Source organism: Myxocyprinus asiaticus, chromosome 7 (assembly GCF_019703515.2).
Source record: "Myxocyprinus asiaticus isolate MX2 ecotype Aquarium Trade chromosome 7, UBuf_Myxa_2, whole genome shotgun sequence".
Taxonomy (NCBI): domain Eukaryota; kingdom Metazoa; phylum Chordata; class Actinopteri; order Cypriniformes; family Catostomidae; genus Myxocyprinus; species Myxocyprinus asiaticus.
Window position 1 is genome coordinate 49,692,736 of NC_059350.1, and position 144,179 is coordinate 49,836,914.

At 36.8% G+C, this 144,179-nt stretch overlaps 4 protein-coding genes across 5 annotated transcripts; 2 read left to right on the forward strand and 2 right to left on the reverse strand.

Moving 5' to 3' along the window:
• Window positions 1–42,056: 42,056 nt before the first annotated feature.
• On the reverse strand, window positions 42,057–65,065 carry ndfip2 (Nedd4 family interacting protein 2). 2 transcript variants are annotated; one of them, XM_051702201.1, is made up of 8 exons: window positions 64,826–65,065; window positions 56,559–56,724; window positions 55,685–55,815; window positions 51,064–51,151; window positions 47,213–47,337; window positions 46,528–46,594; window positions 45,937–46,042; window positions 42,057–43,394 (listed from the first exon to the last, which is right to left on the reverse strand). In XM_051702201.1, exons 1-7 carry the CDS (start codon window positions 64,859–64,861, stop codon window positions 45,939–45,941), a joined length of 717 nt encoding a protein of 238 aa, XP_051558161.1. In that variant the 5' UTR covers window positions 64,862–65,065; the 3' UTR covers window positions 42,057–43,394; window positions 45,937–45,938. The 2 variants fall into 2 exon arrangements, with proteins under 2 accessions (XP_051558161.1, XP_051558162.1); XM_051702202.1 differs by having other exon boundaries at window positions 42,057–43,409.
• A 10,535-nt stretch (window positions 65,066–75,600) lies between these two features.
• On the forward strand, window positions 75,601–85,500 carry tuba8l2 (tubulin, alpha 8 like 2). The gene is made up of 4 exons (XM_051702190.1): window positions 75,601–75,757; window positions 82,717–82,939; window positions 83,867–84,015; window positions 84,453–85,500. The coding sequence occupies exons 1-4, from the start codon at window positions 75,755–75,757 to the stop codon at window positions 85,425–85,427; spliced, it is 1,350 nt and encodes a 449-aa protein (XP_051558150.1). The 5' UTR covers window positions 75,601–75,754; the 3' UTR covers window positions 85,428–85,500.
• Window positions 85,501–94,911: 9,411 nt separating this feature from the next.
• On the forward strand, window positions 94,912–108,137 carry stk16 (serine/threonine kinase 16). Its single transcript, XM_051702206.1, has 8 exons — window positions 94,912–95,093; window positions 98,092–98,227; window positions 99,029–99,248; window positions 100,740–100,872; window positions 101,793–101,914; window positions 102,006–102,101; window positions 102,489–102,610; window positions 107,547–108,137. Exons 2-8 carry the CDS (start codon window positions 98,142–98,144, stop codon window positions 107,686–107,688), a joined length of 921 nt encoding a protein of 306 aa, XP_051558166.1. The 5' UTR covers window positions 94,912–95,093; window positions 98,092–98,141; the 3' UTR covers window positions 107,689–108,137.
• A 20,731-nt stretch (window positions 108,138–128,868) lies between these two features.
• mnx2b (motor neuron and pancreas homeobox 2b) lies at window positions 128,869–136,930 on the reverse strand. Its single transcript, XM_051702197.1, has 3 exons — window positions 136,486–136,930; window positions 130,222–130,382; window positions 128,869–129,243 (listed from the first exon to the last, which is right to left on the reverse strand). The coding sequence occupies exons 1-3, from the start codon at window positions 136,928–136,930 to the stop codon at window positions 128,869–128,871; spliced, it is 981 nt and encodes a 326-aa protein (XP_051558157.1).
• Window positions 136,931–144,179: the final 7,249 nt, after the last annotated feature.

The following is a 144,179-nucleotide window of genomic DNA, read 5'->3' on the forward strand; positions in this document are numbered from 1 at the left end:
TCATGTTATCTATAGTGTTAACTAATGTTAATGAATACAACCATATAGTTACGTACGTGTTTCCAGTATATTTAAAACCAACATTTATCTGGCCTCCTCCGCCATCTTGGACTTATTTTTTCAGTGAGCTTGTCATAATGCATTATTATAGGAATACATGGAATACATGTGACACTGCCTTACAATTTGGCTAAAACACAGTGGGCTCTATTTTTATGAGTGCGCAAAGAGTTTCATTTGAAGTGTAATTTGAATTTAGAATTTAGTGTTTCAATAAATTAATTTAATTTTTCAAAATCAAAATCATGCCGATACAATCACTGTTAATACTAGCCATGATGTGTGTGTCAGTAGATGAAAATGATTCATAATTATAACTTAATTTAATGGCGCATACATCCAAATTATGACGAGAATCACATTTTCAATGCGTATGAAAGGAGCATGTCGCTGTCATAGAAATATGTCTGACATTCATCAAGGACGCAGTAAATGCACAGGAGAATGTTTTTTTAATTCTTCTAATTTATTGCATACAGTCCATTTACGCTACCAACTTCTTATGAATGTGCTGTCTTTGTTTAAATCGTTGGTGCACAGATGTTCAATAACCAGAGAAGAACCTCAGAATTAAATGGCACTTGGTCACGCCTTTTGCGTATTGCACATGTGATTTCGCCAAACCCACTTGTGCCCAGACTTAGTGCATGCTTGTACGAAAATACCAAAACTTCATGGCCATGCCCATTGGCTTTGCGCTTATGACTTAAGGCATTGCGTTGCGCATAACGCTTGTGCTCTTATAATAGGGCCTGGTATCTTAGAAGGCTGCATAATTAAGTTGGTACCTGTTTAGAACAGCATGTGGGTGAGTCAATCATGACAGAACTTTCATATTTGGGTCAAATGTCCCTTTAAAATGATGCCTCCATAGGCAGCTCACTAGGTTTTGGAACAGAGCAATTGACACACTTGTAGTTCCACGATGCGGCCACTGCAAACAGCCCGCCTGTAGCCAAAATAGGAAGTTCCTGTGGCGAGACAGCCCCACGCGCTCAGGCTGAAAACCTCTCAACAACAGCTTGTTGTCACCTGGACACTATGACCCAAAAGAAAGGACTACTTAGAAAGCACCCCCAGCAGCGAGACCTGCCTGAGGGCCCCTGAGGAGGAGACGAATTGCCATTCGGCGAGCGGAAAGGGAGTACGGCTTTTGTAAATAATGTCCCTGGAATCCCTGAACCTCCCTGAAACACCCCCCACCCCTACTTCCGAAAAATGCTGTAGGGAAAAGAATCAGATCACAAGCAGCCTTGTGTTGTCACCTGTTTGGGATGTGAAGGGGATGAATGAAGACTTAACAGAAAATTAAAGAGGAGGTAGAGAGCAAGAGACAAAGAGAGTCAGAGATTGAGAGATAGAGAGAGAGAAACCTCCCAGGTACACTGTACTTAATTACTTCTCCCAGGATAAATATTTCTTTAGTTACAGGGGTAGCAAGACAAAGAATGAAGAGCTGTTCCAGGAGTGATTATCTCTTCGTTTCAGGTGTTGTTGAACATATTAAGCGCTCTCGTGTTACTGCCAGATTGCTTCCAGAAAAAATAACAGACTACTGTGTGTTAAGTGTAAATTACAATAACAGTCCGGCCAAATGCAGATATAGAGCACTTCGAGGCTTAATTTTTAAGGTACTAAGCAAATACTCACCCTCATGCCATTCCAAATGAATATGTTTTCCTTCCTCTATTCCAAGGAGTTATTCTGCAGAATGTCTTGGCTGCTGTTGCATTTCAAACGTAATAAATTATGTACCATAAAAATAATAATAACAGTGGTCGGTATGACTTTTGTGCTATATATCATGTCTTCTGAAGCCATATGATGGCTTGGTGTGAGGCAGAGCTCAAAATTTAAATAGTTATTCACTGAAAATCTCTCTGCCATAGCTCTCAAATCTCTTTTATGTTTGCGTACATTTGAAATATTGCGTGTAAAAGTATTCCAAATATACCGCATCAAGATGCATCGTGACAGGTTTGAAGTCAGTTACATGGAATATCATTGGTTCTTCTGTGTTATGTAAGTGGTGACATCTTGACGCACCATATTTGTATGTAAACAAGAGTATTAGCAGAGAGTATTTAGCAGAGATGGGCCACTTCTATTAAAATGAATGGGAGAAATTGGAATGCCCAACGGTCAACGGATGTAGAAAGGAAGTTCCACATTACAGGTAAAATAGCCAATCACCTTTTAGATACAGACATCGCCTGTAGCTATACAAACCAGGAAAATTGCATTTTTTTGCGTAATCTGAGGTAAAGAAGCACAATTTATGATACCACTGTTGTCAGATTGTACTGCTGATTTGAAATATGTTCTTTGATCATAATTTTGACCAACTGTTTTGGAGATTTTGTATATCCCCATTCAAATAGAAAGGAGCTGCACTTGTATGCCGCTTGCTTACGTGGAAAAATAGCTGCGCAAGAGCATTCCAAAGATGGCGGCGAGTGGACTGATTTGCTAAAAAGGTTTTGGACATAGTAAACAACATAATTTCGTATGGCAATTGTAGGTCAGTTGTATGGTGTCAGAAGACCTGGAATGAGCAGCCTGGCATTCTGTAAAACAAATTTCTTCTTATAAGAATAATAAATCTCTTTTTGTGTTCCAAGGAAGAAAGAAAGCCGTATGAGTATAATATTATATATTTACGTGTGTACATTGCTGGGTAATGTGGTTTCATCTGTTTAGCACTGCCATGAAGCAAATTAAGTTATACTATTAAACTTTAAGAACAACATTTGAGGGACCCAATGAGGGACAGGCATTCATATGGAAACTGTACGCGATTATTTACAATCCAAACCCATTCAGACTTGGGTGGAAACCATGTGTTGGCCCCCCATGGTTTAAAGCTTCCCTTTCCTGTTCACACTAATAGCCTATTCATGGCAACATGCACCTAAGAGACTGGAGGTGCAGCCTGAGCTGGTACTGGCCCTTTATGAAACCTGAACAGCTCACCCAAAAATGAAAAATTATTATTTACTCACCTTCACATTGTCTAAAACACGAATGGCTTGCTTTCTTCCGTGGAACACAGATGCTAGGTAGAATGAGGCTCGCCTTTTGTGTTGCAGAGGAGAAAAAAAAGTAATATGGGTTTGGAAGACCACAAGGATGAGTATATTTTGGCACAATTTTTATTTTTGGGTGAACTATCACTTTAAATGAAAAAGGTGCATAGGAAACTGTAGTGGGCTGTCGATTTACAGTCCAACCTCAATGTGGTTTTTCTATGTAGGGTGGAAACATTACACTATGTGAGAGTTTTCAAGTCTTCACATTTCGCACAAGTCTTTGGATGTGGCAACTGTAGGTTTTTGCTTTCTTAACAAGTCAAATGAATACAGAGCCCCTTGGGGGACAGGAAGGGAATTTATTTTCTCAAATACTTTGTCGTTCCAACACTATAATTTTTATTTAATTTTACCATAGTTCAACTATAGTTACTGTTGTAAAACCAGGGTAAATTTTGTGGTTACTAAGGTTTTACTACAATTACCATAGTTCAACTATGGTTACTTGTGACAATGTCTCTTGCTTAGTCTTAAAGGAGGAAGCAGGGGCCAGGTAAACGGTCCACGTAAATCTTTATTTTACACACTTTTCTTTCTAACAAAAAAAGATTGCTTTTCAGCACACCAATAAACACACACACACACACTGGACTGCTGCGTGCGTCTCTCTCTCTCTCCCCTCCGGCAGTCTAGATTGCCCTTTTATCCCTCTCCACTCTCACTGCAAACACAAAACAGCTGTTAGAGGTGATTTCCCACAGGTGTCAATCCTTACCGTTCTGTCTCTCCCCACCTCGCTCTCTGCAAATATCGCTTGGCCACACCCACATCACCATCTTACTATAGTAAAATCATGGTTCATTTTCATAAAGGATGGATAAAGCTTTTGCGAGGGAGCCCAAAATAATTGTGAGGGGAAGCAATAGTTTTGCGTTCCCTCGAAATAGTTTTCCGTTCCTCCGCAAAAGATTTATCCATTCTTTATGAAATAAATAACCATACTTTTACTACAGGAACCAGTTCAACTATGCTTTCCACATAATTTACCATGGTTGACAACAGTAACCATTTTTTAACCATAATATTTGTGTTAAAACCATAACAATACAGGAAAAACCAAAACTGTAGCACTAAAAATCAATCATTCTTCAGGAAAAAGGTGGTTAGTTTTACTATAGTAACACCATAGTTGATTTGTGGTACAACGGTCCTATTTTGTATGAGGTACCTCTAGCTAATATGTACTAACATTAAAATACATATAATACAATGTAATTATTGTGTAACTACATATTGTTCTGCAAAAGTTTAAAAAAATTCACATTTGCTGCGACTGAGGTTGAGGTACGAGTAGGTTTAGGAGTAGGGTTAGGGGTAAGGTTAACAGTGAAACTATGGATGCAAATAAATGCAGGTACTTTAAATGTAAGTACAATGTAACAACACGTATGTATATAACAAGTACATTGTAGCAAATGCTTAAGTACGCAGTAGTTAAAGACACCTAATATAAAAAAAAGCAACCTATGGTTAATTTTTACCGTAATTAAAAGTTCACCGTAAAAATATTATTTATTTTTTATTACAGTTAAAAATGCTATGTTTTTTAGTGAAACTTATTGTACTTGTACCACAAATTAACCATGGTGTTACTATAGTAAAACTTACGTTTTTAGCAGAATGATTATGATTTTTATTACCATAGCATTGGTTTTCCTGTATTATTACCATGGTTTCACTATAAATATCATAGTTAAAATATGGTTACTGTAGTAAAACCATGGTACATTTTGTGGTTATGATTTTATTAAAAATACCATTGTTAAACTATTTTATGGTTAATTTTTCTAAGAGATGCGAGGAGCTAATGTGAGGAGACCCAAAATAGTCGTGATAATAAAAGTAAAAAAATAAATACATTTTATAATAAATAAATAAATAAATAATAAAAAATAAAAATATTAAATAATTTTCTGTGTGATAGGATGCAAAACTATTGCTTTGGAGGCAAAACTATTTCAGAAAAGTCATCTATAACTATGTTTCCATCCAAGGTTTTTTTTTTTTTTTTGCGACACAAGGTATCAAAAAGTTTACCGATATAGCTGATGGAAACGTAAATTATCACTAAAATTTCACAAGTGTCGACATAATATTTTTTTATTATGTTTAACTCTAGCACATAAACTCTATGTCGATCCTTCAAATGTCACAAAAAATGGTTTGGAAACACTTTTTGTCGAGAAAATTGGCATAATCGCAAACATGTAGTGTCACATGACACAATTTACACCAAACATTAGCCTGTGTTAATCACGATGACACATCCTTGAAAGCCAATTTATTGTACGTGAAGCATTACTCGCACTGTTATGGATTGGTCTTAACAGCATACCTGCACAGATCTGATGCTGCAAACACATCTGTGTCATGACACTTCCAGGACTGGCAACACAAATATCTCGTATCATGCACCTGTCATCGACAAGTGCACGGAGAACAAATGAACGGCCACTCTTTGTGATTAATTTAATCGTGTTAGCCATCTGTTTATTTATTAAATTTGCCTTTCCACACCATTCAAAATAATAGACGGCAGTCGTGGAATTAGCCCACAATACAAAAAACATATAATTTGTATGCACAAAGATGTTTTAAATTAAAAATAAATACACAATACTAGGAGAAAAGCTTCAGTGTGCTTTTTTGGAACACTAACAGCCCAGTTCTATAGTTTACTTTTGAAAAAATGCTGGCAAAATTCCCTGTATTAAATTAAATAAATTATCAAATGAATAAGGCATTAAATTAAAAAAATAAATCACCAAATGAAAAAATTATATTGTTAGGTCTATCATTAAAAGTTGCTGGACAAATATGTGGGACTTAATGCAGCTGTGATGGCAATGCTTTAGATTAGATGATTGTTCAAAATAGCCTATTGAATATCAGGAATGTATCATATATGTAAACCCTGTGTTGGGGCTTCGGTCAGGAGCAGGTTTGGTAATTAGCAATAATTAATAATTATCAAAGATAATTGACATCCCCTGCCAGCCCTTGACACAGGTGCATCCAGATCAATACCAAAACACTTCTCTTTAATGTATAACAAAGTTTATTGATGCAGTAATATCAATTAATAATCAGTACAATGCAGTCGATAAACTTCCGACTTCCAACTACAAACTAAACAGTAACATGATTAGATATGGTAACAAATAAGCCTATAATACATGAGAGGATGGTAGGTGTGTGTGTGTGTGTGTGTGTGTGTGTGTGTGTGTGTGTGAAAGGAGAGAAGGAGTGCACAAATTGGCGGGCGTGGCTCTCGTGGAGAGTGCGTCACGTGAGGTTTCTGGCCAGAGAATATGGCCACAAATATGGGCGGAGAGACTGGTTAATAGCGTCTGCCCGTTTAATGCGTGTCTCTCCAGTGGTACGATAACTTAGAGACAAAGCTGGGCTCTATCGCCAAGTTATCTTTTCGCCAAATGTGTGTGGGTATGTTTGTGAGGGGTTGTGTGTGTGTGTGTGCGATTAGAACGAGAGAGAGAGAACAGGATGACGGCACTGAAGCCGGTTTATCAATCGTGGGAGAGATGGCAACCGTTAGTTTTAACACTCAGAGACGCGGTGGACAGATTACGAGCTGTTGGGTCAGAACCGGTGGCAACCTACAATAGGCGCAATCAGGACCAATATTACAGTCCTGTCAGAAGGGCAACAGCTCCCTTTTGATTGTAACTACCAAAACTTATGCGACAAAGTGTTTTTTTTAAGCATGACGTCATCATGCACACCATTTTTATCGCAAAAAGGCCATTTGAATGGAAACAGGCAGAAGACGGCAAATTTCGCAAATTTTTTTTAACGTATTTTCACTTTGTCAATAACAAAACGTAAAAAAAGTGGAAAAAGTGGATGGAAACTAGGTTTATGATATTCTGATCCCTAGATATGGCTTGGGCAAACACTCCTAATTATTGTTACAATAGTAACAAAATAACTGTGTTAACTATCATATTTGGCGAAAACCATGGTTATCATGATGTGTTTGTATCAGTGATTCTTCTACACCTTCTATTCACTTAACATTCCAAGACATTTTCTGTAAAGCTTTTTCTTCCCATAGTTTGACAATCAAAGACTGAATTATTGTGCACATTAATATAACATGGCCTTAAATGCCACCAGTGGTCTGTACTGATGGGGTTTGAGCTATACAGTGCACTAGATCTACTAAACATCAGCGTTACTCTCTGCATTGTAACCATGCCCCCCACCTCCCTTTTGTGACAAGCTCTGCCCATCACCAGACCTCAGCCCAACTCTTGGCAGCCTGAGCACTTGGCAGAGCCCTGTCTCTGCCACCCAATGCCCCCTCCTCTCCTCCCCCTCTTAAGCAATGTGCACCAACAATCCATGGCATTGTGAAAACGAAGCAGACGGTTTGTTCTGGCATCTGGTGTCCTCGTTTTAGAGCAACCATTTCAAAACATCCAAAAAAGTGTGGGGATTGAAGAGGAAAGAAAAGATTTGCTCTGGTCTGGTTTCTAAACGATTCTAAATTACTTTTGTCTTGTAATGATGGTTTAGCAGACGTTTTGCTTACTGAGGGTCTTGCGTTGGATCCCATCATAGAGAAATGTCAGGTTGACTTCATAGACAGCAATGACCATTGTGACAGGGAGGTGATTCACAACACAGTGCTTTAGGATCACTTATTAGTGGTGCTTCATAAGGGGCTGTTCAGACAAAACGCATTCTATTTCGTACACAAAACAAAGTTAGATGCAGTGCAACAAACAGAACAGAATACAGGTGTCTCAAGACACATTCTTAAAAGTTGAAGCTCTTTTTAACTCAACACAGCTTTTAAAAATGCACTGCTCCAGAGCGAGATGTGGGAAAACCGTGAGACAAGGTATGTGTACACAGAAATACAATTGAAAAACAATGCAGATGGAAGCAAAAACACGTGTGCAGGCGAGCATCATTTGTGCTTGGAAAACGAATACCTCAAATCGGCTTGTTTAGGACAGGTGTACTGTTAGCCTACTTTTCAAAGCAAACAGATATATGACATCACTTGATGGACCACAAAACACTTACATTGAAAGAGGGACCAGAATATCATAGAGACTTGTGGATGGGCCCTTTTGACTTTGGCCAGCAAGCAACCACCCGGCAACCACCCAGAACACCCTAGTAACTGCATAGCTAACAACCACTCAGAACATGTTAACAAATATATAGCAACACCCTGGCAACCACCCAAAACACCCTAGCATTGTGGCTAGGGTTGCCAGTTGTCCCACATTTTGGCCAAAGGGATATGTCCCCATATTTTAGCTGGGGAACCCCCTTCAATCAAATGGCGAAACGTCCCATATTGAAATATTTAAAATGCTCAATAGTACCATATTCACGAGGTGAAAATTTGGAAACCTCAGTTGTGGTGGAGGCACTCAAATTTCCTTTAGAAAATGTTCAAATCTAATTAATATTTAATATTTATTTTTATTATACATATTATAGTGTATTTTTGTACAAAAGTTCTGTGCGAATGAACTTTTGATTTAAAGAAGTTTTCATCACAATATATCTCCATTAGTTTTGAAATGTTTAAATAACTGCAAAGCATGGTCTTCAGATAACTAGCCGAATGGAAACACCAAGTTCAAAATGTAAAAAAAAAAAAGAACTTTCTGCATATTACAGCCTTTTATTATGATGGATGTGGCTAATACCAAGTAATCACAGTTTTATTGTAGTAACAGTAACCGCAGAAAAATGGTGTTTCGCCGGAAACTATGGCTATTATGGTGCATTTTTGTACTATACGTTTGCACAAATTTGAATTTGAAGAGATGTTCATCACAATATATCTTCATTAGTTGGACATACACTGATGAGCCAAAACATTATGACCACCTGCCTAATATACTTTTGGTCCTGGGCGTGCTGCCAAAACAGCGCCGACCCACCAAAGCATGGACTCCACAAGACTCCTGAAGGTGTCCTTTGGTATCTTGCACCAAAACATTAGCAGCAGATCCTTCAAGTCCTGTAAGTTGTGAGGTGGAGCCACCATAGATTGGAATTGTTGGTTCAGCACATCCCACAGATGCTCAGATTGAGATCTGGGGAATTTGGAGGCCAGGGCAACACCTTGAACTCTTCATCATGTTCCTCAAACCATTCCCAAAAAATGTGTGCAGTTTGGCAGGGTGCATTATCCTGCTGAAAGAGGCCACTGCCATCAGGGAATACTATTGCCATGAAAGGTTGTACCTGGTCTGCAACAATGTTTAGGTAGTTGGCACGTGTCAAATTGGCATGCACATGAATGACCGGACCCAGGGTTTCCCAGCAGAACATTGCCTAGAGCAGCTCACTCCCTCCACTGGCTTGTCACCTTCCCACAGTGCATCCTGGTGCCATCACTTCCCCAGGTAAACGGCACACACGTACACAGCCATCCACATGATGTAAAAGAAAACAGGACTCATTGGACCAGGCGACCTTTTTTCACTGCTCCAAGGTCCAGTTCCAACCCCCACGTGCCCATTGTAGGCACTTTCATTGGTGGACAGGGGTCATCATGGGCACTCAGCCATGCGATGTTGTGACACATTCCTCCCGTAACTATCATTAAAGTTTTCTGTGATTTGTGCCACAGTAGACCTTCTGTCGGTTTGGACAAGACAGGATAGCCTTTGTTGCCCTCGTTGATCGATGAGCCTTGGGCGCCCAACACCCTGTCACCAGTTTGTGGTTTGTCCCTCCTCGGACCACTGTCGGTAGGTACTCACCACTGCCGACCAGGAGCACCCCACAAGCCTTGCCGTTTCAGAGATGCTCTAACCCAGTCGCCTTTTTTGACAATTTGGCCCTTGTCAAAGTCGCTCAGGTTTTACTCCTGCCCATTTCTCCTGCATTCAACATATTGGCTTACCATCTAATCTACCCAGACCTTGACATGGGGCCTTGTTAGGAGATGATCAATGTTATTTGCTTCACCTGTGAGTGGTCATAATGTTTTGGCTCATCAGTTTATACATAACTGCAAAGCAAGGTTGTCAGATAACTAGCTAAATGGAAACACCAAGTTCAAAACATAAAAAAATAAATTTCTCCATATTACAGTGCTTTTTTATGATAAATGTGGCTAATACTAAGTAATCACAGTTTTAATGTAGTAACAGCAACCGCAGTAATGCTGATGTTTTGGCGGGAACTATGGATATTTTAAGGCATCGTTGTATGATTTTTTTGCACAAAAGAGGCGTTCATCACAACATATCACCATTAGTTTTGAAATGTATAAATAACTGGAAAGCAAAGTTTTCGGATAACTAGCTTAATGGAAACAAGGTCAAAACTTAAAAAAGAACTTCCTCCATATTACTGTGATTGCTTATTTTATTGATAGATGTAGTAATCCCAGTTTTATAGTAGTAACAGTAACTGCAGTCATTATGATATTTTGGGGGGAACTATGGATATTTTGCAGCATTTTTGTAAGACATTTTTGCGTGAAAGAACTATAAACAACTGAAAAGCATGGTAGTCCGATAACTAGCTAAATGGAAACACTAGGGCTGGGTATTGATACAGATTCACAAGCTTTCGATTCAATTCAGATTCCGTTTTTGATTAGATATCAATTCATATGGGTATATTTCAGTTAAAATGTCCCTTTTGCTTAGATATGAAAGAAAGTCTCTCCCAGCTAATGCTGTTAATTATACAGGGGACCTTCTAACTAGTTACATTATGAAAATATACATTTGAATAATTCTATTTTATTCATTTTCCTCATTTTGGTCACATTTTGGCTATTTAAAAATGAATTATTCAATTCAATTAATAAGATATTCTATTTCATATATAATTTTTGTTACATGTTTATAGTGTAATTGCATAATTTGTACTGTTTACAAGTATTAATGAAAGATGACTTGAATGGCTTTATCTCATCTGTGCCATGCATGATTAGAATTAAATGTTTATTTGTTTTTTGTTTTTGATGGGTATTTAAAGGGTATTAAAAGAGACATTATTCAATGACAAATGGGTTGTGTGGATCTTGTCTTTGGACTCGCATTACACTTTTACTCTCAACACACAGTGAAAGGATCTTGTTATAATTTTCTTTATTTATCACACATTATACATTTGCACATATACAGTGAAATTCTTCTTTTTCACATATCCCAGCTAGGCTGGGGTCAGAGTCCAGGGTCAGCCATGATACGGCACCCCTGGAGCAGATAGGGTCAAGGGCCTTGCTCAAGGGCCCAACAGTGGCATCTTGGCGGTGCTGGGGCTTGAACCCCTGACCTTCTGATCAGTAACCCAGAGCCTTAACCGCTGAGCCACCACTGCCCCTTGGTTGCTGAATACTCCACCATTATACTACACAATTACTGGTGAGTGAAATCTAAACATTTACCAGGCAGTTGCCAATTGTAACTAATGGCATAGCGGGCAATTTGGTTGGGATTTAAGAATCGATATCAAGGGGGGCCTGGGTAGCTCAGCGAGTGAAGACACTGACTACCATCCCTGGAGTCGCAAGTTTGAATCCAGGGCGTGCTGAGTGCCTCCAGCCTTGTCTCCTAAGCAACCAGTTGGCCCGGTTGCTAGGGAGGGTAGAGTCACATGGGGTAACCTCCTCGTGGTCGCAATAATGTGGTTCGCTCTCGGTGGGGCGCATGGTGAGTTGTGCGTGGATGCCACGGAGAATGGTGTGAAGCCTTCACACGCGCAGTGTCTCCGCGGTAACACACTCAAAAAGCCACGTGATAAGATGGGCAGGTTAATGGTCTCATACGCGGAGGCAACTGAGATTCATCCTCCGCCACCCGGATTGAGGCGAGTCACTATGCCACCACAAGGACTTAGAGCGCATTGGGAATTGGGCATTCCAAATTAGGGAGAAAAAGGTATGATAAAATATAATCGATATCGAGATTGTTCAAATGAAGATCTTGATGCATCAGATAATCAATATTTTTACCCACCCTTAGGAAACACCAAATAAAAAATGTATAAACGTTGTTTTTTTTTGTTTTTTTGTTTTTTTCATCATAATATATCTTCTTAAGTTTGGAAATGTATAAATAACTGGAAAGCATGGTTATCAGATACCTAGCCAGATGGAAATACCAAGAACTTTCTCCATATATTACAGTGATGGCATATGACAGGAAGGCTAATTCCTCATCTAAATCATCTGAAGTTGATCCATAAGGCATAAGCCCAGACCTGCAGTACAGTGCAGCTTATGCAAACGGAGGCCTCCCTTTTTCCCTCCCCCAGCAGTCGTTCAAACCTCTCCATGCTTAGGAAGTTACTTATTAAGAACCAACGTCAGCATGCAGTGCCAAGCTCCTTTTTTTTCCTCCTCTGCTGCTTTTGGCTTCTTTTCCCATTTCAATAGCCACAGTCCTGTCGTTGCCTTGTGTTTTTTGCGTTAGGAGGGGCGATGTAGGGGGGAGTGCATGCCTGGAATGATAGCAAGCGTCCTATTCACTCAAGGGGTGTGTTAGTTAAAAAAAGAGGACGGAAAAAAGGGAGAAAGAGAGCGAGGGAGGACAAAATGCCCACAACAGACTTGATGTTGATCGCATTAATGCATTGGAGTGGTGGGTATGGTGTAAATGATTGAAAGTGCTTCCAGAACTTTTGCCGTTGGCGTTGACAAAGCAGCCTCTGTTTCTTCTGCTGCAGAGCAACACCCTCCCCCCGCAAACGCGCATACACACACTTGATGGTTGTTTTCTCTCGCTTTTTTCAGGAGGGAATGGATGCGGTGCTCAGAGAGGGAATAGAGCCAGGGTCTGTCCGCAAGGGATCGAGCTAGGGGCCTCAGTCAGGGGAGGGTGTCTTGGGGGACCTTTCTAGATGCTGAAGAGTGGGGAAATGAACCATGGATGGGTCAGATGGGTTGAGGGAGGAATCGTGATGGGAGGACAAGGAGGAGGGGAGCTTACAGGTCAGGCCAAAGAGTTGGAATAAATTAAGTTCTGCCATGGTACAGAATGGTACATTGTTAGTGCCAACAGACAGACAGCGGTCGAACAATCCTAGCTTTGTGTCCAGTACTGGCAGAAGGCAAGCTCACTCGCTCTCTTTTTCCTTGATTTCTCTGTGGATGAATCTGCTCAGGGATCCCGCTATCCATGGCTGTATTTTACCATTATAGAAGAAGCCTCTAGATACTGGCGAGAGAATGGTCAAATGACTTGCATGCGCAAAAATGACCTTTTGATAAATGCACAATGGTTTGGTTCATCATGAGCGTGTTTCTCATTAGTGGTGCTTGCAAAGGCAAGCATCACTATTATTATTGTTTATGCTTAGAATTTAGTTTCCTACAGTGGCTTCCATGATCTACTCTGACCTCCATATGAAAATCATTGCAGATAGCATCACAGAGGGGCAATTTTATGAGTTTCATCAGCAGGAAATCTTTTGGAATTTTGTATTTTGGAAGACAAAAAAGTTCTGGCGATTGCCTTGGTTGCAGAAAATAATTAGATAACTCGTTTACGTTAAGGTTTTTAGATGTTCTTGTTGAAATGAACACTATAGGCCCTAAAACAACAATGACTTTTATTACAATTGCACAATTAAAACTGCAGGTTATCAGTTCATAAATAATTACTTTTAGCCCCTTTCCTCACACAATGCCATCTTATGACATCAAAACACTCTTACATTAACGCATGACTTGAATGGCCATATATTTTAATGCTCGCATTACATAACCAACAACATTTACAAGCTTATTTAGGTACAAAAAAGTTGCGCGGTATCTCAACTGATCGAGCGTTGCACTTGCTATGCAGAGGACCAGGGTACAAGACTAGAAGAGCATGTGAGTCAACACCTGAGCTAAAAGTGTCATAGAAGCACCACAAAATTATGTGGTTGCTTTAGCAATTGCGTTTTTAACTCCACATTGACACTTTCGGTTAGGTTTAAGGTTTAGGGTAGAGAGGTTTTGTTGGTTTAAAACAAGATAGAGCATTAACCTTAAAAACCTCAGCTGTTTGGTAGGACATTTAACTCGCTTTTAGCACCACCCGCTGGACATTTCAACTAGAAACTGCCGCAATACGAGCAATGAAACACATAATTCTATTTTGCAAAAATGTTGCCACAGTAAATTAATTTTACTCACACTGTTTGTGCTACGGACATGAATTATCCCCCTCAAATCATTCAGCTAGCTGAAAAGAGGTGTGCTTTTAACTTTAAGCAATCAGAGTAATCTGACCCCTGGTTTAGACTTGTAACCGGCAAAACCAAGCCACTACTAGGAGAAGCCCAAGCTATATCAAGGGAGAGAAAGTCTTGAGAGACTTGGATTCTTTGGGCTTGGACCAATATGCCCAAAACACCCTAGATAAACACCTGGAAAAGCTGTAGCAACCACACAGAACACCCTAGCAACTGTATAGCAATGTGCTAAAAACTACTCAGAAAGCCTTAGCAACCGCATAGCAATGCCCTGGTAACAAACCACAACACCTTAGCAATGTAGCAGCCAGTTTTGCACAGGCAAACACCACTCACATTTTCTTTAGAAAATGTATAATCTAGTTATACCATCATATACAGTATCTTGTTCAACCCTTACATTATGTTCCGGTCAAAACTGACCGATTAAGTATTTTCTGAAAACTGTAGTTTTTTTCATCCAGTTGGAATTCCATGACTTTGTTCAAACATGGCATCTGAACACACACATTTTTTTATTTCACTTTGTTACACCTGTGGTGTTCCTGCCATTGGAAATTAATGGATAAGACTACAAAATATATAAATATTAAGTGTTCAGGAGTGTCCCAATTCTTTAGATGAGCACATACTGTATGTGGATGTGTGTTATCGCACACAAAGTCCTCAGACATGTGCGCACACACTCACTCACTCACTCACTCACTCACTCACTCACACACATAGTGTGTTAAGCACCCTTTTGTACATCATCTTTCCATGTACACTCTTTGAGGAATATTTCAAGATCTACTTATCATATTATGTTGTGTTTGGGCTCATTTGAATCTGGATAGTCTGCTGTACGTTACGATTTGTCATTGTCTATGTTATGTGTATGTATCAGGAAGTAATAAGGAAAAATGTTGCAAAAAGACACTCCTGTTTATTATATTTATGTGTGTCAGTAGGAATTTCATACATTAATACTCACAGCAGTTTTGCCTCTGAAAGAAACAAATTTGCGCAGAGCATTCTACTAACTGAGACATTTCCAATGATATATAACACATGGCTGTCTCAACTTTATGTTTTTACCAACTCTGAATATAATTGTGGTAATAACAAATTTGCAGATAATTAGAACCAAACAGTTCTTTGTCAGTTCTTTGTCAATTATGTAAAAATTGGTAAGATAAGTTATATGTATTGTAAAGTCCAGATTCTAAGGTTTACAATGACACCTATTTTGTTTAGATCAAGCAAGTGGTTATTAAATTATTACATAATTATTATTTTTTGAATTTTTTTCTGCATGGAATGCCCCCCACTTGCCCGGTATAAGCTCAGTTCAGCGAATCTTTCAATCAATAAAAAATTGACATTTAAAAAAAAAAAAATAGAAAAAAAAAGAAAAATTCATAATTACTAAAAAAAATAAGTTGACAAAAAGATCTATTGCAATATATTGGGATTATATGTGCAATATGAGAGATTTCTTAACAATCTTAGTGGACCAGTCAATACAAGGGTTAAATGTCTTGTAATTTGCATGATGTACGCATGCAGATGGCCATTTTGGTTTCAATAACCGAAAAAGATGTAAACTATAACAAGTTGTTCTCATTTTTTTCCACTTCCCTAAATGATAACCATCATCACCGCAGCCTTTTTTGCATATCCTATGCAAAATGTGTCCCAACTGTTGCGTCACGCATATTAGCATGTTCGTGACCAAAACACAGCACCTTTGACATGCCAGTTCATTTGCATTATGGAAAATAACTTGATGGAATTAGGCTCAACAAACAAATATCACTTCAAGGCTGCAGTATGCATGTGTTCACTACACTACGCCCTCTATATAAACACATTGTGTCCTTGGCCACAAACTGCACACTGTGTCTAGGCTCTAGGCTAGGCAAATGGCTTAACCACGTGGAGTCAAAATCATTTACTTGGGACTGTTACTCAAGAGAGCGGAGATCCATCTTGGAGAGTTTAAAAGTAAAAAAAAAAAAAAAAAAAAAGAAGATATTTCTGTCCAAATATGCATGAAAGACAAGTTTTATGTGATATCGTTTCTGGCAAGCTCTGTTCTTTTAGAAAGATGTTGTAATCACGGTGATAAGGCAAACGCAACTTTGGAGATTATTATTATGTGGTTCTTGAGTTATTAATTTGTGGAAATCAATGGATTTACTTTGGCTAGTTCACCTAAAAAAATACAATTATCATTATTTACCCACCCTTATCCACAGAAGAATGTAAGTCATAATGGTTTGGAACAAGAAAATAACTTTTTATTTCTGGGTGAACTATCCCTTTAAAGACTCCAAAACTCCAAACTTCATAAAACCAACTTGGATGTACAATGTGCAAATGGAGTCTTGACAGTGGTATTCCAAAGAAGTCCTCACTATAATTATAATTTTCTATCCACATCTGGTTAACACATATGTTCTATGTTCATTTGTTGCACATATGAGGCCCTCTGTGTTGCACGTGACAGATGCAAGTCTGAACGCAATTCACAGTTCACACATTATTTATTGCAACCAGCCGCTGGCATATTTCTGCAATGAAATCACTCGCATGTGCTTAACATGCATGAATACAGCACACGCAGTTCCCACACTGATTAAAGAAAATCCGTGATTAGAACTTGCAAATGAGAAAATTAGGCACACAGAAGGCATAACTGAGAAAATTCTGTATATTTTGAGTTTTAAGACCTGAAAAGCATTAAAGGGATAGTTAACCCAAAAATAAAAATTCAGTTGTTTCAAAAATTAGAAAATCTTCTCCAGAAACTTCTCCTGTGTTTGCAATTTTATTGCATAATTGATTTAAATTTGGTCCATTTGAATGCAAAATAGATTTTGGAAACAAGGTTTTTACGTATTGCAATCTACTGAAGTTATTTTAACACAAACTTTGTAGCCTATTACACAACTGAGCTATAATGGCAACATTTCCCAGTCATTTGTCTCTGGACATAATTCATCTAAAAGATAACCCACTTTTATCTTGACTTTGGAGTTATAAAACTGATAACCCCTTCACCTTTTTAGGGCATTTCCCTTGTCTATTGTCCCGAGCTTGTGTAGCCCAAGGGAATGCCATTGTTTCAGACAATACAACAAAGAAAAATCCTGCTGTTAACCTTATTCCAACCCCAATGCAATGAGCACTCTATGGTCACCATCAGTGTATAACTAACCTTTGAGCTAACCAGGCAGATTTAAAATATATATATATATATATATATATATATATATATATATATATATATATATATATATATATTTTATATAATAAAATATATAAAATATATTTTTTTATTTTTTTTGACATGGTAGAATAACTTCCATTGATCATCTGATAAGGATGTGGTTGTGTTTCCAAATTAGACACTACAAGCTTTTCTTCATTAAGGGCTGTCGACCTTTTGACCCCCGGTGTACATATGTTGATGCTTTCTTAACAACGACACATGTTCTACCAGAATCCAATCTTAGGATGCTCATAGCTCTGAGTTTTTCAAAAAACATCAAATCTAGGGTGTTCAATCTATCAAGCATCTGTAGTTTATAGTATCATCGTCTAAAATGTTCTTTTCAATTTTCTGATAACAATAGGCGGCCCGCGGGCCACATCTGGCCCACGAGAAACATATATTTGGCCCACGCTAAAGGCCTGTTCACACCAAATCCGTGACGATTTTGCAAGACAAACTTCCGACGAAAGGTCTATGCACACAGAGTGAATAAAAAAGAAAAATGAAAAACAATTTCACCCCTGTACAGTAGGCACACTTTTGCCGTTCTGCAAACATTTGTCCCAGTCTCCTGCCCTGCCCAGCTGTCAATGCTAGACATGAATATATTGAATGCTGTTAAAACATTAATTTACCTAATTTGGCACAACTGATTCATTATGTTCTTTCCATGGTGTTGATGCATTCTGAGGAGTTTATAATCTGTGCTTTTTTGCAAGTGAGATGAGTAAAGAGCGCTGTTGCATAAATATACATCCTATTTATATTATATATGTGTGTGTGTGTGTGTGTGTGTGTGTGTGTGTGTATGTATTTTTCTACGAGTATATTCCAAACGGACTCACAAAACCAAATACTTATTTTATAATGTCTGTATTAATGCCTGGATAATATAACACAAGATACTGTGATATAAATACATGTGGAATAGTGCACATTAAGAATAACATTGTACTGTAAAAATATGATGCATAGCCTAATATTAAAAATAATTTATTAGAAAACATTGGCTCACTGTCTTTTCTTTATTGAAATTATCGCAAGACTTTATTATCCATAAGAACAATAACAATATTAATGTAAATCGGTCTAATAATTCAATCTGCAATTAGGCAAAGTGCAGGAGATCCCATTTGGATATGAGCAGGAACAGTTGACTTGCATGGAGGACATGGAGATCTAGATTGTTCATTAAAGTTTTTTTTTTTTTTCAGCAGGCAAATTTGTGTAGTTTTGTGTATCTGTATACAAACAAAATGTTCATAATTGTTTGAATAAATAAAAGAAAAAGAAATAATAAAAAATATGAATATTTATGCGTGACTCTTTTCGTAATAAAAACAAAAATAGTAATAATAATAATAATAATAATAATAATAGCAGCAGCACAAAAAATTTGTCATTACATCGACAGCAGTGGCCCTTGACTTTGTATTGTTGACAGAATTTGGCCCTTGGTGAAAACTAATTGGGGAACCCTGACCTAGGATATACTGTATGCACACACACACATGCATGCTTTATATATTTAACATTTTTGTACTTTATAGTGAAATAAACTGTTAAAATTATTAATTAATTTAAATAATAGTAAAATTCCAATTTTTAAATAATCCAGTATATACAGTATATACAGTATATATATATATATATATATATATATATATATATATATATATATATATACTGTCTGTGCAAAAACTATGGCTTATAAACATTCTTTATAGTGTACAAAAGTAAAAGTAATATAATTATTAAAATTACACATATTTTATGCAAAAACATAATTATATTTTTTTAATTTAAAAAACTATTTTTGTTTAATAAGTTAGACAAGGCTAGTTTAAGACAAAAAAAAAAAAAAAAAAAAAAAACTATGAAGAATTATAAACATTTAATATATTGGGTGCCTGGGTAGCTCGGCTAGTAAAGACGCTGACTAACACCCCTGGAGTCGTGAGTTCAAATCCAGGGCGTGCTGAGTGACTCCAGCCAAGTCTCCTTAGCAACCAAATTGGCCCAGTTGCTAATGTGGGTAGAGTCATGTTGGGTTAACCTCTTTGTGGTTACTGTAATATGGTTCACTCTTGGTGGGGCGCATGGTGAGTTGTGCATGGATGCCGTGTAGAATAGCATGAAACCTCCATGCGTGCTATGTCTCCGCGGTAACACACTCAACAAGCCACATGATAAGTTGTATGGAATGACGGTCTCAGACGCAGAGGCAACTGAGATTCATCCTCCACCACCCAGATTGAGGCGAGTCACTACAGAGAGCATTGGGAATTGGGCATTCCAAAAAAAACAAAAAAAAAAACAACAACAACAAAAAACATTTAATATATATTTAAAATATGTATATTTATTTAAACATTTTTGTTCTTTAGCAAAAAACAAAATAAACAAAAATAAAATTTTTACACAATAATAAAATAAACTTAAAAAAAATTATATATTTTTTAAAAATTCTTTAGTGAATAACAAATACAAATAAATATAATTATTACAAATACAAATATTTTTTACACAAAACTAAAATATTATTATTATTGTCTTTTTTTTTTATTATTATTATTATTATTAAAATTGTCTGGAGATAACGCTCCATTTTTAGACAAGAAAGAAAATAAGAAACACAATGTTTAAAAATTTAAAATTTAATTTTGCTTGTGGCGGTTATGTTTTCGGTTGACTTCCTATAACTAACCTGCCAGCACCACGATTGGGCCTTGTAGGTAAAACAGCCATGATGTATGAAACAATCTTCTGATGGCCCTTAATTGAAGACAGCAACTGGTGGGGGAGGAACAGGGAAGGAGGGGAACAAACCAGGAAGGTGGAGGGGAGGAAGCTGAGACTGGAATTCCTTGAGTTTAAACAAACACCTGTGAACTAGAGGTCTGTACAGGCCTTAAAATGAAACCTGAACCCGACCTGTACCTAAGACAATGTGACCCGACCCTACCATCAGATTTTAAGTCCGAACCCGACCCCAAAACTTTTCAGAAAATTTGAACAAATCAATTAAAAAAAAATTTATCGGACTTTCTAATGCTACATACAGAGAATGAGACATTGTAGAAAAGTTTGTTTGATTATAGCCTCTGCTCATTTGGCAACAATGAGACAAAAAGTTGTCACACCTCTACTATTTTGAAAATAGCTAAGCTACTGTCACACTAATGAAAAATGTAGATAAGTTATTAGTGTCACTACTTTTCGAAATAAGTTTTAATCTAGATTTCAAAACAATACATCTAAACTGTGAATATGGGGAAGGCTGATATCACGGCATTTCAGCGAAAAGTCTAACACTATTCCGTCTTTTCCCAAACAATACAAATCTTTGGAGGAAACCGGTGTGGATATATACCTAATGACTGTGTGCGCTAAGGGTCACAGAGACCCCTCTATGACCAACCAGCTTGGAGAGCAGGTGGTCTTTATCATCATCTTTCCATTTTGACTGGGACACTCGCCACATTGTGCTCCAGCAAGTTTATAAGCAGCACCTGTGGGATCCCTGGCCCCCCTGCTCAAACATGTGGTGGTAGAGTTGCTCTAAGTGGAAGTTTGGAAGCTGTGGAGCACTTTTTCTTTGGCAAAACTGTAACTGGACGAAATAAACTAAAATAACAAACAAAATGTAAATGTGGCTGAAGGCACAAAATACATAATGTAGACCACCTGCTTGAAATCATAATTTGAAATCAGTATTTGTCTGGTTTCAGACACCAATATAGTTTGAATAATAAAAAGTACGGTCCTGAAATGTAATTGTAATAACATTCTTGTGACAGCTCCCTGTCACAAGAATTTTGTACCAAATTTTGAAGTCTAATAAATAGTCAATAAATATTATATTAATATAGTAATTCAAAAATGAGATCACTGTAAATATGTCTGTAATAATGGTTCATATGTTACATAGGTGAGTGCATTGCATTGTGCGATACAGAATTCTACACAGTATGGTCCGTTGTATGCTGCACATTTTAGCAAAAGCAATAGTGCATCCAGGTATTCTATGCATACAGACATTTAAAAACAAATAAATAAATTGTGCACAGTATACATACTATATAGAGGTATAGCAGAAACACTAAGAGCAGAATGATAGCAAGTTGTTCAAAATATACCGTATCTGCCTATTTCTGCCTTTGTAGATGCTTAGATACTCAGATATGCCAACTAATCATCTATCAACAGTTTTAAGATGTTAAGGGAGTTCATTTTCCCCTGGAAGTCTAGGTAACACTTTTTATGAAGCACATATTTATAATGTGTTGTAAAGGCATTATAAATGCATTATAATACATTTGTAATGTCTCATATAATATGCTGTAACTTTTCATAAACCACAATTATAATAGATCATAATACTTGTAATATACTTATAATGTATAATACTTACAATATCCCTATTCATAGTTATACTTTATAATATAATGCATTATAACATGACCAGTGTGTTTATTAGATATTACAAGACATTACGTATGATTTAAGCTTGTAGCTTCAAAAAGCTTGAAGCTTGTTTTTCTTAATGTCTCAAAATTTTACTTGTGAATGTGTGTTCCGTTGTATTCTGTGCATTTTTCTATAAATTCATAAGTTTGACTTTTAATGTATTTTATGTTACAAGTTTATGCTATGACTGTTTATATACTGTGTATTACATTACAAAATCTGAGGGTAAAATCGGATGTTTATTCTTTAGGAATAATTATGAATAGGTTAAGTATTATAATGCATTATAACTATAATTACAATTATTTATGAGAAGTAATAACATAAGATATAAGGTAATACATTATGGATGCATTATAATGCATTTATAATGGCTTTATAGTGCATTATAAATATAGGCGTCAGAAAAAGTGTTACCAAAGTCTTTTTGCATACTTTATATCAGTTGCCAGACTTCAATTAAATGTCACATTGCACTCAGACACTTAAGTTGATCCAAATATGTCTCGTCTTGTGTACCTCAGCCCTCAGATAAGTGGAAAATTGAGTTGAGGAAATGAAGCCCAAGTTGATTTTGGGTAGTTTAGCACCACCGTATAATAGGTGTTCATTTGGTACCATAATTATGCTCATGAAAGGTCAAAAATAGACCTACCTGTCAAATTATTAATGGCCCTATAAGTGGAGAGATAAAAGTTCTCCTGTTCAGACTGTGTTTATTAAGAAAACACTGAGGTGGGTTGTGAAGGCTAGCTACCAACACCACGGCGGTACAAGCGAGTCTTTGCCACGTGTACTGTTCTACCTCATAAATGCTGTTACAGGCCATTGATCAGCATTCAACTTTTGAGTTTCCTGTGCTATTTCAAACTTTAAAATATTAAATTCAGTGTCATAATGTGTTTAATTGCTTATTTCAGAAAAGTTTGAAACTTTGTGAATATTTGAAACTGATGACATTTATCAAATATGTAACGATTAAAACTAGGCGATATATCTAATTTTCACAGTGATTGACAATGATTTTGCATCTGATATAAAATTAAACAACTTTGTGAATAACACAATGATTGTACTTTGCTTTTTAGCTGGCCATTATGTTTCCTAAAAAGTTAAGTTGTTGGAATAATTTCTTGAGCATTAAGGCCAACGACATACTCTACGCAAGTACATGTACGTTGATGCGAGCACTTGGCCAGTGCATTGCCAACATGCAGTCTGGAAGAACATGCTTATCGTGCGTTGTTGCATCACTGTGGTGGTTAACAAACTTCAGTACTCAAGGGGGCGACAAAGTTACCTACAAAAGTCTCTGCCATTAAACTGGAAGTGTTATTATTCAGGTACTATTCAGGTACTGTATAAGTTGCTATAAATATATCGACTTGAAAGAGAAAACTCACCATAGAAGCAGCAGTTCACACTAATGTCTGCTATAGCGCCCCTAGGGGCAACTTTGATAATGCAACATGAATGTATGCTGTATGAATTGACACGTTTTGAAATGCAAAAACGCAGAAAATCGAGCTTGTATAGCTTTAACCTTATGAGACCCCAGTGTGACTGCTGTGTGCATTTTTCATTTCCCTTTTTTGATTTGTAAATAGTACCACCTAATAAACAAGCAAAAAAATACATGTAAAAAAATTCCATAGCAAATAGTTTCACTAAAAATGTATGTTCACATATGTGGACAGCGGGACTAAGTTGTGAAATTTTAAGTAATACCAGGCTATAGAAAGTCAGATTTTTATCATCAAATAGTGTATTATGTGTCCAGGAGTGTTGATTATTCATGTTTTTGAGATGTTATTGACATTACAGCTGATTGTCTGTAAAGCTGAAAAAAGAATTCAAATCACTGCCAACCATGTTAAAATAAAATAAAAATTTGCATTATAAAATTCTGAATCTATGTACTGATTGTCATTGTCCCATGTCTGCCAAACATGTTGAGTGATCCAAACATCATCTGCAGCCTGAAACTGAACTTTTGACCGGATGTTAGGAGTGAATGCACTTGGCTGCATCGAAAGCTATGGGATGCACCCTTGCTCCCTATTTAGTGAATGACTTAACCTCCAGTGTGCTGTCTGTCTGCATTGGTCTCAGAACAGTTCGAAATGCACCTTATTTTCATCCTAACTCCAGATAAAGCCTCTGAAAGCAACATTTTTCAGCTTTTGCATGAATACATTTTTCCCAATGTGAAAATGCACAGTAAATATAGAAATCCATTAACTAATGTTAATGAATAGAACTGTATTGTACAGTGATAATAAAAATATATATATAAAAATGTTTATATTAAAATGAAGCTAAATGACCCACAGAACTGTGAAAAGTTATTCAAAATAACGAACATGTTTTTGGAACATCTGTCAGAAAACCGCTCCACAGCACTCATCCGAGTACTTCATGTTTATCAGCGCATCAAAGCACGGAAATATGAATGAAATATTTAAACCAGCATACCAAACAGAACTAATGGTGCTACTCTTTACAACCAAACAGGTTTCAGTGAAAAGATTTGAAGAGGTTTCTTACCAGAGGCACTTTTGTTGGCGCTGCGCCCATAGAAGCAGTTCACGGAAATTGACACAGTGTTTGGTCACATGACTCCGTGCGTCAGAAGTTTAGCCCTTAAATGACTCCTTAGGGTGTCCTGAACCGTATGCAATGGGTTTAAATGAATTTAAATTATGCGTTGCATATAGCAAATCCAGAATAGCGAGTCCTCGCATGAGGTCGCGATTTCTCACGAGGTTAAGCATCTGTGTTCATGTAATGGGAGCCAACTGGTAGGTAGTTGTGCAGAATGTAAAACCTCACTCCCCTGGCCTCAAGAGGCGCACTAGTGACTGATGCTAGGGGCTGTAGCCTTCAGCCTCCTCATTAGCGTGCCCGCCTCCCATGCCGGAGACGCTGGTTCGAATCCCGCTTGGAGTGGGTCAAGTAGGACCTGTTACAGTGGTGCCGTGACCCAGATGGGAGTGAGGTTTAGGGGGGTGAGTGTAATGGGAGCCAGTTGGTTGGTAGCTGTGAAGTATGTAAAACCTCACTCCTCTGGCCTCAAGAGGTGAACTAGCGACTGACTCTAGGGGCTGTAGCCTTTAACCTCCTCATTAGCTCCTGCCTCCCATGCCAGAGACGCCGGTTTGAATCCTGCTCAGAGTGGGTCGAGTAGGACTGGTTACATTCATGTACTTACTTAGAGTATGTATCAGCCTTAAGACCAGTAGCTTATTGTGGTGTCTGATTTAAACTTGAGTAGCAAAATTATATATATATATATATATATATATATATATATATATATATATATATATATATATATATATATATAAATACTGGCTACACTGACCTAACCACAGTACTGAGGAGCCATCAATGGCCTTCCCTGTACTTATATGGTATTGCACTGTAAATTTAAGGACAAGTACACAAAGGGCTTTAAAGTCTGGACTTCTAAGAATAATGACATCAACTTGATACATGTTCTTATACTTGAAAAGCATGAAAACTATGCAGGATAAAAGAAAATGTGTCTCATGGGCTACATTAAATTTAAGTTTTTTACTATGTTGGTTCACCACTTGATGCCCAATGTCAAATTTGGTTACCGAGGCAAAACCAGTTGTGAACCACTGCTAAATAGTAACAGTGAATGCACATTAATACCTTTCGTAATGCTTTCTCTCTCTCTCCAAAACAGAGTAACTAATAGAATAACCATGCAAAAAGCCACCAGTGACTGATCTATGGTCAGTATTTACCTTCACACTACTGACACTGTCTTTTTTGTCTTTCTACAATGTCGCAAACTGAGTTGTGGTTGAAGTGTGAGTCAATTTAGGAGGTAAACTGGGCGGTTTTCATGTGTGTTTGTGAAATATCACACACGATAAAAAAAAGCAATTCATAAGCTTTCATGGAACTGAAACGAAATGTTGGCCATAACAAAGCTGACCACTCAGAAAGAAAGGCCTATATTCAGAAATACTGACTATATTCAGATTAAAAACAATCATAAATGGAGTAAATATGAAAATAATCTTTTTTTATTAAAGGAATGCTCTGGGTTCAAGCCAGCTTAAGCACAATTGATAGCATCCGTATAATTTTAATTACCACAGAAAATTAGTTTGTAAAAACAAGCAAAATTTGCATTTACAGTAATGCATTTACAGTGGAAGTCTATGGGGCAAGACAATGCACCTGGATAAATGTTAAAACACACTGTTTGGAAATTATACCCACAAGACTTATACAGTTAACATGAGATTAGTGTTTTACAAATTGCTCACTAACGATTTAAACTTTTCAATCTTTCAATGCGCACAATACATTGAGAAAACCAACCCGCAGGAATTACGTCATTAACAAATAACCAGAAGTTCATCCACCTAGTAAAGTAGTTCCACTTCTAAAAGGACATTTCAGAAAACTTTACAGCTCAAATAACATTTTTGTATGGAATAATTAATAGATGCACTTTTTTTATTATTATTTATTTGTTAAAACTCTCTGGAATATATTGCCGCATAGATTGCATTGTATGTGCATTTCTGTAAACATGATAATAGAAAGTATGTCACAGATGCCGTCAACAGAGCTTAACTTGTTTTGAACCTGGAAGATTCCTTTAATGAAATAGGGTATCTACACGTATAATGAACATACAGCAGGTTAAATATCAACAACTGACAACTATAAAAAAAGGTGTTAAAAAGTATGTTTACTTTGTTGCATAGCACAAAATCTGAACCAGCCGCTTAAAAACAAAACAAAAATCATGTGAATGAGCTACAGGATTGTGGTTTTAATGTGCACTTTAGCCTCCCATGGTGATTCATTGTTTCTGTTAGCATATACCGCACCGCTAGGTTGTTATACAGCCTTGAACACGTTCCACAATAATGTCAAACCATATTCAATTGTCCGGTTTGTGTTCCACCTCAATCCCTGTCATTGCTCAGTGGATTTGATGTCGAGTGGGAGGTTTTGTGACAAAGGTTAGCCAGGTGGCGTCTTCTAAACGAAGTGTAAATGTTTACAGATGTTATGGCTTGTTCACTTAGCATTATTAAGGGAATAGTTCAATCAAACATCAAAATTCTGTCATCCTCCTTTTGTTCCAAACCTTTAAGACTTACTTTATTCTGTGGAACACAAAAAGAGATGTTAGGCAGAATGTTAGCCTCAATTCTTAATTCAATATTTTATGTCACTATTTTGTCCTAATGATGACCTAGTTCAACCCAAGCCTGCCTGGATATCCCAAGAAGTGAGAAAGAACTTATTGGAGAGAGACAGGAACATTGTTTTTCTTGGGACAGCTGCAGCGAGCCGGTCCACACCGTCTGTATCAGATGTCCCCCCACACATCCTAATACAAATATTATGTGGCAGTTGCCATGGACACGGCCAGGCAACAGCTGGCTGGATTCACTTCACCTAAAACCTGTTCCTGTTGGCGCAACGCCAGGAACTGGAGCTTCATGCTGCTGAATAGGAGGCAAGCCATGGAATATTTGCACTTTGTTTTCATTTTTCATTTGGCTTTTCTCTTACGCCATCTCGAGATATCTGTTGCTCATGTACACTTCTTTATTTGAAAAAAATCTGCTTTTCATTGAGTTATTTTTATTTAAAAAAATTAAGAATAATAATAATTATATATATATATATATATATATATATATATATATATATATATATATATATAACATTTTATTTTTTGTTTAGTTTTTATGATCTTAAATATCGTTTTTTTTTTTTTGTCTTTTTTGTCTTTTTTTTGTCTAAAGGTTTATGCTTAGACGCTTGAAACTAGTTGACGAATAGAAATTGTGCCTATATGGATTTATTTACAAAACTATACAAAAAAGCAGCCAACAAGTGCCAGGAAACACCTCATGAAGTTGGTTGAGAGAAATGTACAGAGAAAAGGGTGGCTACTTGTATAAGAAGCTAAAATATAAGATAGTTTTGATTATTAGCATTTCTTGGTAATTATATGATTCATATACTTCCATTCAAGATATTTCATACTTTTGATGACTTTACTATTATTCTAAAATGTGACAAATAGTAAAAATAAAGAATGAGTAGATGTGTCCAAACGTTTGACTGGTAGTGTACATAAAATGTGTGTATTATACCCTATATATAAACTATAAAATAGGCTATACTGTATATTTCATCATATATTAAAGCCTACTTAGGCAATAAAATTGCAAACAGCAACTTGCGGCTATTTTTGAACTAACCACTGTAACTGTGCAAGTTAGTAACTAAACTAACAACATGGTACACCTCTGAATGTGTCTTCATCAGATACTCGTCATTCCTCAGCTGAAAAGAGTCCAAGAAAGAAATGGATTTGAGGAGGTACAAGAGTTTGTAACTGCAGAGCAGTTCGCTCAGTTCTCCCGGCTCCTATCTCGCGTGCAGGGTTCATGTTACGGTTATCGGAAGGAATCTACGAAAAAAGCGGAGCCAAGCGCATCTGCTCATCATCAGGACAGATTAACCTTGTCAAGTGGGGGTGTACCAGGAAGCAAAGGAGAGGGGGAGAGAGAGAGAGAAAAAAAATGAGAGAGAGAGAAATGGCTGGTGGGCAGGCAAGCTGGCCCCACAGCTAACTTAACACCATTGAGGCCTTTCCTAGCTCTTAATGGAGTGCCAACATGCATCTCCTTTTTCAGCCTCTCCTGTGCCATTACATGCACATATCCACACAAAACAACACACAAGCATTACTCCCTTTATTGCTCCCTTCGCAATACTCTCTGAGCATAGTATTTTTAGTTTTAGTCACTTTGAGGTTATCAGTTGACTTTATCGCTGTACATGTACATACTGTTAAGCTTAAATGTTACATTTTTAGAGTTATGACTTTTAGAGTAATTTAGCTGACATGTCAGCATGATCACACAGGAAATCAACATGTTATTTCAGAAAGCTCATGTACCCTAAAATCAACCCCATTCAGCTGAATTACTGACAAGCGGCATCAGACATTTTTGCATCAATTCAAGTGTAAACATTTCCAGCCTAGTCTAGAATGAACGTTGCTAATACTATATTTTTACCCACAGAGTTTCACATGCCACTTACTACGTTTTGCTGCAGTTTCCTGGTGAAATTAACAGTAGAGGCGCTTCAACAATTGTGCTTTTTATTCACTTTCACACAAATCACGGGCACTATGGCTGTTTATGACTTTATAAACACATATTTTTCACTCTATTACTCACACGCTGCTGTGTTATTATATCAAATCACTTTTACTCTAACGCATCATTTGAAAAACAACAAAAGTTTTAGGCTTTTATTATAGACCCACCTAAATTTACACACTTATTCCAACGTGATTAACTTCCGCTGTAGCTCATCAGACAGAGTGTTGGACTTTGGACTCGGAGATTGAGCCTCGAGCCCAGCCAAGGATGCTCAAAATGATAGTGCCAAAGAAGCCACACAAAATGACATGGTTGCTTCAGTAAATGTGCTTTCAATGTCAAATTTACTTTAAAAACAGTATCAGTTAGGTTTAGGTGTTGTTTTAGAGTAAGGATGTCTGTTTTGTTCACCTCTCATTTATATTTTAGGACATTATTGGTTTGGTTTAGGTGTTGGTTAAGGGTATGGATGTCTGTTTTGTTCACCTCTCTCTTATTTTTAAGGATACTATTAGTTAGGTTTAGGTTAAAGTTTTAGCTTAGGGGGGCTACATTTTACTTATTAAAACATCCATCTAATATTCATCTTAAAACCTTGTCTGATTACGACATCATTCCACTCGCTTTTGGCTTTTCCCCCTAAAATTACATTTTTACTCCACTAACGTTTAGATTTAGGGTTGGGTTTTGGGCTAGTGGGTAGAGTTAATAAAATACGCATTCCTGTTGACTGTTTAACATCATTTACAATAAAACTCGCTTTTGGCACCCCTCTGTAGACATTTCACCTGGAAACTGGAGCTCACACATGCCCATACATTCAACAACACTTCCAGCTTCGGCCACTGGGGGCAGTGATTCGAATTTCATTAAGCACAGACCGATTTCAGCAGCAGAAATTTCAACGTACTGTTGCCAAATTCACTGTGCGATCAGTATCTATTTTGTGCATTGCTCTCGCAACAGATGAAAACTTTCAAAAACAAGTCTAGAACATTTCTAATTTCGTGTGAACTCAGGCTTGATCTGTATTATACTAGTCAGTTTTGCAATCTAATCTTATTGATAACCATCTAAGGCACATAGAAAACGCTGTAAAATCTACGTAGGATATCATCGTAATTAATGTTGTAAATACTGTAAAATGTCAACAATTTTTTTTTTTAAGTATGTCAAACAATATGCAATATTTAAACGCCATTATGTTGCATTGCCACATGCCCTTTCCATGTTGCATGTTTAATTAAGCAAGACATTTTGAAAAAAAAAAAAATAATTCTTCAGTTTAGTATAATTATGTCAACTTTTGGCAGTTTGATCAAATAATGAATCAAGAAAGAGATAATAATGGCTGGCATTGCTTACGGTTCATTCACCACACTCGAAATGGATGGTCACTTTGAGCACAATGCACATTTTGAAAATCTAGCAGGTCATCCAGGAATGCTGTGCCTACAGATAAAATGTACATACTATGGCCAGTATACACACTGCAAAATAGTAAGAGTAGTATGCTAGGATGCTGTTCCGAGCAGACCAACTAACAGAAACATTTTCACCTTTAATCACATTTCACACCAAACTAAAGAATTCTTGCCAAAGTGATAGGATGACCCTGAGGTCAAAGTTGTTAAAACTCTGGCATGTGGAAGTGACCTCTACTGTCCTCTGTCAAGTGTTCAAAGCCTTTCGTGTCCTTAGAAATGAACATAAACTGAGTCTTTATCACTGGAAAATCTTCTAGGTGATTCATTAAATTGAACAGCTGCATGGCCTGTGATATCAGCCTAAATCATAAAACAATATATTTTTATTTGTTTGAAATAGCACGTTCTTCAATGGCTTTGAAAATAGCAATAGAGTCATGGTTTAACATATGGCTGGCGTTAGTTATTTTAAGACATGTCAGACAGAGCATATTATGAGACTACTGTAAACATGGACTTTGTGGCACAAGTATAACTAATTCAGTGGGATGTATGATTTATAAGCACGATGAGCTCCTCATATCTGTACACTTGTAGTTTCGAAAGCCGAAGTTATATTAGGGAAACAAGACTTGTTGTCTCATGGGGACATTGTTACAAGAGCTATATCTCAGTAACTATGAAATTTGGACAAATGTGTGTTGTCTCTACCAGTTGTTTTCTATGTTGGTTTCAAATGCCTGACTTAAACCAGTCATAAACTAGATTTATTTATTATTATTATTATTATTATATTCTCCAAGTTAAATTCTAATATATATTTTTTTTTAATAGCTGTAGCTATATACACAAACATACTGTGTGTGTATAAATACACACACTATACACACACACACACACATATATATATATATATATATATATATATATATATATATATATATATATATATATATATATATATACACACACACACACACACACACTGTATAAAGGTTTGGCAAATTTCAGTTTTTTAATTATTGTTTTATTGTTAAAACTATTGTTTGATGAATAGTTTTGCATTTCATAACTTTTTTATGGTTTCAATTTAGCTGAAAAGCAAGTTTAATGGCCGGTTCCATTGTGGCAACTTACCTTATATAGTGTGACAACATATCCTACTATGGGTAAACATGTGTTCATTAAACTGCATCTTTTTTTTTTCATGGGCAACAGCGGTGGAAATGGTTACATTTTCCAACATTTCCAAGTTTCCAATTTTTATTTTTTTTTTGTAGGCAAGAATATAAGGTATGTGTCTTTATAGAAATTGGCTTTCAAAAATAAACCTAGCCTGAAAAATATTCACTGGAGTAAAAGTGTGACACTGAGCCCCGTTTTCCCTTTACAGACCCCTTACTGACTCATAAAATCGAAATTCGCATTTTGCAAAAAAAAATCTCCCTCTGTTTGTAAAACCACATATCCTGGGAGATCCTGATTTACACTAACTTTGCTGATCTCCTGTGCAAGCTAAACAGTTTGTGGTTATATTTCAATGATCTAGAAAAGGCATGGTCATCTGTGCCAGAAAAATAAGTGAAAGCCAAGCCACTGTGGTGCTTTCCTTGCCCACTTGAAAAGCAGAGGATATGTTCTTCAATTTACTCCAGGGTTCCCTAAAGGTCCAAAAAGGCATAAAGGTGTCAGGGTTTTGTTGCAACAAGCAAATCTCCTGCTAACTGACTGCTAAACAACCACCAGCCAACATATCACATGGTGCAATGGAATTAAATTTATTTCAAAATGTGTATTCTGTTATTCATCTAGATGACACGTTTTGTTTCACCCATTTTTTTATTAAACACAGTGTTGAATGAAATGTAACGAAAGCCTCTTGCGAGAACCGTGTTGAAAAACGCAGGTGGAAGTTTTTTGAAGCATCTGACAGGCTGTTGACAACATACAAGAGAGGTGTGGCACCGTGCCATGCTGGCCTCCGGCGGCACTTACCCTCAACCCATCAACTGTGTGCAAACGCTCATGCTGTAATCAACACAAATACATAAAGAGAGAGAGAGAGAGAGAGAGTTTTGCATTAATGAATAACTGGGAAATCTTAGTAAATGTTTTGTAATGTAATCCTTTGTTTTGAAAGATAGAAAGAAAGAAAACCACCACAAAAATGGACCTCATCATGAAAATTATGTGACTGCGGCGTCATTTTTGCAAAATTATGTTATGTGGTTCCTCTACTCGTATCGCGGCACTTCTGAGGTGAAATGACCAATGTGTGGTGCTAAAATAGTTCAATTTTCTCCTAAACAGATGAGGTTTTTAAAGTTAACGCTCTATCGAGTTTAACATCAACAAACCTTACCTCCCAACCCTAAACCTGAACCCTAAACGATAGTGTCAAAAAAGCAAACGTGAGATGAAAAATGCAATTACTGAAGCAACCATGTCTTTCTGTGGTGCTTCTGTGACACTTTCAGCTTATGTGTTGACTCGCGATGTCCTCAGAAATCGTACCCCAGTCCTTTGCATTGCAAGTGCAACGCTCTGTTTGTTGAGCTGTCATGCAATTTGATCATCATAAAATAGCATTGTGTAAAGAACAGGGCGAAAAGTGTTTATGCCAAGACAAGAAGCACCACAAACTAAAATTGCTCCTATTTGTTGATTAAAATGGGAGCAATCTAGTCGCAACACATAGCTATTAATTAAAAAAAAAAAAAATAATAATTATCTCTTCCATTTAACGTTGTTTTTTGTTTTTTATCCTAGACCAGTCGTGACTGCGGTAAGTGATAGAACATATGGCAAATTTCTTCGTTTCGATTTCAGTTGTTAAAGAAAAAATATAACTGCACAACTCGTACTTTAAATGAGGCTGATAAGCCAAAACGTTGGTCAATAAATAAGCTTGTATTTAGAGTTGCGCAGTTATATGTTTTCCTTTATATATTTATGCCATAACTTACAACTTGAATTTATGGTGTATTTACTTAGTGTCTTTTTAATTAATTTTCAGTTGTGTCACGCTGGTTAGCCCTGTCCACAAAGAATTCTTCTTGGTTCAAAATCTTACGCCCTATAGCTATATTGTAAGCACTATATGTATTCTGATTGGTTGTGATTGCGTCACATTGCACAGTGTTTTTTGCTTTGTGTAGACATACACATTATTTGTCACTAGAAACTTCATGACGCAGCTGATTAGGACACAATGTAATGGGACGTTCACATCGACAGCTATGCAAACGCTAGAGGTCGGCAAGTTGCGGTACTCTTAGTTCAGATGAAACGCATTCTTGTGCTAAAAAAGCTAGTGGGATGGGTATTTTAAATTCCGGACGGGACCCCAATAATGTTACGACCCCATGGTCTAGGGGTGTAAGGGTGTAACACTAAATACATATTTAAAAATTACTTGTGTGCTGGAACAAATTACAACAAACAAGGGAAAATATGGTGCAATAATAAAGTTGTTTATTACATACAAAAAAGTGATGATAATAAATATAGCTACAAGTTGTAATGATTGGGGCCAAGTCCTAAACACATTCCAAAGAGCTCCGGCACAACAGAGTCACAATGTTTATACCAGCTAAAGTGGGTATCAAACCAAGGTTCACCCAGTCTTTGAACTGAAGTCCAGAGCTCTAGCCACTGTGCCACACAATCAACAAATCTGACTGACGTCAAAGAGACATTCTTGGTTGAGAGTATACAACTATTTCTGAGAAAATAGTTAGAGCTTAGTGTGTGTTTTTTTTTTTTTTATTGAAGCAGGAACTACTCAAAGTACAGTCTGTATTGTAGTAAGCACAATATGAAAACTCAGAGATCAACAGAAGTACACATTTTAAAAGTGCTCTTTCCTGGATTCAAACTCAACCTTTTGAGCAGCATGTTTAAAATAAAGTAATAATAATATAATAAATACATTTAGAAATTTTTCTCTGCCAATTTCAGAAAACTTAGGATAAGGAAGCAATCATACATTAAACGTTCTGTTTAAATTGACTAAGCATTATGACCACTATATGGTGCTGTCTCCAAACTGCTTATGTACCCTTAGGACATGATTTCGAAGACCCCTTCAAATTTTCATTCAAATCGGACAAAGTATTTGAACCCTCCTATGGTAATTTTTTACCGAAATACATTTATAAAATGCAATAAAAATGATTTCCTTTATCTGATCAGTACAAGACTTGGTGACTTTTCCTTAATTTGCCATCTGAACATCCAAACAAAATTGGGCTTGATTCAATAAGTCTATGTGGTCGTAAAAAAAACAAAACAAAAAAACAACACCTTTGGTATTCATGGTCAAAATCAGCCACAATGTAGAACAAAAAGACAGAAATTATAGGGTGAGACTCTAAAACATCCTCAGTGTAAAACACACACCCACTCATTCACACAAATACAAGAATGAACTGGTGAGACTTTAACAAAATGCTTTTTTATATATTTGTCAAATAAAACCAATAAATCAGCCACAATGCTAAACAGACACACTCAGAAATGAAGGGTTGAGACAATAACATACTCACAATGCAGAACACACACACACACACACAGGGCATAAATAAGTGGAGCTCTACAGCCATCTTTTGGTCATTGTTGTTTTCCAGCTGATGACAGCAATCTGACACACACACAGACACACACACACACACACGTTTGCTAAATACATTTTTACAATAGAAAGTTTGAAATTGCAAAATGTTTACTCTGATTCTTTTGTTTTATACTATATTATTGAAATTTCAGAATTTTGCAGTTCATTCTTGACATTATTATGCATTTACTCCGAGTTATTACATATTTATGTTTGAAATAAATTATTGGTAGAAAAATGCCTATTCTGTGTCTTCTCTTTGTAACACAGAGAAGGGGGGGGGGGCATTTTCATAGGGGGCACACTTATGATCTGAGACACAGAGATAGACCAAAACAATGTCCACACCACAATGCAAGACAACCCAGTCAGTAGTTATAATCAAAATAGACCGAGTTTTATAAAACACCTCAAACCAAAAAACACCATACAAACAAAATAGTCCAGCCTACAACATTTGCGATAAATAAATAAATTACACCACAGCTCATTTGCATTTATGTAAACATATAACCATATAAACATGCATCACCACATCAAAAGCTGTTCAATTATACAAGTAATATTTCTCAAAAAATTTCTTAACTTGTATGTGAAATTGCTATGGGATCTGGTTCAACTATCAAACCTTCATTTTAGCGGAAAACTGCAGGAACTTTCAGAGTGAAGTCATGTAAACAATAGCCTTTGAATTAGTGGTCGACTGAAATGGGTTTTTCAATGCCGATACTGATATCTAGAAAGCAAGATGGCCGATTTAAATGCAGATAAACAAAATACAATTTAACAACAGCAAATCAGATGCACACAAAATTTCTAAAGTGAAACAAATACTTATTATATGCAAAATGTACTAAATTTTGCATAAACTTGAAAAGTAAAAACCTTGAAAAAAGAAAGTGTTGACTATTCATTTGTGACGCTCCTGTTCTACCCGCTCCGTACGGGACTGGAAACGGCATCTCCTGCATGGGAGGTGGGTGCGCTAACAAGGAGGCTAAAGGCTACAGCCTCTAGCGTCAGTCGCTAGTGCACCTCTTGAGTTCAGGAGAGTGATGTTTATACACATTGCACAGCTATCTATCAGCCGGCCACCATTACACTCACCCCCCTAAACCTCACTCCCATTTGGGTCACGGCACATTTGTGACACTCCTGTTCTACCCGCTCCGTACGGGACTCAAACCAGTGTCTCTGGCATGGGAGGCGGGAGCGCTAATAAGGAGGCTAAAGGCTACAGCCTCTAGCGTCAGTCGCTAGTGCCCCTCTTGAGGTCAGGAGAGTGATGTTTATACACATTGCACAACTATCTATCAGCTGGCCACCGTTACACTCACCCCCCTAAACCTCACTCCCATTCGGGTCACGCACCATTGTGACACTCCTGTTCTACCCGCTCCGTACGGGACTCGAACCGGCATCTCCGGCATGGGAGGTGGGTGCGCTAACAAAGAGGCTAAAGGCTCTAGCATCAGTCGCTAGTGCACCTCTTGAGGTCAGGAGAGTGACCGGAGTGGCCACCGTTACACATTGACAAACAAATTAATAGATTTTGAAACTGACACAAAGGAATGTTAACACTTCTGTTAATCGACCAAGCTAATGGTTATTGGCCAATGCCGATAATCACAAGCATCGCAAATATCGACTGAATAATCGGCCAGGCCGATATATCGGTCTATCACTACTTTGGATGAGCACCTCATTTCACATATGGTGAAATCTGCTCTTCTGTCCACAAAAACCTGGTGTCATAGGGTTGTAAATTGTAGTGGCCAATTAATGTGAATCTGGAGTGCTGCATAAGGTCATATCTTGATTTTGATTTTATTTTGATGAGCCTTACACAAAGCAATAGAAAGACTTGTTTTTAATTATATAGCGGAGTGCCGCTGCTAAAAAGTGGTGTAGTGATGATTCATACTTACGTCGATTAAAAACACGAGTCGATATAATAAACATTTTAAACAGCGCAGAAGGACGCAAAAAACGTGTTAGATGAAATGGCCCCCAACTCGACTGCAGCTTTGATAGTGTTCAGTCCACTGACGTGCACAGAACGAGGGCTACAGGGGTGCAAGACCCTGCCCCTTTTGTTCACAAATCTAAAGGTGCCCTTTTAAGTGAAGGTGTCTTTAAGAGCGTGGAGATGTTCACTGGTTCAGTTTCATATTTGCATGAAGTTGAACTCGCTTCAGCTTCGTCACTTCGGCAATAATTTCTGTTGCTTACGTCACCTTAAATCACCAGTTCTCACTGAAAATGAAATGCATCCGGTCACTTTGAAGATACAAATAAATCGCTGTCAGTATGAACACGTTAATCTTGAGGGTCCTGCAATTCAGAGTGAACAGACAAAACACACACCCAGACAGTGGTTTGGAGTGCAGGTTGAGACCAGCCCCTCACATTCCTATCCATACCTGTGCCGGCTGCAGAGTGACTGGAGGTGTATCGGAGCTTAAGAAAGCCACTATTTACCCACTGGGCCGAAAAGCCTCGAGGAGGAGGAGGAGGAGGAGAGGCCACTGGGTGCATTACTCGTGTTGGACGTGGCGAGAAACACAAAAAGGTCCTGGAAATGCTGCCAACAGCAATTGTCAGCATGGCCCTTGCGCTCAAACTCACAGTGCAGTTCACACACGTTCATTCACTTTTTTATGTGCTTTGAATGTTTTAGCTAGAGCTTTGAAAAGTACCATATGGTAAAACGATCTATTTTAAGATGTGGTACCCTGGTGATACCATGTTTTTATTTTATTTTTTTTTAACCACATGGTATTCTTTGAAGCAGGGTAAGAAATTACAGCCCCAGATATTTAAAACGCTGGGGCAATAATGCCCCTGTAGTAGCATTTGATTGGTTTAGTGACTTAGCAGAAACCATGTAGCTAACATGAAATGGTTTTGGAATGAAATGGAGAAAAATAAAATGTCAGTTCTGAACAAAATTGGGGGCGGAATTATGCCCTCAAACACGTAAAAAATGTCCCTGAAAATCAATTCCAGGGCCAATTACTGCCCCTTATTTAAAAAGCATTTTCAGAATTTTTTGTATTATTTCATATATTGCCACGGGGCAATATTTCCCCCCTTGGAGTTGATTATCAGGGCCATTTTTACCTTTACCAGGGCATATTTTTTCAAACCATATAAAAACACACTGTAAATTGTCCTTTTATGTTAAATGTTGATTTAATAAATTCATTTTTAATTTTTAAAAAAATTGTATAATCTAAATGATTATATGGGTTGTTACCTATAAAATCACCAATAACTCATATTAACATAATATAAATAAGTAGACCAAAATGTATTTGAGTAGACTCCTGTTGTGGCATTTGATATTTCATAATATTATATACTAGGTCGGTTTAGTGCCATTGCAGAAACCACGTAGTGAATATAAAATGGTTTGTATATGAAATGACGTGATAAAAATAAAAATAAATAAATGTAAAAAAAAAATCAATCTGAATGATTATATAGGTTGTTACCGATGAAATCAACACCAATATATATGTCCAAATGTATAAGCAGACCTAGAATTTGATAAATTACATCAGAGGTTGCAATGGAAAACAGGAATTCAGAGGCATTTTTGGCCACCCATTTTGAATTTCATGGGAATTTTTGCTCTGAACCCTCATTTATTTCTGCTTTGAAGTATCATGCACATACCATGGTATATGAAGCTGGTAATAATCGAGTACTACTGTATATATCAAAAGTACTGTGGTTTCGTCATCTGATACCATTACTGTACCATGTACAGCCACAGTACTAATCTGTTAGAGGAGAGAAATATTTATTGTGAAAGCTTATGAGAAGACATCTACCCATAATATGGGACCGGAAAAAAATTCTGTCCACAACAGTAGGACTATGTGCCAACCGGAAAGGAGTTATGTAAATGGGTCACTCATTAAAAGTTTAAGAAAGAGAGTGTGTGTGGGGGAGAACTTGGGATCGGGTAGGAGTATAAAAGTGCCACTCAGTGGTGGAGATAAAGAAATGTCTTTCAGAGAAGGAAAAACAGCCCTTACAAAAAAGTACTGTGGCGCAACCTTGGTAAAGTGAAAATATCAGATGTTAACACCATAGCACTTTAATATATACTGCTAAATGATTACCATATTCATATGCCATGGTACATAATGTACAAGTCCAAATAAAAGCATGGCAATACCATGTTACTTTTCATAAAAGTCCTAAAAGTATGAGTATTTCGCTTATCTACCAAAGTATTTACATGGTACTCCAAGGTATTTCAAAGAATACCATGGCATTAACATGGTACATGTCCAAAAAACTATGAAACTTTTCAGAAAAGTCACAAAAGTATTAAAGTATTAAATAAAAAGTCATTAGTATTTCATATATCTTTCAAAACTGGGCCTTATTCACCCTTAACAAATTTTTATGTAACTACCGAATTTCACAAGAGTTCAAGACCATCCCAAATATTATCATTGCTGAGTCACACAAGTGTAATAACTTTAATAATTACTCAAACAGTGTTGCCAACTAATGTAATAAAGAAAATACTGTAATAGTAATTAAACTGGAATTATAAGTGCTTAGGAATAAAATCACAGCTACAGCTACCTGTATTATGAAAGTCAACATGAAACATTTTCAACCCATTTTACTTCCATAATGTGACATGTTTCAAAGTTAAACAGACAACGTAGTCTCATGACAACTACGTATGTACAAGATGGCGTAATCGTAATATATCATACAACATGGCCAGTACTAAAAGGTACGACTTTTATTCCCATAAAGCATTTCAAATTGATACAGGCAGGGCTGTTTCTAGCTATAAGCGGTATTAGCGGCCGATAAGGGCCCCTGAGCCACTAGGGGGCCCCGCAAAGCCAGGTGGGTTTTTTATTATTTTTATTATTTAAATTTTTTGTATATAGTAAATTATTGTTATTTATAGTCATTTATTGTAAATTGTTATAGTTATTTATTGCTACTTTATTGTAATTTTTGTTTGTTGCATTTTGTGTAATAAATAAATCAAAATGTATGTTAATATATTAACATTTTTTGAAGACTGTATTGTGGTATCATTCTTGGGTGGGATGGGGGTGGGGACTGGCAAGCCTCCAAGTAGGAATTCGCGTAGGGCCTCCATATGCTAGAAACGGCCCTGAATAAAGGCTTAAAATGTATTTGAAATGAAATTTCGTTCCTTAATCCACATCTATTTGTGCAATACAAATGATTGATGTATCTCAATAGCCTGTAATACGCTTTCTGTCTCATTCCAAACCCCAATATGTTTTACAAAAGTAATTTTCTCATTAAAATCATGGTTAGGTTTAGGGTTTGGTTTAGGGGGTTCAACTTAGTAAAAATCGTAATAACGTTAGTTGGTTTGTTTATTTTTCCTCTATGCAAGTAGTACGGTTTTGTACGAGCCAACTCGTACGATTCCTTGCGATTTCGCCATTTTGTACTATTGTGGTATGTCATGAGACCGGGTTGTAAACAGAATATTCCTAGAGAGAAAAACTTTATCCATTGTAAATTTAGTGGATCGTGAAAAGTGGTGGGTAACTACCAGAATGAAGCCCATAGATTGGAGAGGAGCGCTTGAGAAATAAGAGGGCCTGTTGATGTCAGTCAAAAAGTAGTTTCAGAGGCAGAAGATGTTGAGAGTACGACAACAAATCTTTTTTACCTCCTGAGACTCGAGCATGACTACTGTGGGCATTTTCTTTTTATTTTATTTTTATTTTTAACTAGTAGCACCTAATAAACATGCAAAAAAAAAAAAAACAATTCTAGAGCAAATAGTTTTCCTAAATAATATCAAGCTATAGAAAGTCAGATTCTTTTACCAAATCGTTTATCATGTTTCCAGGAGTGTTGGTCATTCATGTTTTTGAGACGTTACAGACATTACATCAGAAATTAGCATAATTAATTCAAGTAACAGCCTGCATTGTCCAATCACGGCCAACCATGTTCAAATAAAATTTTACATTATATCTATGTACTGATTATCATTGTCCCATGTCTGACAAACATGTTGAGTGGTCCAAACATCATCTGCAGCCTGAAACTGAACTTTTGGTTGGATTTTAGTAGTGAATGACTTAACCTCCAGTGTGCTGTCTGTCTGTACTGGTCTCAGAACAGTTCTAAACGCACCTCAATTTCATCCGAACTCCATACAAAGCCTCTTAAAGCAACATTTTTCAGCTTTTTGATGAATCCAATGATTCTCAATGTAATAATAAATATAGGATTTCTAAGGAATAAAATGTGCTGAAATACACATTAGTGTACATTGTGTTTAGCAGCGTGGCGTTTCGAGATAAATCGCTCTAATTTTTAAAAAAAAAGGCATATCGCATGAAACTAGATACTTTAATCTTTTGACTCAAACAGGTTTCAATGTAAAAACGTAATTAGGTTTCTTTCCAGATGTAGTTTTGTTGCCGTTTCTCCCAAAATACAGACTCCGCTGTGGTCAGCGCCATGTTGCTTGGTCACATGACTCTTTTCGGTGCAAGTTTAACCCTTTAATGACAGCCCAGAGTCTCCTGAACTGAGATCAGTCGGTTTAAATTAATTTGTGAAGCCAAAATACAACGTCCACGCATGTGTACTCAAGGTCGCACAAGGTTAAATAGCATGTATTAAGTAAATAAGCATGGATTTCATGTTGACTTTAAAGTAAAATAATCTGTCACACTTAAATGTTTAAGGTCCAACAACAGGCCAAGAAAAAAGTTCCCGGGATTTAGAATTTTATTGGCATTTTGCAAGACAAGAGAATAAACATAGCACACAATAATCTCTGCCAATCAGAGAATATCCTCAATATTTTTTTCCAACAAAAACAGTTTGGTTGTTTTAATACATTTAAAAATATACGTTGCATTTTTTAAAATCAGGTTTTGTTTACTAGATTAGTTGTCATTTCAACAGCTGTAACCAGGTTAACCATGCAATTTTCTTTTTTAATATCCAATATTGCTAGGCTTGTGAGGAATAGAAACAAAATGACAGTAGCATTCAGGCAGTAAAGTAACTAAAGTCATCTAGGCAGGTCACAGCTTGAGCAAAGTCGCAACTTAAAACAACTAATAACGATAATCATAAAAAAGGAACAAAAACTGAGAAGGTGCAAAAGGCAAATATATATTTTAGGATAAGTACAAATTCCATTTCCAGTTTTGAAAAACATCAATGAAGTTGTTTAATCATTTACTATAAAGTTAAGCAAGACACAACTTAAGAAGAGAAAAAAACTGTGCAATTTTATTTTACACTGCCATTAGCTTAGCTAAAGTTATGAGATCAACAAACTCTATCTAGATTGGTTTATTAATACTGCAATGCAATAAAATTTGCCAAGGCCCTGGATGCATCAAAGCTAAGAGAAGAATTCTAGTCTAGTTTTGTCAAGACTAACTGAATTTGGTAAACGGCATTGCATAGGACGTCTTGGCTGCATATTTCTGTTGATCTTTTGCAGTTCGTCCAACCCAAGGACGTAAATCCACTACTCCACATGCAGTATGTGGACATATTAACTGATAAGGAACTTTTTTTTGTCCTCCATTTTTTGTCAATTTTCAAATATAAACCAAAATGTACACTATTAAAGGGATAGTTCAGCCAAAAATGAAAATTCTGTCATTATTTACTCACCCTCAGGTTGTTCCAAACCCAAATGACTTTCTTCCGAAGAACACAAATGATGATGTTAGGCAGAATGTTGGCCTCAGTCAACATTCACTTTCATTATACAGGAAAAAGCAGCATTAACAATTCTACAAAATATATTTTCGTGTTCAAAGGAAGAAAGTAATTCGTAAAGAGTTTTCATTTTTGCGTAAATTATGCCTTTAACATATCAGATCCGCACTCATTCAAAGTGCAGTAAAGCCACTTCCACTTTTACCAAGTTCAGTTCAGAATATTTGGCATTTGAGTTGATACTGTTTTTTTCCCGTCTTTTTTCTCTTCCTCTTTTTCTCCTCTGTGGGATCCAGTCCAGTTCATTTGACGGGTTGCAAATCATCAAGGAATTTCACATTAGGGAGGAATGTTTGGTGAGGCGACCTTGAAAGAGACAGACTGAATGAAAGTGAAGCTTGTTTTTTGGAACTTTTCCACAATGGCAAACTGCATAAGAACGTTTATGAGAATCATCATCAATGAACCAATTTACATCCGATTAGCATGTCCAAGCGAACAAATATATAATCACTTTTTGTAGTGGTTGCGAAGAAAAAAAAAAAAATCGAGCCAAACAAATATGTTTAACTTGCTTGAATCGGTTACTTCAGTAAAAGGCACTTTCCACGAATAGGGTCAAATTGCTGTGCCAATGTTTTTAAGCAATAAAAGCACAAATCTCATGTTGTTTGGAGTGAGAATTATTAAATATGTTGCATAAAGTATTATCCAAAATAATTAGATAGTTTTGTTCTTTGCTTCACATGTACTGTAAGTTAGAGCTGGGCGATATATTCACAGTATATGAAGATACATGCATGATTAAATGCGCTTTTTATTTCTTATACTTACGAGTATGAGAGCGATAAGATGTTTTAATAGTCTCCGATTTAAGCTTCAGTAGCAAAAACGGCATTTATAGTTGGTAAGATGGATTCATTGCCGTGAATCAATTCAAATTGCCCATTTCAACAAATCAATTCAAAACTCTTCGTTTGTGTCATTACTCAAATGTTAAGAAAGTTCTGACATTTTCCATGTATTTTTATAGATATAGATGTAGGTATATATTGCCGTTTATTACTATGCATCGTTATATTTATTCATGAAATTGGTTAAATAGAATTCTTCCATGTGTTTATTTAGTCAAAAAAAAAGTGTGGAAAACATGCCTTAATCATTTTAGATCTAAACATGCTTATTTTTTACTGTATTTTAGTTTTTAGTTTTGAATCTACTTGATGGCATTATTGTTGGTAAGATGCGATTCATTGCCGTGAATCAGTTCAAACTGCCCATTTCAGCAAATTGATTCAGAACTCTTTGTTTGTGTCATTACTCATATGAAAAATGCCACAACTTCTGTAGTATTTATTCTAATAGATATTATATGTAGGTACATATTGCCGTTTATTACTATGCATCGTTATATTTATTCATGAAATTGGTTAAATATGATTCTTCCATGCGTTTATTTAGTGAAAAAAGTGTGGGAAAACATGCCTTAATCATTTCAGATTTTAGATCTAAACATTACAGATTTTTACTGTTTAATTGCTTAAAGGAACTTTTTGATTTTGGGAAAAAAATCACCCTTTTCAGAACATACATTGATATTGTTAATTAACAAAATGTATATTAATCATCAAAAGCCTGTTAAATATCAGCATGTTTTTTTTTTTGTTTTTTGTTTTTTTAAGCAATATCGCCCAGCCCAATTCAAATCAATTCTTTTTCCCAGAATGTTGCAAATGCAAATGTTTGCAGTCTCTTTTCCTGCTTGGTTACTTTGCACATTAGGTAATTCCTGGCCATAGAGGAAGTGTTCCTTGTCAAGACAACATTCAACACATAATATGACAGCCGCAGTAATTAGACTCACCACAGAAAATGCGATCAGCTACTGAGTAACAGCCGCCAAATATTTAACCACATTTTTTTTTTAAAACAAGTCAGGCACTACTGTAAAAGCAGAAACATACTACTGCATGATGGTCTGTCCCATTACACCACCACCACAAAAAATAAATAAATAAAATAAATAAATACAATTATATATGGAATTAGAACAAGTAGCAATAGAGTTTGTAAAAAGATGTCTAACAATTACGATTCAGTGCATCAATTTGTCATTTAAAGGTGCTCATTTGTTGTCATTTTTCAGAGCTTTATAAGCAGAGACAACTAAAAAAATTACTATGAGACACTTTCAACATGTTTGTTTAATTGAACCAATGGCATGAGTTTTGGGCAGGACTATTTGTTTGTTCGATCAATGCCAATACATTTTCAATTACTTTTGGTGTTGTTACTAGTGCAGGAATCTTAAAAATCGATTATAATGACTATAATAATACCCAATTAATTAAATGTTGTTTTCTAATCCAAAATACAATTCTTGACCTATTGTCAGTTGTTAAAATCTACGTTGTTACATTTGTGTATTCAGCTTATTTGAAAATAATTATTAATCGTTCTAAAATACCTGAATCAAATAAAATCATAGGGCAAATTTTCAGATTTTGATTAATCTTATTTCGTAAAGAAATGTAATAAAAACAAACAAATATTTGCACCTGTTAACGAAAACTACATAGAAACATTTTTATGAACTGAAATAAAAATAAAATAAATACGACCTTGAAATCATTGTATTTTTAGATACTCAGTACCTATTTTATCAAATTTGAAACATACATCCTGTCTTCATTCAACATGAAAATGACACATTAAACATTTAAATCAGTTAACGCATTAGCTTAGCCCTAAAAACAGAAGCGGAAAAAAGTATCTAAACTAAAACTAACAGTCAAAATGAAAACTCATCTAAATTGGAATGACAAATAAAAAAATGCTAAACTATAAAGCTGCTGCTATGTTCTTGGTAGAATCACACCCACTGTATGTGTGTATAATGACGCCTCACCTCTAGTACAGGAGGAAGAAGCGGGTTCGAAGTGAAGACACCATGCTCTCTGACATGTTACGAACTTTCAAGTAATTCACAAACCCTCTGAAGAACAGCAGGAGACCTGGAGTGGACGCAGAGTCAGGTCAGAGGTCAAACAGATGATGCATAACAGCAAATTATTAACAAAGAGAAAAAAGCTGAATACAGTTAATACTGCAACCATATTATACCAAATAAGAAGAGAAAATACCACAATCGTATTATTCCACTTAACTAGAAGAAGCACAAACCATAAAAGCGTAATCACAGTGGAAGATCGCTTCTATAAATAATGCTAAATGTGTTATGATGACTCTCCTAATGTTTATATTATATACTTGGACACCGAAAACCACAACACTGCTTACGTCAACTTTACTGATTAAAAACAAGTTCCATTTTGAATGTAAAATTTTGTAGGTCATGTAATCAGCCAGCAGATGGCGCCAGAGTGCTGGTGAACAAATCAAAACAAAACTGATATTAACAGACTACATAAATCTAGAAAATGTGTTTCTTGACATTCACAGTAGAAACGTCACAAAATGGTGTATCATTTGTACCTACCAAGAACAAGGAAGATCCACCAGAGCCAGTACTGCCCGTTGAAATATCCAGTAAAATAGTCTGAAAACTGAAATGAAAAATAATCCCATCAAACACAGACTTTCAATGTCGTTGATATGCAAATAAGTGGCCAATCCTTCTTTTGACTAAATTTTGTTTCCTCTGTTTTTGAGCTATTCCACGACAGACAAACTGAGGGCCTCAAGGGTGTACTAGGGGGTCCATGTAAAATTTGAGAGAAACAAAAAATTGCAACGTTAACATAAGTTAACATGACAACTTAAGATATTAATTACCTAGGTTTAAAGCAATAAAACTAACACATTTACTAATATGCATAACCATTTTATTCTGCTTTCTAATGACTGATCAGAAAAAAACAGATTTATTATTTATTCTATTTACAGCCATAGATTTTCAAAGAAAGAAATAAAAAATCTAATCAGCATATAGTTGTGACGAAGAAAAAAAAATGTGTTTGTTTTGTTTTTTGTACAATGGTGATGTAAAAGCCAATTATTTTGTTTTGGAAAAAATCTGGAAACAGGCTTTATTTAGAATATCATGCTTACTATTTTTCAGTTTACACATGAAAATATATAGCTACCTTTATATTTCAAAAAGCGGGTCCTCATATTTTGTGGTCCTTCAAAATGTTTGAAAAGCTGTGAAATAAAAGACTCACCCGCACAATGAGGATCCATTTGATAAGCGAGAGGCCGAAGCCACAGATGGCACCATAACGGCCAGCGATGGTATTGGTCAAACAGAAAGACAAGCAGAAACCGATCCAGTTGAAGAGAAAGGCCACTGATTTCAGGGAGAGAGAGAGAAAGTAAATTTGTATTAATGAAAAAATGACTGCAAACAAAATTAGGACACAGTCCTTACTTTGAAGTAAAAAAGCAAGCCTTTCAAGCTTGTTTGAAAAGTAGGTTACCTTGTAAATAAACATCTATACTTAAAAAAATAAAAAATAAAAAAAAAAACGAACTTTTCAAAAGTGTCTGTTAAAGTGATTTTACCTCATGTAGGAGTGCCTAAAACCCCCTTAAGCATGGTAACATTACTGTAATATAAAGCCTTTCATGGCATATTGCTTATATTAAATGCCAGCTGAATTATGATAAGACACCTACGTTTAATAAATAATAATATTATTATTATTATTAGCTAATAAATATTTTATAGACTAATTATTATTATTGTGATTATTATATTTATTATTATATAAATCATTTTTATATTTAAAATTTATGTAACAACAATAATAATAATAATAATAATAGTGGAAAATAATTATTATTATAAATTGCATAATAATAATAATCTATTATTATTATTATTATTATTATTATTATTATTATGAGAATAAACTATTTATCCACCAAGTAAAATGGCGGAAGTTATATATATTCAAACCAGCCCGTCTGGCACCAACAATCATGCCACGGTCCAAATCACTGAGATCAAATTTGTTCCCCATTCTGATGGTTTATGTAAACATAAAGTTCCTGACCTGTATCTGCATGATTTTATGCACTGCACTGCTGCCACATGATTGACTGATTAGATCATCGCATGGATGATTGTTGGTGCCAGATGGGCTGGTTTGAGTATTTCTGTAACTGCTGATCTCCTGGGATTTTCACACACAACAGTCTCTAGAGTTTACTCAGAATGGTGCCAAAAACAAAAAACATCTAGTGAGCGGCAGTTCTGTGGACGGAAACGCCTTGTTGATAAGAGAGGTCAACAGAGAATGGCCAGACTGGTTTGAACTGACAAAGTCTACAGTGACTCAGATAACCACTCTGTACAATTGTGTTGAGAAGAATAGTATCTTAGAATGCTATTCTGAGATGTGAGTTGGTGTTGTTTTGGCGGCACGAGGGGGACCTACACAATATTAGGCAGGTGGTTTTAATGTTGAGGCTGATCGGTGTATATACGTATATATATATATAATAAAATAATAATGGCGTAAAATAATAATTATTATAAATTGCATAGTAATAATGATAACTATGGTTATTATTAGTATGACTATTTTAACACCAAGTAATCTAGTTCATTTACCCAACTGTAAGCTGTTTATGATTAACAAGCAAACTGGCAGTTTAATATAGAATTCAAATAACTTGTGTTCACAGGTGTGCGTGTATATATTGGATTTTTTTATCAAAAGCTTCCAATGAGGCTCATTCAATCAGAATTTAGAGTTGAAACGATACATTTTAAGATAATAAAAAAAGTGCCTAAAAAAATCCTTAACTGTGATAAAATTACTGTAATGCCAGTCCTTTCATGGCATATTGCTTATATAAAAAAAAAAATTAAAAAAAAATTAAAAAAAATTTAAAAAAGGGAGTAATTTTTTTTTTTTTTTTTGGGCACATATTAGCTTTTTTGGTTGTGCACGCTTTGTACACTTTTGTTACTATTCATGGTAAATCTTCAGTAAAACATTTTTCTCAATGGATCTTGGACTTTGAATGTTTTTTTTGTGTGTGTGTGTGCAAGTTTTATGGCCTGGTGTGCAGATTCCTTTTTGCTTTCTTTGATCTATTTGAATTGACTCGACGCACCCACTTAATATTTGTGACTTAATGAATTGGCGCAGGACTTCTTTTGTATTTTTAACTGTATTAAAGACACCAACGTTTTATAAATAATTACATTATTATTATTATTATGAATAAATAATTTGTGTGTGTGTGTGTGTATGTGTATATATATATATATATATATATATATATATATATATATATATATATATATATATATATACACAATTTATATATTAATATTAATAATAATAATAATGGTGTAAAATTATTATTATTATAAATTGCATAATAATGATTTATTAGCATTAGTATGATGTGAATAAGCTATTTTAACATGAAGTAAACTAGTTAATTTACCCAACTGTAGGCTGTTTATCATTATCAAGCAAACTGGCAGTTTCACATAGAATTTCAATAAATCACGTTAACAGGTGTGCGTGTATATATTGGATTTTTTTTTCAAAAGCTTCTAATAACATGGCTCTTTCAATCAGAATTTAGAGTTGAAATGATACATTTTAAGATTTTAAAAAATTATCATTTAATTATAATTTTAATTATAATAATAATGGTAATTCTGGCTTGCAGATAAACCAGCATATTCTGTCCTCAATAACAAGGGAAGCTGTAGTGAAAAGCCACTCTATGTGCAATATATGAAAACGCCACCAGATGGTGTACAAGGAGAACTGATGGCAGAATTTGGCCTTAAAGTGAAGTCTCAAAAAAACTGTGCTGTGTTCAGATTGAAATCCTAGCGTCCCCATTTACTTTACAGTATATACTCCATACTGCATACTAATTTAAAAAATAGTATCCGAGACATGCAGCAAGAACGTTTCCTTCAGCAAATTCAGCGTATAAATGTTATTTCCAGTTATTTTGCATTCATAACCCAATGTCATGTAAAAATGTCAGAAATGGTGTCAAGTCAAGTGTACTGCATTGTGGGATACAATATCCCAATGCAGTGTACTCTGTTGAATACTGAGCATTTTTGCTAGTGGTAGGTATGGGTATTCCGTGCATACAGATTTCTCAGGTGTTCACAGATAGTATAGTGATAAAATAGTATGAGTAGTACGATAGTATGCTATTCCGAACATTGCCAAACCCTTTATGACAAGTGAGGACCGCTGAAAATGTCCTATTAGTCAGTTTGCGTCATGTTTCACCATAGTAGTAAAGACCTTGGACCTCACAACTACAGAGCGCAACAGTTTGGTTCCGAAAGTAAAAATCTCATTCATTTTCTCCATAGACAAATATAACTTGTAAACATTTAAATACAGATTTACCGTGAACTCGGACGTCGTTAATCGATGGTATATGCTTCTGTTGAAGCCATCAGTCTGCATTACTCCATATTCATTTATTTTAAAAACTGTATTTAATAGCAGAATTCATAGTGAAGAACTACACTACCCATGTTGCTCAAGACAAGTTTCACCAATCAGAGAATCACAGCAAACAAAGTGCGCCAGAAGAGCTCTTTAGCGACTGCACTGTGAATGACGCAGTCTCCCTACACTCTCGAACTACTTATATAATAGTGTATATCTGAACATCTTGCTATAAACTTCAAACGTCTTGTTTCTTTAATTATAATCAACAACTTTAAATCTATAGTTTTATATATTTACATTGTTTTTAATTTGATTATGTCATTAGCAATGCTCATGGGATTGTAGTTAATTCCCTCATTAGAGACGTTAAGTACACAGTCTTGTACCTTTGTCGTTTTGTTCAATTTTTAAACATTTTGTGGCTTCAAATCAAAGTTTGTAATGTTGTCATTCACCTCGGAGCTTTCATGGCTTTGAAATCTTTTATGAAGGATTTTATGAAATCCCTATGGAAAAAATGAATGGGAAAAATACTTCTAGATTCAAGATGGCTGGCAAAGTGGACGGGCACGGTTGCGCTCTATTGCCAAACCTGTACACACACATTCTGTTTAACTCACTGAAGAAGGCCAGCATAAAGATTCCATCATTTCCGACCCTCAGCTGATCGGCATCACTGAAGTCATCAGGAACAGGAAAATCCTCATCCTTATCAAGATAGAAAGAGAAAGAAAGAAAAAGACATATGGATGTAACTATATTATTATTCTTTTCATTTTTGGGTGAAAATGAATATTCTCTCATCATTCATACACATCTGGGATGGCATGATGGTGAGTAAACTTTCTTCTGCAGAACACAAACAAAGATTTTTAGAAAAAAATCTCAGCTCTGAAGGTTTATACAATGCAAGTGAATGGTGGCCAGAACTTTTAAGCTCCAAAAAGCATATAAAGGCTGCGTAAAGGTAATTCATCTGACTCCAGTGGTAAATCTATATCTTCAGAAGCGATATGATAGGTGTGGGTGAGAAACAGAACAATATTTAAGTCCTTTTTTACCATAAATCTTCACTTTCACTTTCAAGTTCTTTTGTTTTTGGTGATTCGCATTGTTCAAGCATATTGCCAACTACTGGGCATGGAGGAGAATTGATAGTAAAAAAAGGACTTAAAAATGTATCTGTTTCTCACCCACACCTATCATATCACTTCTGGAGACATGGATTAAACCACTGGAGTCGTATGGATAACTTTTATGCTGCCGTTATGTGCTTTTTGGACCTTAAAAGTTCTGGCCAACATTCTGAGCTGAGAAATTCTTTTAAAAATCTTTGTTTGTGTTCTACTGAAGAAAGAAAGTCAAAAACATCAGGGATGGCATGAGGGTGAGTAAGTGATGAGAAAATGCTCATTTTTGTGTGAACTATCCCTTTAAGTTCAGCTTCACATCGCTACCACAGCTCAGAACAGAGTGATGAGATGTTGTATAACAATCAACCATCTTGAATAATGCTCTAATTCATTCTTTTTTTTTTTTTCCTGAAGAGGTTTCATAACAGGGCTTGAGCGAGCTCTGTTCTTTGTGTCCTCAATTTGCTGTTGCAGAATGGTGCTACTTTTTATCTGTGTCCATAAAAAATATACATTGCTTGTCAGCTCAACACCAGAAAATAAACAACTTTTCAGACGAATAATCCTCTTGTGGTTGTACTTAAACGTTGGAACAGATTACAAACAAGAGCTTGGGTTGGAAAACAGCTCACAAAAATGAACTGTTAACAAATTAAAACCATAACCACATAGCTGCTAGACTACAACAACAAAATAGAAAACAAGAGGAATACTTGGTTTAGAAACATTATATTTATGAACATGAAAACTGATAGTCACATATATATATATTTTAATTCCGCATTTAGACTTTCTTATACAACATAAAGTGGCCCCAAAATGTATTGGGGCACTAAAGCTAATTTAAACAGGTAATTACATTAGAAAACAAAGCATCAAACCAAGTGGAATTTATTTTAATGAAAGATACTACAAGCACACTTTTTAAGCAAAACATTTCAGTTGGTCAGGTTTTAAATGATAAAGCAATGCATACACCAATGAGCCAAAACATTATGACCACCTGCCTGATATGATGTTGGTCCTCCGTGTGCCGCCAAAACAGTGCCGACCCACCGATGGCATGGACTACACAAGACCCCTGAAGGTGACCTGTAGTATCTGTCACCAAGACTTTAGCAGCAGATCCTTCAAGTCCTGAAGGTTGCGAGGTTGATCTGTTGTGGATCGGATTTGTTGGTCCAGCACATCCTACAGATGCTCAATCGGATTGAGATCTGGGGAATTTGGAGGCCAGGGCAACACCTTGAACTCTTCATCATGTTCCTCAAACCATTCCCGAACAATGCGTGCAGTGTGGCATAATCCTGCTGAAAGAGGCCACTGCTATCAGGGAATATTACTGCAATGAAGAGGTGTACCTGGTCTGCAACGATGTTTAGGAAGGTGGCATGTGTCAAACTGAAATCAACATGAATGGTCGGACCCAGGGTTTCCCAGCAGAACATTGCCCAGAACATCACACTCCCTCTACCGGCTTGTCGTCTTCCTACAGTGCATCCTGGTGCCATCACTTCCCCAGGTAAACGGTGCACAAGTACACAGCTGTCCATGTGATGTAAAAGAAAACGGGACTCATCGGACCAGACGACCTTCTTCCGCTGCTCCAAGGTCAAGCTCCGACACTCACGTGCCCATTGTAGGAGCTTTCAGTGGTGGACAGGGGTCATCATAACCACTCTGACTAGTCTGCGGCTACACAGCCCCATACGCAGCAGGGTGCAAGGCACTGTGTGTTGTGACACATTCTTCCCATAACCATCATTAAAATTTTCTGCGACTTGTGCCACAATAGACCTTCTGTCGGTTCAGACCAGACAGGATAGCCTTCAATAATTTTGCTGTTACTTAGATTAGGGTTCGTTGCCCTCGCTCATCAATGAGCCTTGGGTGCCCAACACCATGTCACCGGGTTGTGGTTTGTCCCTCCTCGGACCACTGTCGGTAGGTACCCACCACTGCGAGACTTCGAGAACTGATTGTACGTTTATGTGGCCTTGTTAAGAGATGATCAACGTTATTCGCTTCACCTGTGAGTGGTCATCATGTTTTGGCTCATCAGTGTATAATGTTCAAATTATATGTACACTTTTTTGGTCGGCAAATGTTACTGGAACATGTCCATAGTTAATAGTCTAACAGTGGTTATTCTTCTAGGACATCTGTATTAACCTAAAGGGGAACTGACTTCATACATCCACTAAAATGGCTCAGAAATGTGACTTTAGCTTAAAAAAAAAAAGGTCTAGCATCTAGGTCTAGTTTGCACATGCCACTTCATTTGACATTTTGTTATCTAATGCAATGACATTCAGACATTTTTACAATAACATATCTTCATCTAAGCTCCTAGAAATGATACTGTATCTATGGGACTCTTTATGTAGGTCACGGTTTCTTGTGGCACACCACATACTAAAACTGTCTCTCTCACTAAATACACTCATAGTCCATGATGAGCTACTTCTGAAGTCGTACGATAGCTTTGTGTGAGGAGCAGACCGAAATTTAAGTCGTTATTTGCTGAAAATCTTTCCATCAGCTATAGCTCTCAAATCAAAAATGGCATCAATGGCATCAAATGACAATGTTCCTGCATATTTTGTGGTCAAATGAGACAAACAGGAAGATCTACATGGTGAGAGATAGGGTTAGGTTTTGGTGTAGGGTTGCTGTGGGACTCCTAATAAACATAATATACACATTGTGTGAAAGTCGCACGCATCTCTCGGGAGACTTTAGATATCTGGATGGTTACCTTCTAGATATGACCACCAAAAGCATCTGGCGTCAAGGTGCCATTTCTGTAGCCATTTGTTTCACAGCTTTGGCGGAAGGGACGTTTTTCAGTAAATTATAGGCCTGATTGCGATTATTTGAGGTAACTGCAATAATTGTGCACTTCACATTCCAATCACATTTTAGTGTCCAAATAAAGTGTTTTGATTTAAATTAAATTAATTTGATTTTCAAATCAATTTACAGTTTATTTTATTTTATTTTTAGGTTGACTGTGTAAATGTAAAGTAGACCAAGACTAAAGTTGACTAAAAGAGGGACATCTTATATTACAAAAAATGCACATTCTTCCCTTGTGCAATATTTAATCAGTTTTGAAGGAAATCATATATTCCTATTTTATCTTAATTGAATATTCCGGGTTCAATACAAGTTAAGCTCAATCGACAGCATTTGTGGTATAATGTTGATTACTCAAAATAATTTTGACTCTCAGCTCTTTAAAAAAAAAAAAAAAACATTTATATTACGTCGCCATGGCACTCAGTTGTAAAATTGGCAATATTTTACACAGAAAAGGTTAGTAAGTGGTTTCATCACCCTAAAATCATGTTAACATGCATATCTTGTGGCTATACTTTTGAAACAAGTGAGTATTTTAACGTTTTCAGATTGGCCCCATTCACTCATATTGTAAGTGCCTCACTGTAACCAAGATTTTACCTTTTTTTTGTGGTAATCAACATTATGCCACAAATGCTGTCGATTGAGCTTAACTTGTATTGAACCTGAAATATTCCTTTAAGTATGACAATTTGTATGACAATTAATCATCATAAATTGCAATTATTTTAATGACAATTACCGGTAATTGTCAGCCAAATGTAAAAATCATGACAGCCCTAGTGAATAACAACTTATTTACTAGGGCTACGAAACTAATTATTGAATGGCTTCAGAAGACTTATATAGAATAATATAGCGCATGAGTGGTATGACTTACATTTATGATACTTTTATGGTGCTTTTGATCATTTTTGAGCGTAATAGATCAAGTCCCCACCGACTTTCATTATGTAGAAAAGAGTGGCTTAGGATATTCTTAAAAACACTGACCTTTTGAGTTCCACAGAATAAGAAAGTTAAACAGGTTTCGAACAAACAGAATTGACATTTTTGGGTGAACTATTCCTTTAAAAGGCAGAAAAGATTTAAGAGTTGAAAATAAACATCACTCCATCTAGCAAAACTCATCATTACAGCAATTTCCTTCTAGGGATTTTTTAGCAGACTGTACTGAAGTCACAGTGGAAAGTCGCAGTCATCGTTCTGCATAATGAGTGGGTGCGTAGTTGGATAAGATACTCACTCGTGGCATAACCTCCACCGCTGAAGCCGCCATGGCTGCTGCTTTGGCCTTCTCCGCCTCATCGTATGTAGGCAGAGATGTGGCAATGCTGTATGGTGGCGGCACGGGAAAGTCCCCCGGAAACGTGCTCTCTGCAAAACGATAAAAGACACAGGTTAGCCATATGCCACACTTTTCTAGCTATGAGTCTTTCAAGCAGTATTTCAAGGCAGCATTGTATTGATAAGACAAGAATCACTATTACTATTTTACATATTTAGGGTTAGGAATTTAAAACAAACACCTAACCTTTAATATTAAACTTTGGTGCATAACTCATCCTGAACTGTTTGTGCAACCCTAGCAACCATCCAGAACCACCCAGAGTCTTTTTTTGTCATCTCTGCAATTAATTCAGCTTGAACCACTTTACCTTCAGACTCCCTTCAACCTTTGTTTTGTAGATAGTGTCAGTTTTAGGTGTGTGGTCTATTTTTGGTCTCTATAAACATTATACTTAAATGAAAGATTTTCTATTTATTTATGCAGAACTACAGCCTAAAACCTAAACTTACCTTAAACTTGAACACCATACTTTTGTTGCCTTTCTAACAATGTCTAAATAACTAATTTAAGCATTCAAGCATAATACCTCTTTGTATCTTAAGTCTTAAAATCATGCCATGGCAAACATAAATTCAGTCAAGTTAGCCAAAACTATTCACTGGTCATATCTGTATCCCTACATCTGACATATCACCATTATCACACTTGCTAACATTACCATTTTATCACTATGATAATATTTTACGATAATCGCTATGACAATAAGATTCAATAAGTTGTGAAACAGGTGTGGCGTGTGAGGAGGTAACACTCCTACAGGTGTTCATACCTGCTGCGGCCGTTGCTCCCAGGGCCACACTGGCATAAGGAGGAGGTGGGGCTTCTGTATCTATTGCCGCAGGGTTGCTAATACCGCCCACAGCAGCAGCGGCCTGGGAGGAAGTGGATGGCTCGCCGCTGGCGGACCCTTCAGAGGGGTCGTCCTCATTGTGCAACTGCAGATGGACCAAAAAAAAATGGAAACAAGCCATGTTTCACTAAAGAAACTCAAACTTAGAAGGGATTGACATTAAAGGCTAAAGTATATTTTGGTTTTCTGCATGCACAGTGCATGTAACGTACATTTTTGCATCAGCACAGCTCTGTCCATGCGCAACTTAGCCTAGTTTTCCTAGACATGCATACAGTCCACGTCTTTGCACATTGTGCATTGGTGTTGACTGTGCTAATAAAGTATCACAAAGCAAAAGCTCCAGAACGGATGAATCTTAAGAGCAGGTTCTTTTGAATCTACACCACAAAACATACAGTTCAACCAGTGTAGCCCAATTTGTGAATGAATGACTGATAAGAGTCATCCGTTCTGGAATCTATTTTGCAGTGTAGATTTAAAAGAACTGGCTCAAAAGAGTCGGTTCTTTTGAATCAACAGTACGAAACATACAGCGCAACCAGTGTCATCTGATTCCCGAACGAATGACTCTTATCAGCCGGTTCTTTTGAATCTAGACCACAAAACACAGCGCGACCAGTTTAGACTTATTCGTGAATGAATTACTCTTATTAGCAGGTTCCTTTGAATCAACAGTGAGAAGCATACATCGCAACCAGTGTAGATTGATTCCTGAATGAATGAATCTTATGAGCCGGTTCTATAGAATTAACAGCGTGAAACATACAGTGAGATATTTTAATTGGTTTTGTTTGAACATATTTTGCCAGAATCTTTTCAAATGTGAAATGATCTCATAATTTTGTAACAGGCTGCTAAGGGCAGTAAATCCGATATTAATTGCATTCATCATTCACAAATAGTTCTTCTTCACAAGTTCTATAAGAATCATTAAGAAACTGGATTTGTTAAGAGAAAACAGAATCGGTAAATTAACATTTACATTACATTTGGTATACGCTTTAATCCAAAATGACTTTCAAGTGTTTCAAAAAGTCAGTGCATTCAAGGTATACATTTTATCAGTTTGTGTGTTTCCTGGGAATCTAACCCATGATCTTGACGTTGTTAGCGTCATGGTCTTCCAGTTGAGCTACAGGTACTTTTCTTCCGCTTCCCATCCATATAGCTCATGGGTCGTCCATTGTCATGTTTAAACCTACAAACTTTGCCAGCACATATGCAAAATACCACACTTTAATATACTCTGTGCTGTCCTGGAAAGGTCCATCTTGAAATCATTTTGGATCAGTTGAAACCGTGATGTACTCAACGGAGGAGATCAGCTAACACTGCAAGGAACATGTCAACAACTTGAGTAACAGTTTGGTCTCTTGGGTTGCATAACCTTATTCCCTTTTCCCTACAAAGAACAAAACAATCTGTAAAGCAAAACTTCCAATACCAGGGTGGAATTAAAAAGAGGCACTGAATGAAAAATCTGGCGTTGAAAAGGCGCCTTGAATCTAAATCCACATGAAGTGACCTGAAAATATTTTTTGAGCACTGAGGCTTCATGGTAATATGACAGTTCAAGATTTCAGGGAACTCATTTGGCATATCAGAGGAACAGGATGGACACAGAGACTCTGCCAACAAAGTTTGCTAACAGCATAGTTCACACAGTAACAGGAGAGTGACGGTAATGCAAACCTCAAGACTGAGGCACAAGGTTGTCCCTAGAGCTGCACCTGTTTAATGGCTCTTTTCAAGCCAATCATCTAATGGTGTACATACCAGGGGCCTGGTGAATTTCGTGAACATCACATGCAGTGTCGTAAAAGTAGTCCTGTCAGCAGACGCTTCTGTGCCAAACAACTCTACAGTACACTTATTACAGGGTACCTTTGGAGAAACCTGGGGTTAAGTGCCTTGATAAAGAGCCAAATGGTTCATGGCTGCTCTTTGTGGGGTGATGCAGCGAGTGGACATTTTTGGCTGTTACATCATTTTTTCAGCATCTCGCACAATTGCGTTGAGTTGTAAGAGGGCGTGTTTTAAAAACACGTCTCAACATCCGTAATTTGTTCTATTCCAGTCCACCGACTGTTCTCCGTCTAGTTGTTTTTGAATGCAAGGAGGGCCCTATAGTTTCCTCGATGCGGAAAACTTGGACAGAATTGCAGAATACAGTCATAAAAACAGAATTAACATTAAAATGACATGGAATTTGACATATTTGGGAAAATTAATATTTGAATGCACAGTTAATCAAATTAAAATCGTAATGTATCCTAATGTGATTATTAAACTGCAAAAGGTTGCAATTTAATAAAAAATGTATATTTAGTCTGCATATGCTGCTCACTTTAAAGTGAATGTGTGTGAAGCCAACCACTCATACACTGACAACACCGTATCATGAGCATCATGTTCACCCTTTGTGTGTAGTGGGTGACAGAGTGGAGCACTCATTCACTTTGAAGTGTGCAGCACATACAGACAACACATTTCTTTAATTAAATCACACCCTTTTGCGGTTTAATAACCACATTGGGCCATGTATCGATCTTCTTATCCAGAGGTGAGAAACTAGTCAAAAATGTACTAACCATTATCACAGTGTCATCATAGTGTGCATGCATTGAACATGTTTGTATGGGCTTGCAGTCAAAAGAGTATACTTTAAAGGGTAGAACGCTTGATTGTGTGCAACACGTAATACCACGCAAAATATAAAGAATTCCCTAGTCTTAAGGGGGAGGGACATTCTTGCTCTTGAGAACGCATTTGATTGGAAAAAATTAGGAAGTGCAGTGTGTCACCAATGTTTTTGGTCTGTATTTCCAGAATAAAAAGTCTGTACATTTTAAATGATTATCACATTGTTTTGGAGTACACTAGCATATAGATGTCTTTAAAGCTAACAGATATGGACTAAAAGCAATGTTTAGAATGTTTAGATTTTTTTTTTTTTTAAGTGACGTAATTATAGTGTTTTTATGATCTATCATTGCTGTCACTTCAGTGTATTTGTGCCCATCCCTATACCATAATATATGAGGCCTACTGAAGCCTCAAGGCTAAGAGCAGTGGGAGTCTTTGCATAGGTCAATGTTCTAAGGTTTAACTCGTCTATCCTCAATGAAATGGCAAACAGAAACAGAATTAGATGCAATGAGGGATGAAGTTCACATGAGAATGATTACACTGTGAGGCCACATCAAGGACTTCGGGAACAATGGCAAATCAGGCTCTCTCAGTCACTTTGTAATGAGGACAACTTGGAGGGTGGTTACATAAACACAACAACTGGCCAGGGACGAAGGAAACATCTCCAATGCAGTCAGTCAATCTCCGAGGTTTGTAGTAAGCTGTTAGGGGAAACCATCATGTGTAGTTTGGAGATAAGAGGTATAGCCAATCTATGTTATGACTAGACTTGCACAGAAACAGCACCCACATTAGTCCACCGAAAACTCCGCAACTAGTGTAAAAAAAGTTATATATTTCATTAACGAAAAATGCAAGAGGGCGGAGATGGGTAGAACCTCCGGAATTTCTACCTATCCCCTGCCCCCTTACAGTTGTTTATGTTTTCTGCACGCACACCCTTTCTTGTAATTATAAAGGGCTTGACTTAATCCAGTGTTGCACTAAAAACAATGATTATGAATCATTTTTAATGCCGTTTAGGAAGTAAAACTGGCACTAAACATAAATGAATGGATAAACAGTGAAATGAAAATGTATTAATATGAGAAAATCTCAATAATTATTTCTTAAAGATGAACTCAGTAACTTTTGTCTTTGTGTCAACTTGGGGCTTGGACACCTAGCGGCTTGGATGCGGCATCATTTAAAATCAATCGTTTCCAGATTGAGATGCCATTGTAGAAATGTAGTATTCACAGTCAGCCATGATTACTTTAATCAATGAGTGAAAGTGTCAAATAACAGGACAGTTACTGAGATTAAGCGAGTAGTATTCGGCTGGTCATGTGATTCTAACATGGCAGCCCCCATGTGCAGCCCCTCTCCATGTAGAATAAAACAGCTTTTATAAGGTTACTGATATGACTGGAGTATTTATCTCATGTGAGTGTTCATGATTTCCTACATATATTGCAAAATTACAATTCATGTCTTTAGGAATTAAAAAAATTGTAATGAGAAAAAAAATTACTGAGTGCACCTTTAAGTACATTAATTTGTATTGTGCTTATAAACTGGCTTTTTGCATGTGGTATTTGGAGTCCTCCATATGCGTTTTGTAGCATTAACATTTATGATTAATTGGTTGTTAAATTAAATGACAAATGGATTATAGGGTGGCAGCGTCATTATTTTATTTTTACACAGAGACTGGTAGATCTATTACTAAAATCAGTTGACTTCTGCACCCCTGGTTGCATTATGCCAATGGTGCAATTCCAAAATTAGAAGAAAAATGTTTTTTGTTTTTCCAAATTGGAGTGCCGATAACGCTAGAAGTTCAGAACAAACATTCCTTTTTGTATCTTCATTTTTAAGGCCCTATATGTTTATCACCCAGAGAGATGGGGCTCTCAGTGTGGCTTCATCTGAACATTTATTATTTTCAATGGTCAATAACCAAATGTGGGTCACGTAGTATGAAGTTAGTTTTTCTTGTCCAACAAAGGTCTGAGGTACAAATAGTGTTGAAACTAAAAAATGCACCTTTATATATTCACATAAAAAGAATGTCCAAAAATACACAATTATTAAAGGTGCACTCAGTAATTTTTTCCTCATTAAAAAAGTTTAACTCCTAAAGACATGAATTGTAATTCTGCAATATATGTAGGATCATATCAGTAACCTTTTAGAAGCTGTTTCACTCTTCATGGAGAGGGTCCGCACATGGGGGCTGCCATTTTAGAATCGCATAACCAGCCAAAAACTACTCGCTTAATCTCAGTAACCGTCCTGTTATTTGACACTTTCACTCATCGATTAAAGTTATCATGGCTGACTGTGAATACTACATTTCGACAACGGCATCTGAAATGATGCTGCATTCAAGCTGCTAGGTGTCAGTTTAAGTCCAAGATGACACAAAGACAAAAGTTACTGAGTGCATCTTTAGGAATAAGCAACACATACACCGATCAGCCACAACATTAAAACCACCTGCCTAATATTAAGTAGCTCCCTCTCATGTCAACAAAACAGCACCAACCCGCATCCCAGAATAGCATTCTGATTATATAATTCTCACCACAATTGTACAGAGTTGTTATCTGAGTTACCGTAGACTTTGTCAGTTCGAACCAGTCTGGCCATTCTCTGTTGACCTCTCTCATCAACAAGGCATTTCAGTCCATAGAACTGCCACTCACTAGATGTTTTTTGTTTTTGGCACCATTCGGAGTAAATTCTACAGACTGTTGTGCATGAAAATCCCAGGAGATCAGCAGTTACAGAAATACTAAAACCAGCCCATCTGGCACCAACGATCATGCCACGCTCCAAATCACATTTCTGACCCATATCTGCACTGTACTGCTGCCACACGATTGGCTGATTAGATAATCGCATGGATGATTGTTGGTGCCAGATGGACTGGTTTGAGTATTTCTGTAACTGCTGATCTCTACTGGCCTGTCTAGGCCCTGGTTCTACAAAAACTGCTGCACAATTTTGCCGTGTGCTGACTACAGGCAATTTCAGAAAGACAAAGATAAGTGAGGAGACATCAATATTGTGATACAGATATAATAAAATGGATAACAATGAAGAGCAGCTCATGTGACAGAGGCTGAGTGCTATAAAATAACAAAGGAAGAGACTTCTAAGAATGGTTACTGCAGTAAAGCCACAAGCACCTAAATATCGATTTACCTTCAAATGGAAAGACCAGCTAGGCCTATTTGTTAACACATCTGAAGGCGCTATTTTGCGGTGGTTGCACAGCAACTGCCTAACACGAGATCAAAAAAGTTTGTGACCAAGGGCAAGCAATTTTTTTCCTTCCTTGAAACGATGAAAAGAACATACAGCAGCCTGCTAGATGAATTACCCAACACTCCCGGAATTAAATTTCATTTGCGGTGTTCTTTTTTGGAAAAGAAAATATATTAAACAGACCTCCAATATTTTAAGAACAGAAAATAACAGGGTATTTTAAAAAGCATATGAATTGGAGAATGGTTTTTCCTTCATTACTTTTTTTGGCCTTACTCAATGTTAGATGGAGTAATCTCTTGTTATATACACTTTAACCTCCATTTTATTATTTAGGCTACTGATACTTCAAAGAATACCACAGTATTACTTCTTTCACCCTTCTCAGCTGTGCATAAAGCCACCAACAGATTTCAAAAATATAATAATCGGCTCTGGATCCAGAATACTTATGTGGGCCTTTTGTTCAGGATGGAAAAAAACACACACACACACACACACACACACACACACACACGTGATACAGTCAAAATCTAACAAGCTGCCTACAAAGCAGCAGGACGTTTGCCATCATAGGTGTGTTTGGAACTTTCAAAATGCATTTATGACGCCTCAAAATTTGTTCAAACATTCTGAATGTGGCTATAATGGTCCAAACGTGCATGTGTTGCCTCAGAATGCATTTGAACATTGCAAATGTGCATATAATGCCTTAATATGTATGCAAAGTTCTAAACGCACCTATGACGCCTCAAAATGCATTTAAACATTCCAATCACGTATGTGATGCCTCAACACGCATTAGAACATTTCAAACACCTTTATGACACCTCAAAATGCTTTAGAACCGTCTAAATGTGCATGTGCAGGCTCAGAATGTTTCTGAGCATTTTAAAAGGGCATAATGCCTCAACACGGATTCCAAGATCTAAATGTGCCTATGATGCCTCAAAATGTGCTTAGGACACCTCAAATGTGTTTGAACGTTCAAACACGCATATGACACCTCAAAATGCGTTAAAACTGTCCAAACGTGCATATGCCTCAAAATGCCTTAGAACGTTTAAAAAGCATGACATCTCAAAATTCAATAGCATAGTCATATGTGCCTCCATATGATGCCTGAACATGCATTCAAAGTTCTAAATGCGCCTATTGTTTCAAACTGAGCTTATGATGCCTCAAATGTGTTTGAACGTTCCAAACGTACATACAATGACTCAAAATGCATTAGAACGTTTCAAAAGCATATGACATCTCAAAATGTGTTAGAAAAGTCAAAACATGCATTTGTCCAAATGATGTCTCAACATGCATTAAAATTTCTAAAGGCGTCTATTATGCCTCAAAATGTGCTTATGATGCCTTAAATGCGTGTGAACATTTCAAACATATATATGCATTAAAATGTATTTGAACGGGTCAAATGCACATATGATGCCACAAAATGGGTTAGAACATTCCAAATGTGCATGTGATGTCTTAACATATAGACTTTTCAAAGTTGTAAATGCACCTATGACACCTCAAAATGCATTAGGATGTTTCAAAAGCATCTGACGTCTTAAAATGCGTTAGAATGGTCCAAATGTGCATATGATGCCTCAACATGCATTCAAAGTTCTAAACGCGCCTTTTATGTCTCAAACTGAGCTTATGATCCCTCTAATGTGTTTGAACGTTCCAAGTGCGCATGACGCCTCAACATGCAATCGACATTTTAAACGCAACTCACGTGCACATGATGGCTTAAAAATGCATTAAAACGTTCCAAACACATTGTTCCAACTCATTTTGAGGCGTCGTCAATCCAAAAGCGCATATGATTCCAAACACGACAAAATGCTGTCTAGGTAGGATTCTCACTAGGTTTTGAAACACAGCCACTGTATCAGCTCTCCAGCTGTGTTAGGGGCCATTTACACCGTTTCTTGCATTCTGTCTGTTCTGGTTTGTTTGTTTTAGTTAGTGGTCTATGTATGCGTCAGATTGACGTTGCCTTGTTTATACAGCGTCTACTGTTTTAAACACAGCGTGTCAAGTTGAAACGAGTTCAACTTTTAAAAACGCGTTTCTGAACGCAAGAACACATCTTGTGTGAATGGTCCTTTATTACTTCGCAGCGTTGAATATGTGAGTTGATGATGCGGAAGTCATGTCCGCTCTGCTGCTCACTGCCATTTTATCCGCCTATCTTTAATCTTACATCTTATTTTACCAAACATGTTATATTTAATCGTATTATATAACAATAATTATACGAGTATATAACTTACCACTTGATAGCGGTTCGCCGCCTGATCCATTTTCATGTACGGTCAGCCCAGCCAGCGGCGAAAAATATCAGTAATCTTTTATTAATTCAAATTAAAGTTAGATCTCGATTTTAGCTGAGATCAGTGTTTTTTTTTTTTTAAATCGGCACTATTCAATCATACGTCTTTCCCAGCTACACAAAAGCCATGGTGTAACGCTAGCGTTCATACACACACACCGCCGCGTCTGACAGTGAAAAACAAAGCGAGTGGGCGGAGACGCCCGCGTTGAAACCATGACATCACAATGGCATGTCAAACAGCCTATTTAATTATTATTATTAAAATATAATTTCCGGACAGACTGAAAACATACGCCAAAATGTATTTGAAACATAAAATAAATAAATAAAAAACATTCTTTAAAATACCTTGGGCATACTAGTCAATAGAATATGAAAAATATATAAAGGCATACTATATGTACATAGGCTACTATATAAAATGTAGAGTGTGTATATATATATATATATATATATATATATATATATATATATATATAATATAATATAATATTATTTTTATATATATATATATATATATATATATATATATATATATATATATATATATATAATGTAATATTATTTATATATATATATATATATATATATATATATATATATATATATGTATGTATATATATAATATAATATTATTTATATATATATATATATATATATATATATATATATATATATATATATAGATAGATAGATAGATAGATAGATATCTCAATTAGTAAAAAAAAATAAAATATTTGAAAATGCTTTGGCCTTTTAAATTAAGTTAAATTTAATTTAGAATTAAGTTAAACCTGTAAATTTTAAGGAAGGAAAAAATAAGGGGAGTTGTTGTAAGGGTAGGATATATTGATGTCGTATTTGGTTTAAAACGACCTATTTGTCTTTTTGGAAAAATCTGGCAGTATTTTAGAATACTGTTGTTTTTCCATTTGAATATACGACCTTGCACAATACAAGCCCTTTAAGGTGACCTGTCAATACTAGAAACACAAGCATGTCCTCATAGCTGTAAAGTGAGCCACTTTCTAATGTACTGTGACTTGAGCGTTGCATTCACTATCTCCATGTATTTGCATATTTTCTGTGGAATTAGTCATCATGTTAATACATAATGCAAGAGAAATATCAACAATTTTCTACGAAGATTAACCAATTTCTACAATTACCAAAATGCCGAAATTTTGAAACAAGCCTGCACATGGCCATCTACTGGACAGACAATGAAATGATTATTGTAGAATAGTTTTATTCTATGTATTATTATTAAACATAGTATTAGAGTAAATAAAAATTGTTACATGTAAATTAAACGTTAAATAAACATATTTACATATTTATTTATTTTTTTTAAGAATAAAAGTTGATTACCTTTAAAAGTCAGCCTCCCAAAATTGTGCCCCCTCCGTTTCCACATGTCACCAGAAGAGGTCACGACAGTATCATCATCACTAAAAAACAAAACTACTAAGCAGTAGGATAAACTTGTATTACCATGGGCATCTTATTCTTTGTAAATACCATTAGGACATCAATAAGCTAATAATTCAGTACCATGGTATATATCAAAATACCATTGTATTACCGTCTGATGCCATCACTGTAGAGTGGTACTGCCATCCATAATAAACAATAAATCAAGTCTATTATAGTTGGGATTTGCTACAGTTATGTGCAGTTACACGCGTGTAACTGCGTGTAACTGTCAGTGGGAAGGAGGGCTAGGAGTGCCAAATGTTACATGGATCTACGCTAGCATGCAAATTTCCCATTAACTTAATATGCTCAACACTGATTATAAAGATGTAAGGGTGCTGGCTCAAGCATCCATGCTCCTGGACTTAAAGAAACAGAACGTCCCATTGGCCAGGGAGTCAGAGCCACACTTCCTGGGATTCAGAAGGAAACCCAGTGGTAAACTGGCTTTGGGATATGGTCAGATTGGCCTGATCTGAATGATCTTTGTGTGTGAGCTGGTGTGTCTCTGGAGTGGACATGGTCTGACTTCATGACTGTGAGAGTCTCATAGGATATTATAACTAACCCACACATTTTTGTGAGGGCAACAGTTGCCTATGATGGACATAGTCACCTGCTGACCCCCAAGGGTGCTAGGACGACTCTCATGGATTTTCACCAACACCATCAACAGCAACACTGTACTGGACTAAATCTTAAGGGAAAAAGGAGTCTCGTGATGTCATGCGAGGAGCAGACGTGTGAATGGAGAGCTCTGCGCACTTTGCTAGTTTTAATACTATTTGTGTCATAAACCGGTGAGATTCGATACACCCTGATTCTTAACTGTTCTAGGAAGACAATATGTCAAAGAATTCAAAATCCTTGGGCTCTGGAGATATTAAAAGACACTTACGTGCTCAAGCTGATTCCCCTCAGTGGCAGGCAGAAAGCCCCAGACTCAATTTGGACGGTGAACTGAAAGAAATCCGGCATGAACTGATGAATGTGTCGGCAATGCTGACGAAGGTCATGGCAGACTTGGAGGATCTTGCTGTGATACGTCAATTGATCACTTCCATGGAGACGAACTTCTCTGAGTTGGTTACAAGAATGTCGGATGTTGAGAAAAGGATTGATTATCTGGAGTCATCGGAGAGGAAATTAGCTGTTAACCCGCTAGTGACCAAGGGAGATTTGGAACGCATCTGGGAAAAACTGGAGGATTTGGAGAATCGCAATCAACGAAACAACGTCCGAATTGTTGGAATTCCTGAGCATGAGGAAGGCCGAGATATGATAAAATTCCTAGATGGGCTCTTCCTGAGTCTGCTTGACATAACAGGTCATAAGCTGAGAATCGAGCGAGCTCACAGGGTCCCGGAGATCCGCGGAGAGGGACAGGCCCCGATCAATTCTGGCCAAATTTCTGAGAGCATCCGATAAATTTCTTGTGTCACGCGAGGCGAGGAGTAAAGGAAAGCTTTCTTGGAAGAACAAGCATTTTCTTGTTCCCAGACTGCGAATTAGACAAGAGAGAAACGTGAACGATTCAGGGAATGCAAGAAACTCTTACATCAACGGAAGTTTGCATTTGCTCTGATGTTTCCGGCCAAACTGAGAATAGATACTAAGGATGGCTGTAGAGAATTTACATACCCACAGCAAGCATTGTCCTACATAAAGACAATGGAATGAGTAAGCCATTTGGTGATTTTCATGTTGCTGCGTAGTGGACCTGACTCACTGAACATTCTCTTGACTGTCCGAGGAAACAGGGCGTCTTTTTCGTTCCGTTTTGTGCTGGTTCCACCTTGCGGCTGAAGTTTGTTTTGTGTAGTATCATTTCTTTGGGACAGCTTGTGGATGAATCTGCTCGTTTTGGGTGTTTATGCCTCCTGTTGGCTGGAGTTGGTTTTGTGGAATATTTCTTGCAGGACATTGGAGTGAGTTTGACTTCCCAAAGAACTGAATGGCCCGTTTTTTTTTTTTTTTTTTTTTGTGCTGGTTCCGCTAGCGGAACGTTTTTTTGTGTGTGTGTGTGTGTGTGTGTGTTTATTCCACTTATTGGCTGGAGTTGTTTTATAGATTATCTTCTGTTGTGTAATTCTGTTTTTAAAAAAATTCTATAGAAACACTGATCTTTTAGCAATCTCATGGCAAAGTTGCTGCGGGGGCTCTCGTAGGTGAACATGGACTGTTTGAGTTTAGATGGATGGACAGCGGTTGGCGCAGTCATACGTGGGGTTAATGCGCAAGTTTTTCTTTTTTCTGTTTTTTTTTTTTTTTTTTTTTCTGGGGAAAGTTCAGGGGTTGTTTGCTGCACTATTGTTGGAATGTGGTCTTTATAATAAAATTTTTGGACAAAATGTCAAATGTTAATAGGAGTGGATTGTCTCTCTCCACGTGGAATGTGAATGGGCTGGGGCACCCCATAAAAAGAAGGAAGGTTATTTCCTTTTTAAACATAAGAAATATGATATAGTGTTTCTTCAAGAAACACATCTTTCCCCGCAGGAAGCTGAAAATTTGGGGAAGATATGGGGTGGACATGTTTTCTTTAGTGCAGGCTCAAGTAAGAGCAGGGGAGTCATTACACTGATAAGTATACATCTACAATTCAAATGTGTCAAACAGATTAAAGATAAATTAGGAAGAGTCATTATTGTTTTAGCAGAAATTCAGGGGCAAAGGTTGATTTTGGCTAATATTTACGCACCTAACGCTGATGATCAGGGCTTTTTTATAGATCTTGAAGGGATGTTGCAAGCCGCTGGCACCCCTCATGATATAATATTGGGAGGAGACTTTAATTTATTGATGGACTCAGTCCTTGATCATAGTGAAGCAAAGGTGTGTAGGCCCCCTAGAGCAACACTGACGCTTCACAGGATGTGTAAAAATCTTGGTCTTACAGATATTTGGAGACTTTTGAACCCATCTGGTAGAGACTATACATTTTTTTCATCAGTCCATAAGATTTATTCTAGAATAGATTTTTTTTTATACCTAAGTCCCTCATTTCATTTGTTGTTGATTGCTCAATTGGAAATATTTCAGTCTCAGATCACGCCCTGGTGAGTTTAGGGTATTGCCACATATGGAGAAAAAGAAATCATATAGTTGGCTATTCAGGGCAAGACAGTCATGTCAGGTGGTGAAATATTTACCTCAGCCATTGATATTAATAATGCTTTTAAAGAATTCTATCTTGATTTCTATAGTTCCATGTCTTCGTCTACTGTTGAAGACATTAGAAATTTTGTGGAACCATTAGATCTCCCTAAATTGACGAATAAGCATACAAATTATCTTGATTCTGAGATAATCTTGGAAGAGCTTTTCGAGGTAATTAAGGCCTTGCCTACAGGCAAGGCTCTGGGGCCAGATGGTTTTGCAGCTGAATTTTTTAGATCCTATGCTACAGAACTGCCTCTACTTTTATTAGAAGTTTATACGGAATCTTTAATGAATGGAATGCTTCCGCCAACCATGACAAAAGCCCCGATCAGTCTGATTCTTAAAAAGGACAAAGATCCAAGCGAGTGTAAGAGTTACCGTCCAGTTTCCCTGATCCAGCTAGATGTAAAAATATTGTCAAAAATTCTGGCTAACCGATTAAGTAAAGTTATGACATCTCTTATACATATAGATCAGGTGGGGTTTATTCGGGGCCACAGCTCTTCTGGTAACATTAGGCGTTTCATCAATAATATCATATTATGTGGTCAGTACAGATTACAGAATACATGCTGTAAAATGTAATTTGTAATGTATTCCGTTAGATTACTCAAGGTCAGTAACATATTCTAAATACTTTGGATTACTTCTTCAGCACTGGTAGATATTTTCACTTGTTTAGACTATAAAAACTCTGCCAGTACAGTAAGACAAAATACACATGTTAAAAATGCATTCTCTGAAAAACCTAAATATCTTATGCAGTGTTGTTTCTAAAACAAGATAAATCAAATTTATCTTGTTTTAAGGATTTTTAGATATTTTTACAGGAAAACAATGCAAACATTATTATCAAGAAAACGATTTTTGCCCTGATATCAAAGGTTTTAATAGAAAAAAAGAAATTATGATCCAACGTGAATTTTCTTGATAAAAAAATATGATCGTGCCTGGTAGCATGTGCAGTTGGACTCGATTGGCGCAGAGTATGGCTGCTGCGTTACGAGCTCCGACACAACGATACAACCTACGGTATATATTATATATACTTTATATACTATTTTTATTGTATGTGTATTCTATATTATGTGTATTCTATATTGAGTGTATTGTATACTGTATACTGTACATTGTATATTATTATTGTGTTGTGTAAATCTGATGTTTATTGTAAATTGGTATATGTCTCATCACTGTCATGACTGCTATGTTGCTCGGAACTGCACCCAAGAATTTCACACACTATTTCACTTGCATATGGTTGTGTGACAATAAAAGTGATTTGATTTTGATTTGATTTGATGTAAAATGGCTAGAAATAGCATTTTAGCTTAGCATAAAGCTGACAAGTTATACAAGGTTTATTTCTATTTCTTCTGCTCCAAACTTACATCAAACTTACTTCTCTGTCTGCTCGTATGAACGTAACACATCATAAGAAAGTGTTTCACTGCTGTTCAAATGCACTTTGGATCACATCATTTATATGTATAAATGTTTTCCATCTGAAAGGACTAAATATTAAATTAAACAAATGACAATAAAATGCAAAGAAATCTCTTCAGTAATCAAAATACTTTTTGAACATAACTGTATTCTAATTACCAATGATTTAAATTGTAACTGTAGTGGAATACAGTTACTTATATTTGTATTTTAAATACGTAATCCCGTTACATGTATTCCGTTACTCCCCAACCCTGTCAGATGCGAATGATCAGACTACAGTCGCGGCCATCTCACTTGATGCCGAAAAGGCATTTCATATGGTAGAATGGGATTATCTTTTTAAGAGTTTGGAAATATATGGGTTCGGGAATACTTTTATTGGATGGAATAAATTATTTTATAGACACCCGGTAGCAGCAGTACAAACAAATGGATTAATTTCAGATTTGTAGGGTTGCCCTCTTTCCCCATTATTGTTCTGCCTTGCCCTGGAACCATTAGCAGCCGCAATAAGAAGGAAAGGTGATTTTCCAGGGGTGGTGGCGGGAGATATGGCGCATAAACTTTTGCTTTACGCAGATGATATTTTATTATTAGTCTCTGACCCCATTAGACCTATGCCTTGCCTCCATAGAATGATTAATTCCTTTTCTAAGTTCTCGGGATACAGAGTCAATTGGTCTAAATCCGAAGCTTTGGCTCTGACAGCGTACTGCCCAGTAACGGCTTTCCAGCCAGGCGCCTTCCAGTGGCCCAAACAGGACATTAAGTATCTGAGCATTATATTCCCACAAATTTGTCTGATTTACTAATTTTGACCCTTTAATATAAAGGTTTTCGAGCGATGTGGACAGGCGGGCTTCATTACATTCATCTATGACTGGGAAGGTTAATGTTATTAAAATTAATTGTATTCCAAAATTCAACTACCTGCTACAATCTCTCCCTATAAATGTCCCCCTCTCTTATTTTAAGCAATATGATAGCATAGCAAAGTCCCCCATTTGGAATGGTAAGCGTACTAGATTGCATTTTAATAAGTTACATAGGCCGATTGAAAAAGGTGGGCTAGGCCTACCCAAGATTTTGTTTTATTATTATGCATTCAGTATCAGACATTTGGCTCATTGGTTGCTTCCACCTGAAAGAGCCCCTCCCTGGTTTTGTATTGAACAGGAAGTTCTTGCCCCTATTTTGCCATTGTAATGCCTTTCTATTAAACTAATCTGAGAAGTTAAGTTACACCCTGTTATCTAGCATTTGCACTCGGTATGGACTAAAATGTCCAGAGTGTTTAATTCAGACATTTATTGAAATGTTGCCTCAAGCATATGGCTGAACCCTAAATTATGTTTTAATAAGTCCCCTTTCTGCTGGACAGAGTGGATTGTGAGAGGGGTTACTACACTCGGTGACCTGTAAGAGAGTGGAGTGTTGAGATCTTTTGAGAATTTGGTTCAACATTTTGGGATTCCCAGATCTCAGTTCTGTAGGTATTTGCAGCTGCGCCACCTGTTCTGTACTATTTTTGGGAGTAACACACACCCCCCTAAAGCGGCAGATACTCTGGGAGTGGTGATTACTGCTTTTGGAAAAGGTCATGAGGCATCAGTGTATTACTCCCTGCTAATTCAGAGTCTGGGGGACGGAGCTTCAACTTCTATCAAGAGATTATGGGAGAAAGATTTAAACTTGGTATTGGAGGAGGGAGTGTGGGCTAGGATTCTAAAAAACGTCAAGTCTGCATCTAGAGATGCAAGGGTTCACCTTATGCAATTCAAGATTTTACATAGATTCTATTGAACCCCCTCTAGATTGTATATGCTTGGTCCTAAAGACACACCCACCTGCTGGTGATGCTAATCAGAAGTTGGAGACACAACTCATGTCTCTTAGGGGTGTGTTAAGATCCAAGAATTTTGGTTGAAGGTTCAGAGTTGTTTATGTGACACTTTGGGCACTCAAATTTTACTTTGCCCCAGACTTTGTATTTTGGGCGATGGGGCGGTCATAAATTTATGGGATAAACATATAAAAAATTAGGTTCAGACCAGTATCATGATTGGCAGACATATTATTTTAAGGGGTTGGAAGTCAGAAGGAGCGCTATCATTTCCGGGGTGGTGTGCGGAGATGGGGAGAGGCAGCTTTCGAGGAGGTAGCAAGTAGAAGGCTGGGGTTTGGGGATGTGTTTGTCAGGAAATGGGGTAATTACTTAGCGTTTTGGGGGGACTCTTGGGGAGGGGATGGGGAGAGAGAAGTCTAGTTTAATTATGTATGTTTATTATATATATATATATATATATATATATATATATATATATATATATATTTTTTTTTTTTTTTTTTTTTTTTTTTGTGTGTGTGTGTGTGTGTGTGTGTGTGTGTATTATTATATGTGACCACAGGGGTGTTCACTGGGGGTAAGGGTGGGGTTGGTGATTGGGGAGGGATAGTTGTGGGGTTTAAATGTTAATTAGTTGTGTATGTGTTGTGTTTTTCTCTGTTGTGTATTTTTGAATCAATAAAAAATGTTAATAAAAAAAATAAAAAAAAAAATAAAAACTTCAGAGAAAACTTGCATGTCTTCCCTCGGCAGACCATTCTGTTTCTCATTCATTTCTTAAGAGCATTGGCTCAATGATGCCATTGTCATATTCACAGTTAAAGCCAGACTACAGGTCCTCCCTACTGGACTAAATCTTTCTATCTGGTTTCCCACTATTCATGTTCTTTATTGTTTGCATCACACTGAAGAACAGGTTATTGAATCATTGTCACATATCTTGAATGGCTGTAATGTTTACAAAGGACTGTACATATCACATCATGACAGGATATTTGACCTTATAGTAAAAGACATAACAAAATATTTTCCACACAGTAAGAATGTTCAAGCACTCTCGAGTTCATTCTTCCATGTTTAGTCTTTACAAAATATCTTTGTTACTTTCTATATTGACAGCTCATCTTTCTGGCATGTTTCATGTTTCTTTTAGAGGTCTGCTGCACCTTTGACCCTAGCTTAGAGGAAGCTTTTATGACTAAAGTCATTATCAACTGCTCCTGGGCATCATTTCAGAACTGGGTAATAGGTGCAGACTTTTGTATTCATATTTGGCGGCTTAGGACATACACATAGGTTGGTCATAAGAGGGCTCCAACTTCTAGGAATGTCAAAAAAGGAGCTAAGGAGCTTGCCAAATACTGTGACGTCTCCACTATCATTGGCAGTTTTGACAGAGACGTTGTTTTTTTTGTATTCCTGATGAATTGATATGCTGTGATGTGTAGTCTGGAAATCTGATGCAACTGGTCCATGGGTTGCCAATTAAGACAATTCTGTTTTGTACCTCTTATATTATGTCCTGCACTGTACCTCTGTGTGCAAGTGTGTGTGTGTGTGTGTGTGTGTGTGGGCGGGTTTGGATGGTTTACGAGGACATTTTTTTAGGTTACAAACTGGTAATTACAAGGGTATTATGCTATAAATGTGGTTTATGAGGACAAAAAAACTCCCCAAAACACTTAAAAAAAACATAGTAAATTATGTTTTTTTTTGTTTTTTGTAAGTAAAAATGCAGAAAGTTTTTTGTGAGGGTTAGGTTAAGGGGTAGGGTTAGGGTTAGGGGATAGAATCTATAGTTCGTACAGTATAAAAATCATTATGTCTATGGAGAGTCTTCAAAAATGATAGCCACACCAACCTGTGTGTGTGTGTGTGTGTGTGTGTGTGTGTGTTCCATACACAACTAGATCAACAGGTTTAATTTTTAATCTGGGGCCATAAACATGACTATTTGTCGTCGTGATGCCAGATTTAGCAGTCTAATAAAAGAACAATGCCTCTTTTGACTATAAACTCCCCCCTTCCCCAATGGAATTCAATTCAATGGAAATTTATTGACAACAACAACAACAAGAAAGAAAGTACTATTGTTTTGCCATGTTTTTTGGACATGGCACCATGGTACTATGATTTTCTTTTTTTTTTCTTTCTTTCTTTCACATATGCAATGGTAATATCATGGTATTCATTGGAATGCCTTGTTCTTTTAAGTCTCATGTAAATATCATGATAGATTAATATGATAATTTATCAAAGTACCATAGAACTACTCTCTGTACCTCAATACAATCTTGCAAGGAGTACAAATTTGTTGAGAATTATTGTTATTGTTTTTGCATAAGGCTTTTACTTTTTTTTGCGGTAAAAGTGATGATGCATTTCCGCCTTATTTAGCGGCGTAAATCTTTGTATGTTTTCAATGTTCAAATTATTTAGTGTAAATTTATTTTATGCTTTGTGTCATAATACCATGGAATTCGTTTAAAAAACGTTACCACAGCTGCTAAGGGGTTTCTAATACAGCTGCCGAGGGAGTGACAGTAAATTTGCCATCTTTTCTCCTCTGACTGTCGTGATTCACCCCTCTCTATTCTAACCCTCTTTTTGAAAGTCGTAAAAACGTAACGGTTGATTTTTTTGTTTTGATGTTGGAGCAAAAGGGTAGGCAAAAATAATATTTGATGTGGACTCCCATACGCCGCTATAGAAGTTTACCCTGAAATAAGTTACTTCCGCGTTTCATACCCCGGAAGTTTGAAAAGGAGTGTCAGTAGCCCCGCCTCTCTGTTAGCTTCGGTATAAAAGCAAACTGCTGTCGCCCGCGCACAAGACTGTCTCATTCATACCTCATAGCAGGTTCACGGTGAGAGAGAAAGCGAGCAAGTATTCTTTGAAGAATTTTACCCACAAAGAACGAAATACTAAAGCAAAATGGTGAGTACAACATTAATTTTGAACATACACTGTAATTAAACCTACTATGAAAGTTACTTTGCTTGTAAGTGAACAGATTGAGGAATCATGGCTACAATTGGGTAAGCTACAGAAGGTGCGCACTTATTTTATCGGCTAAACATGGCGGTAAAATAAAGACTATGCTGCACTGATCTTTTTTAATAACTGTGGTAAAAGCTTTATTATAACTATGCACATTGATACTTGTGTATTTAGGCGACGCATTTGTGAATGTTCCAGTTACACAGAAGCGCAATGCAGTTGTCACGCGGTAATTTTCAATGTGACGCAGCGGTTTTTTAAGCGCCTATATTTCACATTAACCTCGTCTGGCACCATTTAGCTGTCAACGGTGGCGCTGTTAAGTCAAATAAAATTAAATATAAAAATGTACTGCGTATAACCTGTATCTATTTAAAAATCGTTATTGTTATTATTTGACTATTTCATGGGTCATATTATATTTATAGTTTGTTTTCACCTTCACCACTACTTCATATTTATAGAAATTAACACACAGTAGTATGGAAGCTTCTGAGGACTTTTTGCTTTTAATAAGTGTAGTTATTGGTGTGTTTTAGGGTTGTGCAAATTCAGAATTTCAGAAATGGCCCCCTTTCAGTTCATGCGTTGGAATTTGAATTGAATTGACAACGCCCCACAGGAAACTCGAGTTTGAATAATAGGAAGTGGAATTTACTGAAAAGACCATTCAAAAACCTCAACACAATTTTATTAGTCAAACGCAAGGCATATTTATGTGATTTATTTTTCAGTAATTATGTCCATTTATTCCCTGATAGATAGAATTAATTTTTACGTATTACACAATTTTTTTGGAAGCTAACGAAGACAGTTTAAATTGGCCATATAGCATCAGAAGTTCTCTTCCACTTTGTTTTCAAATAACTAAAAAATAAAGGGATTCATTTATTTTAAATTTTTATTTTTTTTAATCTATTGGTGTAATATATTGAGTAAATTAGATCATTTCAGGAAATAAAATGTTCTTCTGCCAAGGCCCATAAAATGAAAACCTAATAAATGTAATGCCAATTTCTGTAGGTGGCATTTTAAACACTATTGTTTTTAAACCTATTTATTTATTAGTAATGTAAAAAGTAGCGCATATTTGCTTTATATACATGGTTTAAAACTTCAAGATTATGACCATCTCATGTACATTTCTATAAAAAATAAAACTGTCAAGGCGGGCAATGTGCTTGCAGTGTTAAACCAATGACATCACCTTATGACTCATCACATGAACACCTTGAGTAAAAAACATGTAATATTTCAAAACTGCACAAATAGAGGTCAACATTTGTAGGGCCCTATGAAATCAGATTTATTTTGTTTTTTTAAGTCCATTTTGTTTTTCCCAAATTCCATGTGTTAAAGTTTGATAAAGTTTTATCATAAACTGTTCAGTGAAATACATTTTTATAGAATTTTAATCAAATGAAAAACAAAACAATTACTTTTCAACATACCATTACATGGGTGGTGGGCAATATGACCAAAATCTTATTTCACAATTTTATATCACAGTAACTCATATATATATATATATATATATATATATATATATATATATATATATATATATATATATATATATAAATAAAATGGTAAGAGTTTTCTGGAAAATCAATAAATTGGTTTATATATTCAATAACCATATTTTAATGCCTCTCTTTGGATCTCCTGTCAGTAAATTAAATACTTTATAAATAAAAACTACTTCCCCTTTTTTTTCTTTTTTTTTTTGGAACAAGACAATGTCAAAGTAAATTAAAAATTAACCTTACCAAAATGATAAATATAACAGTATGCCACATTTTGGTTTAAAATGTTGTTGACCAATATTATTATTATTATAAACTTTGCTCAAGAAACTTAAGATCTTCTTAAAGCAATGGAACAAAGAAAATAAAACACAAGAAAAAGAAAAATCCAACGAAAATAAACAAGTAAATATCAAACAAATCACTTCTTTCAAAATAAATAAATGACCGAATTAATGCAGTTTCTTTTGGCTTTCATAATATTCTTTTGTATGCTTCATTTTGAGTTATGAAACCGATTGCTTGTATTACGAGTGGTTATCGTCGTGCAAACCACAGATGTCACACCAGTTTTAATAACTTCCTTTTCTTGACCTGTTTGGGAGTCTTCCCGTTCTGTGGAGATTTCGTTCTCCATTTGGGGTTTTCCTGGGTCAAAAATGATTGAGTTGCGCAAGTGATCCTGCTCGGAGGTCTCCTGTCCCTGGAGCACAAATATTGGAAAGTCTGCTGGATTCTCACGCGCGTCGGCGCTCCAGAGACTGCGCATGCCACAGTCACGTGAAACATTCGCGTGTCGGATGAAAATAATATTTCACGCTTTTAAAGCGGCAAACGCGCGATGAAGGTCATTCAGTTTGTTTGGGCTGCCGCAGAAAAATGTTCAATGCCGTTGTTTCTTCTCAGTCTCGCATGAAGCCCTGCCAACTGATAGATAAGCCATGCTGCGCATGTGGTTATTTACGTATTGCGATATACACGATATAGCAAAATCCCTATCGGTTGACGCTTTATATTGTCACCACGATCTATATCGTCATATTGCCCAACCCTACCATTACATTATTTTTAATCAAATGAAGTTCTTCTATACAGACCCTCACATCAATCCAAAACACAACATTGGATTTATTTTTATTATTATTATTTTTGTCAAATACAGTGCTGCACAGCGGAGCATCCATTTTGCTTTACAGGTGTCCACCATCACGGTGTTTGAAGTGCCAATTTTTACACTTGGTTACAAGGTCTCCTCGCCAAATATGCTTGCTACCTTTAGAAATATTTTTTTAAGGGTGGCCTGGGTAGCTCAGCAAGTAAAGACGCTGACTATCACACCTGGAGTCACAAGTTCGAATACAGGGCGTGCTGAGTGACTCCAGTCAGGGTTCCTAAGCAACCAATTGGCCTAGTTGCTAGGGTGGGTAGAGTCTTGTTGGGTTAACCATCTCGTGGTCTCTATAATGTGGTTCTCACTCTCGGTAGGCAACGTGGTGAGTTATGCTTGGATGCCATGGAGAGTAGCGTGAGCCTCCACATGCTACGTCTCCGCGGTAACGCTCTCAACAAGCCACGTGATAAGATGTGCTCCCCCACCTGGATTGAGGCGAGTCACTACGCCACCATGAGGACCTAGAGCGTATTGGGCATTCCTAATTGGGGAGAAAAGAGGGTGAAACTGATCACCAAACAGTTTGGAAAAACGCATTTTCATCCTACCTCCGTATACAGCCTCCGGAGGCAGCATTTTATAGTTTTCAGATGCAGCCTTGAAGTTGCACTTATGCTCTAGTGTGGATCCACCACGAGCCTCAGTCTTCTGGCAGTTTAAACGGCCTGGATCGCCTACTTGCATTGTTACAGATGGACCATCATGATTTGTGATTGAGAGGAACTTTTGATTTTGATCCTGAGGTTTTTGATTCTGGCTGATAGAAAATGCGCTTCAGAGGACAATATTAGATGAGCGCTCAACGGGAGAAAACGTCTATTGTAGTAACACAATGGCACGTAACAACAAAACAAACTGTGACTGGGCATTTACACTTCTCCGATGCTTCACATGTGAACAGGTGTGAAATTGAGTAAATATAGTGCTAAAGAGTTTCTAATTTTTATTTATTTTTTTTTAGCAATTTTGTTTTACTATATTAAATTATGATATATCGGTATTGTATCGGTCTATCGGCCACCCTGCTCTCTGGATATCGGAATCGGCCATTAAATAACACATCAGTTGACCACTACTTAACACATAAATAACTTCTATCCTGGCTGCCATGTCCAAACTAGGCAGTCCTATGTGCCTGTGTAATATACAATCCCCCTCATCTCTGACGTCACCAATTGACAGAAAGGGAGCGAGGCGTAAAAATAGTGCCATTCCTAGGAGAAGAAAATTCAGAAGAAGAGTCATGCTCACAGAGGAGCACCAGAGTCTGGATATTTCTTGGTGAAAGTGTGCTAATGTTGAAGTAGGCCATCTCTCTGGAGCATAGGCACAGATTCAAATTCAGGCCCAAATCATTACTGCGCACTTTTGCTACACCAACTGAAAGCATTTGATTTTTGCATCCGTGTCATAGATGTGTTGGGGGAGGAATCTCATGAAACCTGACAAGATTATGTCTGGGTCATATTTTGCACCAAAATCAAAAGATAAAAATAAGAAATTATATTTTAGCTTAAAATCATGCTTTTTTTTAAAAAAATTATTTTTAGGACCATTAAGATTTTTTGCATTGTGATGTTGTCGGGACAAAATGTAATTACTGTAATTATTTAAATGTTCAAAATCATTAGTATTTTTTTCCTGTAATGCAGTAAAAATGACTATTATGAGAATCACCATAGAGAATAATGCGAGGTACAAAATAAAAACAAAGTTTCAAGAAAGATGTCCTTAAAGGTATGTTCTGGATTAAAGTTAAGCTTAAATGACATCATTTGTGGCATAATGTTCATTAACACAATAAATAATGTCAACTTGTCCCTTTTTCTTTATATTTAAAAAAAAAAAAAAAGTAAAAATCTTGGTTATAGTAAGGCACTTGCATTAGAAGTGAAAGGGGCCTGTCCATAAACGTTAAAATGCACACCGTTTCAAAAGCGCAGCTCCTTTAAGACTTCAGCAGGATTGTCATGACATCACGGAGTGTGGGGAATACTACAAACTTGATTCATCAGTTAAGAACGATGCAGTGCGAGAGGTATGGCCAATATGAAAAGTTTGTGATCTGAACTTTTAAAGTGACGTTTCACAAGGCAAAGGGAAAACAGCTGTGAAACAGTCCTTATCGTTCATGGCGGCAGCTTCTCGGTCTCCTCCGGACATAGGAATCTCCGTAATAACGTGAGTTACAAGATGTGGTGTAATTCAGACATCTTTATTAAATATCTCCCGATTAAATGGCATTAACAATAGTACCACACGAGGAGTACAGAAACATGCACTCTTTCTCCACTTTCCTTTCATCTCTTGCCCTCATGAGAGAGCGTATGTTCCCTTCATTAAAGTTCAAGTAGCAACAAGTGAAAAATGAACTTAATACAATCATCCAACTAAATGAAAAGACGGGGAAGGAATTTATAAATATAATAATTCTTTATACAATATTACAATACCATAATATAATGTATTAAATATGATGCAAAAATAAAATAAGGAATAATAATTACATGAATCAATGACATTGAATCATTAACCAAAAATGTCACATTAAGTTTAATTGCACCTATTGGTGATCTGTACCAGCTGTACAAATCCTGATCAGAGCATCCCTAGTACAGACCTTTTATTTTTACTAATTAGAAATTTTTTTATTCTTGTTACTAAGCTCATTACACACACTTTCCATGTTGCCACCTCGTGTCATTCAAAGGTACTTGTTTTTGTTTTTTCTCTCTAACACTCCCTCTTTAGAAGACATGCTAGAAATTCCACGTTAGGGTGTAGCTTGCACGGTTTATCGACGTTAACCTGTCGAGGCTGTTATCAACACCTCAAGCCTTTTCATGCTTCTACAGACTTGTCAGCAAGGGAGTGTTCAGTGAACAGTAAAAAAAACTGTGAAAGGATTGAATGTGTAAATACATGATGGCTATGAGGGTTGGTAGGTAGGTTCTGTTTGCCATATGTGGCAACTGTTGCATCGTAAACGGTTCCCAGGTTGAGCCTTTCGGGAACCGCCCTTTCCAAACAAAACAAAGAGCTGTTTAACATGCCATTTCAAGGCTCCATGCCGCATGTAGGGACTTTGTTGTTTCAGGATTATGTAGATAAGCACAAACCCATGACTGAAGACAAACGTGTTAAGAGGCTTTGCTTCCTCCAGCCAACCCCCTTTTATTAACCTAACCTGTCAGCTGCAGATGTCGGTCATCTGTGATTGACATCCTGTAGCCAACAATCTCCCTCTTAGATCCAGTTTTGTTTTTATCTGCCTCCTGGTGTCTGAAAGTTTTATAAGCATTCTAACACATTTTATCCCCCAGTTCAGTAACTCGTAAAGCTGTCAACAGGGCTGAAAAACTCAATTAAGATTATTCCCTGAAATATTACCAAAATTTGAATTTTGTTCAAATTTTCAACAAAAAAATTTCAGATGGGGGAATAATTTACAGGACATCTGGTTTTTAAATCGATGTTGTCTCCTACGTCCACAAGAAGGCACAACAAATAAATATAAACCAATAAAACACTGTTTATAGCGATCGTTTATTCCAAAGAACATATCTGGCTGTTATGTATAATAAAGACAATATTTTGCCAGTTCATTTTCTCAAGTATTAAGTAAAAAAGGAAAACTCTTCAATAGACAGTACCATGTTAACTTAGTGTTGCGCAGTAGCCTATACCGGTGCCGTAATACTAACACTGACTCAAGTTTCATAAAACCGGCGGCGGCAGTGTTTTTCATTAAATATAGTTGTATGTATGTACCTAATGCTTATGCAGTATGTTATGAGGTCATGTGGCAACAATATAGCATACTTCTGTATCATTGCAGATAACAATTTCATAACAAGACTTAGTAGAATAGTTAAGCAGTATTCATTGTACACTGCGCAGTAAGCAGTATGCTAGTATTCTGTTCAAATCATGGCTAATGTAATATTTCTTTGCTTAAATGACTCAAAATATACATGGGCTACTACTATGATCACAATCAACCTAAATGCCATATCCTAAATTTTATTTAATTTTTTTGTGAGGTAAAATGACATGACAGATAAGACTGTTTTAAGAGTACATTTGTGCACATTTAGATGGATCATAGAAAAGAAGGAAAAGTTACTCCTATAAATAGTAAATCCAGAGAAACATTATTGGGGTATTTGATCATCAGTTTCCTTGCACTGTCTCCACAGCGTGAGTGTATCTCTGTCCACGTTGGCCAAGCTGGTGTCCAGATGGGTAACACATGTTGGGAGCTGTACTGTCTGGAGCATGGTATCCAGCCTGATGGACAGATGCCCAGCAACAAACCAGTGGGAGGCCATGATGACTCATTCACCACCTTCTTCAGTGATACCGGAGCTGGCAAATATGTGCCTCGTGCCATCTTTGTAGACCTTGAGCCTACAGTCATTGGTAAATATCATGGTGTTTCATTTAATAAAGCACAAAGCCATGATAGGTTGTGCATTACTGTATATTTTACTACAGGTCATAAGGGGTGTTTTGGCCACAATGTGAGATGGAGTACAATCACTAACAAAAATAATAAAAGACCTCAATGTCCAAAAATGAATACATTTATTAACAAACAATTCTTCTAACAATTAATTTAGATTAGTAACATAACTATGGGTGATTTTGTAGATATATAGATGTGGCGCATGTAGAGTTCAATTCCTGTGCAGTCCCAGGTGTACGCACATCGGCTATTTTACAACCAGTGTTGGGTAAGTTACTCAAAAGAAGTAATTCACTACAAATGACTAATTCATTTTCTTGTAATCAGATTACTGACTTTACTGATTATATTAAGTAATCTGATTACTATCTGATTTTAGTTACTCTCTAAAACACTTTTCACAGAAACTCAACGAATTCAAAATGTGTATTTCCATGTCTATAAAGCTCACGACCTTTTAGCTGTCACAAAACACAAACAGATGAACATTTTAACGTAATTTGTTCTAAATCTATTCTAAATGTATAGTATTTTAGAATGTGTAACCCAAGTAAAGAAAGAATCAGTATTTGTAATCTGATTACAAGAAATTGAAATGTAACATTTTTTTGGATTCCATTAATGTAAGTTAGATTACACCCAGCTTCGAATGTGGCTCCTCCAATCATATTTCAGAGTCAGAACTTTTTAATTTAAAATGTAGTCATGTCATAACCATAACTAAATCAGATATGACTTGCTGAGAATAACGTGATTAAAAATAAAATAAAAAGTCATTTCATTCTTTGAGCGCTTTACAGGGCAAGAAGTTTGGTAATTTTACATGAGACACCTGTGATTGTGTTGTACCATAACCATGTGGTGTTGCGTTATGCTTTCAGATGAAGTACGCACAGGTACCTATCGCCAACTGTTCCATCCTGAGCAGCTCATTTCAGGCAAAGAGGATGCTGCAAATAACTATGCCCGTGGGCACTACACTATTGGCAAGGAGATCATTGATTCTGTCCTGGACCGCATACGCAAATTGGTAACGTAACAGTTTGTTAGATTTACTATTCACGTACTTATTGACATCAACTTATTATCAGGCATAGATGTATTATCACGCAAAAGAGAGTTAAACGTTCTCCCAAAGAGATTTAATGCTCAGAGTTGAAATCAACAAAACTGACCTTCATGTCTTACACCTAACTCTGGTGTTTATTTCACCAGGGAACTGCAATGATACGTACAACAAACCACATAAAATAATTGTACAAAAATGACTTGATTCTGTAAGACCAGGCTGTTCTTTTGATAGATAAAAACATAAATGAACAAAGATTAGAACTTTTGTGAATGATCTGTGAAGAATGCAGATTTCAAAAGGGCCTGCTTATTAAAAAAACTTGAAGGTACTGGACTTAATAGCAAAATGTATTAAGGAAAAAAAAGTGATTTAACAGTTTTGTTCCTTCTATATAGGCTGACCAATGCACAGGGCTGCAGGGTTTCCTGGTCTTCCACAGTTTCGGTGGAGGCACGGGCTCTGGCTTCACTTCTCTTCTGATGGAGCGTCTCTCTGTTGACTTCGGAAAGAAGTCCAAACTAGAGTTCGCCATTTACCCAGCTCCCCAGGTGTCAACAGCTGTGGTGGAGCCGTACAACTCCATACTGACCACCCATACTACCCTGGAGCATTCCGACTGTGCCTTCATGGTGGACAACGAAGCCATCTATGATATCTGCAGAAGGAACCTGGATATTGAGCGCCCATCCTACACCAACCTCAACCGGCTCATCAGCCAGATTGTCTCCTCTATCACGGCCTCTCTGAGGTTTGACGGCGCCTTGAACGTCGACCTGACTGAGTTCCAGACCAACCTGGTGCCCTATCCTCGTATACACTTTCCCCTGGTCACATACGCCCCGGTCATCTCTGCTGAGAAAGCCTACCATGAGCTACTCTCCGTGGCCGAGATTACCAACTCGTGCTTTGAGCCCTGCAACCAGATGGTAAAGTGCGACCCTCGTCATGGAAAATACATGGCCTGCTGTTTGCTCTACAGAGGAGATGTGGTACCAAAAGATGTCAACGTGGCCATCGCCGCCATCAAGACCAAAAGAAGCATCCAGTTTGTGGACTGGTGTCCTACTGGCTTCAAGGTGGGCATCAACTACCAGCCCCCTACTGTGGTTCCTGGAGGTGACCTGGCCAAAGTGCAGAGAGCAGTGTGTATGCTGAGCAACACCACGGCCATTGCTGAGGCCTGGGCTCGTCTGGACCACAAATTTGATCTGATGTATGCCAAGAGAGCCTTTGTGCACTGGTATGTTGGTGAGGGCATGGAAGAGGGTGAGTTCTCTGAGGCCAGAGAAGACATGGCAGCTCTGGAGAAGGACTATGAAGAAGTGGCAATTGATTCATTTGAGGAAGAAGAGGAGGGTGAAGAGTACTAAAAGGAAAAAGTGCTTGTTTTCTGCCTGAGGTGTATAGAGAAGCCAATTAAAATAAAATAAAGCTTTCAATTGGGTTCTTTGTTGTGATTCATTTAATAACTTTGGTGAAATTGTCAAGTATATGCAATAAACATTTTATTCCCTAGTTAATGGTGTATAATTATATGGTGCTGTTATAAAGCTTGGGTTTTCAACCTTTTATAAATATTTTCTCAGTAACACTAAATAGTGACTTCATTAATAACAATAACAAGCATAATTACCTTCTGTAATGCCAAACAGGTCATAAATGTACCACATTTAAAAACTTAATTTAAAAAAAATTGAGAGACCACTGCAAAATAATCAGTTTCTCTTGTTTTACTATTTGTAGGTATGTGTTTGAGTAAAATGAAGGTTTTTATTTTATAAAGTATTGACAACATTTCTCCCAAATTACAAATAAATATATTGTCATTTAGAGCATTTATTTGCAGAAAATGACAACTGGTCAAAATTTTAAAAAGATGCTGTTGATGGAGGACCACCGGATCAAGACCCTATTGTGGTCCGCTCAATCTCCAGACCTGAACTCCATTGAAAACCTCTGGAATGTGATCAAGAGGAAGATGGATTCCCACAAGTCATCAAACAAAGCCTAACTGTTTGAATTTTTGCACCAGGAGTGGCATAAATTAACCCAACAGCAATGTGAAAGACTGGTAGAGAGTATGTTAAGATGCATGAGTGCTGTGGTTGAACATCAGGGTTATTCCAGCAAATATTGATTTCTGAACTCTTCCTAAGTTAAAACATTAGTTTTGTCTTTAAAAATGATTATAAACTTGTTTTCTTTGCATTATTTGGGATCTGAAAGCGTAATCTTTTTTTTTTTTTCTGTTATTTTGAGTAGTCATTTTCTGCAAATAAATGCTCTAAATGACAATATTTTTATTTGGAATTTGGTAAATGTGTTGTCCGTACTTTATAGAATTAAAAAAAAAAAAATGTTCATTTTACTCAAATGTACACATAAACTGATCATTTTGCAGTGGTCTTAATTTTTTTTCCAGAGTTGTGTGTGTGTGTGTGTATGTATTTAGGATTTTTTGGGGGATCTTATTCAAAATGTTGACTTTCTGACATAAAAAATATTAAAACTTTCAGTTCAGTTTTCATCCATAAAAGCTGTGGGTAAACGTTTAACATCTTGACATCATTTTTAATAATATATAATACATAAAGGACAACTGTTATTTTTATTAAAACATTTTCACAAATTAAGCAAGGATTACAACACCAGTGACAAATTCTCTTAAAAGATGAGTTTTCTAAGATGGTGTCAGTTGCATCACAAAACGTACACCACTGATCAGACTAAAATCAATAAATTAAAAAATTACAATAATTTCACAAGAACATTAAACAATTTAACACCAATGACCTGTTTACATGAAATGCGTGGGAAAAAAATTACAGTTAAAATGTAAATTAATAACTTTTCAACTATCATTACATGCACATCTGAGCAGCGGCTTCTTCCTCTGAACTTTGACCTTGTACGTTTTTTTCCACAAAGTCTTTAACATTGAGAATACCAAACATGAATTCAAGGGACAAACTTTCTTATTAAATTAATTGCTCATTCTGTTTTGCTTTTTTGCGCACTTTTTAGGCCTTGCTCTAATGCTTGAGAAAACAAAATTAGTAAAAAATGAACTCATAAATAACTATTTTCTAAAAAATATATATATATATAATTTAGTCAAACCATTTCATATTATTTACTTAAAGCTTAGGTTATAGAATGATGACTTAGATGGGGTTCCTTAATGACTGAAGAGTTAAGGGACATGTTTGTCACCATATATTGATAATGACCCTTTTTATATATTAAAGAAAATCCCATGTTAAATATAACTGTCTACGGAACCCCTGCAGGGCCTTCACAGACCCCTGACTGAAACCCTGGTTATACAGGAAAGGAACAACCCATATTGGATGGAGAAAATAACTTTCAATTTATGTTTAATTACATTGTGTAAATTTAACAGGTTATTTATTATGGTTAATTTTCAATATGTGAATGGGGTATACTGTATCGAATAGTAAATCAAAACAACAACGCTAGTTTAAATGCAAAAGGTTTTGACGCAAAGTGCTTTAAAATGACAAATGATGATATATAATTACCACAATCAAAATTAAACTATTTTGTTGGGAGTAGATAATACGCTTTTATATAGTTAGTCGGTCAGCCAAGCTTTGATTTACAATCAAGTTTTACGCGAACAGGAAATGTTCCAACAACTTTGGCTAACATTATTTAAAGCTGAAGTATATAACTTTTAGTGTTAATATAATTTATTCTATCACAGCTTAATATGCAGAGACAACTATAAGTAAGCCATTCATAGATTAATTTTCTCAAAAACTGTAAACACTGTCAGTTTCCGCAAAGAAATTTTGGTGCCGTCCAATGTGTCTGGGAATGATAAAGTTTGCCTGACAAATTGGAAATAATCTGGTCATCTCACGATGGACAGTGCATAATATGCAATATAATAATGGCACAATCAAGTCAAATAAACGATAAGCGTTTATTCATTATAGCTGCTTTTTCATTAAAAAAATGTTTTTTAAAATGGCCGTCATGGAATTAGCGTCCAATAAAAAAACAAATCAACAATGGGGGCAAAACAACTAAACTGCAGTTTATTATAAATTATAAATATTAGAATAAAAAATCATTAGGTTATGTCATATCATTTCTCGCCTTGGCTAAGTTCCTTGTCTCTTTATTTTTATGACTATTTTCCTCAGATTTTTCATAGCACAAAAGTGTTTTGCTGCCGACGTGAAGTCAAATGTGTGCAGCGTTTCACTACACATTGAGATGCACATAAGCCTGGTGTCCTTCTCTCCAGAAAACGGCAACACAAGGTTGTTTAATGTGATTCTGAAGTGAGACGGGAATAACACAGGCTTTGCCAATGTGCGGGATACAACGCGCCGTATTAGGACTCCGCAAGCTTCGGGAAAGTTTAAACTTCTGTGTCATTGAAGCTGTTATCATTGGCATGGCGTCATGCTGTGCACTTGTGGCATCAACTAAAGGGGTTTCTGACACATAGTGTTAATATTTTCACTGGACATTGTGTCTGACAATGTTTGAACTTATCGGACATTAGGACATTTTACCGGCTAACGAAAACCCTTTAACATCTCTGTGGGTGGCATCATAAAAATTCCTTTGTCTGTTTTGAGTGACCCACTTAGACCCCACCCAACAACTTTACTCAACCAATGGCATGAGTTGGTGGTGGGACTATATGACTGTTAGAACAACAGTAGATAAGGGGCATATTCGGAAAGCTGATAACATTGTTTATTTTTGCAATTCCATTCGGTGCCGCTAGTGTCGCAGAAATTACATACTTCAGCTTTTAAGATTAGGAACAAATGTTGTTAAAATAAGGTTCATGTGGGGGCCTGAGTAGCTCAGCGAGGGGTTAGTACCACCCCTGGAGTAGCGAGTTCGAATCCAGGGTGTGCTGAGTGACTCCAGCCAGGTCTCCTAAGCAACCAAATTGGCCCGGTTGCCTTGGAGGGTAGAGTCGCATGGGGTAACCTCCTTGTGGTCATGTTTAGTGGTTCTCGCTCTCAGTGTGGCACGTGATAAGGTGTGCGTGGATCGCGGAGAGTAGCATCAACCTCTATGTGCTGTGAGTCTCCGCGGTGTCATGCACAACGAGCCACGTGACAAGATGCGCAGATTGATGGTCTTAGAAGCGGAGGCAACTGAGACTTGTCCTCTGCTACCTGGATTGAGGTGAATAACCGCGCCACCACGAGGACCTACTAAGTAGTGGGAATTGGGCATTCCAAATTGGGAGAAAAGGGGATAAAAAAATACAAATAAATAAATAACGTTCATGGAACATCCTTATGACGTTATTAGTACAAATTAATTTTTCAGGAAGTTCTCACAATTGCTCAATGTTATGCTAACCTTTAAAAAACGTTTTATTGACGTTAAGAAAGCTGGACATTTTCATGTTCCCACAATGGCTGAGGGTAAGTGAGTGGGAGAGCGTGGGGAAGGGAAAGAAAGGGGAACATCGGAAAAGAAAGAAAAAAGGCATCTAGCATAGGAGAATCGGGAAGTGAAGAGGGGGAAACAAGGAAGGAAGGACTGAATATAGTTGTTAGATTTGAAGGATAGGGAGAAATTAAGAAAGTAGACCCGATTAAATTAACAAAAATCATCAGATAACTGATAGGGGAAGTGAAATATGCAAGGATTCTAGGAGATGGAAATTTGCTAATTGGATGTAATAATGAAGATCAAATTGAGAAGGGTAGAAAGATGACAAATTTTGGAAAAGTTAAGGTCCAAAAGGTCATAAAATTTGGGGGAAATAGGTTTAATGGTTGCAAATGGTTCCCATAAATGTTAATAGTAAAGAAATAATGGAAAACATGAGTGAGAAATGGTACAGTAAAAAGTGTAAAAAGAATGACAAAAGGAATAGAGAAAAAGGAGACAGAGTCTGTATTGATTGAATTTGAGGAAAAAGAGATACCTAAGGAGGTATATTTTGGATTTGTAAGGTATAATATAAGAGAGTATGTAGTAAAACCAATGAGATGTTATAACTGCCAAGAGTTTGGACATACAGCCAAAATGTGCAAAGGGAAGAGGTGTGCCAGATGTGGAGGGGAACATGATTATGGGAAGTGTGGTGAGGGAAAGAAACCAAAGTGTTGTAATTGTGGAGGAAAGCACAGTGTAGCTTACTGGGGATGTGAGGCACTTAAAAAAAGAGGTGGAGGTGCAGCAGATTAGGGTAAAAGAAAAGGTGTCATATGCTGAAGCAGTTAGGTTGGCTGGTCAGGAAAATCAGAATAAGGAGGGAAGAGGTAATAAAGAGCATGCGGAAATAAATGACCAGAAAGATAAGAGGAACACATGGATAGAGAAGAAGAAACTGGTCACTTTCATTGCAGGAGTAATAAATGCAACGTATGAAATTAAATGGTGGTAAAGACGCTGGCTACCACCCCTGGAGTTCGCTAGCTCGAATCCCAGGGCGTGCTGAGTGATTCCAGCCGGGTCTCCTGAGCAACTAAGTAAATTAGTATAATTCCCTGTAAAAGACTAGAGTTAAGGAAATTTGATGAGATAGAGGGACAAAATTGTAGCAACATAGTGTGGTGTGGGGATTTTAATGGTCATAATACGTTGTGGGGGAGTGATAGAATAGACAGTAATGGTCAAATAGTAGAAGAAATGTTAGATGAGAAGAATTTAGTGTGCTTAAATAATGGTGAATGCACAAGAATAGATAATAGTTAATACAGGGAAAGAATCAGTAATGGATCTTATATTAGTATCAAACAACATTGCAGCAATATGTGATTGGTCAGTGTATCAAGAAGGAACAATAGGCAGTGATCATTATCCACTGTGGTGTAAAATAAATATAGAGGTAGCATGAAATACAGAGAACATACTGTAAGTGAGAAATGGAATATTGGGAAAGCAGACTGGGGAAAATTTCAGGAGGAATGTAGTAGATATTTAAAACAAATTAAGGTTGAAATGAACACTGAAACATTAGACAACAAAATAAATCAAGGTATAATATTGGCAGCAGCAGAGTCCATTCCCAAGAGTAAAGGAAGAATTAAAAAGAAAGTAGTACCATGGTGGGATGACAACTTTAAAGAAGTAGTAAAAAATAGGAATAAAGCATTTAGGATAGTTAAAAGAACACATAATTTTCAACACATGATTCAGTATAAGCAAGCTCAGGCAGAAGGAGGACAATAAGACAAACAAAAAGGACATTTTGGAAAACATATTGTGATTCAATTTGAAACACGACTCAGATTGAAGAAATATAGGGTATGAGTAAAAGGATGGGGGGTGATAGGAGAGAATGGAGCTATCCAGTTATGATTGAAGAAAATGAAACTGCAGTAACAAATAAGGGAAAGGTAGAGAAGATGGCAAAAGCCTTTGTTAAGATAAACTGCTGTAAATAACACAATAATGTGTCTCTAAACAAAGGGAGGGGGGTCAAAATCAAAAGTAACAGTCAGTATCTGGTGTTGCCACCAGCTGCATTAAGTACTGCAGTGCAGTCCTCCTCATGGACTGCACCAGATTTGCCATTTCTTGCTGTGAGATGTTACCCCATTCTTCCATCAAGGCACTTGCAAGTTCCCGGACATTTCTGGGGGGAATGGCCCTAGCCCTCACCCTCTGATCCAACAAGTCCCAGACGTGCTCAATTGGATTGAGATTCAGGCTCTTCGCTGGCCACGGCAGAACACTGACATTCCTGTCTTGCAGAAAATCACGCACAGAACGAGCAGTATGGCTGGTGGCATTGTCATGCTGGAGGGCCATGTCAGGATGAGCCTGCAGGAAGGGTACCACATGAGGGAGGAGGATGTCTTACCTGTAACACACAGCATTGAGATTGCCTGCAATGACAACAAGCTCAGTCCGATGATGCTGTGACACACTGCCCCAGACCATGACGGACCTTCCACCTCCAAATCGATCCCGCTCCAGAGTACTGGCCTCGGTGTAACGCTCATTCCTTCGACGATAAACGTGAGTCCGACCATCACCCTTGATGAGACAAAACTGCGACTCGTCAGTGAAGAGCACTTTTTGCCAGTCCTGTCTGGTCCAGCGAAGGTGGGTTTGTGCCCATAGGCGACATTGTTGCCGGTGATGTTTGGTAAGGCCCTGCCTTACAACAGGCCTACAAGCCCTCAGTCCAGTCTCTCTCAGCCTATTGCGGACAGTCTGAGCACTGATGGAGGGATTGTGTGTTCCTGGTGTAACTCGGGTAGTTGTTGTTGCCATCCTGTACCTGTCCTGCAGGTGTGGTATTCGGATTTACTGATCCTGTGCAGGTGTTGTTACACGTGGTCTGCCACTGCGAGGACGATCAGCTGTCCTTCCTGTCTCCCTGTAGCGCTTTCTTAGGCGTCTCACAGTACGGACATTGCAGTTTATTACCCTGGCCACATCTGCAGTCCTCATGCCTCCATGCAGCACAGATGAGCAGGGACCCTGGGCATCTTTCTTTTGGTGTTTTTCAGAGTCAATAGGAAGGTCTCTTTAGTGTCCTAAGTTTTTATAACTGTGACCTTAATTGCCTACTGTCTGTAAGCTGTTAGTGTCTTAACGACCGTTCCACAGGTGCATGTTCATTAATTGTTTATGGTTCATTGAACAAGCATGGAAAACATTGTTTAAACCCTTTACAATAAAGATCTGTAAAGTTATTTGGATTTTTACAAAATTATCTTTAAAATACAGTTTCTTTTTTTGCTGAGTTTATATGTAAAATAATGGAACGCATGTTTAATGAAAGACTAATGTATTTCTTAGAGAGTAGAAATATAATGTCAAAGTGGATTTAGAAAAGGAAGAAACACAATGGATCCTGTGATAAATTTGGAAGAGGAAATAAGGAAAGCTCAAATAAATAAAGAAACAGTAATAGCAGTGTTCTTTGATGTGGAGAAGGCATACGATATGCTATGGAATGAGGGACTTCTAATTAAATTGTACTTGATGGGAGTTGGAGGGAAAATGTTCAACTGGATCATGGATTTCTTAAATGGAAGGAATATACAGGTAAAGATAGGGTCAGATATATCAAGGCAATATAATGTAGAAAACGGAACACCACAAGGGAGTGTAATTAGTCCAACTTTATTTTCCATAATGATTAATGATATTTACTTAAACTTTTCAGTGGATATGGGGAGGTCCTTATATGCAGACGATGGAGCAATATGGAAGAGAGGTAGAAATGTTGAATATATAGGCAAGAAGGAATTGTGCAAGTTGAAAAGTGGGGATTTAAATTCTCAGTGGAGAAAACAAAAGTAATGGCCTTTACAAATAAAAAGAAGGGCAAGGAATGCAAGTTGAAAATGTATGGGAGTATATTAGAAAAAGTAGTGTTTTTGGTTTTTTGTAATATATTTTGACAAAACTAACTTGGAGAGAACATATAAAGTACACAGTTAATAAATGTAAAAAAGTACTAAATGTGATGAGGTGTCTCACAGGGTTAGAATGGGGAGCAAGTATTACAACTTTGATATATATATATATATATATATATATATATATATATATATATATATATATATATATATATAGCTCTAATAAGGTCTAAGATAGACTATGGGTGTATTGAATGTGGATCAGCAGCAAAATCTGTGTTAGCTGAATTGGACATTGTGCAAGCACGTGCTTTAAGAATATGCTTAGGGGCAATCAGAAATTCCCCAGTATGTGCACTTCAGGTTGAAGCAGGTGAAATGCCGTTGTGGTTACGATGAATGCAACTGACAACAAACTACTGGATCAATCTAAGGGGACATGGAGATAACCATCCAACAAAAAAGGTATTACAGAAATCTTGGTGAATATTAAAAATACAAGCATTATTAGTACAAAGAAAGCATTCAGATATTTACAGATGTGTCAAAGGATCTACAAACAGATACAACAGGATCTGCGGTATTCGTCCTTAGATATGAAATGGGAGTCAACAAAAGAACATCTGACAGCTTAAATGTATAGTTGAATTATATGCTATATTAATAGCATTAGAATGGATTGAACAGACCAGGGATAACTACATTCTAATATGTAGCGACTCTGTATCAGCCCTTATGAGTATTAAGTATGGAATATCTCGAAATCATCAAGAATTATTGTATGAAATTTTGTTTACAAACTCAAGAATATGCAGACTAGGGAGAAGTATTACATTCATGTGGGTCCCAGCGCATGGGGGAATACAGGGAAATGAGAAAACTGATAGACTGGCAAAAGAGGCAACAAAAAGGGGACATGTTGACGTCAAAATTAAGTTAGCAGAGTCAGAAGGGAAGAATCTAGTATGGAAAAAGATCATGGAAAAATCATCCAAAAGTCATGGCAACATCAGAGGGATCATGAAAAGAAAGGGAGACATCTGTACAGGGTTCAAAATAAAGTAGGTATGGTAAGAGAGATGGGAAATAAAAGGAAAGAACACGTTATAATAAGTAGACTAAGAATAGGTCATTGCAAGCTAAATAAAACTCTACATATAATAGGAAAACATCCTACAGGTTTATGTGATGCATGTCAGGAGGAGACAGTTAAACACATCTTTATGTCATGCAGGAGATTTTTACAAGAGAGGGAGGAGATGAAGGAACAGCTAAGGAGAATGGATATAGGAGAGTCCAATATTAAAAGTATAATAGAATGTGGAAATAATGATCAAGGAAGGAAATATTTGATTAATTTCCTAAGGAGGACTGGACTGGAAGGACAAATCTAATTAACAAGGACTACGTTAGAGAAAGACAATAGGTGGCAGTAATGCAACAATTTGGATGCCAACTGTCGTAAAACACTAAGGAAGAAGAAGAAGATGTTTGCGTCACCATTACGTTGGATTTGTACACGGAAGAATCTCACCGGAGAAGACAGCGGAGGACAGCGAGAGCTTCTGTTAAAGCAGGTCTACACTACACTTTAAATTATTTATTGTAGTTGGAAAAAAGCTCGTGGTTATGTTTCGTGATGACGTTTTGCTGAACAAGAGTTTGACAGAGTACAGATGTAATACTGAATATTTCCCTTCTTATGTAAGTTTGAACTGTTATTATCAGTGTGCACATTCACATTAGCATCATCTCACCGTGTGGGAAATTTGAAGGGCGTAATCATTATTCCTGACTGACAATGAATATAAACTTTGCTTGTTGTAATTATTGATTTGTCTACTTAAAATGAACATTTTGGGATATGCTAGGATGCAGGTTACTGAGAAAATCAAGAAAACATGCAAAGTGGAGAGTGGTGGACAGATGTAAGCATAGATAGATAGATAGATAGATAGATAGGTAGGTGATAAATGGGTAGACAGACAGAAATACAGACAGACAGGTAGACAGGTGGGTGGGTGGGTAGGTAGGTAGGTAGGTAGACAGACAGACAGACAGACAGACAGACAGATAGATAGATAGGTGATAACATGGGTAGATAGATAGATGGGTCGATAGACAGAAAGATAGATAGATAGATAGATAGATAGATAGATAGGTGATAGACAGAAAGACAGACAGATAGATAGAAAGACAGAAAGACAGATAGGTAGATAGATAGATGGTAGGTAGACAGACAAGTAGATAGATAGATGATAGATGGGTAGATAGACAGACAGACAGACAGATAGGTTATACATGGGTAGATAGATAGATGGGTCGATAGACAGGTAGATAGACAAAGACAGACAGATAGATAGATAGATAGGTGATACATTGGTAGATAGATGGGTAGACAGATAGATAGATGATAGATGGGTAGATAGCTAGACAGAAAGACAGTGGTAGCTCAGCGGTTAAGGCTCTGGGTTACTGATCAGAAGGTCGGGGGTTCAAGCCCCAGCACTGCCAAGATGCCACTGTTGGGCCCTTGAGCAAGGCCCTTGACCCTATCTGCTCCAGGGGCGCTGTATCATGGCTGACCCTGCACTCTGACCCCAGCCTAGCTGGGATATGTGAAAAAGAAGAATTTCACTGTATATGTGCAAATGTATAATGTGTGATAAATAAAGAAAATTATAAATTATAGATAGATAGACAGATAGATAGATAGATGATAGATAGATAGAACATTATGCAGTGTAAATTATTTGAAGTAGAATTAGTCCGTAATCGTAAATGTGTATTTTTGTTTGCACGTGTGTTAATGTCACAGGACGACTCATATCTGGATAGCAAAACCAAGAGAGTATTTCCAACACGTGTTAGAATTGTTACAAATGCAATCATTAGAAATTCTTGAAAACAATCACAGAGTATAAAATGTGTCAGTATATTTCTTATTTAGCACATTACAAATTTGTGTTACAACTGTACCCAGCATTAGGACAGTTGTAACATGTACTCCTTGTTTTTACACACTTATTCTTCTTTTGGCTGCTCGCGTTACATGTTGCCACAGCGGATCATCCTTGATCCGCATATTTGACTTGGCACATGTTTTACGCCAGATGCCCTTCCTGATGAAACGTCAGTGGCTGGGGGACCCTCATTCATTCCTACAGGCTATTTTAGAGTCTCCAATTCACTTAACCTGTATGTTTTTGGGCTTGTGGGGGAAACCGGAGCACCCGGAGGAAACGCATGCAAACACCTTCTTGTTGTGAAGCGAGAGTGCTATCCACTGAGCCACCGTGCTGCCCTTTCTTGTTTTAACACACTAATTGTGGAAAAAAGGAACTACAAAAAAAAAAAAAAAAAAAAAAGCCCTATGGCTAAAATGTATTCAATCGTGCACAGTGGTTCCAGGTGTTTAAAATGAGTTTTCCTATCTTAAAATTACTTTGTAATCTCAGCACAAACACTTTGGGTAAACCCAACAAAAGTAGACGTGTCAATGTAACTCAAATAAATCTCTTATTTCTTTATGTACTAACTAGTGAACGTGAATGTTAGCATGATGAATACATGCTGGTTGGAAGTACTACAGAGTTTAATTTGGTAACTATGCATTGGTTAGCATAGCAATTGCTCAAAGAAGCGGGCAATCAATTCCATGTGCGACATGTAGCTGTCCTCTTCATTAGCTCTAGCTCCACTCTTCACCATTATGGTAACTCCAAAAACACTAACATTACAGAAACTCTTCTAAATCTCAACATAACAAAACATTAAACACTAACAACCATCCACCTTTATGTTACTCTTGCACAAAAACAACAACATAAATGCAAAGCATGCTGGGAAAAGGAAATCCCATGCCCACTTTCACCAATGCTACATTAACACTACAAAAAGTATTAATGTAGTCCCAACTCAAATGGATTAAGTAATCGTCCATTTTACCAATTTAAATGGATAGAATGCACCGCAATTAAATCAAGTTGTCTGAAATCAAAAATCATTTGTTTTAGTGTACATATGCTGGTTTTTGACAATTATGTTGGTAGACACAAAAGCATCTCATGTGAAAAAATGGCATGCTTATTCTGAGCCGTATTGTGCAGTATTGCAAAATTTTTTACAGTTATACTCTGTCTACCCTAAATGTGCCCATATGTTTGGAAAAAAGTATTATAACTGTACTCGGTCTACCCTAAATGTGCCCATATGTTTGGAAAAAAGTATTATAACTGTACTCGATCTACCCTAAATGTGCCCATATGTTTGAAAAAATTGTGGAAATTTGGTATCAGATGGTAAAACTATGGTACATTGATATATACAGTCGTACAGAATGATTACCATATTCATGTACCATGATATTGGTACTCTAAGGTGCTTCAAGGAATGTTTGGTACTACCATGATGGTACATGTCCAGAAACCATACAATAAAAGTAACATCACAGTAAAAATATACTAAATACAAAAAAAAAATCCTAAAAACATGTTATCATGGTAGTACCATGGTATTTATGATATTGTGAGAGTACAATGCTATATGTCCAAAAACCATGGTGAATCCATGGTACCATGTACCATGACCTATTATCTTTCCCTCATGGTGTCAAATCTCAAATATGTTAGCTTTGTATACAGAATGTCTTTCTGTCCTGAATGAAAGAATATAAATACAGGTAAATTTCTGTCATTGTCAGTGCCTCTCTTCTCGTCCATGGTTGGCCCTTAAAGCAATGCTCCAGAGAGGATGGGACAAGCTTTGTGTATCTGCTCGCGCAGTGCCATCACCATTGAAAACAAAAGATACTACTTCATCCAGAAACTAGAAGAAGGGTAAGATTCATCAACCAGCCTGTTGTTGGGATTTAACCACAACGTGCTTAGTACCAAGGCTCCTAGTTGTAAAATAAGTGTTTTTTCAGTGGCTTTGGCCGATATCTAGAGAGCAAGTTGGCTGATAGCCTATAAAATGCAGATATAAACAGTACATAAAACTGTTGAAATGAAAAAGATTTATTTTAAACAATATTTACATGCAGTTCGCACAAACAAAATGGACACTTCTTTGGAATTGGAACTGTCACTTCTGTCAATTGCCCAAGCAGTCAGTTATCGGCCGATAATTTAAAAATGGCAAAAATCTGACCCTTTAAACTGACTATCACTACTCAAGCAATAAAATATCAGCATTATTATTGTGGAATACCTATCATCATTATGCATGGCAGTTTTGCCTTTTCTCAGTAGTTTAAATTTATCCTTTGTAGTTCTTTAATATTACATCGAATGTACTGAAATGCGCAATAGTCATTCACTGCAGTTTTTTACATTTATATTTAATTAGCTAACATATGATGTTTTAGCAAATGTCTAATTCTACAGCATTGATAGCTGTGCCATTACAAACACAAGTGCTATACGAGTGCAAAATGACTAGCAACTTAAGTAATTTTAGTGCAGTCACTGAACAATACATACAATGAACATGTGATATGTAAATGGACAGCGGGCTGTTTTGACTAATTAGGGGAGTTTGCATGTGAATGAATTGACTGTATTCTCTTTGAGTAAGATGATTCATATCGTAAAAAGGAACTGTTCTTCCATCAGGACCTAATTTTCCTCTCCCTCTAGTGGTTTCAGCTATGTGGATCTGGTAGAGGGTGCTCACGACGGGCGCTTCTATGCTCTAAAGCGGATCCTTTGTCATGACCGTGATGCCCGTAAGGAAGCTCAGACAGAGGTGGAGATGCACCAGCTCTTCAGTCACCCCAACGTCCTCAGCCTGACCGCGCACACCTTCACGGAGCGTGGCGGAAAGTGTGAAGCCTGGCTGTTGCTCCCGTACATCAGTGTGAGTAGATCATATCCATTCTTGCTACCCAACTACATCACATAGTTCATTACATTTTTATTTTATTTTTTATTGTACTCAATTTATCTCAATAATGCACTGTAATTGGACACTTTTACTCGTGGAATAAATTATGTCTGACTGCAATTAGCACATTTCTACAATGGCATTGCGAAGTTTTGCTCTTTCGTGATGCTACTGTAGGAAGCTATGTGTCAGTGCAACATAAGCAAAAATATTATAGTTAGGACTAGGTAAAAATATCGATTTTCCGATGCATCCCGATCTTCACCTCGATATTGATTTTTAAATCCCAAGATATATATTTTACTCTATGTGCAACTCTCTACAATGCAGTTAGGCCTTGAGTAGTATATTGGCAAAGAAGTTCAGCATCCTTTCACTGTGTGTTTAGAGTAAAAGTTTTGAAAAAACTCGTTCCTTGTAATGTGTGTCCAAAACGATGTTCCATGCAATCCATTTGTCATTGAATAATGTCTCTTTTAATATCCTTTCTGTTCTTTACAGCCAATTGTTGATTAAAAACAGCAAACCATAAACATTTAATTATAATCACAAATAGCACAGATGAGGTAAAGAAGCCTCTCATTTATATGCGTTTATTTACAGATGCTCTTTACAGAACTGCCGGTTTTCTTAAAGAGATAGTACTGTTTTTAAGCATGTGCTCTTCAAATACTTGTAAATAGTATAAATTGTGCATTAAACATGTAACAAAATATAATATATGCAATATAATATCACATTTATTGATGGAATACATGGATAAGTACATTTTAAAAAAGATAAAATGTGACCAAAATGATGGAAAAGAAATGTAATGTGTACAATTTATATTTTCATAATGCACCTAGTTAGAACTTCCCATGTATAATGAACAGCATTAGCTGCAAGATAATTTCTTTCATATGTAAGCAAAATGGTCATTATAACTGAAATACAGTATAACAATATGAATCGATGAACGAATTGAATCGAGAGCTTGTGAATCCGTATCGAATTGGGAAATCTGTATCAATACCTAGCCCTGTTATTAGTGAACCTTTAATGAAAGCAAATGAGATGACACAAAATTGATTACACAACATTTATGTAATACAGTTTATGAAAATATTAAAGCAAAATTTGTTTCTTATCCATGGGAAGGACTGACTCTGCTAATCACAAAATGGCCAAAATCGGCAGATAAAATGGACTGGCTGATATATTGGTCTATCACTATGCAAAGGTACTTTGGTACATGGTAAAAGTACCATGGTACATTTCCAAAAAATAATGGTATTGTCATTATATTACATACAAAAGACTATGGTAATACAATGGTACTTTGGTGTTAGTGTATAAAGATATTGTAAACTACAACTTTTTATCTCTGTATCTATAAATTTATGTACAGGTGCTGCTGAACTGTTCATTTTACAAATGATTAACTGGCAGTTTTTCTCTGTTTTTATTTGACATCCTTTGCAGAAGGGAAGTCTCTGGTCTGTTCTTGAGAAATTGCGGGATAAGGGTAACTCTATGCCTGAGAGTCGCATCCTACACATTCTGCATGGCATTTGTGAAGGCCTCAAAGCAATTCATGACAAAGGCTACGCACACAGGTACTGCAACTCTACGACATTAATTAATCTTTAGAAATTCTATTATTAGGGAGCCAAGCACCAAAGGTGCTGGAACCCTATTGTATCCGTTAGGATATTCTTATTATTAGGGGTTCAAGCCCGAAGGGCAAGAAACCCTATTGTTTTTGTCAGGATTTTTATTATAATTTTTCTGCCCTAAAACTGATCGTGCAGAGCAAACCGTAAGGCCTAGAGACTTGAAACTTTCAGGGATGGAAGTACTCTGGCTGGCTAGCCATACGCATGGAATCGGCCCATAGGTGGTGCTATAGTGAAAAAAAAAAAAAGATTTGGGGCCATAAATCTTGAACCATAAGAGCTAGAAACTCTTAAAAATTATTATTTCCAGCTGTTCCTTTTGTCATGGTGAATCTTTTCAGCTCTGGGCAAATTTGGGTCTAATTAATACTTAATATCTGATGCATATGTACCTAAAGGAACTTAAAGGCTTGAACCCCTTTAATTGCAGCTATATTTTGTTATTTGTTCATTGTATTTGTTGTCTTATTGTTCAGTTGTTCACTATTAATTATAGGAATTAATGCATTAAATTTCCCAGCCCTAGTTAAAAAATAGTTAAATGTGTTCATAATAATCATGACAGTTAGAAACATCAGCTGATTTAATATTGTTCATGTTAATGGTAGCTACTTGGTGCTTTAATAGAACTGAAATAATGTATGGTCACAGCTGTGTATATTGGGTGTTCAAAGGCTTTGAACATCTGATCAGAATTTAGAGCTAGAACAGAATCTGTTTTATAATACCATTTATATGCACAAAATTTAGAATAAACACATCAAGTTATATCCCATTTCAGGTCTGAAATGTATACTTTTGGGTGTGTTTATGTCTTATTCCTATTATTACTTCAACTTTAACTGTATTTCTAAAAACGGGGATCTGAAACCCACCAACGTTTTACTGGATGAGAATGACCGGCCTTTCTTAATGGACCTGGGCTCCATGAACAGAGCCAAGATTGAAGTCAAGGGATCTCGGGAAGCCATGACAGTCCAGGTTAGTGCCAAAACAGTGTCCAGTGATGCTTTTAAGAATTATCAGAGAATCCAAACATTAATTAAATCATGTTTTTTACACTTTCTTTTAGGATTGGGCCGCTCAGAGGTGCACCATCTCCTACCGAGCACCAGAACTCTTTAATGTGGAGAGTCACTGTATCATTGATGAGAGAACAGATATTTGGGTAAATATTTGATATTTTGACAGATATTACTTTTAACTCTTCATTCTTAAAATATCTTAAAGCTTTAAGCATAGCGCACAACACAAGATAAAAGCTTGACACCCTTTCATGTATTAAACACAGTATGCCGGAACAAGAAATTATAAGTCTTTAAATTTGCACGGTTTTTGAGTTTGTCTTTTAGTTTGTGCTGAGCTTTACAGTATTCAACAACAAACAAGACCCAACCATGACCTGGTAAATTTTTAAACCGTTAAGTCTCCCAAGGTCTAATGTTGGTAAACTTTGGCCTTTGATTTCTCTGACTCCCCCCAAAGCTGCAGTATGTTTTGTCTGTGACAGTCTGTTATGTCTGCTGTATGCAATGCTTGTTTTGTCTGGTTGCAGTCTCTAGGTTGTGTGCTGTACTGTATGATGATGCTGGAGGGACCGTATGACCTGATATTTCAGAAGGGTGACAGTGTGGCTCTTGCTGTCCAGAATCCAGTCTCCATTCCACAACCTTGCAGGTGAGATGATTTTATACAGTGTCTACTAGGGTTGTTAACGATTAAACGTAATTATTTGCCCTTAATAATTTAATCAATCAAAAGTAGTACCTAAACAAACAAAATAAATGAGGAAAATGTGAAGCCTCTACAATGCTAATTCAAAAAAAAGGAATACATAATATATTTTGGTGTGTTGTCTTAAAGGGATAGTTCACCCAAAAATGAAAGTTTTCTCATAATTTACTCACCCTCCATGGTACCCGCAGGTCCTTAAATAGTCTTAAATGTACTTTTTAATATTTAAGGCCATAAAAAGTCTTAAATATCTTAATTAAATGACAAGAAGTCTTAAATTTAGTTTGTGGAGGTTTTAACTTTTGGCGCAGAATCTGCGCGAGTAAATCAGCTCTTTCGTGCCTCTCTCTCATGCAGCCAGCATTGTGCAGCTCATATTTGAGTTTAGTGTGAGCACGTGCAAGGAAGTGCAATCAAGCACATTTGTACTGCACTTGTAATGTTACAGGTGTATGAACCTTCATAAATCTGTTAATCCGAAATGAAATGGCATTATATTGTGTCTCTGTAAGCGAGCGATGCAATAAAAACTATCGCTCCTGTTTATAATCAATGCTGTCAATGTTGCAATTTGCAAGCGCGCAAGGTTGTTAAGAGACCTTTAAAATCGTGGCGCTTCCTTATTTTACATTTGACAAGAAAGGCAGTATAGCAAAAATGCTTTGTGTACAGCTAACAGAACTACTCGGCTGCAGGGTTACATCTCTCATCTCCGTTTCTCTAGAGTTCCATCTGACGTATACAGGTATTTGCTATACAAAATAAATGTAATTCAGCACATGATTGCTTCACATCTTGCTGGGAAACAAGTGACTAATGAGAAGGGTCATAATGTAGGCTACATGCATACATAATTATTATATTATTTTCTTATTTAATTATTCATTTTAAGGCACAATTTACAATCACGCTTTCATCAAACCGCACAATTATGAGATATTAAAGCTTTATTTTCTGTTATAGCATAATTTTCCGAAAAGCTGCTTTGAAACTATCTGTGTTGTGAAAAGCACTATACAAATAAAAATGACTTCACTTGAATTCATTTAGAATTTATATTACTATAATTTTATTTAAAAAAGAAAATGCATAAAAGCACAATATAATAAACATGTCCAGAGACATCCAAGTAGCCTCAGTGGTTTTGTATTTTTATTTTCATAGCAAAATTGGTCTTACATTTTTCTTTTATTTGACCTTAAAAAGCCTTAAATTTAATTCCTACGAACCTGCAGATACCCTGAGCCTCATGCCATCCCAGATGTGTATGACTTTCTTTCTTCTGCAGAACACAAACAAAGATTTTTAGAAGAATATTTCAGCTCTGTAGGTCCATATAATGCAAGTAAATGGTGGCCAGAACGTTGAAGCTCCAAAAATCACATAAAAGCAGCATAAAAGTAATTCATACAACTCCAGTTGTTAAATCCATATCTTCAGATGCAATATGATATAACATATAACCGATTGCTTGTGTTACGAGTGATTATCAGCGTGCTAAGCACAAATGTCACACCTGTTTTAATTGCAAGCGCCTCTTCATTTTCTTGACCTGTTTGGGAGTCTATATCGGGAAGCCTGCTGGATTTGCGCGCACATCAGAGCGCCACGTTCACGTGAAACATTCACATGTCAGATGAAGATTTAGCGCTTTTAAAGCACCAAACACGCGATGAAGGTCATTAAATTTGCTTGGGCGGCCACGGAAAAATGTTCAATGCTGGAAAATCCCTGTCCATATTTCTTCAATTCTCTTGAGTCTCACGTGAAGCCCTGCCCACTGATAGATAAGCCCACGCTGCAACATACAGTATATATATGTATATATATATATATATATATATATATATATATATATATATATATATAAAATATATAATTTATATATATAGAATATATAATTTATAACTGAAAGACTGGTAGAGAGCATGCCAAGTCGCATGAAAGCTGTGATTGAAAATCAGGGTTATTCCACCAAAAATTTATTTCTGAACGCTTCCTAAGTTAAAACAGTATCGTGTTGTTAAAAATGAATATGAACTTGTTTTCTTAGCATTATCTGAGATCTGAAAACATGGCATCTTTTTTGTTATTTTGACCAGTTGTCATTTTCTGCAAATAAATGCTCTAAATGACAATATTTTTATTTGGAATTAGGGAGAAATGTTGTCAGTACTTTATAGAATAAAACAAAAATGTTTATTTTACTCAAACACATACATATAAATAGTAAATCCAGAGAAACTGACAATTTTGCAGTAGTCTCTTAATTTATTTATATATATCAGTTGAAGTCAGAAGTTTACATACACATTAGCCAAATACATTTAATCTAAAATTTTCCCAATTCCTGACATTTAATCGAAGAAAACATTCCCTGTCTTAGGTCAGTTAGGATCACTACTTTATTTTAAGAATGTGAAATGTCAGAATAATAGTAGAGAGAATGATTTATTTCAGCTTTTATTTCTTTCATCACATTCCCAGTGGGTCAGAAGTTTACATACACTTTGTTAGTATTTGGTAGCATTGCCTTTAAATTGTTTTACTTGGGCCAAAAGTTTTGGGTTGCACAAGCTTCTTACAGTAAGTTGCTGGAATTTTGGCCCATTCCTCCAGACAGAACTGGTGTAACTGAGTCAGGTTTGTAGACCTCCTTGCTCCCACACGCTTTTTCAGTTCTGCCCACAAATTTTCTATTGGATTGAGGTCAGGGCTTTGTGATGGCCACTCCAATACCTTGACTTTGTTGCCCTTAAGCCATTTTGCCACAACTTTGGAGATATGCTTGGGGTCATTGTCCATTTGGAAGACCCATTTGCGACCAAGATTTAACTTCCTGGCTGATGTCTTGAGATGTTGCTTCAATATATCCACATAATTTTCCTTCCTCATGATGCCATCTATTTTGTGAAGTGCACCAGTCCCTCCTGCAGCAAAGCATCCCCACAACATGATGCTGCCACCCCCATGCTTCACGGTTGGGATGGTGTTCTTCGGCTTGCAAGTCTTGCTCTTTTTCCTCCAAACATAACTATGGTCATTATAGCCAAACAGTTCAATTTTTGTTTTATTAAACCAGAGGACATTTCTCCAAAAAGTAAAATCTTTGTGCCCATGTGTACTGCAAACTGTTTTTTTATGGCGGTTTTGGAGCAGTGGCTTCTTCCTTGCTGAGCAGCCTTTCAGGTTATGTTGATATAGGACTTGTTTTACTGTGGATATAAATACTTGTCTACCTGTTTCCTCCAGCATCTTCACAAGGTCCTTTGCTGTTGTTCTGGGATTGATTTGCACTTTTCGCACCAAACTACGTTCATCTCTAGGAGACAGAATGCGTCTCCTTCCTGTGCGGTATGATGGCTGTGTGGTACCATGGTGTTTATACTTGCGTACTATTGTTTGTACTGATGAACGTGGCACCTTCAGGCGTTTAGAAACTGCTCCCAAGGATGAACCAGAATTGTGGAAGTCCACAATTTTTTTTCTGAAGTCTTAGCTGATTTCTTTTTATGTCAAGCAAAGAGGCACTGAGTTTGAAGGTAGGCCTTAAAATACATCCACAGGTACACCTCCAGTTCAGTACACCTCCTATCAGAAGCTAATTGTCTAAAGGCTTGACATAATTTTCTGGAATTTTTCAAGCTACTTAAAGGCATATTTAACGTAGTGTATGTAAACTTCTGACCCACTGAAATTGTGATATAGTCAATTAAATGTGAAACAGTCTGTCTGTAAACTATTGTTAGAAAAATTACTCATGTCATGCACAAAGTAGATGTCCTAAACGACTTCCCAAAACTATAGTTTGCTAATATTAAATCTGTGGAGTGGTTAAAAAATTAGTTTTAATGACTTCAACCTAAGTGTATGTTAACTTCTGACTTCAGCTGTGTGTGTATGTATATATATATATATATATATATATATATATATATATATATATATATATATATATATATATATATATATATATATATGCGCAGATGTAGCAGTATTAATGTTATAACATTTTAGGATTCAAAGGTGTTAGAATTTAAGCAAATGGGATACTACAACATTTAAAAGGTGCATTGCAGCAGTTACTGTACCAGAGCTAAATTGATTGTTGATCAGCACCTAATGTAAGCATTTACACCTAAATGTAAAGCCGTGAATGCGATAATTACAAGTATTCACATTGCTTTTAGTGAGAATAGGCCAGTTGTCTGTGAAAGGGCCTTAAAGGTGCTCTATGTGATTTTTTTTTTTTTTTTTTTTTTCTTCATTGGAAGAGTATGCAAAAAGGTTTACTACCCCCTGAAAGATATTAATGAAATAAGTGTCCTGAGATATTCCACCAGTCTCTGTGACAGCTCTAGACTCTGTAAACAGCAAAAAAATATGTGTCAGCAGGCCGCGGACAATGACTTTTTCTTCCTGTCATTTAATTTTCACGTTCTCATAGTATTGTAGTTGCAGCGAATTATTGAGGTATAATGCAACTTTTTTGACATGTTGCTCATAACAGTTTCAGTTGTGGGTGCAATTTTGCTGTTGTTGTTTTTGAGAATCGTTGCTACTTGTATCGGTTTCAATAAAGCTCATTAGGTATCTTTGAAATGCGTGGTTTTGGAAAAAGGGGACGTGGCTAATCCAGCGTCTCAGCTTGTGGAAATTCTAGAACGGCTTAAACCGCTTACAGCACCTTTAACGCTGTGACTGTATTTTTCTCATTTCTAATCGGGCACAAAATAGAATACCACAAAAATCATAATATTGTTAATGAAACAGATTTTCTAAAGTTTAAATAATCTAGCATCCAAGCAATTTCAAAGAAAGTTGCCTACCAAACAGACCTTGTGTTGAATAACCGGTTCACTATGTCTCTTTGACACAGTTATTCTCAAGGGCTTCAAACCCTCCTCAGCTCTACCATGGTGACCAATCCTCAGGAAAGGCCCAGAATCAGCTGGGTTCTTGAGCAGGTCCAGAACCTCAGGGACTCAGATGGAATAGCTGTTGATACAAACCGAGTATGATGCTTCTACAAAGGGAGCAGCCCACATTTGGCCAGATTGTCTCTTTCAGTCGAGTCGACTCTGGAACATTTGGACTATGCGCTCTGTCTATGGGACAGAAGAACCCACTGAACTCGCATGCCTTGCAAACATTTGCTCTCTCTTACCTCAGTGAGCTCAGCACACCATGGTAATACACTCAAACACACTCGCACGAGCCATTGTCTTTGTTGGTGAATCGCACGAAAACATATCCGGGTCATATTTCAGGCCAAAATCAAATATATATTTGTGATTATATAATATATATTATATACATATAATATATATATATATATATATATACACACACACACACACACCGATCAGCCACAACATTAAAACCACCTGTCTAATATGGTGTAGGTCCCCCTTGTGCCCCCAAAACAGCGCCAACCCGCATCTCGTTTGGCGGCAAGAGGGGGACCTACACAATATTACGGAGGTGGTTTTAATGTTGTGGCTGATCGGTGTGTGTGTGTGTGTGTATATATATATATATATATATATATATATATATATATATATATATATATACACACACACACACACACATATATACATACACAGTTGTGTTCAAAAGTTTGCATACCCTAAAGAAATTGTGAAATTTTGGCATTGATTTTGAAAATAGGACTGATCATGCAAAAAAACTGTCTTTTATTTCAGGATAGTGATCATATGAAGCCATTTATTATCACATAGTTGTTTGGCTCCTTTTTAAATCATAATGATAACAGAAATCACCCAAATGGCCCTGATCAAAAGTTTACATACCCTTGAATGTTTGGCCTTGTTGCAGACACACAAGGTGACACACACAGGTTTAAATGGCAATTAAAGGTTAATTTCCCACACCTGTGGCTTTTTAAATTGCAATTAGTGTCTGTGTGTAAATAGTCAATGAGTTTGTTAGCTCTCACGTGGATGCACTGGCAGGCTAGATACTGAGCCATGGGGAGCAGAAAAGAACTGTCAAAAGACCTGCGTAACAAGGTAATGGAACTTTATAAAGATGGAAAAGGATATAAAAAGATATCCAAAGCCTTGAAAATGCCAGTCAGTACTGTTCAATCACTTATTAAGAAGTGGAAAATTCAGGGATCTCTTGATACCAAGCCACAGTCAGGCAGACCAAGAAAGATTTCAGCCACAACTGCCAGAAGAATTGTTCGGGATACAAAGAAAAACCCACAGGTAACCTTAGGAGAAATACAGGCTGCTCTGGAAAAAGACGGTGTGTTTGTTTCAAGGAGCACAATACGACAATATTTGAACAAATATGAGCTGCATGGTCGAATTGCCAGAAAGAAGCCAATGCCACGAAAAAGCCCGGTTACAATATGCCCGACAACACCTTGACACACCTCACAGCTTCTGGCACACTGTAATTTGGAGTGACGAGACCAAAATAGAGCTTTATGGTCACAACCATAAGTGCTATGTTTGTAGAGGGGTCAACAAGTATTGTGCTCCTTGAAACAACCACACCGTCTTTTTCCAGCTCAGCCTGTATTTCTCCTGAGGTTACCTGTGGGTCTTTCTTTGTATCCCGAACAATTCTTCTGGCAGTTGTGGCTGAAATCTTTCTTGGTCTACCTGACCTTGGCTTGGTATCAAGAGATCCCTGAATTTTCCACTTCTTAATAAGTGATTGAACAGTACTGACTGGCATTTTCAAGGCTTTGGATATCTTTTTATATCCTTTTCCATCTTTATAAAGTTCCATTACCTTGTTACACAGGTCTTTTGACAGTTCTTTTCTGCTCCCCATGGCTCAGTATCTAGCCTGCTCAGTGCATCCACGTGAAGGCTAACAATTGACTATTTATACACAGACACTAATTGCAATTTAAAAAGCCACAGGTGTGGGAAATTAACCTTTAATTGCCATTTAAACCTGTGTGTGTCACCTTGTGTGTCTGTAACAAGGCCAAACATTCAAGGGTATGTAAACTTTTGATCAGGGCCATTTGGGTGATTTCTGTTATCATTATGATTTAAAAAGGAGCCAAACAACTATGTGATAATAAATGGCTTCATATGATCACTATCCTTATGCATGATCAGTCATATTTATAAAATCAGTGCCAAAATTTCACAATTTCTGCCAGGGTATGCAAACTTTTGAGCATAACTGTACATACATATATGTATGTGTGTGTGTGTGGTGTGTGTGTGTATATGTGTGTGTGTGTCACCCCCCCCCCCCCCCACCAGATTCTCATTACCAAAACAATTTTTATTTAAAAAAAATTTCTCCCAATTTTGAATGCCCAATTCCCACTACTTAGTAGGTCCTCGTGGTGGTGCGGTTACTCACCTCAATCCGGGTGGTGGAGGACAAGTCTCAGTTGCCTCCGCTTCTGAGACATCAGTCCGCGCATCTTATCACGTGGCTCGCTGTGCATGACACTGCGGAGGCTCCATTTGTGGAGGCTCATGCTACTCTCCTAAAAAAGGCTTCTTCTTTTTTTTTTTTTTTTTTTTTTGGACATTTTATTTATTTATTTTTTGGTGGTGGGGGTTGGGGGGCGGGGAGATATGACCAATTTTTCTTATCAGGACAAACACACACTAGCTGTTGTTTAAATGTCTTTGTCGAAGAATCCACGTCATATTTCACCCCAAAATCTAACAAAAAATTTTATATTTTACATTTAGAAAAATACAGGCTATTTTTAGGACCATTAAAATACAGTATTTTGCATTGTGACATTATATTTGTGACAATTAAGCACATTTCCCCCCAAAATTCTCATTATCGTAATGCATCCCTGTGTTTTATTTTTATTTTGTAATTCCCATAATTTTTTTAATGATGACTGATTACTGTGAAGAAAAATGTAATACAATTTTTGTTGTTGTTGTCGTTCAAGTCAGCATAAAATATGGCAATACAGCAAATACAAAAGTGATGTTTAAATATTTTTCTATTTAAATAATCTAGAATTTTTGCATTATTTTAGTTTTTAGTTTTTTACATTTGTTAATTACAGTTTGGTGGAAAATGTTTGGAATTGTCTAATAAGCCTAAAAATTCTTAAAGCAAAATATATTTAATATTTTTTTCTTTTGATTTTGTGTTGAAATATGAGCCAGACATGTTCTTGACAGGTTTTTTGAGATTCACCTTTGTATCTCACACAGGATAGGGCAGTAACCCAGTTCACTTTGTATTACCACAAGCGAATCCTTATAGTAATTTGTGTTTTGCCACACTTCTTATTATGTACATCTTAAGAAACTTAAAAAAATATATTTGAATTTTTCATGATGTAATTGGTATTTGTTCAATTATATAAATAATTGTTTCCTTGCGAAAGCAAGACATCCTTTTAAGACACAGGAACCTGTTTGAAAAGAATTTGGGGACTTTGTATTGGCTCGAGTTGTATTTTGCAGTGATAAAGGTGAATTTTTGTGTAAATTGGTTTTAAAAGCATTCTTATCATTTTATGATTGTTTTACAAAGAAATTTGATCTGTTTATTATTTCAAAAAAATTATAGACAAAATTCCTGGATTAAAAAGTGATTGATTGCCTTCAGGTAAAGTTAATTCAGTTGGTTATAGTGCTCGGCTGTTAGTAACCATAAAGTGCTGTTATGTATGCTATGCTCAATGTCTATTTCTGAGATTGTGAGAGGACATTATTATAATAATTGGTCTTACCTGTGAAAACTGTTAGTACACATGACTTCGCAAGGAGATTGTCTTCGCTTTTCTCTTTTTAAAAGGTACAAATGACCACATCGATGCAATTGAGTTTTTCCTTTATTGCTTACAGTATTAGGAGGCTTGTCTGTAAAGGAACCTGGTTAAAACAGATTTGAAATGTTTTGAAGTATACATTTTAATGGAGAAACAAGTCCACATGCTTGTTATTCATTTATGTATTTAGCCATGTTTATTTATTATATCTAACAAGGCTTAGTGTGACAAATGTGACCTTTTGTTTTACTTGTGATTTTAGGGTGAAATATGACTTTATTAATATTTTACACTAGTTTCACACAATAATTGTTTTAAAAGCCCTGTTTTTATCATAATTGTATCTAAGGCATTCCATATAGCTGTGGATAAGGACCTAATTGTATATATGTTATTGTTTTTAAGTAATAACTTTCTGATTATTTCAGGAAAATTATCATATTAAGAGTCACTGCTTGTTGCTTTGCAGTGGGTCTTCTCATTAAGTTTATCTTAAATGTTGTCACACCGATATAAGAATTTTGTCATTTGAAACTCTATTCAGGTTTTCTTAATTATGCAAACCTCTTAATTTATAGGATATAAGACCGGAGACCTGTTTCTTTGCATTCATTTATATGCATGTTATTTTTCTTTAATGAATAAAATGTGATTCAAATGGTGACAAGGAATTGTGTCCTGTATTAGTGTTGATTTGGTTCTCTTGAAAGCTGTAGTATCACCACATGGGGGAGATGTTGCTTAACTTGTTTTGTGGTCTCAAATTCAAAGGCACAAGTCTGACTATGAAAAGTCAAGCTACGGCAAAGCTGAAGGCATTTATCATTTTTAAGGCCGCTGTTTGTCTGCATATCACCACAGATGTAAATAGAAATATCTGACCAATTCATGTTTTTTTTTTTTTTTTTTTTTTTTTTTTTTTTTTTGCATTAGAGAACAACAAAATAGAAAGGTCATTACATTAATTATGGGCATCTGGGAACCAGAAAATGTCCAAATAAGTATATCTTGTGTTTTAGCATTTGAAACTGAACAAACTTGTTTTTCAAAAACTATCTGCATTGTGCAGTATTTCTTGAAAAAATGCCATTTGCTTTGATATGTTACCTAATGCAATGACTTCAAGACATTTTTAAGTATTTATGAACTGAGGGGCCACTGTATTTTCCACTTACAAAAAGTTGCCACAGTATGTTGATACCATGTTTTTTTGGACACTACTTTGATATGTACCATGGTACGTTATTCATTCATATACTATTTGAAGTGCCTTGGAGTACTATGTATAATATTATTGAGGTATTATAAGGTAATCATGCGGTATACCATGATATATGTCAAGTACCATGGTACTTTTTGCTAGGGTTAGGTATAATTTTGTAATATTTAAAAGAAATTTAATATTCCGATTTTTTTTAAATATCACTGCTTTTGTTCAAGCTTGTCATCTTTTCTAAATGAAGGCAAGTAGGTGCAGCTGCTGCCCGGAAATCTCCAAACAGGGACGGAAACTCCAAAAGAGGGCGGGACAACCCCAGAAGGGGTGGGGTTACTCAAGAAGGGGGTTGGGTGAACTCCTAAAGGGGTGGTTAGGGTTAGGGAAATGATTAGGTTAGGTGCTTTGTATACCTTTGCTATATCCTTCTCAATTAATGCAGAATTTGTCTTTACCACTAATGACCTGAGGAGGTTGCATCTTTCGTTTTAATGTTGTTTATATAATAGCCGACCTTTACAAAACCAGTTTTTCCAATGACCACCTAAACTTGAAACAATTTGTTAACAACTCCTACACTGTCACACGGTGGCATGAAACAATTATCACAGGCTGTTTTGGTGCCTGATTTTATGGTTCACAAGGGTTATGAGGGTTAAAAGTAATGTTCTGACTCAATGTTCATTTTAATCAATCTCGCCAATGACCCCTACACCACTGATGGGGAAAAGGGAACCATAAACTGTACGAAAACTAATGCCAGCATACCTAGACATTGACTTTTTTTAAGATAGGCAATGTAATGCACCCTTGCAGACATAGATATACAGTTCCATTGGGATGGATTACACTTTAATTAGCATTTTCAATCCATGCAAACCATCCTGCTTTAAGTCCAGCCGGCCCTCTTTGGATAATCATTCATTATACAGAAACAATGTTTATGGTCTGGGGAGCATATGGGACTGTCCTCTCATTGGTTGGCAGTCTGTGTTTTCATGATCTCTCCCCCCCCCCAGGCTATGAAATGATGTCATGTTACAGTCCACATCAAGGTCAAAAGAAACCTACCTTTGTTTTGTCTGAGATTAATATTTTTGGTTGGCTATGCTGAATAGCATCCCTCCTGGAGAAACCAGGCATAAGGTCCTTAAAGGGGTAGTTCACCCAAAAATTTAACTAAGACCACATCCACACTAATCCATTTTTGTTTGAAAACGTTTTCAGTTTCATTCAAAGTTTTCCAATGTATGCGGTAATGGAGAGTGTTTTGGAAATGCTCTGTTTTCAGTGGAGTAAAATGCTGTTCTGGTGTGGACGAGTGGAGTAAACATAGTGAAATTAATGCATTTTCAAACAAAAATGTATGTGGACATGGCCTAAATGTTGTAGCCGAGGCCATGTCCACACTTAATACGTTTAAATTTGAAAATGCATTAATTTTGCTACGTTTACACCTATCATTCACACTTGAATGCTTTTCTCCTCCACCTGAAAACAGAGCGCTTTGAAAATGCTCCCCATTACTGCATGCATAAAAAACGATGATGTTAGAAAACTGAAAACTACGTTTTCAAACGAAAAGATTAGTATCGATCCACATTAATCCATTTTGTTTGAAAACTCTACAGTATGCAGTAATGAAGAGCGTTTTTGGAAATACACCATTTTCGATGGAGGAAAACACCATTCTAGTGTGGATGAGAGGCCTAAACATAGCAATACTAATGCATTTTTAAATGAATATTTATTAGTGTGGCCTTAATCTCATGCAAACTTGTCCAGCTCACGTCACCCCAAAAACGAAGAGAAAAAAAAGACACTAATATGTTTTCATTTAAAAACGGATTGATTTTGCTATATTTACGCCTCTCATCCACATTAAAACGTCATTTTCCTCCACCGAAAACTGAGCGTTTTGAAAACACTTGTCATTACTGCATGTTTTGGAAAATGATGACCCGAAAACTGTTTTCAAACAAAAACGAATCAAGCCCTGGACACGCTAGGCTTTGTGGCCACAAAATTATTTCGGACATCGTAACGGACCAGGATATGATGTCATGCCTAAGGGTTTCTAGTTTTAATAAATAATTATTCACAAAGAACAAATACATTTACACTTACATGTACATATGCATTTGACAGACTAATAAGACAAATAATATTGTATTCAAAATTTTAGAATAGACCATCTATTCACTTTCCAGCAACAATCAAAACATGCAGCTTTGAAATATATATTCTTGGAAATCAGCCAAGAGGTCAGAGTGTGACCTTTCGATCAACTATTGGTCACACGTATAAACTCGCTAAACTTAAACTTTCCTCGTAGCATAGTGCGAAATTTCTTTGCACGAGCTTGCATTTTCGATCTTCCGTGTTCGGATGCGTTTGAATGGGAGTGGATGGAGCGCAAAGTGTAGTGTGCCCACCCCTTTAGTGTGGGTCCATACTAATCCTTTTTCATTTGAAAAATCTGTTTTCAGTTTTACAAATATCATAGTTTTCCAAAGTATATGGTATTCTTTACCATCTTTATTAAATAGTTCACCCAGTTTAGGCCACGTCCACACTAATACATTTTTGTATTAGTCAAGTCATTTTTATTTGTATAGTGCTTTTCACAACACACATCATTTCAAAGCAGCTTTACAGAAAATGATGCTTCAACAGAAAAACCTCTAATATAGTAATGTCTTCGAGTCATAATAGTGCAGTTAAAAAAAAAAAAGACATGATTGTAAATTGTGCCTTAAAATAAATAATACTAAATAATTATATTTAGACCCCCAGTGAGCAAGCCGAAGGCGACTGTGGCAAGGAACACAAAACTCCATAATATGTTGGTTAAAGGAAAAGAACCTTGGGGGAAACCAGGCTCACTGTGGGGGCCAGTTCCCCTCTGGCAAAACAGCATGAATATAATGCCAATATTAGTTATTTATGTGTAGTACAAGTCAAGATTTAAAATCTGTAAACTAAGTAAGGGTCAGGGACCAATGTTTTAACAAAAAGATATTGTATTAACTGTAAGATTAATGACTAAAGTCATAGAATTTATATTCTTAATTAACTACGGAAGTGCAAATAGATGCATTGTCTTTTGTTTTTTGGCTGATAAAGGCTGCAATTAATTTATTATCTACGTATTCCATTTTAAGAGTGTAGTCCATCCTTTGACCAAGGTGATGCAGGCAGAGGTCAGTAAGGTGCACTGCAGTTCGACTGTAGGCTTGTGGCAGATTAATTTTTGGTGAAGTCCATCTTAAGTCCAAGTTTCATGCAGTGTCCAGTGAAGTACCCCATGTTTGACGGTTGGTGCTGGCATCAGTTCATCCTCTTTGAAGTCCATCGTAGTAGACTGAAGTGATACCTAGCTGGCACAGGCTGCAGTTAGTCATCATCACTCAGCAACACGTAGTAGCGTGAGTTTTTTTTTAAAATACAGTATTTAGCAGTAAGGCAGGAAGACATATACTACCATGTATAAATAAATAATTAGTAATAAAAGAATAATTCATAATTTTTTAAGGAATTACAGTAAAAAGAATTAGATATTTTTTTGTATTACGCTAAAGAGAATGCGGGGGCTTTATTGTCATAAAAAAAGATAGGCTTCATTTTTTTTTTTTTTTTTTTTTTAAGACAAATATTATTTCTTATTTCTTTCTTTTGATTTTGGGCTTAAATGTGACCGTGACATGTTTTTGACAAGTTTTGTGACATTTATCCATCTTGTTTAAGTTTGTTTGGGTGATCTGGGTGGTTGCTAGGTGATTGTTAACTAGTCCTAGTCAAAAGAGAAATAGTAGCAAGCACCACTAATAAGAACGCATGTTCCTAGTTGAAACTGATTGGTCACAGAGTACAATACCAACACAATAAACCATTTCCAGCTTTATTGATTCGGCGATGAATCAATTAGTGAATTATTTCATTAGTCAGGGATTACGGGTCAGTGTTGAGTGCCTTTGATCCTCCAGTGTTTCTTGGCTTCAGTAAATCAACTATCTGCCATAAAGACCATAGGGAGGGGCTGGGAATTAAATACAATATAAATGTGTCACACTGCACAAAACGTACAAATCTGGATACTGTGTCAAAATGATGTTTGGCTTTTTGTCTGCAAAGTTTACATTGATTGCACCATTTTGATCAACACTACTGCATTTGAGACACTCAGTGTTTATTATTGACACAATGGGCTCCAGAAGTCTAAGACCACTTGTGAATTACTTTTATTTTGCATTTTTTTGTTTTGTTTTACCTTTTCAGCAGAATTTGAGTGACAATTTGAGTGAAAAGCTGAAGTCAATGTCACAAATTTGCTTATTTGATGAATGACCTTGAAATAGTGCAGATTCTTAAATATTTTACATCATAAAGTTTCTTGTTTCACATGTTAAAAAAGGCTAAAACATTCTCTTTAGATTCGGGTTTGAATAGAATTTGAATCGCAGCTTTACAATGTGATATAAGACTTTTGGACCCCACTAATACACAGATAGTACGCACTCCGAGATGTCTGTTTTAGATTGTATTAGTCTGGAAAGCATCACAATCTTATGAACATCTGCTAAAAATCTTAAAATGATCAGATTTACAAACATTTTTAATCATAAACATCTCAGAGACATCTGCTGAATGTCTTATTGACATCCAAGTGGAAACGTCTTATAGACGTATTACAAATCAGCAAAATACCTTAAATTAAATAAATAAATATGTCTTACAGATGTAAACACACACATCAAAAAGGCATCTGGGTGAGGTATATGTGCTATCAGGGTACATTATGTGTCCACGACATGCAAGGCACGTTATGTCTGACATTTGCATCATTGAATACATTCATAGTGACTGTCTTGATTTATTGAGAATCAAGATTTTTTTGTGTTTGGTGTCTCTCAAACTGTCAGCCACAAATGCATTCACCTCAAGTTTAGCTAGATCTGCACCTTCAAATTAGCCCCTAGACTACCGTATAAAGTAAACACGGGCCACTTGCTAAGTGTACATTCAGAAATCACATCTCATGAATAGACTGATTATTTATTGTGGCAGGGAAAAACAAACACAGCCTTTTGCTGACTTCTGGCCAATCATAATCCTCGTGATGGGTAGCTAGTCGCTTATCTTGATTATTAAGCCACATTTCGCATCTGTTTGATAGATTTCCCGCAAGCATAATAAATGCCCATCCCGAATGCAACCTTGCCTTTAAAGAGAAAAGCCTCAGCCCTTTTCAATAAAGTTTATTACTAAAACTTGGCCTTTTTCGTGTGTTTGAGTCACGGTTAAAGTCGCGACAGATGTGAATTTATGGGGCCAACCTCTCATTCTCTTACCTTCCCATTAGCTTAAGTGACACGACAAGGCCCGGGGAAATCTCGACCAATAAGTGTGATTACTTTAAAAGATCGCACAATCTGTTCATATTCCCGTAATGAGACTGATTGATTAAACTACAGGGTATAAATATTTTACGGGGTCGTGTCGCTCCTGATTTGCCGGTAGACAAATTGGTGGAGTCGCATTTGCTTATTTCCCTATGAAATTGATATTTTCATGCAGATACAAGGGGTCGAGGAGAGAGCTGAGTGATGTAAAGTCAGGGTATTTTTTCAGCTGCTGTTCATGCACATGACTGTTCCAGCCTCTATCTGTCAGTGGATCACCAACTTTCTGACTGACAAGCAGCTGCTAGTGAGACTGGGGAAATTCACTTCCAGCAACTGTACAATCAGCACTGGCGCCCCCATGGATGTGTGCTCTCCCCACTACTCTTTTCCCTGTTCTCCAACGACTGCATTGCCAAAGACCCCTCTGTCAAGCTCCTGAAGTTTGCAGACGACATTATTGTCATTGGCCTCATCCAAGATGCCGATGAGTCTGTATACTGAAGGGAGGTTGAACAGCTGGCTGTCTGGTGCAGCCAAAACAACCTGGAGCTGAACACGCTCAAAACAGTGGAGATAATTGTGGACTTCAGGGGAAACACCCCAGCATTACCTGTGTGCTACAGAGCACTGAGCACCAGAACTGTCAGCCACAATAAAAAAAAATTCCCTCAGCCTATCCATCTCATGAACCGTTAAAGCTGCCCCCTTGAGCAATAATTAACAAGCTTAGTCAATTATTGTATATTTATTTAACATATCCTACCTCTTCTGCACATTAAATTCCCTTGCACTCTCTGTATATAACAGATTGTATTTGTATATATGTATATTGTTGTGTCTTATTGTGCATTTTTATATAAACTTTATATTCTGTTCACTTATTTTTATTCTTTATTCTATTTTTTATTATTTCCGTCTTGTTGTTGTTGTTGTATTGTTGTGCACTGGAAGCTTCTGTCAAGTCAAATTCCATGTATGTATAAGCATACTTGGCAATAAAGCTCATTCTAATTCTGATGACTTTGGGTCAATGCCGTAACAGTTTGAAAATAAGCTAGTCAGCACTTCTGTCAAACTTGCTATGTATACAACCCCCTAAAGCAATTAATTTATGTTTTCAGTTTTTTAGAGATAACAGTAATACACTTAAATTAAAGTGATATTCAGAATGTATCATTTAGCTGAATGTTAGTTTTCAAAGAATTACTCAATGCCCTTATATCGTAGCATATAATATAATTGTGAGAACCACAAATGTCAACATGGCTGTTCTAGCTAAAATGTAAAAGATTTATGTATCCTGTATGCTAAGGCAAACATCACTTTTACTATTGAACTATTTGCCCAAATCCCTTACCTTAAGGCCACATCCATTTATTTGAAAAGCATTGATTTTGCTACGTTTACACCTCTCATCCACACTGGAATGTTCGAAAACGCTCTCAGTAACCACATATTTTTGAAAACTACGAAGTTAGGAAACCGAAAACAAGGTTTCAAGTTTTGCCTCATAATTTGTCTTGCATTGTTTGTGCTATGGACATGATGAATTTACTACAACCTTAAACAAAGGCCACATTCACGCTATTACGTTTTCGTTTCAAAACGTTCCTAACTTTCAGTTTCCTATTGTCATCATTTTACAAAATATACTGTTATGGAGAGCGTTTTCAAAATGCTAGATTTTTGGTGGAGGAAACTGCCATTCTTGTGTAGATGAGAAGCTTAAAAATTGCAAAATCAATACTTTTAATTTTTCTAATGTCATTGTTTTCCAAAGTATGCGGTAATGGAGAGTGTTTTCGGTGGAAGAGAGGCATAAAAGTAGCAAAATCAGTGCTTTTTAAATAAGACAAAATGTTCCACAGACTTACATTGACAGAGGGACCCTGGCCACATCTAGAGACTGGAGTATCATAGTGATGTAAATTTCGTCATTAGCAAAATGCTCGAGCACTGAACGCGTGCGGCCCGATTTTTCTAACTGCACATATTCTGAACGTGCAGTATGTGCGTGCATATGGAATTATTTGCACTAATTAGTGGGCACTACTGGGTACTAACAGATTACATGTAATCTGAATTATGTAATCAGATTGCAAAAATCAAGTACTTGTAATTTGATTAAATTACATTTTAAAATACTCATAATCAGATTAGTTACTTTTTATGGATTACATCATTACATATTAATCAGGCAAAGGCAGTAAATTGTTCATAATTTATTGTTCCCTTTAATTCATCTTTTTAAATATTTAACATTTTTCATTCTAAATCAGCCTACAGTTTATATACTGAATCAAATGAAATAGTGCAGTAAAGTTAATTTTAGTTTATACTCAGCTTTATGAATGCACTTTTGCTTTAGTGACAACTTTTAAACTTTTAAAGTTTTATTTTTTTGTGACAATTCATAAATATAAGTTATCTGATGGATGGCATTTGTAATGTCAAAACTGCCAGTGTAAGAATATTTTAAGTGCTTTTTTTTTTAATTTAATTTAGAAACAGACAAATAGCGAGTAAAACACTAAATAAATCAGATAAATTATGATATTTTGATCCATTAAATAAGTTTTCTTTAATGCACCTAAGCGAAATTGTCAAAATGGCACAAGCTTATCCTACTCAAATGCATGTGAAATCAAATAAACAAGAATTAATAATCCAACAATAATCCAAAAGCAACCATACTAAATTTTACGTTACTTTAAAATGTAATCCAAGAGATTACATTACTGGTTTATATTTAGGTAATGTAATTTGTAATTAGTACCAGATTACAATTCAGAAGTAATCTACCCAGCACTGTTAGTGGGTTCACAAGGTGGCAACACTCACATTTGAGCCGTTGCTGTCATGAAGAAGATGATGTAATTAGCAATAAACAACAGGAGACGAAGTTTGAAACAAAAACTGTGGATGTGCAAGTCAAGAACATGTGTATGAGAAGGTCAGGAAATACCTGCATTTGTATAACTCAAGTTATAAATATTTTGTAAAGACATCTTCATGGGTCTAAACTCCTGAAGATAGTCCAGTATCCTATAGCAGTCGTAGCTTGCACGCGCCAACCGGCTGTGTATGCGCGCACAGTCAAATAAAGTATACTTTGAAAGGCTGAAGGCCCGTGTATACTTCCTTTTTCCACGTTCCGGATTGGATCACACCCAGTTAACTGCGTTGACCACTGTGACTGCTTTGTGATACTCTTTTTGTACAGTCAACCAAAGTCAACTAAGTATACTTTGGCCTTGAGCGTTTGACTGTTCTCATAATCTTAGCGTTCACGTCTAAGCCGAAGTATACTTTGGATTTAGCAAAACCCTAGAATGCAGAATAGAATATTGGAGAATGCAGTTTTGTGTATGTATAGAGCAGGATTAAGCACTCAGAAGCAGAGTGACAACTGTATTTAGCTGCATTGTGTGTATGTGGCCAAGAAATCTTTGTCTTGACTTTAAAACGTGCCCTGTCTAAAACTTTTGAGGATTTAATTGACAACTTTTATTCACAAATGCCCTATATAATCTCCCGCTTTGCTCGGACATAAAACTCTGTAGTCCAATCTCTGAAAATGAGCAAAAAAGTGACTCAAAGACTGTCCTCGATGTTCCGGTATGCTTCAGTTTTAACAAGGCAGAGGCACCTTCCTGAGGCCAGTTAAAAATGCATTTAATCACTATATAAACATGCTGTCCCGTAGCCCCTGTGACAGAGAAGTTATGCTGTCTCTACTTCTGCATTTAATCACTGCCCTCATGCTGACGCCCAATAAAATGCCTTGTTTGGCTTTTTTATTTATTTCTTAATATTTTGTAAATTAAATAAGCTTGGTGACATCATCACCAATGGGCTGACTACTTTACTTCCTCTTCATTAACTTAATTATTTGGCTATCAGTAAACCCGCCTGAGTAATTCATATTTGAGAGGCATGGCTGTAAATATCTGCTCTCAGCTGGTTTATTACGGCAGCAGATTTGTTGTTCTCTCGCATGCTAATCCACCTCTTTGTCAAAGACAAGCGCGCAAATGTAGAGAGACAGGGGCTTGCCCCTTAGAATATTTTTTGCAATATACTGTAGAATATTTAATACAATATTCCTTTATATATCTAGCCATACTACAATATATTATGTGTAACATATAGGCTATGTTATGGGACAATACACACATTACTGTATACTGTAGCACATCTCAGTTACCTTTCATTCTCATTCTATATTTGCACATGTTAGTAGTTATTGTGTTGTACTTTTGTTTTGTATTTAAATTGTATTTATGTACTTCTTTAGCAACTGCCAAGTGATATTCCTCGTAAGTTAATTCTTACCTGGCCAATAAAACTATTCTGATTCTGACTCTGATTATACGGCATGCAGTGTTCTGCACACATTCCCTGGACGGGCCACCTTTGTCCTTGAGTTGGACAAGCCTGGGCAGACAGAAGGGAGGACGGAACTGATACGAACTTGAAGCCTTTGTGTTGTGGACCCAGAGTGTCCTTCATTAAATAATGTCTTTCTTCTTATGCTTGTTTTTCATAAAGTACAAAGCAACTGTTATTTCTGATTCTGCTATTTCTGCTATGGTGTCATCTGTAAGTTTCTAGAATGTTCTTTGTTAGGTTTGCTTATCTTCTGCAGGTGTCTCATGGCTATAAAAGTCTGTGTTTGCAACCACTAAGTTGTCTATGACGTAGACCCGGCTGTGCCATATGCATCTCCGTAAAACTCAATAAAGCTCTGTTGCATCATTGGACTGGTCTTTGTCTCTGGCCATCCTACAACAGCTGGTGTCAGAAGAGTGGGATATCACAAACAGCCATCGATCCCCATGACGGACTGGAGCCTAGATTTGGGCCCTGGAAGCCTTGATAGACGATAAAACACTGCCGTTGGTAATTTGAAGACCGCAGTCTAGAGGTTCATCAGTTACTCTAAGGAAGTCCCGCACTGCCAACCTCCAATGACAAGGCCTGGACATTCCACCCGAAGAATGGGTGGGCTGAACCAGAAACATCAGGATTGTCCAGCGAGACCGAAGGGCCTGTCTCAAACTCCTCTTGCGACTGGAACAACCCATCCTTTCCATCAGGTATTGTGAGCAGTCGAAGTTGCCCTCGGCAACGCTCTCACTCCCGGGGAAGCCGGGAGGAAGGAAGTAACCGGTACTGGCAGAGAGGCCGGACCAACGGATCTACGGGAGACCAACAAGGGTCTCGAGAACGAAGTACAGAAAGGTGGGTGAATGAGTCGTCTTCAGTACAAAGAGGAGGGCAAATGAGTCATCCTCACGCCGGGTTGTCAACCCCCCAAATCCCCGGCAAGATTCCTTTCACCCAACCCCCTTGTCACCACGAGCGAACCCAGTTTCCCCGCGTTGCTGGTCAACCCACACTCTCCGCAGTTGTGGGCCGAGATTGTCGAGGATTCTGAAAGATCTACTGTAACTAAACAAGTTTCCATGATACAACAGATTAGAAGTAAAGTACAACGCATGATCGAAGATTGTAATCTGAACATCGCACATTGGAGTGAGCTGTTATCAACGTTTGAATCTGCCCGGGCCAGCCGGGCGTATTAGAGGAGGGACTGTTATAGGACAATACACACATCATACGGCATGCAGTGTTCTGCACACATTCCCTGTGTCCTTGAACTGGGCAAGCCTGGGCAGACAGAAGGGAGGATGTAACTGATACGAACTTGAAGCCTTTGTGTTTTGGCCCCAGAGTGCCCTTCAATGTATAATGTCTTTCTTCTTATGCTTGTTTTGCATAAAGTACAAAGCAACTGTTATTTCTGATTCTGCTATTATGCTTATCACATATTTCTGCTATGCTGTCATCTGTAAGTTTCTGTTCTAGAATGTTCTGTGTTAGGTTTTCTTATCTTCTGCAGGTGTCTCATGGCTATAAAAGTCTGTGTTTGCAACCACTAAGTTGTCTCTGCTGTATGCATCTCCGTAAAACTCAAAGCTCTCTTGCATCATTGGTCTCGTCTTTGTCTCTGGCCATCCTACAACAGGCTATATGTAAAAAGAGATTTCATGTTATAGCTGTTACTATATTGTGTATTTTAAAATTTAATCACATAAGAGGGTGATTACCTTGTTTCTGTTACCAATGTCAAAGACCATCTGTGGCCTTTTATTCTCTTAACATTACGAAGTTTACAAAATGCTTTCTCATGGGAAAAAATTATTCTTTGATTAGAGTAAAAATAACTTAACTTACGGGGGCCTGGGTAGCTCAGTGGTAAAAGACGCTGGCTACCACACCTGGAGTTCACTAGTTCGAATTCCAGGGCGTGCTGAGTGACTCCAGCCAGGTCTCCTAAGCAACCAAATTGGCCCGGTTGCTAGGGAGGGTAAAGTCACATGGGGTAACCTCCACGTGGTCGCTATAATGTGGTTCGTTCTCGGTGGGGTGCGTGGTGAGTTGAGCGCGGATGCCGCGGTGCATGGCGTGAAGCCTCCACATGCGCTATGTCTCCGTGGCAACACGCTCAACAAGCCATGTGATAAGATGCGCGGGTTGATGGTCTCAGACGCGGAGGCAACTGGGATTCATCCTCTGCCACCCGGATTGAGGCGAGTCACTACGCGACCACGAGGACTTAAAAAGCGCACTGGGAATTGGGCATTCCAAATTGGGTGAAAAAGGGGAATAAAATAAAATAATAATAATGACTGTGCTTGTGATGAAATCTTTGCCATTTTTAACAAAAAGAAAAAAAACAACTAGCCTCATGGATGACTAGCAAGTCTAGCTGGATAGCTACATGTAAAGTACAGTAAATCAAATAGAAAAGAAGTAAAAAAAAAAAAGAAAAAAAATTACGTGTCATCATTTGGTGATGACACGTAATAAGTGTACATGCCAATCAATTAGAATAAAGAGTACATTTTTTTACCTTTCTGGACATTAAAACACCAGTCTTCTTTCTTGACAGCCGTGCTCCACTATGATCTCAAGTTACCAACAAGTAGTAATGCTGAAGAAACTATTTCAGTGCATTATGTAGAATGTGTTGGCAATGATACATTAAGGGACAGGTATAAATAAAAAAAATTCAAATGTATACTTGAAATTTGCTAATAATATGCTAGCTAAACAATGTTTAATTAAAATACACTAAAAATTGTAACATTTTATAGGAAATCTTTCATTTAAATATGGCATTATATTTTAAACTTATGACTGGAGAGAACACCAAAACATGCATTTTCTACCATAAAACACAACTAAAATGTACTGAAATAATTATCATGAGACACAGTAAAAAAGTCTATATCTGTCTTTGTATAAACTGACTGTGGACATTTAAAATAGTTGTGTGAGATGTGTTTTTCCTAGAAATATATCCCAGGGAAAGAAATATGCCTGTAATCTGAGAATCACCCATAACTCTATTCTGAAGGAATATAAAGCCATCTTTATGGGTCTAAATTCCTGAAGAGAAATAGTCCAGTATCTCATAGCATTATTAGCGCACATGCGCCAGTCACCTGTGTATGCGCACAGTCAAATGAAGTATACTTAAAAAGGCTGAGCGTTGGACTGTACCAAAGTCTTTCTAGCAAGTCAGTCCATTGGCGACCATCTTTGGAATGCTCTCGGGCAGCTATTTTTATATATAAACAGGCGACATACAAGAGCAGCTCATAACTAGTTGAATGGGAAAAGACCGGAATCTACAAAGCGGTTGGTCAAGATAACGATCAAATAACATATTTCAAATCCGCATCTCCTGATAAATTGTGCTTCTTTCCTCAAATTATGCTAAAAAACTAAATTTTCCCGGCTTGTCTAGCTAATGCGCATGTGCATTCTCAAGTTGATTTTCAAGCGATGTCTGTATATAAAAGATGATTGCCTCTTTTTCCGTTAAGGCGGGACTTCCTTTCTACATCCATTGACCGCTGGGCTTTCCAATTTCTCCTATTCATTTTAATAGAAGTGGCCCCTCTTTGCTAAATTGTCTCTGACTGAATGCAGATGCTAAGCGTTCGCGTTAAAACCGAAGTTTACTGAAGTTTAGCCTAAGGGCGATTTCCAAACTGCATTTTTGCGCCCTTGAAGGGATCATCCCCTTCAGGAAGGGGATGCCACTCAAAGGGGTGTTCCAAACAAAAGTAATAAAATTAATCTGTTCACAAAAAGCCCTTCCACAAAACTGTTAGCGAAGGGTACATTCATACAGACAGTAATGCAATGTTACCTTCAGAGTTACCTTCAGAGTACCCATTTCAGGGCTTTGTCCTTCGAAATGAGTAGGGCATAGTGATGATCACTTTCGATTGGAATTCGCCATAAATGTTACATCTGTGAGGTGTAATTTATATAGTAAATATTTAAATATTGCTGAAACTAAAACCAAAAGGTCCCACTAACTTTCGTCTTAGCCTCAGATATGCTCAAAGATCAGAAGTCGCGCATTTTAACACTATATACTTTAAAGCAAGATAAAAAAACAACAACTATTTTTGTCCCTTTTGGCCTTCCATAGTTTAATGAACATTGTGTACAACTGACAGCTTTATAGAGCTGTTCAGGTTGTAGTCCTAAAACCCAGAAGAGAATTAGCATTTTCAATCCATGGGTTCCCTCTTGGTTAATGGCAGTTTTAGATTTATGAGTACAATATGGTCTGTGGTAAACATTACCTGAAGATACTTGGACATTTTGTACTACAACATTAATAACAGACAGTCATACCTCAAACTGGTACATTTGACATCACTACAAGATGACAAAAACATTCAGGGCTTTTGCTGAAAACATTGGAGTAGCCCACCCTTAGCGCCACCCATGCTAACATGTAAGAACTAGTTCCTATAGTGATGCAGTTTCACACAGTTGTTGTTCTTTCGTTTATTCTCATCCATTTACAACACAGACAAATGTCACATTAATAATGTGCATACAACTCCCTTGCATCATTCAATGAAAATAAATTACATAGATTTTCACTAGCTTAAATAACATTAAAGTGAACATTAATCCATGTAGGAATGCAACCATAACATGTCTCCTATAATTATAAACACGCCTCTAGTTAACTTTCTCTCTTCCACCATATAGGTGAATTAATATTGGGTGCATAGAAGAGGTGGAGATGGTAAAGAAATGTCCCATTTGTACATAATATACTACATTTTGTGAATATTCATGTATATTTTTACATATCTTTATCCAAATAAAGATTTAGTATTTAGCACAATACATTCAGCCTCCCCGACCACCATAGTACACCAGCAGCAAACCAGAAATGTCATGAATGAAATCCATCCAATGTATTACTTGATCATTCAAACTGTTTTTATTTTACAATGTTATTTTATTGTCCTGGTTGGACAACCCATAAAACTGTATACTTGTGAGGATGGCATGTTGATGTACATTAAGCTCGTAACTGGCTTTAAATGTGAAGTGTGTAATTTCTTTCAACTGAACACCCCGTCTTCTATTGGTTGTACAAACAGATAGCCCCGCCCCAAACTCACGCCATTGGTTGATTCAGTGTTGCTGTGTCAGGCTAGTGGGATGCTCTAACAAACGGAGCAATGTTTTGTGTGTGCACAGAACCACAGCATTACACTTTTCAGGGGAAATCAGTCTACCGATGGTTTACTAAGTTAGATAGGAGAACGTATATAAAGGTACACTAAGTTTACTCTAAAACAAATGATAATTTGAGTATACATGAGTAAACTTATGTATAAAATCATGAGCACTCACATTAAAATGAAGACTCTAGTCACATCAGTAACCTTATAAAAGCTGTTTTATTCCACATGGAGAAGGTCCCCTCATGGGGGCAGCCATGTTAGAATCACATGACCAGCCGAAAACTACTCGCTTATTCTCAGTAACCGTCATGTTATTCAACAGTTTTACTCATGGATTAAATTTTGAGTTTTTACAATGGCATCAGTAAACGAAAACTATTGATTTTAAATGATGCTACATCCACGCCACTAGGTGTCAGTCAAAGTCCAAGACGACATAAACACAAAAATTACTGAATGCACCTTTAACAAGGGTTAACTTCAGACATATTTAAAACTACCATCTGATACTTAGCTCTGTAAAAAGAATAACATTTTTAGTAACTTAGTCAAATGTTAGTTGTATGTAAGGCAGAAGTTTCATACTGAAAAAATTGAGCACAAAAGTCACACAGTGTGAGAATATTTACAACTTTCCCGAACGTCAAATACTATATACAATGAACAAACAAAATAAATTAACACATAAATCTTGCTGAAGACATAAGTCGCAGATTGTATTGAAATGTTGGTTATCTGTTTGTCTGAACACAAAAACAAGAAGATCCCTCGATAATGCTTTACAATACAGTTTTAATTAGTTAACATTACTTAACATGAACTAACAATCAAAAATTATTTTACAGCATTTAATTTCAACATATAGTAATACTTTTTTTTAAATCAAAGGTTGTATATGTTAACATAAGTAATTGCACTATGAACTAATATGAACTAACAACAAACAATTTTTAATAACTAATGCTGTAAAAAAAATATATTGTTCATTGTAAGTTCATGATACCTAATGTATTAACTAATGTTAACAAATGGAACTTTATTGTAAAGTGTTACCGATCCCTCTACTTACCAACACAAATAGCTGTTTACAAATACATTTTGGGTGGTTTGTGTCTAACTCGTTTGCCTTCTTTATTGTCTCACTTATCTTACTATAGCACAGTAATGCTGCTAAGAGTTCAAGCAGTCTTTTTCCAGCAACTCCATTTCCCTTTTAAAGCACCAAATCTCTGTGCTTGATCTTTGTCTTCTCATAACCCTGCCCCAATCTTTCTATCACCCCCTCCGACCTCCTCCATATCGTCTTCAGAGAACGGGCTGTTAGGTTGGTATCCTAATTCGTCCGTGTGATGCAGAAAGTCTGTGGAACGTTGTTTGTTACGGTTGTCGCTTATGAACTTGTGTTGCCCTCTGTCTTCCTCCTCATCTTCCACATCCTCCTCATCAACATCGTCCTCTTCATCTTGTTCCTCCTGAATGGTAGCCCTGCGGCCATCTCTTCCAGGCCTCTCATTGGTGGACTTGGTTCCTCCACGTTGACGCTCTGCCTCTGCTTGTGCAGCCTGTTCTTTTGCTTTACGACTGCGTTTCCATTTCATTCGGCGGTTCTGGAACCAGATCTTCACCTGTTATTATTCCAAACACAAACCCACACAGAGTTTTATGGAACACAGCCTCCATTTTTCACAAGTCTTTAAACACCAGACTTTAGTCCAAAAACAATGGAATCCATTTTCAAAAAATGTACTGCGGTATTAACATTAATTTTTGGATATGGTACCATGGAAATACCATTGTTTTTGGACAGTACCATGATGGTAATATCATATTATTCTTTGAAGTACTTTACATTACAATTAAAATACCATGGTTTATTGATATGGTACTGTATATATATTGAAGTATCATGGTATTGCCTTGCTTTCAATGTATTTTGTTTGTCCATTGTCAACAACATTGTGAATTTAGTACCATATAAATACTATGGTATACACTCACTGACCACTTTATCAGGAACACCTGTACATCTACTTATTCATGCGATTATCTAATCAGCCAATCATGTGGCAGTAGTGCAATGCATAAAATCATGCAGATATGGGTCAGGAGTTTCAGTTGATGTTCACATCAACCATCAGAATGGGGAAAAAATGTGATCTCAGAGATTTCGACCGTGGCATGATTGTTGGTGCCAGACGGGCTTGTCCTAAAAACTAAAAACATCCAGTGAGTGGCAGTTCTGCGGATGGAAATGCCCTGTTGATGAGAAAGGTCAACGGAGAATGGCCAGACTGGTTCAAGCTGACAGAAAGCCTACAGTAACTCAGATAACCACTCTGTACAATTGTAGTGAGCAGAATAGCATCTCAGAATGCACAACACGTCGAACCTTGAGGTGGATGGGCTACGACAGTAGAAGACCACGTCGGGCACTTTATTAGGACCATAGTGTTACTAATAAAGTCCTCAGTGAGTGTATATCAATGTACATTGGGGGAAAAACATTGGGAAACCAGAACCATATGGAATATAAACATGGTACTGTAACAAATATACAGCATCTCAAACCTCTTACACATAAACTGATATTCACACTTCTTCACCTGTGTCTCAGTCAGCATTAGTGAAGTGGCCACTTCAAAGCGTTTGGGACGGGAGAGATACTTGTTAAGTTTAAACTGGTTTTCCAGCTCCAGTAGTTGCTGACTGGTAAAAGCCGTCCGCGGCCTACGACATTTGCCCATCAAACCGGACTGGGGCCCAGCTGTAAGACAAGCAGAGACAATTAGAACATTAATCAGTCTTAAAATACTGTATATTATGAACATATTACATACAAAAGACCACTTTATGTAGACTGTTATTTCATGCTCATCGTCGTAGTAATAATCGTTATAACTAGATTTTTTACATTGTCACCATGATGCTAGGGTGTTTTGGGCGGTTGCCACAGCATTGCTATGCAGTTGCTTAGATGTTCTGAATGGTTTTTGGAACGTTGCTATGCGGTTGCTAGTGTCTTCTTGGTAGTGTTTGGAATGCTGCTACAGTATGTGGTTTCTAGGGTATTCTGGGTGGTTTTTAGAACGTTGCTATCAGGGGTGGCCGCAGTACTAGGATATGATCTTTAGGCTGGAAAACTGTTTATCTCTTTTTTGGACTGGGGGATACTCCTTCTTGATAGTTTGGCTTGGGGTGGTCCCCCTTGATCATGCTTCTCCATTGGTCCAGGGAGGCCATCAGAAGTTTCAGTGGGGCACGAGGGAAATATAGGGGGAAAAGTGAATTTAGCGCTATGGATTTCGCATGGAGTTCAAGTTTGGTGAACTTCGACCGGTGAATTTGCTGGGTTGACCTTGTCGCTTGGTTTGGCAGTGATGTAGGTGTCATTTATGGGTGGGACGGGTGGATATATCCCTACCACTTTTTGCCTTTGCCAACTTTATCCCTGCCACTTTTTAAATAGCCAGGTAAGTGTCTAATGCAGAAGAAACACCTCCTGTTCTTGAGCAGGAGTTTCCATTTTTTTTCGTGGGGGTTATAATACGAGGCAATCCAGCATCCAGTTTACACCGCATTTCGCGCTCATTTCCAGTTAAATCCAACAGCCCCCCCCCCCAAAACTGGTGACGCCTATGTGCAGTGACTCTGTGTGGGCGGTGCTTCATACACAGCTACACTGACTATTCACAATGAACAAGGATATCATTTTAGAGGCAAGTTTTTTTTACTTCACTCTCACATAGTATAAAAAAATTTTTTTTTTGCTGGTTTCACACACGCTCAACATCCACCCATGCAAGGGTAAATGTGACACACCTTTAGACATGGTCATGGTTGTAATGCTTTTGTTAGGGTGCTATGAGGTTTCTAGGGTGTTCTGGGTGTTTTTTAGAAAGTTGCTATGTGGTTTCTTGGGTGTACTAGGTGGTTTTTACAATGCTGATATGCAGTGCAGGTCCTAGCCTTTTTTGGGCCCTAAGCAAAAATTTGTGTGGGGGCCCCCGTCAGTATGTTTGTAAAACTACTTGGCCCTGTCCCACATGGCACACATGATGTGGACTTGGGGTCTCGTGGCCTTCATTTGCACGTTCCCACGAAGTCCACGAGACCGTAGGGTGTCCCATTTGACATTTTAGCGTTCCAAGGGGTGCCTGCAAGCGCCCCCTTTGCACCCTCAATGCGCCCTTCGGGAGAGCCCACATCAATGCGAGCTCCACAGCAGACTATTACCCAACAATCCCCGCTGCTGATCCTCTCGACAAATCACAGCGGACTGGAGTTTCTGGGCCAGAGGAAAAAACATGACGGATGAAGCGATTAAATATTTATTTCAATAATCGTTTTTTGCCTGATTGTCAGTGACGGATCACTTGCTTATCTTGTGTATAAAGTATCACTTTTAATCTGATGAGTATAACTGGTTCAAAACTTACTCAGTTTTCCATAGATGGAATTACTCCTATTCAGTTTTTATTGAATATTTTTTCTTGAGGAAGTTTTAAGTTCTTAAAAGTATGTAGTCTAACACTAAATCTTTGTTATCGTTGTTTCAAAGAGGATTTTGATATTATTGTGAGTCTCTAAAATATGAAGCCATGAGCGAGTATTTTACAGTACATAGCAGTAGCTTGTTAGATTGCTTATATTTATTGATTTAGCAACATTCTGAATACAGGCGATATACACCGATCAGCCACAACATTAAAACCACATGCCTAATACTGTGTAGGTCCCCCTCATGCCACCAAAACAGCGCCAACCCGCATATCAGAATAGCATTCTGAGGTGCTATTCTTCTCACCACAATTGGACAGAGTGGTTATCTGAGTTATCGTAGACTTTGTGAGTTCAAACCAGTCTGGCCATTCTCTGTTGACCTCTCTCATCAACAAGGCATTTCCATTTGCAGAACTGCTGCTCACTGGAATCCCAGGAGATCAGCAGTTACAGAAATACTCAAACCAGCCCATCTGGCACCAACAATCATGCCATGGTCCAAATCACTGAGATCATATTTTTTCCACATTCTGATGGTTTATGTGAACATTAACTGAAGCTCCTGACCCGTATCTGAATGATTTTATGCACTGCACTGCTGCCTCACGATTGGATGATTAGATAATCGCATGGATGATTGTTGGTGCCAGACGAGCTGGTTTGAGTTTTTCTGTAACTGCTGATCTCCTGGGATTTTCACACACAACAGTCTCTAGAATTTACTCCGAATGGTGCTAAAAACAAAAAACATCCAGTGAACGGCAGTTCTGTGGATGGAAATGCCTTGTTGATGAGAGTGGTCAGCAGAGAATGGCCAGACTGGTTCAATCTGACAAAGTCTATGGTAACTCAGATAACTGATCTGTACAGTTGTGGTGAGAAGAATATCATCTCAGAATGCTATTCTGAGATGCGGCTTAGCGCTGTTTTGGTGGTACGAGGGGGACCTACACAATATTAGGCAGGTGGATTTAATGTTGTGGCTGATCGGTGTATATACCTGCAGAAGTGTGGCTGTGTGTAAATATAATGATTTTTGTGATCTATGGCTGTGTGTGAGACGTATGTTCTCCTTTCTATACATTTGACTGTGTTTTAAGCACCTGCCTCCTGTAACCATCCAGGTGTCTGAATCATGTTTATTTGTGCTCTAAACATTTAAAAAGATGAGGTTTTGTTGTTGTTGTTATATGTATGCTTTGTTTTTTAGAGGTTCTTGATTGAATGATCTAATGCTTTATTGTCAGTGTGCTGCTTGGAATTATTTAATAAAAACAAATAAAAGAGTTGGTTTAAAGGGTTTTCCTTTACCCTTTCTATCAATATCATGACTTTTCAAATAATAATGTATAAAACTCAGTTTATATGAAGAACATAATGTATAAAGAAGTGTCATCTAATTGAAGTCTTGAAGTCTGTCCCAAATGCACACTTTTATCACTCATGCACCCTCATGGACTTGCTGACTAGTGCACCATCGGTCTGCACTCGCTTAAGTCACCAAAGTCTAGACTTGGAGGAGGACTGCAAGGGTTTAGTGTGTCATTTGGGACAGGGCCTTATAATGTATTTGACAGTGTAGGGGCCCCCTGGCGGATCGGATTACTTTAAGCAGCTTGCTTAGTTTGCCTATAGGGAGGACCAGCACTGCTGATATGCGGTTTCAAGAGTGTTCTGGGTGTTTTTTTAAAGTTAGGATTAGGGGTTTGGTCAAGCCTAGGCGAGCACCACTAATAAACAATTATTCTGCTGCAGTTTAACATAACTTCATGTTGATCTAATATAAACTTTAAACTAAGGGCATGGACATTTATTATTAAAAGCCTGCACTAACGTCATTGGTTAAACTGTAAATCTAATCCAAATTAATAACGGGCCTCTTGAGCCTGTATATAAAAATTAAGCACCAGCCGAAAGGGACTCAAGCCACTGTAATCCACGTCTACATTATTTTTATGAGATTTTTGTCTCTGTTATATAATGTCAAGGACTTGCAGGGTCAGGCACACCCACACACAAAGAAATACACAAAAGAAAGCCTAGAATTTGTAGCTATCATTTACCATAATAGCTTTACTGCAGCTTATTGTTGAACACAGTGGACGCAGGGCTGGGCGGCCATAAAATGCAAGAGCAAGCCATTAACTTAATGAAAATTCAATGAATGCTTTTGGAATTTTATTGATGAACTACATTATGTTTAAGGTGTTTGTTTATAGTATCTCTCTCGCACAAAGACAGCTTCCATCGGGCTGACATTTAAAGCTTAATAAAGAAGCCAAAAATAAAATTATATTATTACAGTTTGGTGTAAATCCAGATAACACAGTACAGACAATTGTTCAGGGAGGGTGTCAAATTTAACTTTATTTGTTGAGTTGTTGTTTACATTAACTATGCAAGAATAATATAATATTTCAATCATGTCTATGCAGTGTTGTAATGTATGTTGGCAAAAATATACAAGCTATTGCTTTGAAACATTTGATAATATTAACCAGGTTATAGTTGCAGTTATTAACAATGTTCACGAATTGCAGGAAATTGCATTGTTATGCAAATGATTGTCTTTTGAAATGACTGAATTTCTGCTATGATTGACTTACCTTTAATCTTTATGGCACCTAGATAATCATATATAATTCATAAAATCTTCAACTATTTTCACCACATGACAACCAAGATTTCAGTTTAATTATCCATCAAACTGCAGTTATAACTTTATTATTGCTTGGTGACAAATTAACCACACATCTTTCAAGATTAGCTCCTCTCCATATCTCCTTCTGTTTGCTTTTCATCTCCTTTGATTATGTTGAAAAAGATTTAATGAGCCTTTACAATATTTGCATACAATATGACAATGGCATAAAGCAATGAAATTTGGTTTAATTCTATAGGAACTATAATAGAATGTGTGTACAAATACATGAGTAATTGTGCACAATTCATCCAATAAAACATCAAAGGACCGCATTCTATTTGATTCTACTTACATCAGACGATGCTATCTTGATTTTAAATTGTAGAAAAACTGTCATTTAAATGTGAATTCTGAGTTATAGTTTAAACAAACTATTATGAAATAGGGAATTATAAGCACTCTTAAAACCAGTTTCCACTGGGAAACAAAAAGGGTTTTACCTTTATATAAGCCTTAAATAACAATAAATTGCATTTGTTTGTATATCTATACATATGCATACACATACAGCCAGCTATACATATATATATATATATATATATATATATATATATATATATATATATGTAACATTTCATTTCAGTTTAATTAATAAAAAGGTTAACATTATTAAATTATATAATGCTTAACAAATTATTAAACTTTGATTCACATCATTTCATACCTGAATGTACATACTGATCTGTAAGCATGATATGTTTATTAATGACTTAAAAACCCCACTCAAAGGTGTAATCTACATTTATTAGAGTCACACACACACACATATATATATATATTCATAGTTTGGATGTACATTTGTTAGTGACTTTAATAAATAAGAATAAAAAATATCATTCAGTTAAATAATGCTTACAACATTTGGTTTAATTCTACAGTACTATAATAAAAAAATTAATAAATATGTATTATTAATTGTTAAATTATATAATGCTTAATAGATAAATAGTTAATGTACATTCAAATATTTAAATGTCATGAAAATTTGATTCTTATTGGACCTATTTTCATATATATATTTGGATGTACATTTATTAGTGACTAATAAAATAAGAATAAAAATAGCATTAAATTACAATTTTATAAAAATGTATTATTAATTATTAAATTAAATAATGCTAACAGATAGTTAATGTACATTCAAATATTTACATGTTATGAAACTTTTATTCTTATTCTACCTATATATATATATATATATATATATATATATATATATATATATATATACACACACACACACACACACACACACACACACATTTGTTGGTGACTTTAATAAATAAGAATAAAAAATATAATTAAATTATAATACTTACAACATCATTAAACTTGAAATGTCATTGATATATTTTCATATCTGAAAGTCCTGATCTGTTAAGCATCATAATGTTTATGAATGACTTAGTGTTACTATCTTATTTATACAGCACCCCACTCAAAGGTGTAATCTACATGTATAAGAATATACTTAATATACATGAATAACAAATATTATGTAATTACGTAATGCATAAGAGTTCATTCATGTAAATTCAAATACTTGAAATGTTCATATATGCATGTTTAAATGCATAGAAATAATCATTTAGAAATTATACATGAACTACTGATCTGTTAAGAATTAAGTGTTACCCCCATATCTGAATGAAACCTTACTTACAGGTGTAATCGGGCAGTCGTGGCATCATGATCCCCGCTCGTATCCAGTGCTCCAGGGGTAATGATCCGGCCATCGCCGCCGCCTTCAGCTGCTCCTGGTACGGCTGCGTCAGCTGCGTAAAACCGGAGAACGCCAGTGCAGGGTGCTGGCCTCCTAAAGCTGCAATGGGGTACATAGGAGCCGTATACATGCCCGGAATTGACCCATGCGAGAGAGACGTGAGTCCCGGGTGCGGGAGATTGAGCAGCCCTTGTTTAGGAATGATTCCGGTTTGGAGGTGAATGGCACCTGGGGTCCCGCGGGGGGACGGGGTGTCTGCGCGCCTGCAGGACACCGGACTACCCGTCGGGCTGTCGCTGCTCAGTCTAGGTGATAGCTCGCGGGTCCCTCTGTATGTTTCTTCGGCCAGGAGGGCGTCGATCCTGAAGTTCTTTGATTTTTCCATTGCACCACGGATAAGTTGCTTGAAGCTGCAAGAAAGGCGCTTGGAGAGGTGCGTTTTGCGCACAGATTTTAAATACGTTTTAAACTTGGTTACTGATTCTTTCTACGTTTTTGTCCCTGAAGATATTTAAAATATGTACAATTCAACCGAACTGATAACTACCCATTTGGATTATTTCCAATTAGACACAAAAGTCAGTAGTAGAAACGCATCTGTCACCATAACCTATAAACTTTCCTTGCGCATCAGAGTTTCCAAAAACATAAACGCACAAAAAGAAATTCTGAATCTGTAGCTGTGAGTCTGAACGCTTAATTTGACTATAGTACACCTCTCTCTTCATTGAAACTGCTGCCTGCTCATTCACACCACAACTATAATGCCTAAGCGAGCGCTGATTGGCTGCAGAGGATGTCCGGCGGGAGAAGATCACTTGTCAGTTTTGTAATTAACTAATCATACTGTAGTATAGACTCTCACTCAGCGCGTCCTTGGGCTGAGGTTTGTTCCTCTACCAACATCAGAGCACATTTGCTTGCAAAAGATTGCAGTTCTTTACACAGCATCCAAGCGTCTGACACCAAGGGTCTTCTCATCCTCTCCGTGGCTCCTCGGTATTTTAATGATTTGCATCAAATGCATTTTAGACGTTTTTCTAAGCCAGTAATAGAAACGGTCATTACAATGATCTTTCAAAATTAAATAAAAAGCCACAGCATACACATAAAATAAATAAATAAATAATTAAGATCTATGCATTTAAATATCATAACACATATCCTCAAATTGAATCGTGTAATCTTAGTTGTATTATTTTAATTTAGTTTAAGAGTACACAATTCAATTTGATGGAAATTTGTTATGAAATTGAAATCTTAAAAATAGGTTTAAATGTTTTTAGAGTGCACGACATCTACACCAGCCTAATAATATGTGTAATAATAACAAAACAAAATAATTATAATTATTGTATTAATATGTTTATAATAATAATAATAATAATAATTGAATTAATTTTTAAAATTGATAAAATTCTATTCATTCTATTAATAATATATTAAAAAATACATATTATTGTTGTTTTTATTTTAAACTATGACAATTATGCTATACATAATAATAATAATAATAATAATAATAATAATAATATAATATATCTCAGATCTTCAACCTGTATCCTATAATAATTCGTGATTTATATTCTAGTGTTTTACGACTTGCTTTTTTTTAAATCTCGGCTGTAATATTAAGACAATTAAATATAACGACCCTAGGTTATCCGTAATTAGTAACATCACACATTGTAATTATGAATTACTGTTAAAATTAGTATGTTGAATCCTATATCAAGTGTTTGCATTATAGTGTTATAGTGTTATGATGTAATAAACACCCATTTTTTTCAAGTAATAATAATAAAATAATTAGGCCTACGTTTATCTTTGTCTTATGAGATCTCATTAGCTTATAATGCAATTGAATCACTTAATTAATTGACTGTACTGTAGGTCAACACACACCAGATATGAGGATAATAAGATAAGAGGTCTTCAAATAAATAAACAGAACAAACTTTTAGTTTTAACAACAAATCAATTAAGTTGACCTCCTCTCTCATAAACACGCATGTAGAAGTAGAACAAACAGCAAAAGAAACAACTTCCGCGCAACTCTCACCAAATGTCTGATTATTTGTGTCAGTTCGATTAGAAAACATAAAACATGTCAGACACATTTGTAGATTATTAAACAATCATCACAACCGGCAAATGATTGTCAACAATGTTACAGAATAAAACTACAACAATATAATCCCTTCTGAACCTATAATTGAAAACACTCTGCTCCATATGCTTTGCAAGATCATAAACACTGAAAGGGGAAAAAACAATAATAAAAAGAGTGGTAGGCTATATTAAATATATAAATGAAATATAGGCAATCCATTCAACATATTCATTCCAGTCATGAACCGCTTGTCGTAAACATGCAATAAATCGAGACGAAATGAATTGCAATTCGCAATTCCTATTTTAAATGTTGCCTACATGAAATCGCAATGGACGGGGTGGATAAATAACATCGAAAACAGTCTCTGCGCAGACGACATGAGGCCAAAACTGTGATATTTTGCCTTGACCCGAGAAGATTGAAGCAGGCCGCCCTCCCATCCCGCAAATTACTGCCTGTCTGCTGTGCTGCTGTAGGCTGTGTCCCAAAACCTAGTGTGCTATCTAGAAAGCATATTTGGAGCGTATTTGTTATTTATTTATTTGTTTTGTTGAAAAGTTTTTACACCTACCTTGAAAAAAGTACGACTTATATCTTTACACCTTGAATAAATGTGAGAGTACACATCTTATCATTTCAAAAAGGTTTTCAAACATAGGCTACCACAATGAGGTTAAATTAGCGTACAGATTTTTAAAAAAATATAATAATATTTTAAAACAAAACAAAACATTATTTTTTTTTTTCTGTTTAAAATACTAATAATAAATCATACTAGACTTGGATACTTAAAATGTTTATTTTCAGTCTTTTCTTTCTTTTTTTTCTTTTCTTTTTATTTATTTTTTTTTTTTATGGTTAGGCCAACGATCTCAGAACGCTATACCACCAAATACTTTTGACTTTATGCCCCACAAAAAAAAAAAAAAAAAAAAAAAAAACAAATATATATATATTTATTAAGAAATTAAGATTTAATATGTAAAAATGTATTAATAATTAAATATGTATTTATTTAGGCTATTTATTTAATAATTTATAATAATTTAAAATTCCATTCGAACGTTAAAAGCATCATCTAAAATTTAGATTTTCTTTTTTAAACACCAATGAGGCTAAAAAAAAAAAAAAAAAATGCTTTGCAAGGGGCTGTTCACACCAAAGACGCCCTTGTCCACTAATAAAGCTAAACGAAGCTTAGAACGCAGGTGTCTCAAGTTAGAAGTTCTTTCAAACAAAAGGCGTCAAAAAAAAAAACCCCAAAAAAACGCGACGCTCCTGTGCCAGATGCTGAGGCAACGGCGAGACACGGCGCAACGGTCAAAGACGCCCGTCTTGCGCATGTTTACAAAGAAAACGAACGGTGTGAACGGCTCCTAAGTAGGCAGCTTACTAGGTTTTGATACACAGCCAAAGAGCTAATTTGCACCAGGGAAATCAAGTGCTCTTTGCATTTCCCCCCAGCAACCTCTCCCTCCCCTCGGCGGCTCCGTTGCTTTTATGATTTGAAAGTCATTTAAACAGCCCGGCCACTGGTAAATCCGTCATTGGCACCCTGTGACAGAGGTGCGCAAATTAAATTGAATCAATGCAAGCGGTGGCACCGCTGGCCTCGTGTCACGTCCTCGGTTAAGTCGCACACACACACACGCACGCACGCACCACGGATTTGATTCAATGCAATGACCTCAGATGTTAAAAATAAAATATAAAAATATTTTTTCCTTGCTTTCTTTTTTTTTTTTTTTTTTAATTACTCTGGAAATATTTGTTTATTTGCTGTGTTGCTGCAAAAAGTTTTACATTAGGTAACCTAAAATGTACTTCCTGTCATAGTATCAACATTAATTGGCTGTGTTCAAGTCAAAAATATTATTTAAAATTACTAAATCAACCTAAATACATTAAGTGACTCAAACTAAATTAATTTTTACGGTTCAGATCAGGTATAAATATAGCACCTGCAATGTGTAAACTGTTTTTTACAGTGTATTTTGATGCATGTGTTATAACTTGGTGATTTGGTTTCTTAAATTGGGGCTGACTGCACTAGATGGGCTACCCAGAGGAAACTTTTTTCATAGAGAGTTTATTCTTTCATAGCTCATTGGAGATCTCAGCTGTGTTTCATTTAAATATCAGCTTTGTCTTGGGCGTTTCTCCTTTAGTTTCTTAGGAGAACTAAAAATAGATACAAATTAGACCATTTTAACTGGCTTTTGCAGCCTTCCGTGGACATTACACTCGGAAAATGGAGCTCACATGTGCCCATATGCCCAATAGCACTTACCGCTTTGGCCACTGGGGGCAGTGTTTCAAATTTCGGTAAGCACAGACTGATTTTAGCTAAAGAAACGTCCACCTACTGTTTCCATTTTCACTGTGAAATCAGTCTGAATATCGGCACATTAAGTTTAGAGCTAAATTAATGTGGACTGCAGCTCAGATCATCTTGGAGTCCATACTGAAATCTATTTTGATTGCATCACAAAGCTACTTTATTTACACTTTTCATTGAAATCAACCTACAAATGGCTTATTTATAGTTGTCTCAGCATGTTTAGTTGGGATGAGAAAGCATTTTAACATTGAAAAAAAATTGCACACTTCTGCTTTTGGTTCTGTTGGACTATAGTAAATATCTGACTAAAGATTAATGTTTACATACAACTGTACACTTGCAGTCTACACCATACATACAGTATGTACACAGAGCAGCTTAAGATCACATATCACAGCGCGGTCTTAATGTGCCTTTCAAAGTCAAAGTTTATCATTTAATTCTAGGCCTGTAAATTTTAGTGCCTGTCACATTTACAGAACATTAAAGGCCTTATCATCCATTACAAGCATATTTAGCAGTCATTATCACGGCTCAACAACGATCACACAGCCACAACCGGCAGATGTTAGACGTTTGATCCTGTGTCTGAGTCAGCAACTTCTTTCTTTTAAAGCTATTGTTCTCTCTTTCACTGGAAATTAAACATAAGACGGTTTAGCATGACCCACATTCCAGTCTAGTACAGGCCCTTCATATCTGTCTTTCTGTCTAATAATATGACACGTTAGACAAATCATAGATTAAAAAATCCAGTACAACTCAAATGAAGTAACTTCAAAATTCAGCCTGGTCTCAAGAAATTTACGTGAGCGTTGCAACATTTTTGCAGAACTGAAATTTAGTGCTTCTTAAGATGTTTGGCTGCACTTTAAAATGAAATGTCCTACAGGGGGTGCCAAAACCGAGTGAAATGAGGTTGTAATCAGACAAGGTTTTTAGGGTGAATTGTAGATGGAGGTTTTAATAGAATGTACCTCCCTAACCTAAAACTTTACCCTAAACTTAACCAATACTCCAAAAAGAGAAATGAGAGTTTAAAAAAAACAGACATCCTTACCCTTAACCAATAGTGTTTTAAAATGCAGAAGTGGAATTAAAAGCACATTTTCTGAAGCAACCACTCCATTTCGTGTTGCTTCTATGTCTCTGTCGTGTCACTTATCAGCTTGAGTTCTTGTCTGGTTTTGAACCACGGTCCTCTGAGTTCAAAGTCCAACACTCTATGAGGTGTGCTCCTGCACAAGCTAATCATATTGGAATAAGTGTATATGTAGGTGGGTCTGTAATACAAGCATTAAAATGTATAATTTTTCAAAATATGCATTACAGTAAAAATGTGTCGATATCATAACCTAGCAGGGGCTGAGTAATAGAGAGAAAAAAAGTGTTTATAAAGTCATAATCAGCCATTTAAGTCATGAGTTGAGCGAAAGTAAATAAAACACACAGTTGTTGAAGTGCCTCTAGTGTTCATTTCACCTGGAAACTGCAGGGAATTGTACCTGGAGACACGAATAACAAGTTTTACAAAAATGTATATAGAGTCACATTTTCACTATGAGACCAGGTTGTCAAAATTGCAACCTCAATGCTAGGGTGTTTTTTAGGTGGAGATCACATGAGAAATCAACTTGTTCCTATTGAAAGTTCATGTACCCCGAAATCAACGCTACTGGTAAGTAATTGCGGTCACATAAATAATGGTGAGTGCAATTCTGAGGTTGCATTCTCGCTCTGAAATTACATTTTTACTGCACTGACTGTTAGGTTTAGGGTTGGGGTTTGGGTTAGGGGGTAGAGCTAATAAAATATGCATTCCTGTTGACTGTATTACATCATTTACAACTAAAAACTTGCTCTCGGCGCAACTCTGTGGACATTTCACTCGGAAATTTGAGCTCACACGTGCTCATACATTCAACAACACTTCCAGCTCCTATCACTGGGGGCAGTGATTTGAATTTTGGTAAGAACAGTCCGATTTCAGCAGCAACTTTCGACCTACAATTGCCAAATTTACAGTGCGATCAGTATGGGTTGCCAGGGTGTTGCTATGTAGTGGCTAGGGTGTTCAGGGTGCTTGATAGGTGGTTTACGCTCTGAAGTCAAAAGAGCCCACCCTCAAACAATTTTGGATATTGGTTTGGATATTGGTTTGGACAGACAAACACTTTTGCATATTGGTTCATATGTCGCTCATCGCAAACCAGACTTTGAGTTCCTCAACGCCGACACTGCATTTACAAATATGGCTTTAGACCCTTTGTCTGGACAACCCAACCGCAACCTCGAAAGCAGAAAAGGGTAAGGAGAGCCGGCGTCCTTGTCAGACTGAGATGCCGCGTTAGCCGGCTCCCGCTCCCCAGCATTTTACTGGCAAATGTTCAATCACTGAACATTGCAATGAATTTTGCAATCTAAGGGCGCGAATCTTCTTCCAACGAGATACGTGGGACTGCTGCATTATCTGCCTCACAGAGACCTGGATGTCGGCGGAGGTTCCAGACTCAGCTATGAAGCCCACGGGGTTCTCCATGCCCTGCATGGACAGAGCTAAAGACCTTTCAGGGAAAAGCAGAGGAGAAGTTGTATGTTTCATGATCAACAACACTTGGTGTGACCAAAGGAATGTGCACTCTATCAAGTCCTTTTGCTCCCCTGATCTGGAATACGTGAGGTACTGTGTCGACCATTCTGGCTACCAAGGGATTCATGTCTGTTATTATTACAGCTGTGTACATTCCCCCACAAGCCAACATAGACCAGGCACTCAAGGAACTGTACGGGAACATAAGCTGACAGGAAATCGCGCACCCTGAAGCTGTGTTTATTGTTGTAAGGGATTTCAACAAAGCCAATTTAAGGACAATTACACCAAGATACATTCAGCATGTTACATGCAATACGTGAGGAGAACAGGTTTTGGACCACTGTTACTCTCCCTTCCGGAATGGTTACAAATCCCTCCCCCGCCCACCATTCAGCAAATCGGACCACTCTTCCGTTCTGCTTCTGCCAGCTTACAGGCAGAAACTGAAACAGGAAGCACCCACCCTCAAAACGATCCAGTGCTGGTTGGACCAATCGGAGTCTATGCTACAGGTCTCGATCACATGGACTGGGAGATGTACCGGTCCGCCTCTGATGACAACATTGAGGTCTACGTAGATTCTG

Bases quoted from the DNA above. Each gene is read 5' to 3' on its own strand.
- mnx2b (XM_051702197.1), bottom strand. From the start codon at position 136,930: ATGGAAAAATCAAAGAACTTCAGGATCGACGCCCTCCTGGCCGAAGAA. The intron at 130,383-136,485 runs GTAAGTAAGGTT...CTTGTCTTACAG, and splicing joins ACGACTGCCCGATTACACCT to CTGGGCCCCAGTCCGGTTTG. The intron at 129,244-130,221 runs GTGAAGAAGTGT...GAATAATAACAG, and splicing joins TAATGCTGACTGAGACACAG to GTGAAGATCTGGTTCCAGAA.
- ndfip2 (XM_051702201.1), bottom strand. From the start codon at position 64,861: ATGAAAATGGATCAGGCGGCGAACCGCTATCAAGTG. The intron at 55,816-56,558 runs GTATGAACACCT...ATCGTTTTGCAG, and splicing joins GGGAGCAACGGCCGCAGCAG to AGAGCACGTTTCCGGGGGAC. The intron at 46,043-46,527 runs GTAGGTACAAAT...CGTCCACTCCAG, and splicing joins GTGGATCTTCCTTGTTCTTG to GTCTCCTGCTGTTCTTCAGA.
- stk16 (XM_051702206.1), top strand. From the start codon at position 98,142: ATGGGACAAGCTTTGTGTATCTGCTCGCGCAGTGCCATCACCATTGAA. The intron at 102,102-102,488 runs GTAAATATTTGA...GTCTGGTTGCAG, and splicing joins ATGAGAGAACAGATATTTGG to TCTCTAGGTTGTGTGCTGTA. The intron at 102,611-107,546 runs GTGAGATGATTT...TCTTTGACACAG, and splicing joins TCCATTCCACAACCTTGCAG to TTATTCTCAAGGGCTTCAAA.
- tuba8l2 (XM_051702190.1), top strand. The intron at 82,940-83,866 runs GTAAATATCATG...TTATGCTTTCAG, and splicing joins CCTTGAGCCTACAGTCATTG to ATGAAGTACGCACAGGTACC. The intron at 84,016-84,452 runs GTAACGTAACAG...CCTTCTATATAG, and splicing joins TGGACCGCATACGCAAATTG to GCTGACCAATGCACAGGGCT.